We start from the raw sequence: 133,729 nt of genomic DNA on the forward strand, positions 1-133,729 counted from the left end.
CCTACCCAGAGTTCCATGGGTCCGGCAGCCAGCCAGCATAGTACAAATGCCAAAGAATGGTTAACTTTCATTGAGAAAGTATGAAAATACGTAAAAATCTACTTGTTTTTGCGTAGTTATCCTATGTTTACATTGGTTGTACGGCTCCACGTGCTGTCATCGAAGCCCAACGGAGAGCTTGCGACACGGTCACTTTGATGCATAAATATATATTGTCATGCAACTCACTGTCGCAGTTGTAGTACCATATCTATATAGTTATGCAAAACAATATGTAAAGCGCCCCCAAATACTTGCATTTGTCCGTTCTATACTGATTTCTGAAAAAGCGCGTTTCTTTACAAACAAGAGAAAAGTCCGGTCACGTGATATGCAAATTAGCCTGTGGCAGTGGTGTTTTGCTGAGTCACCACTGCGACTGCCATGTTTGTTTGTAAACAGTGAAAGTAGTCCACACTTGACCTTTGATATTTGCATCTCTATCCGCATATGACCCCAACGGATATCGTTTTTACACCCACCCACCCCGAGAAACCTACCCATTATATGATAAATAGAGAATACTACACTCATTCTCGTTAGATACCATTTTTACGAAACGAGTGGACTTTCTATGGTACCATAGAAAGTTCACGAGTTTCGTAAAAATGGTATCTAACGAGAATGAGTGTGGTATTTTATTTATTACCCACGTTAAATATATATTTAAGTGTAAATACATAACTTTCGTTCGTTGACAGACCAAACTGAAACCGGTTGCAAAATCTGGTTGTGCATGAATATTGATATATGCCCAAATATGGGCATTGTTGACATGTCTATGCACACGCATAAACAACATGCCCCTGCAGGTAGCACCTTTAGAATACAGTACCACAACTTCTCGTGAGGACGATCTCTGCCGAAGGTCACATGTCACAAGACAAGCAACCAGTTTTAGTGAGAATCCGTCGGACGCGAACCCGCGACCTTCGGATTATTAGCCTGACAGCTAACCGACTGAGCTACGTCCACACTGTTAAACTTAGTGCAAATCTACCTAGTCATGCCTATGACGTTACGGAACTGAACGAAAAGGGTCGAATAGGTGACGGACACTTACGAAGGTTACGGGTGGGCATGGTGTCTCGTGACTTTAGTCTACGGACACTTTTGAATGATCCCGATGCCATTTGGCACACTCGTCACATTCCGTAATCTACAAGATATCGGGTGGTGAGGAATGAGCCGATATGCCGCGAACTGAAAACGGCTCCAGGCGTCAGACGTCAGACGTCGAACTCGCGAGTGCGCATGAATGATATGGTATTTAATAATTCGTCGGGTGATTTTTGTGACAGAAAAGTGTGGTAGGGAACACTGTAAGGATGATGTGGATAAAAGTAAGGAACGATGGAGGAATAAGCATGAATCAGTACTGAAAAATGTAGCCGGTGAAAGTGGCTTGTGTGAATGTTCCGGGACAGTTTCCAGTTGCCAAAATATTCGACACAAAACCATTTCATCCTTTTTACTCGACGTTTTTGTGGGAAGAATATAAGGAGCCTCTATATAATCTATAATAGCCACTAAACGAGTACCTAGCCCCTAACCCTAATGATCGTAAAGGGGTGATTGATCGTAAAGGGGATCCAAGGGTTAAGGATAGACTAAGGGTAATCTAATAGCCACTAAACGGGTTCCTAACCCTAATGATCGTAAAGGGGTGAATTATCGTAAAGGGGATCCAAGGGCTAAGGATAGAGTTCGGGGTAACCTACCCTAACACTGGCGACATTTGGATGTGTTCAGCACCACTAAATATCCCAAACAAACTACATTCTTTTGCATAATAATGAAAATTAATGCACCTAAAAAATAATATGTGTATCCCCCCATTTATAACCCTTTTAGCCACTTGAATTACGAGAAAAACGAAATAAAAAATACATAACAAATAAAAGTGCTTTCGTAAACTAGCGCTTGCTATAAAATGCGCCGCTGCAGGCTATATTCAGTAAACAACTATTCAAAACTCTCCACAGCGCTTGGCATATTCAATGACATTTCGTGTAGAGAAGATAGATCACTGGGAGGAGCTTATGCACACTCGATGACCCCTGACGTCACAGGGCATTGTTTCGCCGGTGTGACTGGCAACAAATTACGTCATAGGGTATGATCACGTGTTTGAAAAGTTTGTGGTACTGTATTCTAAAGGTATAGAATCAACCTTCAGTAACCCATGCTTACTGACGGGGATCGGTTGGTCAGTCTCGCCGACTCGGATGACACGTGCCATCGGTTCCTAGTTGCACAGATCGCTGCTCATGCTGTTGATCACTGGATTGTCTGGTCCAAGCTCGTGTATTGACAGATCACCGTCCTAGAGCTGGAATAATGCCGTGTGTGGCGTAAAACTAAATTCACTCACTCACTGATACCAATACATCTAAAAAGTAATGTCATCGTTTAAATGGTGAGTTTAAACGCGTATTTTACCCTTACAAGGACGAGTGCATTCCACGCACCCTTCCTGTTATCAATGTGTCACTGTTTACAGTTCTGGCGAACATAACCCTATAGACATGTGTGCGGGCGAGTTCATTCATCAGAAATCTGCCATTTACGATGTGTTTATAAATATGAACTGCTAACCACGCTCATAGTCATGTTGCGTGTCGTGGTTAGAACCGTAATTGATCTATTGAAAGGTGTCATACATTCGTGTTCGGATATAGGTACAACATCTACACGCACATACTTTCCTACATCATTCAAATGTATTAAATACCGGATACGTTTAATAGACACCAACGAAAGAAAGGTTTAATGAGGGGAATACCCATATATATATCCTCTCTGAACTAACTCCCTTTTAAAATAACAAATGTACAACACATGTTCCCTAACATATCATAAATACGGGACACTGGTCAGTCACACAATTTATGAATGAGAAGCTTTAGGCGAGGTTGGTATGTTAACATTAATTGTACGGCCGGGGTATGTCGACATTGTTATGGGCGGTCGGTCGCTTAGTCTCTCTGCTATACATTAGCTCGTTCTTGCGCGCTAAATGTAATTAAACGACACTGCTAGCTTGCTGATTGCGTAGTCTTATCTATTTTGTCTATATTTTTTTCCATACAGGTTGTCTAACGTTCGTGGTGTACAACGTGTAGACCGTACAAGATGAATTTGATCCAGCTCGACGTACATTTTTTTCCCTACATTACCCGGCGTATATCGTGTTGACATAACCCGTCTCTATTGCGGTATGATGTACTTTATACACACACCCTGTATTCATCAAACCAGGTCGCACGCTCTATCGAGCGCGGGTTATTTGAATATATAACGTGAGTTGTCAAGCGCGCTCAATTCAAACTGGGCTGCTTGTCTATTTAGGGCAGCACGCTATACACATAGCTCTATTGAATATCCTTTACTTTTGTTTACTTACGAATTCTTTTCTGTCTTATAAACACACACCTTTCATTCCCCGCCCTTTCCCGACGCGCTGTTGATGCATGAGTCATCCTATCCGATCACGTGACTTGGATGAGCCAATCACCTTCCCTATTTTCACTCAACCTCCCTCAACCAAAAGGAGCTCCTGCCTACTGACACTATACTACTCTTGGAATAAATGTTGATACAAATCCAGACTGTATGATAGAAATAAACTATAACGAAAAACTAGCAAACATTTAGAAACAGATGAATATATGGCCAGCCAGAGAAACACTTCTAAAGTCGCTCTTACTCTCAAAACTGAATCATCTATTTTCCGCCCTCCCAGCTCCAAAAGAAGTGTTTCAATTTTATACGGAAGAGTAAACTTGATAAAATAAAACGTGATGTTGAACCCTGAACATGGCGGAATTAAAGCCCCGAATATTAAAGAAATAATAGCATCACAGAAGTAAGCCGATTAAATACCGGCAAACATATGTTGAGTTTAATCTTCTTAAACAGACTGACCAATAATTTGATATCGCTTGCAGACAGTTACTGCATAAACAAAACAATTATCACTTCAATAACAAATGCATTCTGGATTCTGGAAAGACGTCCTTTCCGCTGGGTCGAAATTTATGATTAAATCTGAAACTCCAAACTTGTCTGAACTAAGAAGTTCGAGCCCAATGTTTATGGAATACAGTAAACTACGGTTAAAACGAACACGCTTATAACGAACTGACGGATATAACGAACTTACTTTTTTGGTCCCTACTATTTGCTGTAGTTAAGCTGTAAAAATACTTATAACGAACTACGGTTATAACGAACTAAAATTAGTAGTCCCTTTGAGTTCGTTATAACTGTAGTTTTCTGTAATGATGATATTAAAGTGGATAAAATACCGACAATGTTGTTTGGTTTTGGTTTGGTTTGTTGTGTAACGCCGCACTCAGCAATATTTCAGCTGTATGACGGCGGTCTGTAAATAATCGAGTCTGGACCAGACAATCCAGTGATTGACATCATAAGCATCGTTCCACGCAATTGGGAAGCATCAACCAATTCAGCGAGCCTGACCACCCGATCCCGTTAGTCGCCTCTTGCGACAAGCGTAGTCGCCTTTTACAGCAAGCATGGGTTGCTGAAGACCTGTTCTAACCCGAATTTTCACGGGTCCCGACCATGTACACCAGATTTGGCACATGAGGAAGGTAGATTGCTAACCTTTGAAGAATTCACAAATAGATATACAATCGAAACAGATATTTTGATTTATGAAGGTGCTACAACGTTGACATGTTATAAGAACGAAATCTAAATATAAAGCATTTTAAGAAAACCTAGAGTAAACCTGTGTATCCTTTCAATCTTCTGCATGTCACCTCTACACTCCGAAATGAACACGTACGCTTCTCTTCTCAATTCAAATTTTGTAAAGTTATGTTATTCCAGATGGGAACAAATATTAATATTTCGGTATACTGACAATGGTTGGAAAGTTTTTAATATTATCGCAAATTATTGCATAATATTATGCACTCAGGACTGCATTGATAGGGTTATCCATAATCCATGTCCAACTGGACAATTCCTTCATAAGTTTGGATATATTTTCTCACCACTCTTGTCACGAAGATTATTTCTAGATGTAGAAGAAAAGAATGCATAAAGCAAGAAATTATGCAATATTATATGACCAAAAGTATTTATTTGTCAACTGGCACAGAAGAATTGTTTATACACTTTAAGTCAACGCCGCATTTGCTATTTAGAAAGAGTGATGTTAAAACTGTTAATATATTACATTTTAGAATAAAATAGATAAAAGTGCCTGTTTTTCAAAAGATAAAACTTGTTGAAATGCAGTTACTATTTATCAATTCATTTATCAGGGTGTTGCAGTCTGATTGGTTGAAAAAACGTTGTTAAAACTTGCTTGTCAACTGGCACAGAAGAATTATTTTAACTGTAGTCAATGCCGCAGTTGCTATTTAGAAAGAGTGATATTAAAACTGTTTTGCAAAAGATAAAATATTGTTGAAATGCAGTTACTATACATCAAATGTTATAAAATGAATGGAAGGTGTTGTTGCAATCTGATTGGTTGAAAAAAAACGTTGTTAAAACTTGGATTTGCTATCAGCATGACAATAGCTTCGTTTAATTCCATTCGGATATGTTTTGAGTCTGATTTGAAAGATACAATGCTAAGCTAGCCATCAAATCTAAATGGTACTGATGGTAGCAATTGGGTCATGGGTATTTATCATGACAGAATCCACTGGGTAATCGAGGATGCTTCAAACCTTGTTACTTGGAACAAAATTGGTTTTAAGAATTATTGAGCTTTTAGCTACAAGTGTGAGGATTCTCTGAACGTTATTGAAATCCTGATATTTTGTCAACAAAGTAACTGGTCAATATCCAATAGCTAAAAAGACTTTTTTCCAGGTGTACATGAAGTAGATTACAGTCGTTTTCCGGACCGAGACTATCAGTTGACATGGATACGTGTTTACCTGGAGGAGTATTATTCTTTGATTGGGAGACGGTCAAGAGTCAGTGAAGCTGATGTAGAGACTTTATGTACAGGTCAACCAGTGTGCCTTAGTGAGTAGTCTCCCTTTGTGGGAATCGGTATCGTGTTTATAGAATATATTATGTTGTACCAAGCTCCTCGCAGTTTCGTGATGCTGAATACTTTCCTCTAACAATTTCATTTCAACTGTCATGTAATTAGTATAGTGAGCATCTGCAATCGTGAACCAATCTGATGAAACAAAGTCAATCGTAAACCTTTTCATATTTCACTGTAATGGCATTCCCAAACATTCAGCATATCAGTCAAACCTGTCCATCCATTCGACATGTCCAAGATATAAGTCAAACGTGACCAAGATATCAGTCACATTGACCATACATTCAACATGACCAAGATACCAGTAAAATCTGTCCATACATTCAACATGTCCAAGATAACATTTAAATCTTTCCATACATTCTACATGTCCAAAATACCAGTCACACCTCTCCATACATTCAATATGACCAAGATATCAATCACACCTGTCCATACATTCAACATGTCCAAGATGTTAATCACACCTGTCCATACATTCAACATGTCCAAGATATCATTCAAACCTGTCCTTACATTTGACATGTCCAAAGTATCAGTCACACCTGTCCATACATTCGACAAGTCCAAGATATCATTCAAACCTGTCCTTACATTTGACATGTCCAAGATATCAGTCACACTGTCCATACACTCAACATGACTAAGATACCAGTCACACTTGTCCATACATTCAATATGTCCAAGATTTAAGTCAAATCTGTCCTTACATTCAACTTGTCCAAGATAACAGTCACACCTGTCCATACATTCAACATGTCCAACATATCAGTCAGACCTCTCTATACATTCAACATGTCAAACATATCAGTCACACTGTCCATACATTCAACATGACCAAGATACCAGTCACACTTGTCCATACATTCAATATGTCCAAGATTTAAGTCAAATCTGTCCTTACATTCGACATGTCCAAGATATCAGTCACACCTGGCCATACATTCAACATGTCCAAGATATCAGTCACACCTGTCCATACATTCAACATGGCCACGATATCAGTCACACCTGTCCATACATTCAACATGTCCAAGATACCAGTCAAGCAAACAGTGTTTGTCAAATTGATAATAAGCCAGTTTGTGAGCGAGTCAAAAACTGACGTTCTTGTTCTTCTGTTGCAGGGTTCTCATTTCTTCTGGGGAGTGCTGGCTCTTTCACTAGCTACATACTCCAAGAAGGACTTTGACTTCCTACGGTAACTTATAAGTCAGTCCACTAGTGACACTAGTGCCCCACTAATGACACGATGTTACTTTCCTGAGTCCCTGCGGCGGAATATCATGTCCCAATATTGACACAATGTTAGGTTCCTGAATCCATGCGGGCGGAATATCCTGTCCCAATACTGACACAATGTTAGGTTCCTGAATCCATGCGGGCGGAATATCCTGTCCCAATGTTTGGTTCCTGAATTCCTGCGGGCGGAATATCCTGTCCCAATACTGACACAATGTTAGGTTCCTGAATCCCTGCGGGCGGAATATCCTGTCCCAATACTGATGCAATGTTAGGTTCCCGAATCCTTGCCGGAGGAATATCCTGTCCCAATACTGACACAATGTTAGGTTCCTGAATCCCTGCGGGCGGAATATCCTGTCCCAATGTTTGGTTCCTGAATTCCTGCGGGCGGAATATCCTGTCCCAATACTGACACAATGTTAGGTTCCTGAATCCCTGCGGGCGGAATATCCTGTCCCAATACTGATACAATGTTGGGTTCCCGAATCCCTGCCGGAGGAGTAGGCTGCCCCACTAGTGACACAATGTTTGTCTGAATCCCTATGGGCCGGATGCGATGTAGGTGGAATCGGTTACCAGTCCCCATGCCTGTCTTAAGGGGTACAATGGTCTCTTGTCCCCATTTTCGGCTTTTGAACAGAACAGGACAGTATTTGTTTTCTCTCTGGCCGAGTGCATCCGGCATATGAGGTACAACAGTATTTTACATTGCGGTGGACAGAGGTTAACCGGGAGTTTTTACAATTTTCATTATAATGTTAACAAAATTACATAGTTTCTTTTGGACAGAGATCTTATGGCAGTTAAAAAATGGCTGGAGTTATTTGGTCTTTTTAAATAGTGTTTTGATGTGCATGTCCCTTTGTTCATTGAAATATTTGCATTTGAAGATATAGTTGTATCCAACTCCTATGTCAAAACTATCATACAACTTGCATAAACGTCATTCAATGGAGTTTTTATTCCATCATCCGGTTTCTATTGGCAGGCGGCGACAAGATTTCCCAAAGAATAGCAATTTAAAGGATTAGTGGGGAGTAATGGTTATTGAATATGTTTCAAGTTTATTGGCGATTTTAAAATACGATGAGGCGCATTTACTAGAATTTAAGATATCTGCTGTCCAAGATTGCCAATATGTATGAAAGAGGTTCAGAGACATGATTTTAACCAGGAGGACGATATAAATCTCAGTGATATCCAAACATATGAAATACCTGATTCATTGAATATAGTTTTAAAAAAAGACGATCATTTATAAGTCCGTTTAGACTGAAATACCTGATGCATCCAATATAGTTTTAATAAAAGACGATCATTTATAAGTCCGTTTAGACTGTATTTTTTTACAGAGACAGTCTGAGATCATGTCTGTGTGTAATTGGGGTATTCATCAACTGCTTGATTGGTATACACCACAAAATATGCGTTACAAAATGAGTTTTGAATGACTTCATGCAAACTAGCTTGGACTGACAATTGACACTCGTCTGGTCTCCCTTCAAGAGCTGAAGATCGGACGGTTGTTGGTTGCGAGTCCGCGAGGCGAGGTGAAGTGAACTGGGGTTTAACATCACGTCCAAGATTATTGCATTCATACAGCAACGTGCGTGCGTGCGTGTGTGCGTGCGTGCGTGCGTGCGTGCGTGTCCTTTTGTGTATGTGGCTGCATAAAACTAGTCCGGGATAATGCCAATTTTATAGTGCTAGCCCACCGAGATACTGTGTCGCAGTGTAACATGAATACCCCTCTGTACTCTGACTCGGTGCCAAAAGCAGCCTAGAACTGACTGACTCACAATATTTGATCATATCATGTTTATCCTGCTAGGTGCAATGGATGCTTACACTACACAACTTTATGACAAATGTTGATGTTATCTAATGATGTGACACGGTGCTGATAATTGAGATAAAGTGGGGACACAATAATTATTAATGCAGAAGAATCATTTATCAAATCATTAAGATTAATATTGTTGTGAAGCGTTGCTCAAGCAATATGCTCTCATACTGTTGTGGCTATTACTTTAACTATTAACCTTGATATATTATTTGTCTTTCAGATATTCAGTTACAAGGTTTAAGGAATATTTTCGAAGACGAGATGAGGTCTTCTCTCTGAAGGAGCATTAGGTTTTCATCTACCTTATTGAAACTCACTACAGTCAAATATTCAGAAGTGGCTACATTACCTCAAAACTCCCTTTCAGATCAGAAAAGTTTGCTTGGACCAATTCAAACCTGGATTCCCCACAGGGAGTTGCACATTGACATAGACCTACTTGAGCAAAAAGAAATTATCGGAAGGAAAATAGTATATGTTTACTTACTATATTCTATATATAAATAAATGCGGTTTTATTCGGCTTCTATTCTTTCCCACAATATCTGTAAATTTGCAGATTATCTTTTTTCAACATAAAAATATTTAGGAGCAATATACTTTGTACTGGAGAAAACATGCAACGTTCAGGTGTTAATGAATGACGTGCTTTGACCGAGTTTCTTTTTTCTCATATATTTACAAGAGATGTCTGCTCATATTTTTCTTGAACAAAGTCTTTTATCAATTATAGAAGTGATTTTTTTATGTTGTTTATGTTTAAGACTAAATGTTAAATCAAATAATAAATCACAGCAACTCGAACATGGACAAAATTGAGATGGTGTAGAATGATAATAAAGTTGAGCCACAGTTGGGATTGGACCACCCACCAGGGCTAAACAAGCAGACAATGTATATAGGGATACTTTTGCCGACTGACATCATCACACTTTGTTTTTGATACAACACAGTGCTTGGACATTGATCATTCATGTCATGGGTCAAGGTCATCTTCATGCTTTTAGCCTGAAAAACAGTAAAATTGTTAAAAAAAAAGGCATGGATGCAATGATTAGTTGATTTGGATAATTCTACACTAAACATGATGGAAATGATCACAAACTACTGTTAGAAATGATTTTGATTTTATTCTTCTGAATGTCAGACACGTGATCCTGTAATGGGTGAATCTCAAAAAACCCTGAAAAGACGCATTGTGAATTTACACCTGACTACATAATGTGACACATGACATGCCTACCCATGTATCAGTTAACAGGGATGAAACGATACAGCAAGGTCACTATACCATACATATCACGATACATAGGTCACAAAACGATATGTATCGCGATACACATATTTACGTCAAATCGCTTGGAAACTTCTTGACCATAAATTGTGATACATGACATGGCTAGCCATGTATCAGTTAATAGGGGTGAAATGATACAGCAAGGTCACTATACCATACATATCACGATACATGGGTCACAAAACGATATGTATCGCAATACACATATTTGTCAAATTGCGTGGAAACTTCTTGACCATAAATATTTCAAAGGTAAAGCTAGCTGTAGACATGTTCGTAGTGGCTACTTTTAACTTGAACTTGAAACCTTAATTACAACACATTTCGCTATATTTGACTGTGAGCAAGATTTAACACCACTGTGAGCAGTATTTCACATATAACGTGACATGTCACGCTGATGTGAGAGGAAAGTCTGAAGCTATGCTGGTCTTAGACATTTACCACTTTGGTGAAATGGTCTGGTGCTGACAATCCGAGAAACATAATCAGGGTGACTAGGATTGGACCCTAAAATCATAGGTTTCTGGCCAGCTCAGGCGTAACTCTGCACAGTGAATATTGGTGCCTTAGATGAATGGACCACCCATGCCCCTGTCTCACGATTTATCACATAGCTATCTTATATATAGTATTATTATGAGTCAAGTATAAATGTGATATGTATGGAAACATGAGGTAAGCATATAGCAAAACCCCAAGTATAAAGTCATGGGTCATCCTTCTGCTGTTGGTACATATCAGCCTTCGAAATTCACGCTACCACTACCTGAAGACTACATTTTGCTGAGGGCAAGCAAAAATCCAATGATGGTTGTCCTTATTGATTGGTAGCACTTGAGAGCGATAATTCAGAACCTGTTCTCAAAGCTTCAATTTTGCTACAAATTAAAACTGATTAAATCTGACAGTGGTAAATATTTTTGTCTCATTCAAACAGGACTCACTACAAACTGAGTGCCAGAGAACTAAGGTTTCATCTAGTCCTCAGGTCTCCTATCCACAAAGCAATCTTTTCACTAAGGTGATCTTAAGTCCCATAATTTAACATAGGCTTACCATAGTCATAGTGCTAAGATCGCTTTGTGGAAAGGGGCCCTGTACTAGTCTTAAAACAGACAATTTCTGAGGCTGCATGTGATGCAACATGTTGGCAGGGGTCATCTGTTCTGGTCCAGCATCATGGTCAGTGTTCCCATGTTCCTCGGGGGCCAGATCTGAAACAATACATCTACACTCAACATCGTTACAGTGGAAGTAGTGCAGACCCCTAAATATCATGTTTGTTTGCATACTATTTAACACCAAATATTCCAGTTATATGAACGTGGCATGTAAATAATCCCGGTTGGACCAGTCAAACCAGTGGTTGATAGCATGAGTAAACTGAAGGGTCACAAGGACAGTGCAATGAGCAACGTCACACATTAGTGTGTCAGTGAGTTGGGTTTTACGTGGGTTTAAGCAATATTCCAGCAATATCACAGTGGGGGACACCAGAGATTGGCTTCACACATTTTACCCATGAGGTGAACCCCTCCAAGCCTTTGGCGTGATGAGCGAAAGCATTATCCATTAGGCAATATTGCCTCCCCACCACCCTGTTACACACTAGATACTCATTAGTCAGCTTAAAACAAGATGTATAGATATTGATACAAGCTCAATCTCTGATCCCACCTGGGGATACTCCTGTCTTGTCAACCTACCTTGTAGAACACCCTGCTTCTGATGAGAGCATAGGGAACTGGTCCGTATTCCCGGGAGTCCGAGGAGTTGTCTTTGTTATCTCCCTCCAGCCATACATGTCCAGGTGGGATCTAGGGTAAATATTACATGTTATCACACATGACCATGCTGGATCTAAGATGAACATTTCAACAACCAATGTCAGTCAAGGGAGTTAACTTAAAAGAATGTTCCACTTCAAAAACTGTTCATGGTACACAAATTCAAATGCATCATAAACATGACATAATTTCAGAATGACACATGTTAATGTCTTATTGACTAACCAAAATATTTTTTTACTGCACAGGCTGGATATTCTGAAAACAATGTGTTTTGAGTGAAAACATTCTTCAGCTCAACCTTTAAAAGAGAAAAATATCTTGCACAACTGACCAAAAAAGTTATATATTTATATACTTATCCTATCCAACACTATGCATTTCTCATTTTTCTTTCGATCCTGAGAGGAAACATGCTTACACAAAGGTTTGCAGCTTCTAAAAACAATTCACCCAAAAACACCTAGCATTCCACCAGGTTGGTGGTCGGAAATGAGATGACTTGTCCGCCAACTTGTAAGACCAAATTAGGGCTTGCAGTTCCACAACAGTAGAGACCTTCACACCCGTTGTAGCGACGACGGAATTGATCCCAGCAAGATACTAGCTTCAGGCAATGAGCAGCTGGGAGTGAGGTTGAAGAAGAAGGTTGACCCATAGTGGTAGACAATGAAATCTTCTGTCTGCGAAGTTGGAAGAGCATGGTGAAGTGGTGAGTTGGCCAATAGGGTGCAACCAAAAGCAGTGTGAGGTGACAGGTGGACACTTATCTTCTGCATGACCCGAGGAAGAACACCGGTTGGCGGAAAGGCATAAGCGTGTAGGCCTCACACGAGATTGCCAATGCCTTGTGGTCCCAAGCCTGGGGATTGGGTTTGGGAGATACTAACCAGGAGATTGCGAAAAGATCGATGGCAGGGCACGTAAATAACTGGCAAATCCACTGAAAGATCACTGGATGGAGGCCCCATTCCATGGCAGAACGCCTGTCGGTTGGGACAGGGAGTCAGCTATGAGCTGTCCTATGTAAACGAAGCAGATCAACCGTCACCCGGAGAGATGTGTCACGCTTAACATCCCGTGTAATGTCTTGAATGCGTCCTACAAAATGTGAAGGAGTTGACCAAAGTTGGTATAGGTGATTTTTAAAGGGATCGTCCCATGAACGATAATGAAGGACACCACAGCTTAAGGAAGTAATAAGTAAGAAGATCCAAACTGGCTGTAACCTTGTCCTGAATAAGACATACAGCACCTCGTATGCAACCCACCTCGGGAGAAGATGAGTGATCCAAAATTGAAGTGAGAGCTTCCGTTGCCAAAAGGATCGTGGAGACCAAGAGTAGCGTTTGACAAATAGTTGTGTCCAGATGCACTAAATCTCTTTTATCCCCCACTGAGCAGGACAACGAATATTTGGGGCCCAGGGTCACTTTCCAATTCAGGAGCAGAAGTCAATAGGTCATGAGTGCCTGCATCAGCCAACACAAAACGAGGAGACTGTAATAGATCATGAAGGCTTTATCCAAATTTGTAGCCATATTCGCCAGAGCTGGAAGCGTCATAGGAAGGGACAAGAAAAGATGGTAAGATTTCTTCGGTCGAGGTACTCTTGGGGAGCTGGAGCTTATCCGCAATCTAAATCAAAACTGTACCAAGATCTGCAGTGTCAAAACTGCCTGAGGAAGGAGCAGGGGAGGCATGACGATCTACAAAATCTTCCTCTTGCAACGGATCCACAGGGGAAGGAGATGAGACCGTTGAGGGCGTAGGCTAAAGAGAAGCTAAAACAGAAGTTACTGTATTCATGGAAGTACCTAATTGAGGGAGGCCCACTGACTTCACTGCTCTAAGTTGCTACGCCTGGATGGAGGTTGAATCATCAGGATTACATGAGGTAGGAAGTATATGTGTGGAAGACTGTAGTGTCACCAGTTCTGATACAGCTGTGGCAGGTGGAATTCAAAACAGAGGCGGGGACGGAAAACCTGAGAAGTGGAAGGAAGAGTCTCAAGCAGGGCTTTCGGAGAAGGGCATCTACCGGTAGTAGCTGAGTGCAAGGAGAGGGATAGTAGCTGTAATCAGGGTTGGCTGTGTCATTATCCGAGGTTGCATAGGCATTATGCGGAACAGGGTTCGAAGGAAAATCTCGGATATATGATGTCATAAGAATGAGAACGATCATGTAGACGAGAGTCAAAATGATTAGAAGAAAAGATGTGAGCCAAGTGCGACGAGTGTTCAATTGAATCAGCATAAAGTTTGTCCTCCGAAACAGTTTACATGAGGAATCTGAAGTGTCTCTCCATGAGCGATGATGAGTAAATTACCAATCCCCTGATTGCCGATCCTTGAAAGAATAACGCTCAGTGGAAGACCGCCGATCTGGTGAAGCTTGTCAATCCATCAAGGTTTCTTGAACAATGGGGAAAGGTCAATCCTTAGAGTTACATCAATCCTTGGAGAAGCACTGATCCTGCGAGGTAAATTGAAAATCAGACGTTTGTTGAACCTTGGAGGTGTGCTGCTTAGGAGAGGTACGCTGATCTTGAGAAGTTTGCCTACCTTAGAGGGACCTTACAAGTATATTGATCCGGGGGAATTCTAGAATCACCAATCCCGGGATCATGAGTTGATCGAGCCAGAAGACTCGGCAACTGAACTGTGGAGGAACGTTTATCTACCAAAAGCCGATCTTTGCAAGCTGATCCTCATCGGCAGATCGCGGATCTTCAGGACAGGACTCCCAAGAACATGACACCTGCAAGAGTCTTGACTGAGAGAAGGGTCTAACACACGATCCACAGGAGAGAGGTCTTTCGAACGTCAAAGAGGGGATCTGGAATATTAAGAGGTAGACAGGGAGTGACAAGCTTTCAGAGTAGATAAAACTATAATAGGAGTGACTGCAGAGGCTGAAGTCAAAGCTGCAGCCTTAGAGATGCCATCAGGCAGAAAAAAATTGTCGTTATTGACGACAGTAAACGAGTGTGACAAAGGAGTAAGACTACGGCAGGCTTCATGTTTGCAAGAGGCAGGGCGACCAACCGTGAAGAAAATACAGGAGCGGTCTGATCCAATACCACTGAGAGAGCTTCCCGTACATCCGAAACAGTAGGTTGAATTGCCATAGACGTTGATTGTAAATTCTTCAGAAGGGACTGAATAGTGGAGACAGGAAGGTCTTCCGTGAGAAAGCTGTCAGATACTTCATCATCATTGACATTGACAGACAAGATAGGAAGTGAGGGGGTTAACAATTATTCAGTGGAATTTAGAAAGCCATTGTTGTTCTCTGCGTCAGCAATTGTGTCGATAAGAGCGACTTGTCAGGTAGGTCGACACACTGAGAACAATGCACAGATGAACTTCAGCGACCGCTGCAATCCGTCAGAAGGGGAAAAAACCTGCATACAAATCAAGCAGGCAGGTTGGCGCTTAGCCTGTTCGTCCATGTTGGAAACGACCAGAGAAAAGAAGTTTTGAAGTCTCCAAAGAGGGAGATGCATAGACAAAAGAAAAAACAAACAAAATTGAATTCGCCAGCGGAACATGTCACCACACCGTGGTTAGAATAAGTCAGCTGGGGAAACCATGTGTTCAGTCCACGTAGGTCGCTCGGCATGAAAAACAGGCATGACTCGGATTGTTGGGTGGTGATCATCGTGATGCTAGGTGTGTTCAGGTGAATTGTTTTTTAGAAGATTGAAACCTTTGTTTTAGCACATTTCCACTAATGATCGAAAGAAGAATGAGCAATGCATAGTGTGAGATAGGAGTTTCAAAATTATCCAGTTTCAAACAAAATTCTTGGGTCCAACTCATAATAATGGACGAATCCTATGAAGTAAATACAAACCCTCTTGAATGTCTGTGATGACCCGTTGAACACATTGTCCCCTGCTAGGCCAACCACTCTCTTGCACAGGAAGTAGTGGGGGTTCACAGGAGAACGAGTTATCACCACATCACCCCTGTAACACACCATTCATATTTCTGTGTATTATGATCCATAGTTTAGAGACATGAAACACACTGAGTAACAAATAAACATGGGATACAAATCACTGATCCTCAGCATGTACGCTCAAGTTGAACAAACCCCGTAGTAATTGAAAATAATCAGAATTGTTGCTATATGTGTATTATTATGGCAAAAATGATGGAAAATCTATTTGATCCCAAGGAATTATTTTAGCATTTGTTTGTCAAATGTCACCTCAGTCAAAGACTTGTTCAGGTTTAAATACAGCAAAATATCTTCCAAAATACCTCGAAAATTCAGCCCTGTCGATAAAACATAGCCTGTACTTTGTGTTATATATGTCTAAAACACATAAATTTTGACATGAAAAACATAATTACCATTGATAAAAACACATCTTATAATGTTCATATTGATTTCCAAATGTTTTGCTCATTTCAAATAATGCAGATCCTGTGTGCAAAAAAAAGCCCTTACCATACCTTGTCCAATGTGTATGGGAATGTGAGGTGATGTAAAATGTGGTTTAATGTCATGTTCAAGGTTATTGCACTTATATGTGCACAGGTAAACATGGACACCAGCATATTGACTCCTAGCCAACCAGTCTTTGTTTTATACACTTAATGTCACGTGCCACCCAGGGTAACAACAACTACCATCTTTTATAATCTTTTTGATATGACAGGGTCAGGGATTGAATCACCAACATTTGGACAGTTGCTCTATTCACTACACTACGGAGATGGTTTATGAGAATGTGCTTACTTTTGAATTAATGTCCTGTAAGTGCTGACGTGTTCGGTGAGAACAATGTCCCCGCTGTGTATTGTGGGTTCCATGGATGGTCCGCTACACTAAAGAGAAGCAGACAAAGCTCAGATATGAAAGCAGGCTAATTCAAGTCAGTCAAACTGCATGTCACCTGGCTCATAACCTCCCACTTAATGATTACGCAATAAAAAACATTTCCATCAACATAATCATAAATCTCTCATAAAAGATTATAACACAAGATCACAAAACCTTAGTTTTACACATGTATTAATGGCCAACACCATTTAGCATCATCCCTCTTTCAGTCACTGCTATATTCCGCGGTCCTGGAATAGGTTGCAAAAATGCCCACGCATGCAGAAATTTACCTACCTTGAAGAAAATTGCATTTTGTGCAGAACTCGATCAGAACTTCGCATTTATCTGCCAGAGAATTAGTCAAAAACACTTCAGAATTTTAACTTGTGATTCGAAAGATGCTTTTAAACATGTAAACGCATATTTATTTCATTTTGAAGTGAAGTTGACTTTTGTATTATTGCTATTATTAAAGTGTGTGTGTGCATGTTTTCACTAGTGATCTCCAGATTCACTCTAATAAGCTATTTTAGTAGAGGACAGGTTTATTTTAAAAATGCCATCCACAAGTTAAACAGGTGCAAACTTCGAACAAAACTTTCACAAAAATTAAACTAAAACCTTTGTAGAGTTATGTGCTGAATTATAAATATTTGATTGCAGAATTTACAAAATTGGTTACAGATCTTATATTTTTCGGCCGCAGAATACAGCAGGGACTGCTCTTTGATAAAAAAAATAGGGGCATGTTTTAAGCATCATTAGCCCATCTGAATAATACAATGGCAGACACCATTGGTCAAATCCAACTAGTCAACAGCTCATTTGGGACTAGTGGTTTATGAAAGGTAACTAGATCGTGGGAGAAAACAACTAGTCCCTCAATATTTTCACAAGACTAACAGACTAAGTGACTGGGTGAGCAAGCAACTGCTTTGATGGTAGTTAGCAATATGACATTGTATATTAATCAACTTAAGGCAAGTGGTTGGTGGTATCAGCAACGATATACTGGAACAGTGAGTGAGTGTGAGTGAGTGAGTGAGTTGGGTTTAATGCCGCTTTTAACAGTATTCTAGTTATACTGCGGCATGTCAGCTTAAAGTGGGAGGAAAGCCCAAAGTGATGCAGGTCTCAGACGTTTACCACTTCGGTGAAACCCACGAGCATGGGTATGGTGCTGACAAACCTAGAAACATAATTGTGGCTAACCGGGATTAACAGCGAATTGCGGCACCTTAGACGACTGGGCCACCTGTGCCCCCTATACTGGAACAGTGACATCAGGTCAAACATTGACACTGACAGCTCCTCATTTTAGTGCAGTCAAACTTGGGTGAAATCTTCTTGGGAATGCCTAACGAATAACTAGATCTTTTATATAAATATTTGGAAATAACATTTCAACTTTTTCCCACACATTTCTTAAAGCCATGTTAAGCCAAGATAGAGTGGAAATCAAGTTGTCAGTCATAGCAACATGGTTCTCACTAGGGCACTCATGAACAGAAAAATATGGACTGAAGGACCCATGTCTCAAACCTGATTTCAATGCTAATATGACACATAATAAACATTTTGTCTGTTTCTTTTTTCAGCAGCATCTTAAGTTCAGACACTGTACCCTTACTCTTCCATGTCTGCAACAAGCGAAAAAGAAGTGAAGATGTGAGTTTTCTCCCCTGGTCAACTACACAAGTCTTTGATATAGGACTCAAGTCTATCAAAACTCGGCCAGTGATCAGGTACCAAAAAATAATTAAACTATTAGCGAGGAAATGAATCAAGAGATTCAAGAAAATAAAAATAATAATTTGTTTTGGCCTTACCACCACAAAGTCCCCACCGAACTCTAGAGCACAGTGGGCAATAGCTCCATACTGTACAAAGTAGAACAGAACACCAGCTGATTTACCCAGCACTCGCCGGAACATCGTCTGCTTTATAATACTGTCATCCTGACTGCACAGTCGCCTGCAAGGAACACTTATATCAATCCATTATGAATGCGGTAGTTGGGATTTATGCTACATTCAAAGATTGAACTTTATTTCAGTAATATCACATCTCAACAAAACATCACAGGAAGGGCCAAAGTAATGTAGGTCTTTGACCTTTACCACTGACAAACCAAATCTGGGAACTGATCCCACTATCAGCTGATCCTGACATAGTTAAGGAAGACAACCCTGCATGGTTAATCCCAGAGCTTTTAGACCACTGCACCAACCGTGGTCCTTATCACCTTGTGAAAGAAGCTGAACTTCAATTCAAGTTTGGTATAAAACATGAAGGTAATATGTCACTGACTATTAGGTCATACACTTTTCAGTATTTTGAGTCACACATATTTTCAAAACTGAAGGTCCACAAGTCATCAAAGAAGGGACATATGGATAATGGTGGATAACAGGCGCCATAGCATGGATCATACTTCTCTTTCATGATTATTTCATCTCGATCATAAATTCTATGTCACACATATCGGAGATTTTGTTGTGTTACAAACCATAAGGAAAACGTGCTCTAAGATGGAAATTCTAAATTACATCATACTCAGTGTCACTAAAACACAAGCTTTCATTTACATAGTAATAACTGTAATAGGGCAAAGCCCTTGGCTAAGATGGTACAGACAGACGAAATCAACTGCACCTTTACCCTAAGACTACTCAGAGTCAAAGACATAGAATTTAGAAAGTTCAAGAATAATGAATAAAATATCAATTTATCTATCTTTCGATTATTTACCACTGTCATACTATCAAAAACACGAACCTACCTTACCCTTAAACACTAAACAATGGGCTTTGCATAGTTGTAAGCGTTGCTGCATATCGGTCTTTACATGATAATGCTCAGTTTGTGTTCATCACATCATGCAGACTGTTGGCGTAAAAAGGGGACATAATTTGTAAGTTGTATTAGAATTACCTCCCTTTCTAAGACGCTCCGTCATAAACTCAACATTTCAGATATCATGTTGGATGAAAGCATACCTTGAACAACACAAACTAAATGTTCCAATAATACCAAATTGGATGATTATGTTTTACGTAAATGTAATATCCCGATACAAGTGTAGATTGTTTAGTTATACGAGTTTCATTCCTGAGCCAATGGATTTCAAATAAGTTTTTGGTCGTTTCATACGAATGCTTTGTTACATTGATTTGTTTATGAAAGAAAACACATGTTTAAGTTTAATTAATAGCTGACTGCCGCAACTGGTTCTAAGTATCTGACTGAATAGTCATATTTCCATTCTTTTCAGTAAGGTTTGTTTGCTGTTAACGCTGCGCGCTGCAATATTCCCACTGCACGGAGGCCTGTAAATAATTATATCGGGGTCTGGGCCAGACACTCCTGTGATTGATATTATTGAGCATCGACCCACGCCGTTGGGGTATCATGACACGCTTTCAAAGAGGTCACCGAGCCTGGATATTCATGTATTATTAATAACAACATCTAACACGAATACTCTGTACACATCCTGCTCATATTGGATATTTATCATTATCATGGACATTTTGACTTTTTGTGTGGTCGTTATGACCCTTTTTGTGGCGTTTGGACTACAACCCCATATTCTATATATGGGAGTCCCCGCGGCTTGGATCCGGGTCATCGACATCGTATGGCCATTCTGTTTGTAACATAGTTAAAACATTTTTGCCATTTGACTGACACAGATCTTAGATTCGCTGCGTGTACAATAACAGATACAATGGTATGAATTGAAAAAAACCCATTAAACCCTTTAGTTACGTTTCGATCCAGATTCAAGGAGACCTACCAAAATATATAAATTTCATTTTATGTGGGTGTTCATTTTAGAGTACTGAACACTGTTTGGCACTTAACTTTAAAAATCAATTGTGTCAATACCTCTATACATATTGGATATACAAGTTCCTTTCAAATCAAATATATTTAAAAGAGTTTGGTTCAAAGGGAATACAGACTCTGAGTTTTAAATATCAAGTTTGACTCAAACATTTATTGACAATCAATAGTACTGGAAAAAAGCTCCAGGAGCTTAGTCTATCCTTTCTCTTTAAAATTACAGAATGATGAATATATCAATACATGCAATCAACAGTTAACAACAAATACAGTTGGACACAAAAGTATGAATTAGTTCAATCTCTCGTTGACAGAATATAAGTATGTATGAATTTGTTGACACTGTCATCTGAATTTGGGTCGCCTTATATAGAATGATGTTAAGATCACATTCTATGTCATATTTGGAAAATTCATGTAATAGTAATCTACCAGATCAAATGTAAATACGACATTCTAGGAAATAACACTTTCAGATTCAGAACAATTACAGATATGATTATCTTTAAGATTTTGAATAAGTCGGCTTTGAGATAGCTGAGAACATGCCTGAGTAGTGTGTGTTAAATATTAACCTTTATCAGTTAAAGGCAAGGCACAGTCTTTTGTTTCTCGCATATTTTCTGACTACATACTTTTAATGAACTTGCTCCTTTTACTATTTATTGACGTTGATTCCACACATAGCTGCTACCATAAATGAAGGGCTTTTGCAGAGTAGTTGCTCTACGTCCGGTGATTGAAAGATTATTTCGTAGGTTATTTTCAGTAAACGTTCATCTGTTGAAGCAATTAAAAAAAAGACAATTTTGAACACTGTTAACAATTTTGCAGAATGAAAAGCATTCTCCATCTGCGTCTAACACTTAATGGTCATCATACTGTTTTATAACATAAACTAAATATCAAATATCAAAAGACACTCGGGTGAGATACTCTATTTATTTACGGAATGACACCGGCCACTTGCATGTCTATTCAGTACAACAGTTCGTAACAAACAATATAATTAAATAAGTATGGTAGAAAAGTTCACCCATCCCTAGATCCAATATGACAGGATATGCACAGGTTCTTCTCAAATGATGATCAGGAGCTCATCGGGGTGCTTGAAGAACGGAATATAAAGTATAATGATTTGTACTTGCTTGCGTCTGAATCTATCAAAGAGGTTGACTTTTTGTTTATTTTAACGGTTGATTTCGAAGAATGCACGAATGATAAACAACATTTTATTTCCGCTTCTATCACTGTTTTTCCTTTATCTAAATTTTGGATTTGGGTAAACACATTATAGTCACAATATGTGTATAAAAGTTAACGTCGCATGTGCAATAGGTCAGTCAAATCGTTACGAGTCTCGGTATGTGATCATGAGACAGATTAGTCTGGCAAAAGCTGTATATGTCTTCATAGTGTGCCTGGTGGTCAAGTGGTTGGGGTTGTAACATGACACGCACAACGCCTGGTTCAAATCCCACATTGGGTCAATATGTAATTAACACCGATAGGTCTGTAAGATGCCGGGTCTATAAGATTGCTGAACGTAAATTTAAGGGCAAGATGTGTGTATGCTAAAAGCAGTTAGCAGGTCTGATCACACACTACTTAGCACACACACACACACACACACACACACACGCACACACACTATCTATCGATCTATCTATCTATGTGTGTGTGTGTGTGTGTGTATAAGACGAGAACAATGTTATTTTTTCATCCTGTTGTGGCTAAATGGTCAATGAATGTAAGACGCACAACAATCAGTAGATCAATTAACCACGTTTCGTTTGCAGGCACTGATACCGCCTTGGGTGCACCAAACTTACAACAACAGAATGAATGGAAAAAAATTCGGACAACAATTAGCGTCAATTAGTTATTATCATAGTATTAATTAAGAGATTAGGTTACATGTTTTTGTACTCGTCAATATGATAAATATGCTTCAAAAGGAGGGGTGGTGGGGTCGGGGGGAGGGGGGACGTGTGTATGGGGTTATTGGAACGTGGTGGGGGTGGGGCCGGCACAACAACCCCTCCCCCTCTGGATCCGGGTATATTTGCAGGGACATGCATATTTAAGTAATACTGACAAGGTATTGACGTACGCCATGAATCCTCTGTACTGTTACCACAGGTCTTATCACACACTGGAGTCGACTCGCTCAGATTGACGTGCTGTACCTGACCGATTGCTGCAGGGCATTGTGGCAGCAACGTCTCAATTCACACAAAAACTTGTCACAAAGATTCGCTGATGTCAAACAGAAGTAACGTTGTGTCGCCAGAACTTTCTGAAATACTTCTTGCATCAGCTGGTTGCTATGCTCGCGGGAGGCCAGGTCTCCCCGCCCGTCCCCCAGCCCCTCCCCTTATCCCAGATGCTAAGTTTCAAGACACTCGAGTCATGTAACGTAAAACCGCCTTATCTTCTCTGTCAAGGAAGTGGTCTCAGAACAAGTGATGAAATGTTTCGTCATCGATGCCCCAAGATTGTAATATTTGTAACTGCATCAATTCAAGAAAGTGAAAGTTATGCTTTTTCCAATCGTGAAAAGTGTATCTTTCTAACGCTAAACAAAAACGTGTTAGAAAGTGTTTATTGTGCAACCCACACATTATGAAAAGTTTCATTCCTTATTAGTAACGGTTTGATTACGTTTAGTATATTGAATGCATGACTTTAAACAACAAGAATGGTCCATTTCTTGTAGTTTAAAGCATTATACTATTTGATGACCTCGCAGAGATGTATATACCCAATGAGCCGACCAAATGGAGTAAAATATATTGATTATTCAAAGATAGCTATCAGCCACAATGTGAATGTTAACTTGTGAGTATCTACTTAGTGTCTAAAACATCTTTCTGAATTAAGCCCTGACATCTCGTCCGTTTCATTGTCATCATGCTGTTTCATTCACACCGATATGTGATATTAATTTAATGTTGTCCGAATCTATTTGCTTTAAGGATCTTATTCATTAACTTTCTATTTGAGTTGACATGTCATGGAAGGCTCTACCCAAGTTTAATTAAACCAGGTTTACGGAGTTCATGACAATCCTTCGCCCCACCCTTTCTATCACAATGTAAACATTGAATTTGATGTTTTTCGTACCCTTGAACACTTTACCAAGTTCTATAAACTTGTACACATTAGTAAACAGTATACCTTTTCAATAAACAATGAGTTGTTGAGTTTAAGCTTATCTTGCTTGTGATATTCATTTACGTACGTGTAGGCTAGCTATGGCTGCATTTGATACAAAAGGCGTTCCCAGGGTAAAGTGCCCTTACGACAGGAATTTCCCTTTTCGTTAGACCACTGCTATTTCCACGTGGATCAGAATTGACAGATCAAGTTACTTGCCACGCTGGGCTTCCGTTCTCGATTGCTATTGGTTGGTTTTTGCAACGGCCACGTTGGCCAAAATTTGATTGGTTAATGCAGACCACATGGGTTCCATTCTGTATTTTGATTGGTCTATACAAGTTGCCGCTCTGGGGTTAGGAAGGTCAATTGCCTCAGCGGTGGTGAGGTAAGTATATAAGCCTGCAGTGTGATTTTTGGTGTGTTGATTTTCTTTTGTCAGCAAGGCCCCGTTCGATCGAGGACTGTCAGGCGTTACAGCTGCTTCACAGCTAATAAACCACGCAATCTGCGTTTGCATATCACCATGGTAAGTGAGCACGCACTTGTCAAACTTGACCTACATTGATCGCTATAGCAATGTCGGTACATTTCTCATGAATGAAGGGTTTATTATTGAAAACGTTTAATGATTTCAGTTCACGGTTTCAACACTCAGAGATATTGATATATTGTAAAGTGAGTAATTAGTTATTTGTTTGTGTTTGCTTGATCCCTTCCCGGCTAGCACTACCTTTTATCATTATTTAAATGAGATATGTCAGATATGTCACTCATAGGTTTGACAGGTAGATATTGACGGAAGTGCCATCGCGGACAGCCCTCCACGGTTGAGTAAACATCTCTGAGACGCTATCATTCATAACAATCGACGATCACTGTAATAAGGACTACGGCTAAACCATTACCAACTGACCACTGTCTTGTCATTCTACCTTTATTGAAAAACTTTCCATCGTCTCCAGCCTTTATGAACCAATAAACTTCAAAATTCTCAAAACGAAAGTATTTGACGTAATAACTCTTGTGTTGAACCGCGGTTTATTACTTGGGAGGCGTGCAGCAGAACTGGTAAATGCAGAGGGGTATTGTAATTCTCAGTTAGGGGGTCTACGGGCGCTTAGTCAGCTAGCATCACTGGTGCCACGTCAGCATCCGAAACTGACTCGCCAGATCAAGGATACAACCCCTGCACTTCACGCTAACTCATTTTGGTCAGAACACGCCAGTTGCTTTATTTTATCAATGTTTAAGCCTTAGTGCCATTAATTTCTTGTTTATCTCACTTTTTTGTTTTGTGCATGTATAAATTCGGGAAATCATGATGTTGATACTTACACTTTTGGTCCAGTTATTTCCCATCTCATTTACATGTCCGCCTCATCTACTAATCAGTAAAATCCTTTTATTTACTTAAGCTGTTAAGTGGAATCCTCTTTTTATAATTCTGACTTATTTGTCATGTTTATCACCCAAATCTGATTCCTTTTCTCATAAAGCATTAGTCCTTCAATTTGTGAAAGAAACAAACAACCAACAAACAACACCTGATTTGGGACTACGATTTAGCAATATAATATTCAGTTCATATTCCCAGCTATATTATATTGGCAAACAGACCAAGCAATGTTTCAATTTGTCTGAAACCATGCTTCATTTATTACATTTTTCAGGTTTAAATTTGCTATTTCATTTCAAGCAAGGGTTGTTAACATTGTTTAAATGTATTAAATGTTGACACAGTCAGTCAGTAGCCTACAATTAAGAGACCTTCCATTTATTTGGATTCTTTATACGGTGAAACCTATTTAACTCAAACTTCTTTAACTGGATGTGGATATAATATTTATTATAATAAAAGAAGGTATTACTTTGTCAAGTGTATTGTCCCTCAGTTATATACTGTTGACGTATATGGCACATAATGGTCAGATTGTAATGAGACTTAAGTCCATACACCTATGTGGTGTAGTGAATACTGTAAATCTTGAAAATAACGCGAGCTTGAATTAAATGCGAAAAATGCGAGTGGTCTTTGCTCGCATTTTTAAACATAGCATTTATATCAACAATAAGATATTTTGGATAGAAAAAATACCAACTTAGACATACACTGTTGTATTCCACACCACTGTTGATTATTGAGCAGCACTTGTAAATAAAGTATATAAACAACGTCATCTAAACACTAATTACGACCTGTGAATTGTCACTGCTGGGGTCAAGACAAGAGTTCTACTCACTTATGTCATCACTGATCACACCTGCAAGTCCAGACAGACGCAACCCTTTGTTCTTTGCGACTGCGTCAAAGGCCGACACGAGCCAGCGCGCATGTATTGTTTTTGCTGAAGTTCTTTACTCAGCCCTCATAAGCGGTGCTATAAGGTGTGTGATTGGATTAATGTGAGGATTCTAAACCTGACTGAGGACATCTTTAGAATGAAATCCACTGATGCTTGAGATGAGGGGTGTCGCATTCATATTGAGTCACATTTTTGGCTAGGGTCCAGGGGTCGCATTCTTTTGGAGACACATTAATTTCACGATTTACAGTATACATCTGCTCAGAGAGGTTGGTGGTTCAATCCCGGCTGTGTCATACCAAAAGACATTAAATGCATGCATGCATGTTACTATAAAAGGGAATTGTGAAACCGCATGTCACCTCACATGTTGATGTACGTAATTAAATCAGGTAATTGTTGACACATGGCTGTGATTGTGTGGCATGTTGATATGGACAAATTGTTAAATGGCTGTCTGGTTGCAGGTGCTATCGTCCGGTCAGGCAATGAGGGCGTACACCCTACTCCTGGTGCTAGCGGTCTTAGCCGTGTCCTACAGCAGCGCAATCCCCAAGCCTGATGGAGACAAGAAGGACAGAACGAAAGAAAAGGTAACATCTTTTGCTCCCCTAGCATCTCAGAACTTGAATGTCGTGTTTGCATGTATGATTACATTGATGGTGTCTATGATCATAATAATGGTTGCTTGGGGTGAATTTAAGGAGTGATTTTAATCATATTCTCTGTGGTCGCACTATAGTAGACTTATCATATTGATTGAATTCATTAGCAGCTGATTAATGTTCTTCTTTTGTATGTTAAGTGAGCATGCAGATTATGCTTGTTATGTCTGACTGCCAGTGTTGGTTGGTGGGTTTGTTTGTTTGTTGTTTTCCGCTGCACTCAGCAATATTCCATCTATCTAACGGCAGTGTGTCCAACCAGACAATCGAATGATTGGTATCATGAGCATCGATCCACAGAAACTGATCATACTATTCATGTATCATTATGTAAAGTGTCAGTGATAAATAAACAGTGAATATGTTTTGGGGTACATGTTGTATAGACAGGGAGGGAAACAGGTTGGTAGTTTCATGTTCTTGACCCTGTTCCATGTTTTATTACCTTTATGGTTTAGTTCTAGATTATTGGAATGTTATCTGTGTTACAATTATGAGAACGTTCAGGTACAGATCCTCTTGGCCTTTTGGGTGTATTAATTTCACATTAAATAATTTTTTTCTGGTGACATAAAGCAGTCCAAGTGCCTGTCTCTTATCTAGGCATTATAGAATTCATTTTTATAGTTAATATTCTCTAGTTGAACAAGCAAAATTGTAATGTACCCCATGGTGGAGGATAGTGATAATGCTGTTTTCTTGTTATGATCATGTCAGGGAATATTATAAGGGTAACGCTGATTTCTGATAACATGTGGGCAGTTTAATGATAATTCTATCCATTTTAGCTATAATATTTGATAATATCATGGTCAACTGTTTTAGTAGGTCAGTGTCAGTTGATATTCCATCATAAAGAATGTAGTTCAGCTGTTATGTTTGAATGGATTATCACATTCTTTCATACTCATGAAATTAATCCAATAGTATTAGTAACCTATAATATTCTCATCTGCTGTCAAGAGCCTGGGTGTGTATCTTGACTCTAAGATCACCGTGGAAGAACATGTCAGTTATCTCTGTACGACATGCTATTACCATCTCAGAAACATTGGTGCAATTTTTCATCTCATCACCAAAGACACTGCTCCTACTCTAGCACAATCTCTGACTATTGTCAAGGCTGGGCTATTGCAACAGTCTGGAGACAGGGATTTCAAGTCAACAAAGGCTGTAAAAGATCCAAACTAAATTAAGATCACATGTTAAACCAGGTTTGAAGTCCCAGCATTATGTACAAGCATCTAAGAGAACTGCGGGCCTGTTTCATTACATGTAAGCAGTGCATGGAACTGCACTCAAAAGATCTCACAAGGCAGTATGCCCCAGCAAGAGCACTTCGGGCACATCAACGATTCCAACTGTAGGTTCCTGAATCAAAGTCAAAGACCTTCAGCTCTAGATTTTAGCATTGCTCTCTTTTTTTGTGGAACTCGCTCTCTCTCAAACAGAAGTCAGCACCAAAACTACAGTCCTTCAAGTCACATCTCTTCCCATTGACCCTGCATTTCTGGTTGATAATCGCTTTTACAGCAAATGACAATCGCGAGTCCTGCAACATGCCCCTGTGTGGTGTGGAAACGAAAAAGTATAAGTGGCCTTATTACAAAAAAATCTATCATTGCTTCGCTCTCACTTAGGATTCTGCCAACACTCCGGGGCAAATAAGTTGTTAGTACCACATGCTTGACATAAGAGCTGACTAAAACTAGTTAGTAAGTAAAATGATAGGTGGTTACAGTGTGCAACCTGCCAAAGTCATCCTTGTCCCAGTGAGATGGACAGATGCTTATGCTATCAACCCTGGTTTCTTTGACCCAGATTTGATTAATAAAAAGCTGTTATGACAGGTTGTAATATTGTGCAGTACACATGGTACAACATCATTCATTAATTAAACTCCTGATGTCATGAATCGCAAACAATAAATCTATAAAAAAAATGTTGATCTTCTAAATGACTTCCACGAGTATCTTATTTGACATGTTCTTCAGACGCTGAGTGAACAGGATCATGAAGATCATGGTGAACACAATAACGATTATGACCATGATGCCTTCCTGGGCAAGGATGATGCCAAGACCTTCGACCAGCTCAGCCCCGAGGAGAGTCAGGATAGACTTGGGTGAGTAACCATCTTCTCTCAGGAAATTATAGTTCTGTGTATCTTACCTTACACATGAATGTTGGATTTTGATTGGCTGAGACCCATTCTATTATTTTCAATGTATCCCGCTAACATGTAAGGTATATTTCTTATGTTCCCTGCTTGAATTACCGAACTGTTGGCATATGCAGCATACCAAGCGCAACTTTGTTTCTTGAATTTAATGATGTATGATGCCAAACTCAGACTATTTACAATACTGTATTCGACGTAATAAGCGCCCAGGGCACGCTCACAATTAGAAATAGGCAGCTCTTATTGGAATATTATTTTGGTGAAAAAAAAACAGTTGAAAGATTGTAAATTTCGTGGTTTATGCTGACAGCCTGAAATGTTTATATACGACAAATATATTTTTCAAGGAATTTTTGCCCATAATTAAGGGTGCTTGTAACACACGACTGCGAATTATACACAAATAAATAAGTCTTGTGTACATTGATCAATTGATCGGAAGAGGTGCTAATTGAGATTGTTCACTAGCCAATATATTAGCAAATATCACTGTGGGCGCTTATTATGTCGAATACAGTATTTTCTAGGGGAAATAAATCTTAAGTTTGTATTCAGCCACAATGAAGTGAATAAATGCCTAACTATGGTATTCTTACCAATTCAGCCAAAGCATGCATGCCTAAAACATACCTGCTGTATAATTAATTTGTAATCCACCGGCCCCTTGGTTGACATGGGTTTATGTACCATCTATGTTAGTGTATGTTCAGGCAAGGGGAACATAAATTGACAAAGAGGGAACATCACCCAATGTCACCCACGAGACCGGTGGATAACTTCTATTACAACATGGTTTTACTAAAATCAGTGTAGCACACATTAAGTACTTCTGATCATCTCACCCTGTTACTGTTAGGATTCTTGGAAAGAACTGTCTAGAGTGAGTGAGTATGGTTTTACGCTGCTTTTAGCAATATTCCAGCAATATCACAGCAGGGGACACCAGAAATAGGCTTCATACATTGTACCCATGTCGGGAATCAAACTCGGGTCTTCGGTGTGATGAGCGAATGCTTTAACCACTAGGCTACCCGACCGAGTTAATTATACTAAGGTAGATCAGGTGCTGAAGCTAGGTGACTTGATTGATGCTATGTCTTTGCACCCTGATCACATGGTGTGGCTCACTGCATCAACCAGCCTACAGTCTGTTCTTTACAGGCTCTTGTGATATAGCTGGAATATGCTGATTAGCTCTATATATCAATAATATACTAAATTAATTTGAATTTTTCGCAGGTTGATCGTGGACAAGATTGACAAAGATGGAAATGGTTTTGTCACAGAAGAGGAGTTAAAGGAATGGATCCAGTACGTCCAGAAACGGTATATCATCACGGATACGGATCGGATGTGGAAGGACCACGAGCCAGATGCTGATGACAAGCTTCTGTGGACGTCCTACAAGAAGAGGACATATGGCTACCCTGATGGTAAGTCTTCCAGGTTAGGTACTATAGGCATGTCTTATCTTAAGGAATTACTGGAGGTAGAGGCAGACCCCAGATTAATGGGGGAAGGGGTTGGGCGGTGGGATAGGATTCACACTATCCAAGTCATGAAGTGAACCCAAACACATGAAAGAGGCACTACATTTGGATAATCTATAATTCCTATTAGCTTTTTCTTTATTTTAACCATGGCCCTTTTTTTCTGAAATATGTAAAAGAAAAATATGGGTTTGCCCAGCTATCTGTTGTTGGAACAATGTTATAGAAAATCATTTGTGACGTTTTGAACAAAGATTGAAATCATCTTCAATTATTTGCAACAATGTATTTATATCTCATCCCGTTGCTATGGGTCCCTTCATGAACATTGCAAATGAAACAATTAAAAAACACTAGCCAATCAGCATGAAGCACAACATATGATGCTGAGTGAAAGTTACTGAAAATAATTTCACCTCATCTGCAAGCCCTTATGGGTAAAATAGTGAAATAGACAACTGATGTGAAATGAGTTGTGGACTAGCTTATGGTGTCTACCCCAGTTGTAATATGTACTGTCCTTTGCAGAACCAGAAGAAGGCTCCCCCACCTACGAGTACCGTGACATGATTCAGCGAGACAAGAGGCGGTGGGAGAAAGCAGACAAAGATAGGGACAGCAAACTTTCTAAAGAGGAATTCATGGACTTTCTTCATCCTGAAGATGCTGAACACATGAGGGAGATTGTTGTCCATGTATGATTATTTTTCACATTCTTGATAGATCTTATCCTTACTTATCCAGTGCATTATATCTCTGTTCTTTGCGAAAGTACTGTCTCTACCTCCATCACCCCTGTTCCTACCCGTGAAGATCCGGGGTAGAATAGGTCTTCTGTAACCCATTCTTGCCATCAAAGGTGACTATGCCCGTTGAAAGAGTCGACTAACGGGATCGGGTGGTCAGGCTTGCTGACTTGGTTGATGCATGTCATCGATCCCAATTGCATGAATATGTATTTCTAATTACACAATGGTGATGTAACACATGTGATTAACAAGGCTGATCAGCGAACTTGGCTAGTACTATCCCATATGGAGATATCCCATATCCCATATACATACCATGTTCAACGTAATAAGCGCCCTGCTCTAATAAGCGCCCACGGCGATATTTGCTAATATATTGGCTAGTGAACAATCCCAATTAGCACCCCTTCCAATTGTTCAATGTACATAAGACTTATTTATTTGCATAAAATACACACGCGTGTGTTATATGCACCCTTAATTATGGGCAATTAAATTCTGGAAAAATATGTTGTATACAAACATTTCATATAAACCACGAAATTTATCCTTTAACTCTGTTTGTTTCACCAAAATAATGTTCTAATAAGGGCCCCCTACTGCTTATTTTGAGAGCGCCCAGGGCGTTTATTACATCGAATACGGTATATCTAGTGTGCTGAGGTCCCATGATCATGGTTCTAATCTCAGTTTGACTCATTGTAACTCCATAATACCAGCCTAGTTCGGCAAGGGTGGAAACTGGACTTTTAAAGTCAGTTAACTCTCTTGCCTCGGGAAGATGTCCTTGGTTTGTTAGCACCATCCCAATACCCGTGGCTTTCATCACAGTGCAATCTCGTTACTCTGATACGAAACTCTCTCGTGGAGATATTAGGTCATGTTCATAAGAGGTGACATTAGGTGAACCCTGAGCCAACTTTGACCACCCAATCCAAATGAAAGAAGTGGGGGTTCTTGAACTAGTCAGATGTCAGCTTTCTTAGCAGTTTGCCTTCATTTCTTTATCACCTTGATTTGATAATTTTGATCTTGCTAAAAGGAAACTGCCACAGAACACAAATCTATCCTAAATTGTAGACTCTTGAGGGTGGAGATGCCATTGGACTTGGAAAAGACAGGATGTATAAAGTATTTACAACAATGTACTACATGGCTAAATGTTTGCACACTCAGAACCCCCTTATTACATTTGTTTTCGAGAGACAGATTTTTCCAAACTGAATGTCGATCAGATGATCACAGTGACCGAAGAACTATGGAAGAGCAGTTGATGAATCTTAATGTCTTGTTTCACTTCTGCAGGAAACTCTGGAAGATATTGACAAAGATAAAGATGGATTTATCAGTATTGAAGAATATATTGGTAAGTAAATCATGCTTTTATGTAGTAATAATCATGAACCTTGGCAGGTTGTTCACCCCATCACTAAAATCATGATGTTGCTATTGTTTCATGGTGTTTGTTTCAGTTGCTGACAACACTAAGACTTTTCTACTTTCTACATGACCTATAAAACATGGAATGATTTGCAGTCACACATGTCATATACATATTGAGCATAGATACATACATATACCATGTATACATTAAAAGATCATCTTTGATGATTATTATTCTGTCAAACATACTGTCAAACATGCTGTGACATACTGCACTATCAAATTGTAGGGAATAGAAAAGGATATGTGACCAGTCTCACAATATCTCTCTGATTGGCAGGTGTCAGATTTCTAAATTGATTCCTCTTGATATTTTTACCACCTTGGTTTGGAAATTTTAATTTGAACAAAAGAAAGTCCACAGAGAACACAAATATTCCTTCCGTGATTCCCCCTTTGGGTATGTTTGCCATGGTGCTCAGGAACGACAGGAGGTGAAAAATATCTACATCTAAATAATAGCACAGCCTATGTCATTTCCAATTGGATTAACTTCATTTTCAAGATACTGAAATCAGATACCGTATTTTCTTGAGTATAGTGCACACTTTTTTTCAAAAAAACACAGCTGTGTAGAAGGGGGTGCGCATTATACACGAATTATGAGTTTGGATGTTTTTTTCCCCCATGGAAAGACATTACCGTGAGCACGAAACACCGGAAAAACCATGTCAACAAATCCATACTGAATTAAGAAAATAATGGAATATATTATTCCTGATAAATAAAATAGTTTCAGATACAATTGTTGCCGATCCTTGCATTAAAAATCCTATAAAGTTATATCATTGGGTGTGTCTTGACCGAATCACCGGTCGATCCCAAGAAAACGTGTGTACAGCTGATTGCTGTTTCTGGCTTAGTTTACTTGAAAATACACAAGGTAATCTTAATCCCTAGATATAAAACAATGCCTAGTAGAACAATCAATACTATTTAAACGGTAAATAAACATGTCTGGTGATTTTTTATCTCAAATTTCGAATTTGTACTGACGAAGTTTCTCAGCACCCGTTCGTTTGCCGGACTTCGCTGAAAGGGTACGGTGTAATTTTTTTCTGCGCATAATATTCAAATTTCTTTTTTTCCAAAATATTGAACCCGCTAGAGGGGGGTGCGCATTATACATGGGTGCGCACTATACTCAAGAAAATACGGTATGCTTGGTTGGATGCTTCGCTCATCGAGAATTTAGAAGCCATGATATTGATTGGTAGATTAGAAAGCTACTATGATCTAGCCTTGAGTATACAACTTGTATTATGTCTTTATTAGGCAATGTTAGTGGTGACATGATTCACAGAGGTATTGTGAATTTGCACCTTATGATATGACACAATATGCCACCCATGCAATATATCATGATATAACATGTATATCGATTCATAGTTTTAAAAGAAACCTATTTTCAAAAAGTATGAGTTGCAAAGTTTTGCAATAACCAAGCCCAGTATATACTCAAGCTGACTATACTATATACATAGACATACAGGGACACACAAGGACACACAGAGACATACAGAGACATACAGGGACACACAAGGACACACAAGGACATACAAGGACACAGAGACATACAAGGACACACAGAGACATACAGGGACACACAGAGACATACAGGGACACACAAGGACACACAGGGACATACAAGGACACAGAGACATACAAGGACACACAGGGACATACAAGGACACAGAGACATACAGGGACACAAGAATGTACAAGGACACTGACATACAATGACACACAGGGACATACAAGGACACACAGAGACATACAAGGACACACAATGACACACAGGGACATACAAGGACACACAGAGACATACAAGGACACACAGAGACATACAAGGACACACAGAGACATACAAGGACACACAAGGACATACAAAGACACACGGACATACAGGGACACACAGAGACATACAGGGACACACAAGGACACACCGGGACATACAAGTACACACAAGGACATACAAGGAAATGGGGTACCAGTTTGTCCCAGTACATGACATGGTTGATGTATATGAGACTGGCATGATTCAATGCTCAAGCAGTTGGGACCTGGATTGCGTGACCTAGATTTACAAGACACAGGGACATACAAGGACACACAGGGACATACAAGGACACACAAGGACACACTGGGACATACAGGGACACTCAAAGACATGCAGGGACACACAAGGAGACATACAGGGACACACAAGGACACACAAGGACACACTGGGACATACAGGGACACACAAGGACACAGGGATTTACAAGGACACACAGGGATGTACAAGGACACATGGACATACAGGGACACACGCGGACATGCAGGGACACACAAGGACACAGAGACATACAGGGACACAGAGACATACAGGGACACACAAGGACACACAGGGACATACAAGGACACACAGGGACACACAGAGACATACAGGGACACACAAGGACACACAGGGACATACAAGGACACACAGGGACACACAGAGACATACAGGGACACACAAGGACACACAGGGACATACAAGGACACACAGGGACATACAGGGACATACAAGGACACACAGGGACACACAGGGACACACAGGGACACACAGAGACATACAGGGACACACAAGGACACACAGGGACATACAAGGACACACAGGGACACACAAGGACACACAGGGACACACAGGGACACACAGGGACACACAAGGACACACACGGACACACACGGACACACAGGGACACACAAGGATATACAAGGAAATGGGGTACCAGTTTGTTCCAGTACATGACATGGTTGATGTATATGAGACCGGCATGATTCAAAGCTCAAGCTGTTGGGACCTGGATTGCGTGACCTAGACTTCATTATTTACAAGCCTCTGTTATGTGGCTGAAAAACAGCATCTCATTCACATGTTCAGTTGACAAATGATGCCCATTCAGAAAGGTTACCATGGTAACAAATTGATGTTTGCACGTGTATGCCATGTACAACTAATTCTAGCGGACATTTGGGACGATGAGGATGACGATGATGATGAGGAAGATGACCACCATGACGGTGAACCCGATTGGGTTGCATCTGAGCGAGAGCAGTTCGCCAGTTACCGAGACAAAAACAAGGACGGTAAACTAGACCAGGCTGAGATTAAGGAATGGATTATCCCTGAGGATTATGACCACAGTTCGGCTGAGGCTACTCACTTAATGGAGTCCTCGGACACGGATAAGGTTTGTTGATCCTCATACGCCCTCTAGTCGCAGCAAGCTTTCACTCATCTTTTGTTTGACCTTTAACCTTTGTAGGTGACATGTGGCCTGATAAAGATAAGGGTGAGGAGGAGCCTGAATGGGTGAAAAGTGAACGTGAACAATTTAATACGTACCGTGATAAAAACAAAGATGGCAAAATGGATGGGGAGGAAGTGAGAGAATGGATCCTTCCAAGTGATTACGATCACTCGCGGGCGGAGACGAAGCATCTTATTCATGAGGCTGATGCTGATAAGGTTTGTAGCCTCAGTATTTAATTTCTTTCAGCATGTGTTTAGGTCTGTTTTTGGTTATATTTTCTGGTTGGTTGCCATGGATACAGATTTGGATGAAATTGTGACCATGGATGCAGATGGGGCTAGCTTGGTAATCATGAATACAGTTGAGTTGGTTTTTGGTGTAATCACGGAAACCGTTTTTTGTTTTTACTGTGGATACAATTTTGCAGCTAAGGTTTGACTCTTTGCATATCTTTGTCAGCTTGGCAGGAGGCCTCACATTCTTGGGTGAAAGCATCATTTGAGCTTATCAGATCGAGCTTACTTCTTTTTGGTTCAAGGTTCTTTCTCTCTGCCTTATTTCTTATTTTAAGATACTTTTTCATAACACAATAACAGGATTGATGTTATTTCAAGGTTGCATTGGAGACATGGAGTATGTCTTTTTGTTTCTTATGACGTATTGCAGACGAGTATTGCTTCAGAATTGTTTTGAAACCGTATAGTACCTTTGGTTGTGTATAATATTTTCTTTGAAAAACACAAATCAGAGTAATAGAGGCAGAGAAACTTTGGAGAACCACAGGACCCTGTTGCAAAAGTCATTGTAAGTGTATGTGTAAGTCTGGGAGTTATGACAGTCTCAGCAGTAAGAATGATTTATGACTCAGAATCACATTGGTGCTTCAGGGCAGAATTATTGCACCAAGTGTCAGTCTCATTAAAATCAAATCTTGATTCTCGCTATCGCTAAACAAAGATCTGTGGACATCCCATTACGGGTCACATCAGAACGACTTTTCATCTGACCAATCAAAGCTTCGCATTCCAGATTATGAAAGTGACAGTCGGAATGTGTTTTCTAATCATGCATCCTTGAAAGTGTTAACATGGGTTATTCCGAACGAGTTACGGCCTGTACGACTTGTTCTGTCAAAATCATCGTCTATCTCTCGCTTCCGTGGGATAAACATTTGAACAGAGGAGGCGTTGCACAGTATGTGGAAAGCATAGCCATACAATCTGAACCATATTTTGTTCAGTTTTCAAAATTTTAATCGAGAACTGTGTCAATATTTCTTTCAAGCGTAGTCTGAAATGGAAGTCGCCAGGTTGAAACGAGTGCCATAAAGCTTGAAAAAGTGGCTTTCTAATTGGCTGATATTGACTTCTTGTTAGTCGTTTCAGTGTTCGGTCAAAGTTCGCGATAGGTCGTTTTGACGTGACCCGTAATGGGATGTCCTCAGATCTTTGTTTAGCGGCAGCGAGACCTTAGATCTGATTTTAATGAGACTCACCAAGAGTCCAATGTTTGTGCCATGTAGAGAAGGCAAATCGCTAATTGTTGTTTTCAGACAGTTCAGATTATCCACTGACCATCCTACACCACCAGTCCATCAATGGACTGGCCTGCTCATTGGTTCATAGGAAAAAGTCAAGATTTATTAAGTTGGCAGGTGGTTTTTTATCAGGTTCATGGGAATTTTGGTTCAGATTTGTTTTGGATAGCGTGATATACCCTCACCCATATCTTCAGCCTCTTCAACTCTCCTGTTTCTCCCACACTGCTAATCTCCCTTTGTAGCTTAACCCTCCCTCTTATTTCATGCATTCCTTGATCTGTGTGTCAGCACATGCACCTTACCTGTGGCACTCTTGTTTCCCTCACTCTCATATGACACCCTTCTAGCTTTGTAGTTACTGCTTTGCTTAGATGCTGTGAGTTGCAGTTGTATATTGGACTACACTTTGCATTCATTGATCATTGTCATTTTTTGTTGTAGAAGTTCACTTGCATGTGTCCTCATTTATTGATCGAGCTTGATCTTCAACGCTGTTCATGACCTATGAAATTCCCCTGTTTGGGATTTCTGGGTTAGAATAGGTTAGGTGAGGATTAGGTGGTCACTGTGTGGCCAGGGCTGTGTGATGAGGATCGAGGATCATGCTTTCGACCACAGGTTGGCCTGGCCTGGCCTGGCCTAGACTTAAATAGAAATGATATCAGTTGGGATTTGTTAAGATGAATCTATTCTTGTGTGTGAAATTTTAAAAGAAAAGAAACAAAAATACAATGGTATATTTTCTATATATAACGGGTAGCAGAGGCACATTAGTAGGTGCAGTTAACATGTAAGTTGTGTGAAGAATCGGGGACCGAAGGCTTTACAATTCAAGAGAAGACTTTTATGTGCCTTGTGAAGTTATGGAAATCTCATCCCCCAAAATGCTTTTGATACAATTCTAGACACCCAGTCCCATCTTAGGTACACTGTTTCCTAATACTAACATTAAATTGTTTTTTTAGAATGACTTGGATATTTGCTCTTGCTTTCAATCACTGGTTTGCCTGGTCCAGACATGATTATTTGCAGGCAGGTGGGATGTAGCTGGGTCATTTATGGCTGCCACATGAAACCACATGCACTTACAACTCATTTTTTGACTGCAAGACTGCTTGCCACAAGGAAAAACTTAGGGACTGGAAATTTATTAAAGGGATTAAAGGTTAGGTGTCATGAAGAAAAATGACAACGAAAGAGGGGGGTCGCCAATATTTATCACACTATTATTGAGGGAGGGTCCTGACACTTATACTTTTTCAAATAAAACAATTATGTATTTGAACATGTTGAACATTTTTTAGGGATTGTCCCACCCACCCCTATTATGAATGACACGTTCCTTTGTTACAGAATTAATACATGTGCCATAAGTGTCATCAATTTATTGTGTCTGAACATTTGATGCTTGTATGAATCACCCTTAGATTGTGGTTTCTGTTATGATGATGATGATAATTTATCATTTATCTTTCAGGATGGCAAACTCACAAAAGAAGAAATTCTCGACAAGTATGATCTGTTTGTTGGTAGTCAAGCCACTGACTTTGGGGAAGCTCTTACTCGCCATGACGAGTTTTAAACACAGATCAATTAGGTGTTTCAATTTGGAAAAAATCCCTCCAGTTGCACAGAATTACAACAGGATTGTGTTACAAAGCCAAGGTTTACCATACAGGGAAGGGGGATAACTGCTGTTGAAGTCAAGCATTGTGATAAAATATGAGAACATTTCCAGCACTCCGTGAACATTACGAACATGAATATAAAGAATTATCTATGATTTTGTTTGTTAAAACAGGTTTTCAAAATACCAGACTGTCATGAAACATTTTGCTTTACAATCGGAAAGTTCGACTCAAGTACACAGCTGCTCAGGGATTGTGACCTTTGACTTCCTGCTTTGTCCAATATGATTTCAAGATAGCATCATGTGACCAGGTCTGACCAATTGGATGAGTGGTAGCTGTTGCTTTGAATAGGAACTTGTGTATTTATGGAATGTACATGTGAGGGTATGTTTTTAGCAATATTGTGCGCAATCTCTGAAATGTTTAAATAAGAAGTCAAATCTAAACATTGAATCAAGTATTGTTTACACAAGGTCACAACTTTGTTCTCAAGACGAACAAATATTTTTTATCAATTTATCATTGTTACTGATTTGACACTTTTTATTAAAGATTTCAGTTAACACTTACACAAATTATAATTGTCAGTTAATGGGTTTCAATGAGAATCCTTAATCTTTTAATTTTTATATGAACATATTTGTTATAGTTTCTATCAAATGTCTTACGCTTTTCAAGATCCAGGAGATTTTGACTTTGATCGGAAAGAAAAATGTTTTTCCTATCTTTAATGTATGTACCCGTAGTAACCATGGTGACTGTGAGGCGCTGCTTTGTCCCTGTGTTTGGTCATTAACAAATGGCATTGTTCCGAATCAAGTTTTACTGTCAGTATTTTTTCAGATGGTGCCCTGGTTCAATCTAGTGCTTTGGTTATTAGTTTAAAAGTGTCCTTGCAATAAATTTTAGAACGATTTGAAATAAGTTGTTTCTAGATTGCCAAAGATGTCATGAGAAGTTCTGTCCAGTACATTCTCATAATACCTGTGTTCAGTCAAGTCAAACAATTTGTTTTGTTACGACAACCATTTTAGACATTTTAAGATATGAAATATGTTTGAATATGTGTTTGCCTCAATATAGAATTGATATTTCAAGCCAAAAGGAACTTCTGTAGGATACCTGGCTCTTTTTGTTTTTCATATACCACATTAAACAGGGGTTGTCTCAAAAGTTCTCGAGTCTTTTTTTAAATCTTCAAATGATTAGTTGAGATTACCCCTATTGATTCAGAAATGTTGAATTATTTATTAAAAATATGAAACTGTCTATAAAGGGCACTTGTCCCAGGCCTTTGTCTGGAGGTCAAAATTAATTAAAAGATTCGGGGACTTCTGAGACATTCCACCTTGTTTTGAATAAACCATGTATTTGATATGTCTGTACTTACAAATAGACAGTAATCTTATTTAACTTGAAGTCAGTTAGCTGAATAATTGCTGGCTATGTTTGTTTTCAGGGACAATATTACCTAGATCATCATAACTGCAGACAATTTTCAGGACCCATGTAAAAATGTTTTGAATTTTGGTTAAGCATGGATTCAGTTTTGCCGTGTTCAAATTTTTGTTTGTAGCAACTTTTCTGATATATCTAGTCATATGCAGCTTGGTGTTCAAAAGTACTCTGACGAGAGAACTTGCTCAGTGGTATTGTCATTGTAAATAAGATGATAAGTTGTAAACTTGTAGTTTTGTCCGTACCTTGTATACTCACCTGATATACCAGTAAGACTAAAATACCATCTGTGCTTTTTCAGTGCTTATTGCCTTACTAAAAACTGCTGAATTTGCAGTAGAGTTCACCTTTTACTAAGGATTGGATATAGAAAGTCATATTTGCTTAACTAGATTGTTTTGTTTCTCTTCTATTTGTTTGAAATAGCAAAATTATCATGTCATTGAAATTGGGAAGTGTTTGCAACACTTTGAATAAAATAATTGAACTTGAATTAAGTTTTGGTTTTCTATGCATTAGATTACTATTCTGTGGAAATGGCGGAAGAAACGTGAATTTATTAACTAAAAGCATATCACAATTGCTTGTCAAATGAAGCTTGTTTACTCTTGATTATACAGTATCTCAAAGTTCAGAATTCTATGCAGTGCTATACATGCCAGAGGCTTCCTTCCAATGAGAAACTTAGAATATGTTGATGTAGTTCTTGATCTTGCCTAATTAGCATATCATTTAGCATTGTTACAATGTTTAGTATCCTGTAGACAAGCACTTATTTTGTCAGCGCCTGAAAGGTGTACAGCAAATCTGATATTTCTTAGTGATGTTTTGTAAGATAATAAAATTGTATGTTTCAAATGTTCTCTTGTAATGTTTTCACAACTCTCCAAATATGAGGGCATGCACAGTTGAGTGAGTGATTTAGGTTTATTCAACCACCTTGAATAGAATTTCATGTCATAGTTTGTCATCATAATGTGGGAGGAAGTGAGGTCACATGTCAAAAGGAAAGACATGCTGACAGAGGACAGTGCTTCAGGACTGCACAGGTCTCAGTTGCCTAAAGGATGTGGGTCATATTTCTCACAAAGACAATTACGTGTTCAGAACACTAACTTGATACGGCCCCAATCCATTCCACATAGAATAGGACGACCTTTGCTGCTCATAGGAGGCGAGTAAATTGATCAGACGGTCAGGCTCGAGAACTTATGATTGTGCGTCATCGTTTGTGTTTTGTTTGTTGTTAAACGCTGCACTCAGCAATATTCCAGCTATATGACGGCGGTCTGTATATAATTGAGTCTGGAGCAGACAATTCAGTGATTGTCATCGTGAGCAACGATCCACACAATTGGGATAAGATGACATGCATCAACCAAGTCAGCGAGCCTGACCATCCGATCCCGTTCGTCGCCTCGTACACGCATAGTCGCCTGTGCATCCTTGTGGATTGTTGCTAATAATATCAGTCACTGGATTGGCTGGAACGTTGCTGAAGGCGATGTTTAACAAAAAGAAAGTTTGATGAAGGATTGTCATTTAGCGGCAACATTAGGGGTGAACATCCTGTGCATTCACCATGCTCTGCCACAACATGAGTACAAATGGTACAAGTAAATGCCTATTGAATCCCTGCTTGGCTCAAACTCAACAGTCCATCTGAAGAGTTGAAAATATGTTAACCTATCCTTAAATTGATAAATCAAACTCACTTTCAAAAAAAGAAAAAAAAAGAACTCTGTACAAGTTAAAATGTGTATCAAGTAGACTGGCCTAAACAGGATACAGCATGAATCCTCAAAGACAGGATAAAGGTAGACATGAATAGAAACATGGTCGAGCAACCAGATGCATCTCCACATCAGACAGTAATAAGGTCAAGTCGGATATGTCGAACCCTGAAAGTCAAACTATTTCTCTGGAATGCACGCATTAATATTTATTACGTCACAGGGTAAGTGATGTGACAGTTGCAGTTGCCAATATGGCTTCAACTAAAATCTGTTTCTTATACAGTGGCAAAGCAACATATACGAAAAACAACAATTGTTTTTACTAGCCTTTCGCGGCAATCCATCGGTCTGTCAGCTAGAGTAACTGCCCTTTGTCAAAGGGAAGCTATTCTAACCCTAGTCAATGAGACGTCACGGCCACGTTCAGGCGTTGTTGACAGTCTGTCCTGTCATAACGTTAAGAAGTGCAGTCAGATGTACACACAGCGACAAGACGAAACAATTCAAACATATGTCGGCCAAATCCAACTTTTTTTAATTTGTGGAAAAGGTTCCAAGCCGCAGAGGTCTACAAGCACAGATATGGCTACTGATCCCGCTTGGCAAGGACTAGTTCCCTCGCAAAATTGTTTTGCAATTTGTCACCAAAGTTGCCCAAACTTGTAAAATGCCTTAGCTACGCCACAGTTAGACACTGATTTTCAATATATTAGACTGTTGTTAATAATGAAAGCAATTATTCCAGTCGTTTCTCCAGATTCCTGATGGTTAATTCCGACTCGGTCGCCAAATGACATGGGTGACGCCATGTTTGTTTGTAAACAGTGAAAGTAGTCCCTACTTGACCTTTGATATTTGCATCTCTATCCACATAATTTTTATTATGACTCCAATATATATCGTTTTTATCTGTTTGCTTTATCCTGCCAAGAAACCTACCTATTATATGATAAATATTTAATGTTTCCTGTCTTATAGTCATGAACATAAATTCCAAGGTACTATTTTCTGTTGCACAATTCACTTTTAGTTACTTTCATGATGGGAATCAAATCGCATTTATGATCACTATCACATACTGAACAAAAGAAGTTAGTGGTCATGAATATATTGGGGGATATTTTCTTGCAGTAAAGACTGAGCACACAATTTCATAAAAATATCCCCAAAATATTCATAATCCCTAACTATATTTGTTCAGTATATACCGGTACATGTAATGGACAGTGTTATAAACCAGTCCAATAACTTGAAAAGGTCACCTTGCAGTAACTATGTTTTGTAAGCATTGTACATCAATGTGATGCCTACTTGCTCAAAAACTATCGCATAAAGTTCCCTAACTGAATCCCTATGTGTGAGTGAGTATGGTTTTATGCCGCTTTCCGCAATATTCCAGCAATATCATGCTTTAACCACTAGGCTACCCGAATCAAATGAACATGGCTGACATGGCCACCCCAAGCTCATATTCACATTAATGTGGGCGAAAAACTAACAAATGGAGAACAAATACTGCAAGAAAAAAAACAGAAGAGTTCCAAAGGTAGAAAGAATTCATGTTTTATTTACAACGAGCTAGCACTTGGTGCATAATCAACAATAGTAGCATAAGAAAACACCAGAACAAAGAAAGGCAACAAACTGTTTATTCCATGAACATATACACCATTAAACAACTACCTGAAAAACTGTATATACTGCTCTACTCTCACCATACAACATATACATATACTAATACATAGCTATGAATCCCCAATGCCAAAGACTTGGTGTCATTTTCCCCTGCATGTCAAACTTGTGAAGACTATAATAGGTGCCACTCAAGATGATATGGCTGGACTTTTGCTGAAAGCAGTGCTGAAAGCCCCTCACTGCAACACTGATTTTGCTTGCGCCTTTAGTTGGTTTACGACACCGACCAACAAAAACCCCAAATGAAATTGGAAAGAAGAAAAAAGAATACAATCTTGTATTATCAAAATAGCATGTAGCAGAGGAAGGGAAAACTCCTTACATTTCTGGTTCATAATCTTTACAAATACCGTATTCGACGTAATAAGCGCCCCGCTCTAATAAGCGCCCACGGCGATATTTGCTAATATATTGGCTAGTGAACAATCCCACTTAGCACTTATCTATTCGCGTATAATACGCACTCGTGTGTTATATGCACCTTAAATATGAGCAATTAAATTCTGGAAAAATATATCTGTCGTATATAGACATTTCAGGCTGTCAGCATAAACAACGAAATTTATCTTTCAACTGTTTTTTTCCCACCAAAATACTATTCTAATAAGAACTACCATATTTCTAATTTTGAGAGCGCCCTGGGCGCTTATTACGTCGAATACGGTACATATTCAATATTCTTCAGTGTGCATTAAAAAGGTTTGTCAAGGCTGAAACAGATTCATCATCAAAACATAGAAGCCACAGTATGAAGGATTCATAGATATCTATTAACGATCAAGAAATGTCGTCAAGTGAAAGTAGAGCTGTAGATAGCTTCTATCTTGCAGATAATTCAACCATATGTTATATAGGGACGAAGCTTAACGATGCCCTCTTCAGTCTGGGCCCAAGCTAAGCCTCCCTTCTAGGAGTGTGCCACCCTTATTATCCTATCTGCCTAACAGCACAATTTGATTGAGATGAAGCATTCTAGCAGGGAGTCTATACAGACTTTATCTTTGTATAGTCTCCCTGATTCTAGTTTATAGAGGTGTGTAAGCATGGAAGAGGCCTCATGGGACCTAAATAGTTATTCGAGATCAGACACCTGTATAAAAGATTCACTCTATGTAGCACTAAATAATTGATCAGCTGATCACCTCAGACAGTGATAAGGACTGACAAAGAACATTTTGACATGCATGCATACAAACACTGAAGCATGAGAAGACAAGGGTGTGTTTCAGGTTACAGCACACATTAGGCATAGATAAGTATATACATGTACATCTAATCTTGAGAAAATATCAACTTTGATTTTGAAGCGTATGTTTTTTTGCATCTTTTTGTCAAATTAAACTAACTTTCAATAACTTTTGAAAGGCATTGTTCCAATTCCCAAACCACAAATAAATTAAGAAACATTGGATAATAAATGCTTCATGACTAGTATATGAAGTGATTAACTCACAAATTACACTTTTACAAGACAGAAAGGCCACAACAAATTGATAATTTGTTTGAATTATGAAAATACAAAATGTCCTGACAGGTGGTACAAAATTTTTAGCTCTTCTTCTAAGTACATGTATAAGCCCATTTGATCAAGATTAACTGATGCCTTTGTTATTGCTGAATACAGGCAACAGTATTGTGAACCCCAATCAAAGATATCCCTAATATCTAGGGACCATGTATGAAATGTATGGACAGAAAAACAGTGAAACCTGTCCTAGATATGTATGGATAAGATATATGGATGAACAACTTCTTTATTACAACAGGAGAGATGTTTCGGTGTAGGTTCTATCACCGTTATCAAGCAAGCAAGCATGCAAGCTTGATAACAGTGTTTGAACCAACACCGAAACATCGCTCCTGATTGTAATAAAGAAGTTGTTCATGCATATATCTTATCCTTACTCAGTACTCCAACTTCTAAACGCCTCTTAAAGAAGCTGTTCTAGATACTTGGTCAAACCTATATAGGTCAAAATTGACTCAAATTACTTTAGATAATGGTAATGCAGCCTCGCAGTATTGATTATGTATTACATTCATCCATCAACTAAGAGCTAGTTAAGTCTTTGATAAGCACGAAGAAGATGGAAGAGCATGAATACATGACTCTCTTTTTTATTGATCATCACCAGAAGTAAGCCTTGAATCATCATTATAAAGTATATAGGAGTTGTTATCCATATAAAAGTGTCATGTATTCAAGAGTTTATTTGAATAGTATTTCAACTATATCCTGTATTTCAATTTCAATTTTGAAGTAAAGCCAAATTAATGCAGGTCATAGACATTTACAACTTTGACTGACCCTACAAGAACAGGTGTTGACAAACTGATGATCACAATTAGGAAGAAGTAAGGACTCCAACCCATGATTGTGGGATTCTGACTGCTCATCACAGTGAACTGCAGCATCTCTGATGACTGCCACCAATATCATTACGTGCACCTAGCCCCTTCCCCTAAGTATACAAATGTGTTCACATATTACTTACTTTTGACAAGATAACCAGACAAACAAATAATAAACTTGTTGAGGCCTTGATATTAGGGCAAAACACATCTTGTTATATCATTTAAGGCTCTTTGGATATGACTAAGCAATTCATGTCTACTTCATAAAGTGTTGACAGACATAAGTTAAAAATGAGAACATATATGTAATATAAACATTTAGGCACATCAAAAAGTGGATTGTGTTGACAACCTAACACAGTCACAGGGAACAGAATCATGTACACTTTGACAGGTGTAACATTGTTTGCACCATAACAAGCAAACATTTCTGACACATGACACAAGAGTACAAAGGCTGGTACATTGAAACATTTCAAATAATATTGCTTATATGTTAAAGGTAAACCAACTTTAGAAATCCAAACCCAAGTAGTGAATTAGTCAATGCATGTTTATTTATATACCAATTCCACAATGCATATATGCATATCAAATTGTCATGACAGTCCTTGGAATTATGCCTGAAAATCAAGTGGTTGAAAATGAAGATTAAGGGATTATTTTGTGTGTGGTTAAAGTAACATTCAGCAATATTCCAGCTATATGACGGCAGTCTGTAAATAAACCTGGACCTGATAATCCAATGATGGACATCGAAAGCATCGATTCATGCAATTGGGATGTGATGACATGCAGTCAACCAAGTTAATGAGCCTGACCACAGGATCCATTAAGTCACTGCTTGTACCAGCAGAGGTTGCTGGGGACCAATAACATGTATAAAGGATCCCTAGATTCAAATACTATAGCACCAAACCTCCAGGACCCCAGGACCCCTTTCAAACACTGCAATACATAACAAAGCGAGTGGGTGAGTTGGGTTTAAGGCTCCTTTGAACAGTATTTCAGTGACATCACAGTGTGTCAACTTGGATTGGGAGGAAAGCCCAAAGTGGATCAGGTCTTAGATGTTTACCACTTTGAAAAAAAACATAAGCATAGGTATGGTACTGATTAACTGTAGAAACATAATCCAGGCAAACCAGGATTCAAACCCCCAATCATAGGTTTCTGACATCCTTCATGGAAGCAACTTTGCACAATGAATTACAGAGCCTTAGAATACTAGCCCACCCATGCGACCAACACACACCTGAAGATACATTAACAGATTAAGTTACACAATTTTGTGTGGTTCTTTATGATCATGATTATAGCAATTAATACTTGTTACTTTAGAAAACAATAGTTATTGATACCCTTACTCAATCCCAAAGATTGTATGCACCAGAGACCATATAATAGATATGGGCTCTGTATACACTTACTCTATTTCACTTTTGTTTATCGATAAAAACTAAAAAATCTGTAAAACAATTAACTAAAACACATGTCGTCTCATTTAATGGATTTTAAGGCTATATCTAGAAGGGGTGGCAAATTGTCCCCCTAAAATTCCGGACCCCTCCCTAGTAAACTTGGGAGGGGAGGGGATCTCGATGTAGTTGCTTTGCAACATTCACTTCCCAGCTACAAAATATTAACTATGACCCTGGATTAACTGCTAAAAGGAATAATTCTGAAACTGATCCAATCCCAGATATCTATCATCAATCATATTCATTGACTGCTAAAAGTGTCAACTCTTAGACATGCATTCAAAATATCACCTAAGTAATTATGGATTCTATCCTTATTCCACATCGAATCAGCTCTTGTTGATATTTCTGAAACTGGTTTACCAAGACATTTTAAATACTTCATAACTTCAAATTATGTACATTTTATATTCATATTAGCAGTATAAAATCAATATCAATTTTTTGGAATGAACATTTCATTTATACACAAATGGTACCAGGTGTGACATGCAATACAGGTGTAGGAAGGCTAGCAAATCAAGGGAACTAAATTTGTCCTTGATCAAGAGTGTGAGGATCAAACTCGGGTCTTCTCAGTGACAAGCAAATGCACTCGTCAATGTGGTAGTCAACTATCCATACAGAAACTTGGTACTGATAGTAACAATGTCCTGTCAGGCCATTGAAAAAAAGGTTTCACATCAGAAGCTTATTTTTAAGAGGTCAAGGTCACCGGGCCATTTCCCCTTCATAAACTTCTCAGCAACAATGGAGGCAAAGTTAGACAAGGAAAGGTAACTCCTTCCATTAAAATCCAGGCATTCTTTACATTCATAGAACTAATACCAACACTGCATTTTCTGCCAGACAAAACCAACATATGAATCTCCATAAACGTTTTACCTGTATGATGGTCATATGATCGAAAACATTTTCACTTCTCATGGCCAAACATTCAATGTGTTTGTCTCATTCACAAAATCACCACTTTAATCATGATCCACAAGATGGAAGCATTCAAATGACTCATGGACTATGAATAAACTATGATGTCATCTTCCTACAACATGAAGTTCATTCAGAGGTCAACTAGTCCTTGACCAAGGTCAAACAAGACAAGGTCAAACCTCCGCTGTTATCTAGAGATACAAATAATAGAAGTCTCAACAAAGCATGGCAACACATGTATGGTGTTACAATCAACAAGACTTTTGAATTTCTTCTGCTAGTTGATGAGTAACTTGACTAGCCACTACAGCCGTAACTAACATCATTGACATTGACCACAGAGCATTTGGTAATATTGCAGCAGTATCACAGCATGTCAAGCCAAGATTGGACTTTACAAATCGTACATATATTGGGATTATTTGGCCTGATGTGCCAACACATGGGACTACAAAGTTCAAATTAAGGATGAAAATCAAGGGTCCTTGTCAAAGCCTTAAGGTAAAACAATTCTGATTTAGAGGTCCCTTGATTCAAATACCATAGAAGCAAACCCCATGGACCTCTGTTTAGCTTGTACACTGGGCTACCTCATGGCCCCTTAATTAAAGCAATGGGTCACTCAATCTCTCACCAGCAACCACTCGTCAGTCCTTCATGAATTTGAGTATACTACATTCACCATCACCCATGAATACACAAGGCCTATATGCCCTATAGTCTATTGTTCACTAACAAATCAAGCAATGTTCTGATTCCGGCAAGAGGGAATCCAACAAATGCTGGGATTACATTGCACAATCAGCAATATTTCTCATGCAACGTGTCACAGCACAGTTCTCAACACATTGTTTCATTCACAGCCTCATTTCATAACTAACTGAAAATAGACATATGACCATATGTATTCATGGGTGAAGAAACTAGGACACAGATCATCTGAGCTTCGATTTTATGTATCAGAAATAGAAATGTTAGATAAATTTTGTCATGCTACAACTTACTTATTCTTATTCACAGATACACACAGGACTAGCAATGTTTTTCATTAGCAATACATCCACAATTTGTAGTGATGCAATAGTTTGCTTTTGGTAAAAATACTTTTGAATCAAACATTTTTAAGACATTATTTTGCTTTCATGTTGAAAAAGGACAGGTGTCTGTCCATGAATTGCTACTGTGGTGCTGTTGGAACTGGTAGGAATACCAAATCCCCGTTTCTTACATGAGTAGCAACACAAAGTTATTCCCACGTCAAATTGCATCAATATGCTCTGCCAAGAGTGAATTGCAGCAAGAGGCACCTGGGTCCTGCCTGTTCCACAAAATGAGCTAAGTACTGAGATGATCGTAACTCCCATATGTGTGTAATGCTATCATGGCTTTCAGAGAGGGACACCCTTCATCCATATATTTACAGGCCCGTGAAGTCAAAGAGCAATGGAAATCCACCTCATCATATGTTTGCAATAAGGCTATGTGGATACAAGGACAGACTGGTACACATTTCTAGTATATATCACTTCAAACAAAATTAGTACCACTAAATCTAAAACCAATGACTTAAGGTTTCAAACAAGGATATTTAAACTCTCTAAATATCACAGACCAGTGTGGGAATACATTGTTGTTCTATCCTAGATATAATTATACAAATGGAATATATTTGTATCTGATAAAATCCTGAGAAATTAGCAGCACAATATTTACAGCATTGCTCAACACAAGGTCAGACAAATTTATAATGTCTTCAAAATTGAAAAACAACATTAAACTCTTGATGAAGATGAATATGCACAAGCAAGTTTACTTTAACATATCACAATAACTTTGTAACCTTTTGTCATGATGATTTTGTGTCAAGAAAGACATTATCCATAATGGGCTCTGAGATTCCCATTCTCATGAGAACCTCTTCTTCTGATATGACTCCTCTCCGCATGAAGTTCTGAGGACACCTCTAATCAGCCAAACAACACTGAAATAGTGAGCGGGCCTCTGTATCTTCAAAATGAATGTTATCAGGGAGTTCTGAATGCAAAACAATAAAGCTGTGCAATGAAATTGTTGATATATATATACATCCCGTTGTTTTTGAGAGCCATGGCAGCTACACCAAAAAATGTTTGTGTTCTGTGTGGGTTTTCAAAAAGATTCTGAATCAAAGTGGTAAGTGAGTGAGTGAGTTGGGTTTAACGCCGCTTTTAACAGGTATTCCAGTTATATCACGGCGTGTCAGCTTAATGTGGGAGGAAAGCCCGAAGTGATGCAGGTTTTAGACGTTTACCACTTCGGTGAAACCCACAAGCACAGGTATGGTGCTGACAAACCTAGAAACATAATTGGGGTGAACCGGGATTCGAACCCACAATCATAGGTTTCTGGCGTGTCCAGAGGACACAACTCTGCACAGCGAATCGCGGCGCCTTAGATGACTGGACCACCCGTGCCCCCCAAAGTGGTAAGAAATGACAACACATAGATTTAGAAAGCTGACATCCGACTGGTTCAAGAACCAACATAACCTTCATTTGGATTGGGTTGTCAAAGTTCGCTAAGGATTCACCTGATGTGACATCTTATGGTGTCGTCAGATCTTCATGCAGAGGGCTATCATACTGGTGTAAAGATTGGATTTATATAATAATGAGACCGTCAGATTTCTGATGTGATCCTGCTCCTTAACAAAACCAACCACTAGGCCTTGCTAGTTCATAATTATCAGCTGACTGAAATTACCTTTAATGATTATGGACAATTTCTGACTTTCATTAGCTTAACAGAATATCTATTTGACTCTGGGTTCGGGACTCAGGCTTCTTGAAAAAACATTTATGTCAGGAGTTGGAAATTTCTTGTTTAGGCTTAAAAAACTAAAAGAATTGGTTCTCAGGCAATAACTTTTGAAAATACAGAGTGGACGGGCAGTGGTTGTTTTATTTTGCTTGTTCAAACGAGTATGTAACCAAATAAACACATGTGTACCATCAACCTCTCTTCGTAAACAAGCATACAAACTCCTATTGCCGCGATTACCATAACACCAGCACACTCTGGCGCAGTGGTGACTCAGCATAACACCACTGCCACAGGCTAATTTGCATATCACATGACCGGACTCTTCTCTTGTTTGTAAACGAACATGCTTTTTCACAAATCAGTATAGAACGGACTAATGCAAGTATTTGGGGGTGCTTTACATATTGTTTTGCATAATTATATAGATATGCTACTACAACTGCGACAGTAAGTTGCATGACAAGATATATTTATGCATCAAAGTGACCGTATCGCTAGTTCTCCATTGGGCTTTCACGTATTAGGATAAATTCTTAATGAACCGTAACCATTCTTTGACATTTGTTTATGAAAATGTGACTTGTCAAACATGAAACAACAGAAAAGCATATGCAATATCTTGAATGGGCTGTGAAAGATGTGACGAATCGTCACATGGCGCTGGCCTATGGCAGAGGTATTATGCTAACTGGCTGCCGGCTGCATGGAATTCTGGGTAGGAGAGTGTAACACGAGATGCACAGTAAAGTAGTGCACATGTAAAGGGGAGTAACTGTGTGCTATTTTTGGTCACATTGTTTTCAAGTATTTAGTATTTTTGTAATTTTTTTAAAATGGAAATAAAAACAAACATGGGGCGGACTTTGTGATGATGCGGGCGGTAACTGAGAACCAAGACTATTATTTTTGTTTAGCCTTAAGAAGACAATTTGTCTCTGTTGGGCTGATCTTGAACACATTGCATACAGAGGTGCCTTGAAATCAGGACATACATACTTCAACATCCTAACTGTACTGTTTATGAGAAAAATGTGTTTACAAAATCAATTCATCAATGGTTTAAATTAGATAATGAAATTGTGAATGTAGGTACATGCACTAAATATACTTGTATATTTTGCTAGCACTCATTTTAATGACAAAATACAAAAGAAACCATTGTTTGCTGGTTACTCTATAGAAATATTAGCATAAACATATAGTCAAAATACACATAATCATCTACGAACTCAAACTAAACGTTCTCATTGGTGTAAAATCTTAATATCTCTAACAGCATATATACAGGTCAACATCATGATGAAAACACAACTCTGATATATTATGACAACATACCACATAACCACAAACAACATATAAAATCTCTAATACTTTAAATATATCTATCCGCATCATTTCTGGTGAGATAACAACCAGATTTGTCCAAGTTTATACTTAACAGTGCATCATGATAATACGATAGATGGTTATCCTGTAAATGCAGTTTTCATCACAGCAAACTTTTATTAGGATATTATTCAGCCTAGTTTCACAAACATGATTATTTCCTTCAACGATTTCCCTGTTCAGTAAGTATCAACACATACTGACAAAAAAAAGTAAGGGATCATTAATATTTTGGGGGTATGTTTTTGCAGTGAAGACCGAGCACACAATTTGATAAAAATATCCCCCCAAATACTCATGATCCATCTTTTTTGTTCAGTATATTTGTATAAGGCCATAATAAATTAATCATTAGATTTTCATCACTGCAGCCTCAATATCTCTCGTTTTGTTGTTCTAAGAACCATAGAAATAGAAAATAGCCATGTGTGATGCCTTCTTTCTTCGATTAGCAAAGCACCATGTATATAGTTCTATCAAACATGAATCTCCTCTGTTGAAAGTTAATGTAAACATGACTTGACCAGTTTGTTTGCAAAATACAAAATAAACTTCTTCCCTGCTCACAACGTTGAAAGATTTGGCTCAAAATAAAATAATTAATTTCTTGTGGCCTTATTATGACACCATGCAGTTAGCCAACCATCACTGTTCATAATTCAGAACATGAAAAAAGGATTCTTCGTCCACAGAAAAGAGAATGAGAGAGTGCATGTCGTTTTCAGCCTAGTCAGCACATTACAGCTGTGTAACAATGACTCAGAAGTTATCAAGCCTGTTTTGGAAAAAATGGCTGTTGTGATCCACACTATGGTAGCATGATGACAGACAAACAACAAATGGCACAACTTCACAAAGTGATCTTAACTGCAGCAATGTTAAGTCCATACTATAACATCCTCTATTATCCAGTGTATTACAACTATGTATAACTATGTTAAATACCCTGGGCCCTTTTGCTTGTACTTTGCATTAAGCTCGATGCAAACACTTGATGATAAAAATAGCCGTCCAATCAAATTATACTTATGAGCTAGTAAAATCCTGTGCTAAGCTATTGATAAGAGAGACTCAGATATGATGACATCACTTCTTAAACTAAGCTCTGGCAAAAGAGTGAATGAGTTAGTTTGGTTCAAAGCCAATTTTAACAGTATTCCAGTTATATCGCGGCGTGTCAGCTTAATGTAGGAGAAAGCCTGAAGTGATGCAGGTCTCAGACGTTTAACACCTTGGTGAAACCCAGGAGCATGGGCAAGGGTCTGACAAACCCATAGTGAGTGAGTGAGTGAGTGAGTGAGTGAATATGGTTTTACGCCGCTTTTAGCAATATTCCAGCAATATCAAGGCGGGGGACACCAGAAATGGGCTTCACACATTATACCCATGTCGGGAATCGAACCCGGGTCTTCGGCTTGACGAGTGAACGCTTTAACCACTACGCTACCCGACCGCCCCGACAAACCCATAACATAATTGGGGTGGGTGGTAAATGAGTCCTGGATAATCAAGGATGTTACCACAGTGGAAAGGGTTGTTGTAATGACTACAAGGGAGTGCCCCATGATGTAAGGTCCTGTATACAGGACGGTACCCATCGCTACAACAACCTTTCTGCAATACCTTAACGCAGTGCTAAAATGGTTTGTGTATTAAGTTAGTGTTACCTCCCGTTACCTGGACACCTCCTGATCATTAAGGCTACACAGTGGTACTCAATTTACAAGAACTAGATCTTCAAACTGCTAATGTTCAAAAGTCTGCATCCTTCCACTGAGAATGTGAACTAAATGTAAAAAACAAAATGCTGACAGTTTTGATTAGTTGCACACTAGTGAGCTGTAGTCAGATGGTGTGACATCATCATTTAGGTAATTGCATCCTGTGACAAAAAGAGGAGATAATTCAATAGCCTATCCTACTTCAAAAGTTAACCTTGACATGACCATTCAAACAAGAGTTTTGACAGTTTGAAGCTACATGAGGCTGGTTCCATCTCCAACCCTGATATTAACCACGTAGTCTTTGGTGACAGCTACATCGTCATGACAGCTACATCGGCAGGCGGTACTTCGTCATGATGGTTACATCCACAGGAGCAACTATGTCGTCCGTCAGCAGGTGCTGCTACGACATCCGTCGACAGGTGTTACTACGTTGTGTCCATCTTCTCCTCCTTGTTGTCACCCACACTACCAGACACCTGCAACAACATACTTAAGGATGTCCACTGGTCTGCATTCTGAGTATTTAACTGTTTTTGAGATGAATTCAACTTTCCAAATGAAAAGGGAAGGGTTAGTGTGTGTGCTCTATTGTGTTAGATGCAATGATCAACTACCGCTCCAAATTTACACTTCAGTATAGAGATATCTAAGGAAACCACTCACCATGTTAACAGTTTTTTAGAATTAATTGTATTTAACTTTTTACTATACTTTAACAACATAAACGTCTTGGCAAAAGAAATTATACACTTGAAAATTGGATTGGACCAAAACATTACAAACAATATCAAAACATTACTAAGGGAGGAAAGCCCGAAGTGATGCAAGTCTCAGACGTTTTCCACTTTGGTGACACCCACAAACACAACAGCAGCAACAATCGTTTCTAGTATGACGTCATTCCGACCTCACATCACAATAAGATTCGAATGACGTCAACAATGCCGTCCGGATGATGGAAATAATACACTGTTATCTAGTGACTTAGTATGACGCTAGGGCACATATGATTTTTATGAACGCCAATATGTTTGCCTCGTTGGTAATAAAAGCATAGATTGCATGGTGCCAATTCTAACCCAAACAAACCACAGTGGAAATAATATAAGTTGTAGGCTTGTTACAAGGTGATTACGATTTAATGTACCCCCTGTGTGACCATGTACCCACAGATGACTAGCAACTTCATCTATCGCTATGTATATTATTTACCCCAATTCACAAACATAACAGAGTAAGCAAGTGTTTGTTGCCATATGGCCAGGTGAGCTCCATATGACAGTTTGTTCTGTTCTGTTCTATATTTCCAGTTATACACCACTGTAGTGGGGTATACGGAAATTTAGCAAAATTCACTGACCAATAAAATTCATGGACTTTTGCATGTAAGGTAATATGAAATAAAATATACTATCATTGTCTTATACCTCTCATGAAAAGTAAAATACACTTTCAGTATTGATTCTGATCCCGTATATTCCTACCTGTTCATCTGTCAGCTTCTCATCCTGTCTGTCCATACGTTCCTGTTTGTGTGCTGCCCCAGCATCAGACAGGGCCTCGCTTGACGATTCATCAAAGTCATTACAGTCTGCTACAGTCTGCTCTATCGCCTGGGCAAGTTGGCGGAAAACATCTACATTCTCATTAGTTGTGTTGGAAACTGATTGGTCGATCACACTAAATCCTGGACCAATCTTCTGATAGTCAACCCTAACAGCAGGCTCTGATTGGCTAGCACCTTCACCAATGGCTGTCCCATCTGGCATGTCACATGACACCTCCGCTGGTTCCTCACTGATTGCTTCAATATGTTGCAAAGGATCACAGAAATTTGTAAGTTTCCTAGCTTGAATCTTTCGGGGAGAGTCTGGGAGATCCCCCGGCATTCTGGTGTCTGTCTCCGATGCAAGGAGTGAGTGGCCATGCCCTGAGAAAGCAACATGACCTTTCTCCCCTCTTGATATGACCCCACTGGACCCAAACTTGACCTCCTTGTCATCCTCAGCAACAGGGGCTGCGGATTTGACCTTGCGTTCGATGTCTGGCTCAACTTGGAAGTGACCGTGTGGTTCAAGACAGAGTTCTAGTCGGTCAGCTTCCGAATTATAACGAAACACCTGCAACCGGATGACAATACCCACGTTACCATCCTCCAAGTAAACTAACTTTAGGAGAAGAGTTGAAATGGGGTTTAATACCGCGTTGAAGATTATTGAACTTATATAGCAATGTGCATGCACATGTGTTTGTGTCTGCTAAGATACCATACCACAGTTCAACAAATTGTTTTGTCCTTTTATTGTTTCTAAAAAGAAGTACCTTTTATATAAAATGAGCTTCAACTCTGGGTAGCAGAAAACCAATGACATATATCACAACTTATAAGTACATCTTAGATTGTTTACAGAAAATAATATACATCTCACTCACACATTTACTCTGGTTATACAAATATACTGCATATATCAAGTGTTCATAAACCGTTAAAGTTTATATATCATATTGCAGTGCAGGAAAGTACATGGTCTCAAACATTAAAGTCTTAAGCATAAAACTAATTAAAATGAAAGCTACTCCTCATTTGCGAAAGATTTATGATACAGCATCCAAGCTCCGTAGAATTTTGCTGATAACCTGTCTTAAAAGCAGTTTAACATTTTTACACCACCCAGACACAGTATACTGACTCTGAGGCGACCAGTCTTGTTTTACCCGGACTACCTCGTATCTATAAGTAATCAAATCCAACAATAACAACCAATTTACCTTGCCAGGAAGAGAAGGCAGTGTGCAGTGTTTCCCTGGGGCAAGGCCAAGATCCCTCTCCACCTGCTTGTAGAACAACCCTCCCACTGAGAAGAGGTGGGGCTGACTAGACACGTACGTCCACAGGTCTCGGCCAGACAGCTGGGCCAGCAGGGCCATGGATGAGATGGACATGTCAATATTGTCTGTGGCTGCAACATACATGATGGACATGTCAATACTGTCTGTGGCTGCAACATACATGATGGACATGTCAATACTGTCTGTGGCTGCAACATACATGATGGACAAGTTCATATTGTCTGTGGCTGCAACATACATGATGGACATGTCAATATTGTCTGTGGCTGCAACATACATGATGGACAAGTTCATATTCTCTGTGGCTGCAACATACATGATGGACATGTCAATATTGTCTGTGGCTGCAACATACATGATGGACAAGTTCATATTGTCTGTGGCTGCAACATACATGATGGACATGTCAATATTGTCTGTGGCTGCAACATACATGATGGACAAGTTCATATTCTCTGTGGCTGCAACATACATGATGGACATGTCAATATTGTCTGTGGCTGCAACATACATGATGGACAAGTTCATATTGTCTGTGGCTGCAACATACATGATGGACATGTCAATATTGTCTGTGGCTGCAACATAAATGATGGACAAGTCAATATTGTCTGTGGCTGCAACATAGATAATGGACATGTCAATATTCTCTGTGACTGCAACATACATGATGAACATGTTCATATTGTCTGTGGCTGCAACATACATGATGGACAAGTCAATATTGTCTGTGGCTGCAACATACATGATGGACATGTCAATATTGTCTGTGGCTGCAACATACATGATGGACATGTCAATATTGTCTGTGACTGCAACATACATGATGGACAAGTCAATATTGTCTGTGGCTGCAACATACATGATGGACATGTCAATATTGTCTGTGGCTGCAACATACATGATGGACAAGTCAATATTGTCTGTGGCTGCAACATACATGATGGACATGTCAATATTGTCTGTGGCTGCAACATACATGATGGACAAGTCAATATTGTCTGTGGCTGCAACATACATGATGGACATGTCAATATTCTCTGTGGCTGCAACATACATGATGGACATGTCAATATTGTCTGTGGCTGCAACATACATGATGGACAAGTCAATATTGTCTGTAGCTGCAACATACATGATGGACATGTCAATATTGTCTGTGGCTGCAACATACATGATGAACATGTCAATACTGTCTGCGGCTGCAACATACATGATGAACATGTCAATATTGTCTGTGGCTGCAACATACATGATGGACATGATGCCTTGGCCAAGCATGAGGAGCTTCCAGCTGTTGCAGCCCTGCTTGTACGCCACTATCAGACTTTGGCTAGCTTATAATGCTGCTGTTCATGCTACTTACCAGCTTGAGAGTTCTTTAGACTTTCAAGCAGAGCTTCTGCTGATGGTGCTGAAATGTTCTCATCAAACTTATTCCACGCCATCTTCTGGGTTGGAGAAATTGCTTCTCTTGAATCTACCAAAAATATCATCCTAATTTATTCTTGATTTTTGGACAAAATGATACATTTCTTGCATCCTATATTCCTCACAACCTTATAATAAATTGTGATCCAACATTCTCGATTATCATTATTATAAAGTGACACAAAGATCTTGAATATTATCATCATTATTAGCACAGAGTGATATTCAGTTCTTGATTCTTATTATCATTATTATTTAGTGAGTCAGATCCTGATCATTATTCTTAAACAGTCATACTCAGTCGATTATTTTCATCATTATCATTATTATAGTGAACACAATTTGCAGGCAAGCAGTCCGTACCGCCTCTGTGTTGTCTGCTGGTGGATGGCACTTGGCTCTGTGGGTGCAAGATTTCCACTGATAGTTTATCCCCATGCTGTAATGAAACAGGCTCAGTGCCTGCCTTCAGTTCTCTCGGTGGAAAACCAAGACGAAGACGTTGTTGTTGTGGAGCAATGTCAAGGACATCTGATATCAACTTTTGTAGTTGGGCAAAGTTCACGTCGGAGTCCAGATGCAGCATTTCCTGCAAAAAGACAACAGACTTGAAACCATCCTCTTTTATCTAGTGTGTCACATCTCCATTCTATTATCAGTACAATGAATACGCCGGACCTATTCGCCCCCTCAGTCTCTTTAAGAGCCTGGGTCGAATGTCCTGACCCTAAAAATAGATTACCAATCAAGTTACACTCAAAACTACCTATAGTCTAGCATGGTACCAAAATAAATTAATGACATTTTATCAATCGCTAAACTCCTAAATCATTGTTTTCCCCAGCATAGGAACTAGTTTTGACCAGGAAGGCTAGTCAACAAAAAATGTTATTAGCAAACATTACACTTTACTATTAGATATGATCCTAATTGTCTTAAATACATTGAATAATCTACTGAATTATTTTTACATTTGTTAACTCTATGTGCAATCAACGGTCACTTTGCAAGCCCACTTCACATGTGCATGGGGTCCACTGTTTACAAACAACACTCAGACAATTCAGCAATGAAGCTGATTGGACACTTGCTAAGTTTAAGCAAATTGACGGAGATTTTGGCCTACACATGTATCATAGTTCATTTTTCTTCCTGCGCCAAGTTCAAACACTATACATAAATATAGCAGGAACCCAGCTTTCAAAACTGTGTGGAGTTGATCAAGATAAAACCAAATGAAAACAAAAAATTAATCGACTTTAGCACCTTATTCATTTTCTCTTAAAAAAAAAAGAAATGCAAAAGTGATTTTAGATGTATATTTTATATATCATATAAAAAATCAACAGATAGTAATCGATTGTCCAAGATTGGCACACATCATTGTCACTGACCCAGGTTCCATATGGCACACACAGAACAGTAGATTTTCAAGAAGAAGGTCATCTGTTCTCAATATATTGTATGGCCACCATTAGAGTCCAAAACTGACTGGCTTCGTTTTCCCATGGAAGCAATCAGACCAGGAATTGTGGCCTGGGGAATGTTCACCCACTCTGCCTACAGTGCTTGTGCCAACTGTCGGATGTTCTGTGGTTGTTGCTAGCCTGCTCGCATCCCATAAATGTTCGATTGGGTTTAAATTTGACCTGAAGGGTCATGGCAGAAGCTAGCTGTTGTGATTCCTGAAAAAGGCTGTTGTCAATCTTGCCATGTGAGGTTGGGTGTTGTCTTGTTGGAAAATGATGTTTGTTTGTTGCATAATGGGAAGGATGTGTGGCTGAAGAATCTCATCCATGTAATGTTGTGCCATTAAATTCCCAAGAACTTGCACCAGATCTGTTTTACCAGTGTAGGAGATGGCTGCCCACATCATCACAATACCACCACCAAATCTCTCCACTTCCTATTTGCAGTTTCGAATATAAAATTCCCAGCAACGCCTGTAAACACGACGTCTATCATCCAAACGGCAAAGCATAAAACATAATACGTTATTTAAACCAAACTTGTCTCCATCGCAGTTGTAGCCTTACTCTGTGACCTTGACACCACTGAGGATGCAGGTGCGTCAAAAATGTCCTGTTATCTAGTAGTCATATGTGGTTGACCGGATCTGGCAAGGCACAAGTTGATAATGGCTCTACAGTCTTGTAATGGTGCCTGGCGCTACATGGAAAAACCTGGCAAAAGCTGAAGTTGACTCTCCTGTTTTCAGTCGGCCGATGGCGTTGTTGCGTTGGGCTTCCGTCAGTCATGGCATGTTTTCACTGTTTACTTGCTGTAAGATTGTGATGGCATGCAAATAAAGTTTTTATAGCCCAACAAGTGATGTTGCATGTGCATGTCAGGTTGGGACGTTTCGATGCCAAGCTCTCAAATGGTTGTGTTTTTGCGATTTTTCCATCTTTTCATCAAATTTCTGGAGTACCTTATTCTTTCCACACAAATCAATGCCAGTCAATGCAGAAATGACAAATTCATTTTGGGTATTAATTTTGTATGGATGTCATCAACACTCTGTCGAATATTTACAATATTACAAGTAGAATTTACTACTTTTGCAGGGTTTTTTGCAGGGTATATTAATGGTTTGTGGCAATAAACAAGTCTTGCTTGAGATTTTCAACCAGACAGTCGGTACAGCTTTTAAAACAAGAGTCCCCCGCATTAATTTTTTTAACAAGTCAAATGAAGCTCCGTAAAACAGGGGCAGTAACTCTGTCAAAATTAGTCGAAATGTAACGGGACTGCGATATGCGTATCATCAACATGTCGACATCTTGTGTGTAAAGTGTCAGGGATATTCTCTGGAAACTGTAGGAGGAGTTGATTTCACAAGGTAAGTACCCTCTCTCACAATAAGGCAAATGAAGCTCCATAAAACAGGGGCAGTAACTCTCTCAAAATTAGTCGAAATGAAACGGGACTGTGATATGCGTATCATCAACATGTTGACATCTTGTGTGTAGAGTGTCAGGGATATTCTCTGGAAACTGAAGGAGGAAGTTGATTTCACAAGCTTAGTACCCTCTCTCACAATAAGCTTTGTAAAATAGGGGCAGTAACTCTGTCAAAATTAGTCGAAACATAACGGGACTGCGATATGTGTATCATCAACATGTCGACATCTTGTGTGTAGAGTTTCAGGGATTTTCTCTGGAAACTGTAGGAGGAGTTGATTTTACAAGCTTAGTACCCTTTGTGGGATGGACAGACGGATGGACGGACGGACGGACGGACGAACTGCGCCACGACATAATCCCCCTTTGGCCATTCTGGCCCGGCGGGGGATAATGATTACTGATCCAAATCATAATCCACCAGCACTTCCCTAGTGGGCAGACGATATCTCGAACACTGTGTCTGCCACTCACCTGTCTCCCGTCAGATGTTGCTAGCCTGATTTTCTTCCCTGGAGTCTGTGTGGTAGAAGTTGTTGATGTTGACATAGATGATGCTGTTGGTAAAGTGGTTGGAGGAGGGGTTGGCTCCTTTCGGGGTGGTTTCTTTTCTGGGGTACTCTGCAATTGTAATTTTGTACTTATACTTGTTTTATGATGTGCTGCTGGATTCAAAAGTATCTTGGAATAATTTGCCAGGTCTGATGATAACACCTGTTCTTTCAGAAAAAACAAATGTATTATTTTTAGTTATTTCCATCATCAATACCTAACAGGTTTTGCATATTCTATGTTACTCCATCAACCATGAATACAGATGATCACTAGCAGTGTAGTAGTGACATGTATCTTTTAGGCTAATTTTTTTTATAATGGATGGACCCTACTCCATACTTGGACTTTGTGTGAACCCCACCATTGCCTGACAGGCCTCAAAGTTGCGACTAAAACGGTCACCAATGTGACCTAAATTTCAGTTTTTCTAGCATCTAAAATTAAGAGGTAGCCAAATGACTACCTAGAAAAATATCTTGTGGTGACTAAATTCTATTGCTACACATCTGTAGACACAAAAATAAATAACAGCTGATGTTGGAAAACATGTCTGCTAATAATTGTACTCGCAAATAATTCCTTCTAAAGTCGACAATGAACCAAAATACATAAAAATTAATGTAATTAGTACTTTTATTTTAGTTGACAATGCTCATTGGATAAGCAAGGACATACCTATATAATCTAGTAAAATAAATTGCATCATTGTTCAAGTCACAATTTACAAAATTCAAGTACAGTTTCCTTTAAGATACAATTTCAAGACTAGTGCTTTAACTTGTACATATTATAATAGTTATTTGATAAAGATAATTTCAAATGCTTTTAGCTACCTACAATATTGGCTCGATTTTACCACTGGCTCCCTGGAAAAAAATACTTGTAGCCATATGGCTACGTTGTAAAAATTTAAACTTTGAGGCCTGCCTGATACTGAAGCAGTGTATAGAGAGTATGGCCCCAAGGCTGTGTCACATTATTGCATGAAAACATAGCTGTTTGAGTGATGTAAAGTGACAGCTCCTTTCCTTTCACTGGAACCAGGCTATGGCTTGATTCATTGGTTAAAAATAGGGACTACACAACAAAACAGACATATGTATTCATGATTCTTAACCAAAGAAATACTGACAATGGATTATTTGTTAGATTTTACTATTTGTTTTATCTTCATGCAAGAGTTATTTTATGTAATGTGTTACTGAAATGTGTGGTGCATCAAAGGTTTACTAGTATATTTTCATAATGTAATCATGTGTACCAGTGACCGAGTGAGTTGTGTTCCACACTTTTGAACAGTATTCCAGTCATATCATGGCTTATCAGCTTTATGCCGGAGGCAAGTCCAAAGTGATGGAGTTCAAAGGTGTTGACCACTTTGGTGAAACCCATGAACTCAGGAATGATGCTGGCAAACCTATCATCATAATCTGTGTGAACCTGGGATTCGCCCCAAGGATCATGGCAAGCCTAAGGGACACAACTCTGTAATGAGAATCACTGCTCCTTATTCAACTGGGCTACCCATACTAAACTAACAAACCAACCACAATACGAACATTAGGGCTAGATGATCTACATATAAAAATGGCAAACCTTCCAACTTTGACAGCTAATAAAAATATTTCCAGTAAGAATATTTCATTTCAAGACAAAACAACTAACTTGTTGCTCTCATATCACAAACAGACAAGACTCACTTTTCGAGGACTTTGAGCCGGACTTCCAGACGTTTTGGCAGCTGGGTCTGCAGATTTCTTCTGCTGCTGTTTTGGTGCATTAGTCTCGATCCTGTGCCTGATATTCCGCTCAGTCTCGCTCTTAGTTAGTTCCTCCTTGTGGATGCTCTTTTGCTGGGGAGAAGAAATCGAACATATTACTTAACATCTTAATACTGGATATGAAAGATAAATATTGCCACTCAGATTTGTCTTGCAATTCATTGTGACATACTGTGGCTGTTTTGTAATAAATCTGCTGTTAGAAATTAAGTGGGGTAGTTGATGCTACAGTTTTTAAATGAAGTGAACCCAGAAATCTTTCATTTTTCACTCATTTATCAATATGCGTTTGGAGTGACTGGGTTGGGTTTAACGCTGCTCTGAACAGTATTCCAGTTATATCACAGCGCGTCAGCTTAATGTGGGAGTAAAGCCCAAAGTGATGCAGGTCTCAGCATTTACCACTTTGGCGAAACCCACAAGCTGATACACATGGTGCTGATAAACCTAGAAACATAATCGGGGCAAACCAGGATTCGAACCCACAATCATAGGTTTCTGGCGTTCCCAAGGGATGCAACTCTGCACACCGAATCACAGCGCCTTAGACAACTGGGCCACCCATGGCCCTATAAGCATTTGGAACATGATGAGGAGTCTGTGAAACTGACGTTACTCTAGGTTGAAAAGATATGAACATTTATTTAGCATTCACGACTATCCAGTGATTAATTCCGTGGATCCATTTACCACCATAGCTTCCCTTTTGGAAGTGAAGTCCCCATCTTTCTGAACACGAGTTCAGCATAGATCCACTTTCAAAATCGTGGCCCTCGTATTCAAAAGAACCACAAAACTGTAATCAACTACTTTTTACCAGTAGTCCTCTAGTTGTATTTGCAACGGCACTCCAGTTTGATAATTTGATTTGTGTAATTTGATTGCATGTCTATTTTCAGTGTAGTGTCATTCAAACCAACATCAAAACGAAAATATGCTGGCAAATGGGTCTGTGGATATAATAATAGAATGGAGATTTGACATACTGGATCTTCAAGGATGTTATTTTAGTTAAATAAACATAACTCTAGTAGTGACAATGTTTGTTTTAACTGATTTTACCAGGGCACACACCACATATTGTTATATTCAGTGTTATTTTACTGTTACATCCCTTTTTGTACTTTGTATTCTACATTCTATGAGTTAAAATATTGCTGAGACACACATTTCATATAAAATAATATGAAATATATTTAAAAAAGGAGGACCATTGGACAAAATGGATTTTGAAACAACTTGTGTGGGCGTCGGAAGTGAGAATTAGCCATGCCATGAGAATATAGAATCTGCATGAATCTGAATCAATTTCAAGTTGCAAATGCAACCTCTTTGGATACATCTCAGAGGTCAAGGCCTTATTTCTGCAAACCATCATTAATATGTATAACGAACAAATAGGCACCTGTTGTCCAGTAATGATGATCTTTGATGGCGAGTCTGGGCTCCACACACTGTCTGCAGGTGTTGGTGGTGCTGGGGAGTTCGGTCCCTCACACGTCTCCTTCTTGCTCTCTGGTATAGCCGTCAGTCTCAGAAGCTTGTCTACAACCTTTTGTACCAGACGTTCACTGCCGAACTCCCCTGTGCCAATACAAGGATAATGAATGGTTTCTCAGGAAAAGTACAGAAAGTATATTTAACAAAGATCACTGCTGAACTGACCCATGCCAATGCAACGACAAATTGATGACTCAATTTAATAAGTTTCACTGATTCCCTCATTCATACCCTCTAGCGTCCAACAGGATTTGCAGTGGATAAAATTTGCAACCATTCTGAATTTTAATGCCTATAGGATGAATATTTTGATTCCAGAAAAAAACTGCTTCAGGTCAACTTGTCAAATAAGCAGTAGTTCCAGAAACCTATTCTGCCTCAGACTGCCACTATGAGTGTTCATTTTACCACAATCAGGAGTACCAGCTGGGAACCAATTCTACCCCAGAGCCCCACGGGGCTTGAGTGTTCTGCTGCGGAGGTTCACCTGGGAAGTGTTTCTGCACCAAGTCCTGGGCCACCTTGTACACATTACTGTTGAGAGATGGGTCCTGCTCGTACTGGAACCACGCCACCTCCTCCTTGATAGTACGATCATTCCATTCCAACTTCACAGGCAGTCTGGCAGCAGAGCAACCAATCACATTAATAGTCACTTCGTTTTCCAAATATTTACTGATCTGCTTCATTCATCAAATTCATTCATAACTTGACATCATCAGGATTAATTTCAGCATTTTCAGCAAAACAGTATGTATATTTTGTGCAAGCATAATGACTTCTTATCAACTTTTTGCAACAATTCTTCAAGGAATAATCTGCTCTCGAAAATGCTTGAAAAATGTATTTTTTAGAGTAAAAATATCATTTATACTTATCCTGACTCATACTTATTACTTATTGCTTATCTCTCTCTCTTCCGAATAGGTAGTGGAAACGTCCTGTGCTGTTCCCAAAGAACAGAGAAAACAGCTCACCCAAACGCACCCTCACTCTGCGCATGCGCACCGGAACCATGTGACCAAGACCATTAACTCATCACTCTCTCTTATTTCCTACTTAATGGTCGGAACACATCAGTGGAAAGAGGGGAAGGCTGGGAGGGTACACATTTGTATGAGTCAGGATAAGTATAAATGATATTTTTACTCTAAAAAATACATATTTTATCTTATCCTCACTCATACTTATTGCTTGAATCTCACAGTAGGTGGTGGGTTCCACCTGTATGTGTGATTAACGTCGATCTGTTCTATAAACCCCCTAGGAACGTTGTTAATCTTCTGTGTAAATTCTTTATTTGGGGACCACCTTCCTTTTTTGTGAGCAGCAAAATGGAAGTAAATCATATAGATTTGTGGATTTATAAGGTTTCTAAGATTAAAATCTTGTTCACCTTACATGATTAAAGTGTTAAGAGAAGAGCAATAATCTTAACACAATCATTTCTCACTCATGTGCTGAATTACATAGTAAAACAGGGGGCATGGACTCTCAGTCGTTGGTTATGGAACAGTAACCTGACGTCAACAAGTCTACGTGATATTGGGTGAGTGTGATCTTCTAATGTCGTCTGGTAGGATTCGTGAGTAGTTGTGCCACAACTAATGGTCCGAATTGGTGAATACCAGCTAAGTCTTCTGTAGCAAGGTCTCTGAGGTAGTGATTGGCGAAAACTGTATCATTTTTTCCAGAAACAGCCTTCCATAATAGTTGTTATGGAGCAGTTGCCGTAAAGTGCCAAAGTTGAGGCTAAGGCTCTTACTTCGTGAGGGTTGAAAGCTGAAGGGGGGTCCAGTCCAATGCTCTGAGAATTACAGCTCTCATCTAAAATGAGATAGTTGTTCTGGATACCTCTGTGTGTGCATTCCTTAATAAAGGAATAAATAGTCTCTTAAAACCTTGTCTTCTAGGTTTAGACTTTTGTAGGTATAATCTTAAGGCTCTGACTGGGCATAGTGATAAATCCTCTGCACCAAGGACGGAGGAAAGAGCCGGAACATGGAATTGTCTGTCTGGTTGGCCTGGTAACTGGTTCTTTGCAATGACGTCCCATCTTAAGCCAAGGTGCGCTGATGAGTTGTTACCACTGTCAAATGTGATGCGATTGAAGTTTATCGCGTGGATTTCAGACATTCTGGCTGCCGTAGCTAATGCCAGAATAAATAGGGTTTTCTGCGTCAGGTGTTCAAAGTCGGCCTGTTGGAGCGGTTCGTATGCATCACTGGTTAGATGTTGTAGCACTATATTTAGGTCCCATGCTGGGGCTTTAAATCTTTTCTGTTGGTCTTCAAGTCTGAAGGATCTGAGTAGGGCTATCATCTCGGGAACTTTAGTAAGTTTTATCCCGTTAGCCATTGTCAGTACAGAACTGATAGCGGCCAAATAAGTGCCCAGTGTCGAACCTTCAAGATTCCTTGTGCTTCGTAAGTGACATAGGTAATCTGCTACTTGTGGTATAGTAGCTTTGGCTGCAGAAAAACCCTTGGATGTTGCAAACTGGTCAAAACTTTTCCATTTATCATCATAGAGATTCCTCGTTGATCTACGAAGTGCTAAGGAGACTGCCTTAGCTGCTCTCATGGAATATCCTCTTTTAATGAGACTGCTCTTAGAAAGCTGGAAACAAATTCGTCTCCTAGAATGTCCCACATTCATCCAATATCTTGCCAATCTTCCGACTACTGGGGAGTGCTGTACATGAACGGATGGTGGGGGGGAAATTCCCTGTCGTTCAAAAGCCCATCTTCGCTGGTAATATTGCGAGATCACCTCGATCTGCGGCCCCGGCCGCGGTCGGCATCACATGACGTGTCATGTGACTTGCGAAAAGCAGCTGATTTCCCGCCTCTGTAGTTGTACGAGCGTTTCTCTTTAGCTTTTTGAATGCCCGTCATACGGCTTTTGAATTGGGTTTTCTGCATGGATTGACGATACATAGAATTCATAGTCTGAACTGACTTGATCAGCATATGATCTTTGGAGTCTTAAAGCACTTCTTTGTTGATTTTGCGTATGTTACCATTAAAAATGGTTGGGGCCTCCCAGGGTTGTCTTAATAATTCTTTGGTATAGTATACCAATTAGAATTATTTATAAGACCTTGTCGCTGTAGTAGTGTTAAACCTGCCGACACTGAACTCATATGATCAGAAATAATTTCTAGATTTTTCTTTTGATTGACGACAGCTGAAAGTAGCATTCTTTTGCGGCCGTTCTGAGGCTCATAGCGCGTGACATCGCTTGTCCAAAGAATGCATGTCTTGTAGTCGTATCAAGTTGTGCAATTTTCTTATCCTCAATGCGATAAGATTTTTTACTTTTGGAGTCTGACATGAGTGAGTAATCTTCATCAATCTCCAGTGAGCGAAGAAATTGCGACACGGCGTGCATGAGGAATTTCTTAGAATTAAAGATCGGTATTTGAAGTCCTTGTGATTTCGTGGCTTTCGCAAAAGAAACATTAAGATTCTCTGCAATGTTGGAGATTGGTTTTATCGGTGGGATGGTTAGTGTGTCCATATCGTCCCCTTAGATACAGTATGTATCAGTGGGAGAAGAATTTCTTGACGGTGATATCGGCAGTCAATCTGTAATCCACGCCATTAATTCATGATCCTCATATATTGAAGGGTAATTTTCCCCCAATGTGTCCTCATTTTGAGGGGGCTCGAAGATATCCTCCTCTCGCAGAAGATAGGAGGCGTAGGGATTCGGAGCCGTAAATGAAGGGCTGCGACATCTGCGAGCTATTGTGTGAAGAGGTAATCGACTGCGTGCCAGGTTGTTTACACATTTGTTGTTGGCGTCTGTGTATACTCTTGTTGATTAATAGCCTGCGCGCAGGCTGCTGCCTGCGCGAGGGTAGAAGATTGCGTAATTGTTGAGTTGGGCTGCGCGAAGGCGGGAGCCTGAGTGAACGCTGGCGTCTGTGTATACTCTTGTTGATTAATAGCCTGCGCGAAGGTAGAGGATTGCGTAATTGTTGTGTGGGGCTGCGCGAAGGCCGGTATCTGCGCAAAGGTCTGGATTGAGGTACATATCGGTTGTATTTGTAGCTGAATTGGATGACACTGTGGGCTGCGCGAACCTCTGGGGTTGTGCGGACGTAATTGTCTGCGCGCAGGCTTTCTTCTGGCTAGAAGAAACAGCTGATTTTCTTGAAACCCCCTTCATGACTGCGGATGAAGTCTGTTTATTCTTAAACCCTCTAGACTTCTTACTGGTAGACGAGGAAGTAAGATGACTGCATCATATTCAGCGGGATAATTTGAATAATATCAAATCGAATTCCTCTGACGAAGGGCAGGGCGTATTCTCGCCTCTTCTTACTTTTAGCCGTCTCCGTGGATGATAACGAGCGTGATGACTCACGTCGTTTAAGATCCATCTTTTTCCTCAGCACTGCAAAAAGATAATTACCAAATTCTTAATTCCCCAAAGGGGCGCAGAATTTGCATCTATTCTCTGCAGTGTAGTTCTGTACTGTGCAGCTGGTACAGGTTGGATGAGGGTCCGAATCTGAAAAACGTAATTTACATTGGTTACATGTTTTCATGATCTCCGATAGGGGCTGCATTTGAGTCCAAATTACGAAAAATTCTAACGCCAAATATATAAAAAAATCGTTAGATATGATGTATAGAATGTCAAAGAAGATAATCCAAGCAAAAGATTTTGGTAAAAAGGGTTAATTTTTATGGAAAGCTTGGATTATGATGCACAGAAAAAAATTTCCAGCTGCCAAGATGGCGCGAAAAAGAGAGAGTGATGACTTAATGGGCTTGGTCACATGGTTCAGGTGCGCATGCGCAGAGTGAGGGTGCGTTTGGGTGAGCTGTTTTCTCTGTTCTTTGGGAACAGCACAGGACGTTTCCACTACCTATTCGGAAGAGAGAGAGATAAGCAATAAGTAATAAGTATGAGTCAGGATGAGATAAAATAGATATTTTGTTTTATCCCCAAAGACAATTAATTCACTAGACATACTGGATGCTCTGAAAGACAAATATTGTGGGTAAAAAATCTTGGTTTGGCTTCTCCTTTTGGAGGAAACAATTATATTAACTTGTCTGTCACATACATTTCTGGAAAGTTATCATATTCCCTGCCATTCCAGTAGTGCTTGAACCCACACGTGCAGCGTGTGGAGGTGGACGGGGTGAGGGTGCGGTCGCCATTCTGGTACAGGATGCTGCTGTTTCCAGTCACCTGCCGGACCCGGTCTCTGTCAACAGATGCAATACACCAGTGGAAGGTTTGAATACAGACTGCGGGGGATCATTAACAATTTCAGTTTCAGGTACATTCAATGTTGGCTTCACAGTACTTTGAGCACAGCTAGGGCTCTCCTCCCTGGGCTTAGCTATTTGGATCAGTTTTAGTATACAGGGTTTTACCTTAACTTACAAGTAGGGGTCCTGGGAACCTCCAATGATTAATATTAAGGGTCCTTGAAGGCTTGCAGGCAATATGAGGGTCCAGTAAAGAAGTAAAATGTGTGTAGTGTACTGTACGTTTTGGTCATTATTTTAGAGTCTGGACTGAATAAATGATCAAGTGGATAGTTGGATGAAATGACCAACACCCATAACTGCTCTTGATGCACTAGAGGTATAATGAATATTAATGTGTGTCCCTCGGGACACAGTACATTCTATTTTTGCGTCCAATCTCAAAATTTGTCTGTACTGGAATAACATTTGTGCGTTGCGTAAAACCTTGAGCATATCTATATCCTGTTCTCCTCCAACCTTACATATGATACGTCAGTACTGCTCGAGCTGTATGCAACTCAAGAATAACACAGGCACCTACACCATGGATATGTGGGCCTTCAGTGGAATGTGAAAGTGCCACCGGTACAAGCTGTTATAATATATGTTATGTATGCTGACAGTGGAACTTGACTATTTAGCTGTGCTCTAAGACAGATGGAGGACTCATGACAGTGTTTTGGGGGGATAAAAGGGAAATGTTGTGAGAACAAAAGATCTTGGATGTGGCTCCCCCCTTGTACTTGCATCTGTACCTTACACCCCATTAAAACACATCTGTGACGTCATTCCATTGTTTGAACGATCCAACATTTTTCAGGAATGGAGAGTTGCTTGTCAACTGTACAATACCTTGAAGCAACATTTGAATTAATTTCCACTTGTAACAGACGGAACTATTTTTTTACACTTATTTACAAGTGAATATTTTCATTCTTTTCCGAAAACATGTGTCGCCAGCGCGGTTTGAACCCCCATCATTAGATTTGAAAAAGTGTAATTGTCAATCTCAGCTACTGCGGCAGATGAAGGCATGATATGAAATTAACTATTAAATGTTTCCATAATTTTGCATAATGCTTAAAAGCTCAAAATAGTATGTATAAATTTTATGTTAGAGCAGGTTACCCACAACAATGTTCATATTTATAGCAGTTAGATAAACCTTTGACGAGAAAAAACAAATTAGGTAATATAAATATTCGCTTGTTCGGGGCTCTATATTTCCTATTATACCCATCAGCATGTATTAACAATGTGCAAGCGATTGATAAATACTAGTTTAGGACCCAACGAAATTATGAAGAGCCGCGTACCATGCATTGTAAATGTCAGCTCGCGACGGAGCTTGGCGCACGTGCAACAGCGGCAGAGAACGCATTCCTCGTGCATCACCCAAGGGCAACTCACCAAGTAAAAATACAGACAACAAAGAGTTCTGGTTTGTTTTTCAAATATTTTCAACTACAGAATATTTTGTCAAAGTGTTTGAGTTGGGATGAGTTTAAGTAGGGGAATATCCTTGTAACTCTCCATTCCTTAAAAATAATGGGCCTCAGCTCCATTATTTTCAAGGAATGGAGAGTTACTCAGACATTACCCTCTACATAAAGTATTGTCACTCATCCATTGAGAAGTATCAATGTTATATAACATTACAGTCGGAAGAAGGTCTAGTTTGTAGACCCGAGGCACAATGTTGACAGACTTAGGGCCAGTAGATCCTGGCTGCAAAGGAACGTAATTCGGCACAGCGAGCTATGCCACCATAAATGATGGGACTCCTGTGCCCTTAGGAATATTCTGATATCTATCATGCTGCAAACAGCAATTGTAAGATTTAAAACACATTCTGTGAATGATCTAGTCTGGACCACACACATCAATGTTTGACAGCACGACCAGGTTTCGATGACATCATCCAGGTCACACATTATAACCACTCAATCCCAATTTCAGTCATCCCTTTAGTCAAGTATGGGGTAAAGGGGATACTATCCCCACAGAATCTGGTGTCTGAAAATGTGACATGTCTACCTACCCTTGACAGAAAGCACACTTGGACAACTTGCTACTCTGCGAATCCAAAATCAGCTGGTCAATATTCTTATCATAGGAACAGACAGCACCTGGAAGTAGACACACAATGACATCATGAGACAAAGTGAGTGAGTTTTATTACCTACTAGGGCAAACATATCGGGGTTCATAAAAATCATATGTGCCCTAGGGACATATTACATCACAAGACAACAATGTATTGTTTCCGTCATTTGGACAGCATTGTTGATGTCATTCGAATCAAATTGTGACATGAAGTCGGATTGACATCACACTAGAAACGACATCATAGCGTCATTCGACAAATTGTGGTTCCACTGCTGTTGTGACTTCTTATTCTTGTAGATAAACACTAAAATTTGTCTCTGTATGTAGACATCTTGGGTAATAAATAAAACATAATATTTGTGTTCATGTCGTACGATGTTTACGATGTTTACAACAGATACCCGTGTCATAAACATAGCATGACATTAACATTCATATAACATCCTCCACCCATCTTCATATCATATAAGTTCTTATTCATATTTTGTGCATTCAATATCCCACCAACGCATCAACAATCCCTGCTTTGTCTGAAAATGTGACTTTATCATTTAAAAGTATAATCCTAGATGAATTATCATTAGATGAAATCCTTGATAGTTAATTGGCCAAGTTTGTTCATACCAGTACTGCCAAAGTACTTTGATTTTGTCACATTTCACATACAAAAAAAGGACAATGGATTCTACTAAGATTCATAAAGGGAAGTGAGAGAAGTTGGTTTAACACTGTTTTTCAGTTATACCTCAATTTATGAGGAAAGCCCAACATGACAAAGAATGTCTGATATTTATCTCTTTGGATTTATCTCAGAAGATTTTAAAAGATGGTACTTGTTGTTACCCTGCCTGGCGCTCAGCAATAAAGGGGTAAAACAAAGACTGGTCGGCTCAGACAGACAGACAGACGTGAGACCCATGAGCACAGGTACAGTGCTGACAAATCTAGAAACATTATCAGATCAAATAGGGATTCAAACCCAGGATAACAGGTTTCTGGCTCGCTTAAGGATAGGCAACTTTTCACAGCTAATTTCAATGAAAGGGCCACAATTTTGTACAAGAACTATTGAGTACTGCACCTTGCATTGGGAAGGAGTACTTGGCATCATGGCGGAGCTCCCCATACCTCTGGAGCGCCAGATTGTACAGACTGCCTCCACGCTGGAACCACTCAGTCGGGATGCTGTATTCAGTGATGGCATCGCACATCAGGCAGCGGTATAGACGTCTCTCCTGGATGGCTTTCTGTGTTGCCAGGACGACAGTCTCACTCTTTACACCCACAATTCCTTTAGTAACAGAATTGAACTTAAAAGAGATCTTCTAAACTTCATGAGGACATTGCACTTAAACAGCATATACTTTATGCTACCACTTAATACACACTTATCATGTAAAAAAGTTGTTTGTACATGAACTGATGTATGTCTGCTACAACACACCTGACTGTTTGTACATGAACTGATATACATCTGCTATGACACATCTGACTGTTTGTACATGAACTGGTGTTTGTCTGCTACAACAAACCTGACTGTTTGTACATGAACTGATGTACCTCTGCTATGACACATCTGACTGTTTGTACATGAACTGGTGTTCGTTTGCTACAACAAACTTGACTGTTTGTACATGAACTGATGTACATCTGCTATGACACACCTGACTGTTTGTACATGAGCTGATGTACCTCTGCTATGACACACCTGACTGTTTGTACATGAACTGTTGTGTGTCTGCTACAACACACCTGACTGTTTGTACATGAACTGTTGTGCGTCTGCTACGACACATCTGACTGTTTGTACATTAACTGTTGTGCATCTGCTACGACACATCTGACTGTTTGTACATGAACTGGTGTTTGTCTGCTATGACAAACCTGACTGTTTATACATGAACTGTTGTGCGTCTGCTACGACACACCTGACTGTTTGTACATGAGCTGATGTACCTCTGCTACGACAAACCTGACTGTTTGTACATGAACTGATGTACATCTGCTACGACAAACCTGACTGTTTGTACATGAACTGATAAAGGTCTGCTACGACACACCTGACTGTTTGTACATGAACTGGTGTTCATCTGCTACAACAAACCTGACTGTTTGTACATTAACTGTTGTGCGTCTGCTACGACATACCTGACTCCTTGTACATGAACTGGTGTACATCTGCTACAACATACCCGACTCCTTGTACATGAACTGATGTACGTCTGCTACAACATACATGACACCTTGTACATTAACTGGTGCATTTCTGCTACAACACACCTGATTGTTTGTACAGGAACTGATGTACGTCTGCTACGACACTGGGATGAACGCCATACTTCTCCTGGAACACATCCTCCATGGCGTGCACCAGCTTCTGAATATAGCGATCCTGTAGAGATACATTGAGTGTTCATTAATATGCCGTAATAAGTTCATTGTTCAAGTTTTGTAATCAAAGAGTGAATGTTAACATTTAAAATTGGGATAAGTTCTTATTTTTTAAATTTTGGATGTATTTTAACACTTGTAATTTATCAGTGAATTCAAAGCAATGCAGCAAAAATAAGCAGTAAAGTCTCTTCGATCCCATTCATTGTGTCCTGTCATCAGTGAAAAAAGTCACCTCTTCAAAACCAAAACAACTGGCAATAACGATAAACACATGAATGGAGAATCTTGCAATTCCAATTTGGAAATTTGTACTGACTTTTTCCTGCAAACTTACTTTGAGTAAGTCTAAATATATCCCTGCAAGTATTCTATTTCATCCAAACATTCCCAAGGGAACTGATAATAGTACTTATAGTACTCCAATAATACTTCATGTAAAATCAGACCTGATATTCGATGTATTTTACCTGTAGAGATTTATCTCCTCCGATGCGACACATCCCTTGCTCATCAAATTCAATGTACTTGTCAATGTATGTGTCTGGGATTCCCCAGGCTCGCTGGATCATGTAGCGTGGCAGTCTCGGCACCGGCTTGCCTGAACACAGCATACATATTGCCAACTCAATATCAAAGTAATTACACATTGTAACACACCATCACTTTTGAAAATAACATGAATAACACCAATGAAAAAAATTAAAACACTTGTTTGATTGAATTTCACATCAGGATTCCAGATTCCAACCAATTGTTCAACCAATTAGTTCTAATCTTTCAATCAGATTGTAATGGTAATCTTTTTTGACACAAAACCATTGTGAGTAAACATGAGTAAAAACATTGCGGCACTTACTGACATAAAAAAGTGCAAATTAAGGGAATCAAAACCACTTGACATGACTCACAATATCCGAACTGTGAAATAACAAGCTTGAGGAGAAAGTGGCACTTTGCTGTTTCTGTCAAGTGTACAGACTGAATAGTGATTGTTGCTATGCTTAATAAGGTACATGTAGACTTGTGACAGAATTAGTCACAATAGATATTATTCATTGCTGGTGAAATACATTTCAATTTGTCATCATTTACACATGTTGCGTTCTTAATTTCTTGTGTATGTAATCATATTGCCATATACATGTATCTATAATTAGTCAAATCTAAATATCTTTTACATTTGTATACTGATCCTGCATTACTCCCCAAAGCATTCACTGCTTGCCTTACGACAACAAAAAGATGGTCTTGGGTGAAGAAATAAAGTTGTTTCACATTCCACTCTGCTTTTTGCATGGACCATGGCCGCTGTCGTGTCGCCTTGATGACAAGTGACCTTCCTCACATCATTGCCTGTCGCCCAAGCTTAAGAAACAAACTTTTTGAGGTTTCTGAAGCTAAAGCTCAGAAAAATCCCATTACGGAAGCGTAGTTCAATCTTCTAACAAAAGGAACATAGAAATTAAAAGGTAGTACCCTATACATATTTAGTAATAAAGAATGCTAGCTTAACAGCTAAATCTTTACCTACTACCGTATATCGCTGTGTATAAGGCGACCCCACGTATAAGACGACCCCCCTGTACACGCCTTAAAAATCAACCCAAAATCCTATACTCCGTGTATAAGGCGACCGGGAATGAAACACATCACAAGTCTGACTGATATAGAAGATTTAACGTGCGCTTTCCGACTGTAGCGTATTTCGCACACGGACATCACAAGTTAGTTAGTTAGTTACTTTGGAGATTTAACGTGCGCTTTCCGACTGATGCGTATTTCGCACACATCACAAGTGCGCACACAAACCTTATATATGCAATAAAAATATGTTTATCTTGCGTTGTTTTTTTTCTACAATGATAGGTCGCGTGTGTAACTCCAGCACACGTCGCCATTTTGTGTTTACACGGTACGACACCAAATTGGTGCCCGTAAAATAAAATTCATTTTTGAAGTAATAACATATAAGAGACAATGGTGAGTAATTTAATCGCCAATTAACTATGTTGTAACTAACTAGGCTTATGTTTGCTTCACATTCAGCGTGTTTATTCCACAATCACTTGTACACACCGTCTCCAACACTTGTTAATACAACTGTAAAAACAGCAGGAATTGATTTCATCTTCACCGGTTATCACATGTTATGTCACATGTGCAATATGCAAATGCTTACCAGTACTTCCGGCTCTCTGCTCACGGATGTTGATTGTTTTACCGTGTCAGGTGGTTTGACAATCTGCATCGAGGCGAGGGTCATTTCAACTTTATTTGAAGAAATTATTAAACTTTATTCAAGGAAAAGAGATACAAATCATGTTTATGTATGGAAAAAGTTATTGGAACAGTTATTTAGGACGAAATGCGAAGTTTTATTGTCAAATGCTGGGCTGGCTATCGGACGCCGGTTGACATCGCCAGTGGAAAAAAATGTGAGATCTTCGACTCCGTGTATAAGACGACCCCCCTTCTTAGCCCCCTCATTTTAGGTACGAAAAACTCGCCTTATACACAGCGATATACGGTATGTCATTGAGCCAAAGCCTGGTAGAAAAGCTTGTCTTAATTTCTTCCACTGGCCGAGCCTCAACAACTTGCACGGGAAGTAGACTGGCTCTGTATAGGGCGAGTTCATTATTTCCATCAAGGGTTAGTTACCTGATGGGCTACTACAGAGGACCAAAACCTTGGACGCCTTTGACGTCCTCGAGAGCCACATTGCGAGGTAATGACTAGCGAAAAATGAGTTGGACCTCCAAAAATATCCATCCATGATCGTTTTAATAGAACAGTTACTATGTAATGCCACGGTAGAGGCTAACGCCCTGATCTCAAGAGGATTATTTGCTCTCAGAGGATCAAGTTTGGCGATCTCATAAGCCCAAAGGATAACCATAGAGAAATGGTGTTGTGACTTACGTAAGTCGTGGATGTAGGAAATATGAGTATAAATAACCGTTTCCTCGAACCACACATAGTTTTGGAACGGTGGATGAAAACTCGTAGTGACCGCACCGGACACAAGAGAAGTTCACCCTCATCTTTGATTCCCACAATCGTCGATATTGTTGGGATGGTGAAGGAATGATCAGGTGGGTCTGGTAGTTGATGTTTTGCTATAAAATCCCAGCACAACCCGAGATGTACGGCTCTGTGCGTACCATGCTCAAAATGGACCTTGGTGATGTCAATTGCATGTAGCTTGCTCACACATGCTGCCACGGCTCAGGCCAAGATAAAAATTGTTTTCTTGGTGAGGTCTCATAAAAGAAGGATGCACAGGGGGGCTCGAAGGGGGGCCCTGGCAAACCGCAAATTACCACGTTAAAGTCCCAAGCAGGAGGGATAGCAGCTCATTGAACCATCCTCTCGCAGGCCACCAGGGCACGACCAAAGTCAGAGCAAGATTTCTTGTCTCCTTGATCTTTTGTATCACTTTGGGAAGTAGAAGCGTAGGCTTTTAGCCCTTCACAATTGATGCTGAATGCATCCACCCCCCAAGCCTGCGTATGCGGTAACGAGGAGATATGCATCATAAGTTGGTGGCTTTGGCTTGTAGAAAACAGGTCGATGTTTAGATGCCTGAACTTCTGAAGCAGTAACTGAAATACTTCTGTCTGAAGTTTCCACTCGGTGAGAGCCACCCTGTCTGGGTGCGATCGGCCAGTATGTTCTGACATCCGGGGTTATGCTGAACTATGAATTGTAGTTCCAGACGATCCACTAGATAGAAGAACCTGAAAGTCTGTTGAAGAAGGGAGGGGAGTGAGTTGTTCCCTGACTGTGAAGGCACCACACCACAGTGCTGTTGTGAGTTGGATGGCCTGTAGCTGATTCTGCCAATGAGAAATTAACGCTTCCAACTCCAGATTGTTTATATGCCATTTTTTATGAGGGCCGGACCATAGCCCTGAGGCTGTCTGGCCTTGCAGGTGAGCACCCCACCCCATGAAGGGAGGCATCTATGAACAGGTGTAGTTTCGGGGTTAACCCGGATAAAGAGACTCCTCATAAGATGTTTGACTCTTCAATCCACTAACTGAGGTAAGGCCTAGATGGACCAGTAGAGTAATGGCCTTGAGTGGATCCTGACACAGTAGACAGTCATCCATGTACGACACGAAATGTTCCTCAGGTGTAGAAACACAGTTATTGGCTTCATTATTTGTGTAAATAGCCATGGGGCCACTGAAATGCCCAATGGGAGAACTGCCCATTGGTAGTGAACTCCATTGAACTGTAACCTGAGGAAACTGCAGCTTGAGGGATGGATAGGTATATGCAGGTAGGCAGCCTGCAAGTCTAGACTGATCAAGGAATCAAACACATTGATGCTGGTTCTGAGCAGTCTCAACGTTGTGAGGCAGAAGTAAGGTTGACGCTTCAGATAACATACGTTGAACATGGAGATTGTGGACCATTCTCATCTTTTCTGAGTCCTTTTGGGGTACCAGGAAGATATGAGAATAAACCCTGGTGGTGTTAACTCTGGGGAGTGTACAATCTCTAAGGCTCTATTCACCAACAATATGTCTATATTGGCTTTTAATAGCAGATATTGCTTTTTTGGATACTTCCAAGGAGGAGGAGCTGTGGTCACAGTGGATCTACCTCTACGTCTAGACGGTAGCCGTGACATAGTACGTTGAGAACGAATTTATCCTTGAGAATGGTCCAGTTCTTCCAAAACAGATTCAGTCTCCAACCAACGGGGATGGGAAGACTGGGTGCGGGAATTCCCAGTCAGGACTGTCCAACACTTCAGTGTTTACCCCTCTTATCACCTCCCCTGCCCTGGTATTTATCACAACGGGACTGATACTTGCAGAATCCCTCTGCCACGCCCTTTGCCAGCCAGCCTGCTGGGATAGACTGTGAGAGACGTGCTCTAGAGCCTTGAGTGCAGTACCATCCGTATTTGGAAACTTTGCGTGTCTGCAATCTGTTCATTGAACAGAGAGGTAGATAACCAAGGTTGCATAGCAGCCTGCGCTTGAACTCACGAGTCCCAGTTGGAAAGCGCTAAATACTGTATAAGACGACCCCCTGAAGAGGCCTTTAAAATCGATGCAAATTTATATACCCCGTCTATAAAGTGAATCGGAATGAAGCACGTCACCAGTGCATACACAATCCCTACATTTGCAATAAAAACGTGTTTGTCTTCCGCAGAAAAAGATTACATCGTTTCCCTTCAGCAAATTCTTGGAAACAAACAGATCATAACAATTAAACTTGGTCAATACAAATTTAAAAGTTCAGATAAAAAAACACTAGACATGATCATTTACCGATTAAATTGTATTTCCTGTTCTGATAGGTATTGCTTTATATGCAGAGATAAAGATTACCATGTGTATTTTCTTGTAAACTAAGCCGGAAGTAGCAATCAGCTGTACACACGTTTCTCAGAATCTACCGGCGATTTAGTTAATAATTACCCACTGATATAACTTTAAAGAATTTTGATACAATAATTGAAAGAATTGAATCTGAAACTATTATTTTATTCAGAATAATTTATTCCAATATCATGTTATTTTAGTAGTATTTTACTATATATATTTGAAATAAATTAATACCCATAAGCGTAGCACTTTGGTACAGCTGATCGCTATTGCGTATGGAACAATTTGGCCAATCACCGACAACAAAGCTTTTTTACACCAAAATCACCCACATTAAACTACACAAATTCTTGAAAGTAATATGAAAAGAATACATCACCCATCACAGATAAAATTTAGAATTATAGCCGAAGTTGAAGGTATAAAATTATCCAATTTAAAGAGCTCCGCTTAGACACGTCCTTGCTGTATTGCTACAGGCAGTGATGAGAGGAAGATGACATATCATCAAGGACACATGACAGTGGCGATGGTCCTTGCAAAAAGCAGGAGTGGAATGTGAAACATCTTTATTTCTTCACCCAAGACCATCGCCGTGCGCTGACTTTTTATTGTCGTAGGTAAGCAGTGAATGCATTAAGGAGTAATGCAGGATAATAAAAAAACTACTGATATATCAGTGAGGCATTTATCAACAAACAAACTCAGAGATATTAACCCAAGACCTATTTCATTTGGAAAATATCATATATACAGGGAGAATGGCATCTTCCTGAGGCAAGTGAGTTAACTGACTTTAAAAGTCCAGTTTCCGCCCTTGCCAAACTAGGCTGGTATTATGGAGTTACATTTTGGCCGGACTCACAAGTCTATGCATAGATTTGCAAAGCATGTGCACCGCTAACTCGTTGTGAACAAATATTTTCTACATCTTTTCATGTTTTTAATCAAGGTGCTCACGTGATTTAATGCACTTCGCGATGTAAGACTAATTTTATCACAATATATGGATCTTGATTATCGATCAGATCGTCTTGACTGGGCGCCACAGTTTTGTTTGAAGCAAATGCAAGTGATATGAGAGGTTGAATCTGATTGGTCCATAGGAGAGGCATAGAAGGGACATAATTCGTAATAGCCACTGGTGGCGCTACGATCAAGCCCAGGAATTCAAGCCTAGTTCGGCAAGGGTGGAAACTGGACTTTTAAAGTCAGTTAACTCTCATGCCTCGGGAAGATGGGAGAATGGCATCTGACATCATAAATTTGAGAGAAATATAATTTGGCCCGTTTGTTGACAGAGAGAGTAGAGAAATAGAAAGTGTGTATTTTTACATATATAAACAAATTGGGACATGGATAAATCCAAATGATTAAAACATTTCTATTTTGTTTCTTACCTCTGATGCCTACGAGAGGGATGAAGTGGTTTCTCCCGCTGCTGCTCCAGGCAATGCACAGAGGCTTATTGAGCACACCATCCTTCTTACACTCCTCGGGATCCACCATCACGGGGAGGAACACCCCTGTGTCAGGAGAAGTCAACTAGCATGAGTGAGTGGGTCAAAACGGTTTAATTATTATATAATATCATATCATGAATTTTTATAGCACACCTAACTGCTCAAAAGGCGCTTGGACAATAATATTTCTTATAATTTCCAGTAAATGGATCAGTGTGCACATTTTAAAATTTTCATCTCCCTGGGAAACGTGCAACCCAAGCAGTCTGTTTGGCAATAACAGTCACGTTACAACCTCATCCTACTGAGTACTCATTCATTGTTTGGTGAACAGAGGCATATTTCAAAAAGTCACTTGCCCATGGAGACATGAGTAAAGGGGCTCTCACACTTTGCTGAGTTGCGTCCCGAGTATGGACCTGAGCTGACTCAGGGGTACTCGTATGGAGCTCATAGTGAAGTCGTACTAAACTCAGGGTAACTTGGGGTAACTCGGGATACCTCGTACTGATCTACGAGAGTTTTGGAACTGCTCAAAACACTCGGGCTGCCAGCCAACTCCTAACAAACTCATAACACACTCATCCTACTCGTACTACCCTCGTGGCGACCTCGTGGTGCTCATACAGAACTCGTATGAGGATCATCTGCAAAATTTATTGCCGACTTGACCGAGTCTAATACGAGCTATACGAGCCTCTATGTTAAATCATGTGACAAATTCCTGCCAAATTATTTAGCAGCTCGTAGCCACCTCGTACCAAAGTCGTACCAAACTCGAGTTAGGCTTGGGAGAACTCAGAAACCACATCGGCAAAGCGTGAGAGCTGCTTAACATTTAATTCAGTGTAAGGGAGGACCAAAAGCCTTGAAAGTAATGAAACTTTCAAGAGTCAAGCTACTGAACGCTATCACCCATTCAACTACTCTCTGTGACTGACGTTGCTTAACTTCACCTGATTTGTGATCTGTGCTCTGTACACAGGACCATATGCCACCACATACTGCATCCAGCACTATTACACTGAGGCATGTACCATGACACGGTCAAGGTATTTTAACATTTATTTTAACCTTGACTAATATTATATTTAAAACGTAAAATTAAACATTAAGGCCTCTTATTTTTATTGGTCCTGTTATCAGTCAACATGGCCATGATGTTAGATATAACTATTTTAACATAAATAGGGAAATATATAATTCACTTCTGCATGTTCTGGGGAATTTTGACTTTACGTTTGCTTCAGACTAGAGCCAGGTCTAGATCATGTAATACCAAATCTACAAATGCCATCTGTGTTAATTTACACTTCAACCTAATTAAACAACAATAGTAAACAAGAAGAACAACCAACATATCTCCCCATATTGGTCCATGTTACCTGAAACACAACTATTTTTTTCTTGGCCTAGGTTTGAGCTCTTACAAGAATACTTAGGTCTAGGGCCTTTTTCACAAAGCAATATTAGTATTATGACTATAATAAAATTAATTAAAGTATTGGAGAACAAGAGTCATAACATTATCAGTGTTTCCATTCTCCTGCATATATTCTATATGACCAGCCAAAAAAGATACTTCACTATTTTCCCTTCAAATGGTCCTCTCCTGAGCGCGCATAACTTTATGATATAAACACATCGCGAACAAAGTCAAGGACGAAAATAAGGGACGTTATTCTAAATGACGAGACCTTTGATCGAACAGCATATGCGTTCAGCAATTTAACATGCGTGTTCAAGTCTGATGTTAAGTGATGTATACTGTATATTTTTGTGTTTTTGTCATAAGTCAAGTTTATATTTGTGTAAACACCAACATTATACGTGGAAACACTCAAAACAAAAAATGTTCAGGAAGCAGCGCACCCACAAGCAAGTTTTTAAGACAATCTAAGCTTGTTAAGTTTGTTTTGTTATTTATGTATCCAATATATTTCACGAATTAACCATTTGTTAACCAAGAACTTATATCACGTTATATACAATATCAAGCTATTAGTATTTAGATGATGAAATCTTCTTCTTTTTATCTATCTAGATCCATAATTCTTTGTAATTCTTACAACGATTTTATTGTCTCAAGTATATCTATATTTTTTTAAACATAAAACGGGAAGATGTAGACTTAAATAATAAAAAGACCAAAATATTTTAAAACCGGTTTATTGAAAGCAAAGATTATTGTGTTGAAAATGTGTATTTTATATTGATCAGTAAATTTCATTCAATAAACTTTTTTTCTGCGAACATATATTGGAAAGTGAATTTTGGACAATGGGCAATCTATGCTACATTTTGACAATAACCCGAACGAGCATGTGAACCCATTTTTTTATTTGATTTGTCGATACGAAAATCTATGCTTAACTTTTGCTGTCAAACTTTTAGTAAATTGTTATATTTAATGTAATACATCTATATGCCGTTAATCACCTGTTTTTAAAGAATGCAATTGTTCAACAGACAGTTTTTAATCACTTCTTATCAAATATTTGTCTTTCAGTAGGATATAGATAACATAGGTATTTTATTTAAAATGAAACAAATTACAATTACTTTTGCAAGAAAAATATTAAATATTGTATACAAATATTTGATCACATGTATTTCTTTGTTAAGTCAATAAATACTACACTGTATAGTTAAAATGCAATTATTAAATCCATCCGTCCCACATGATTTTAGATGTAAAAACCTATACGAAACCTTTATGGTTTTTTTTACATATGTAGATTGATATAATTGTATAAAATGCGAAAATAAAGAGTAAAGCATTGACACAAATGCGATCCAGAAAATATAACAGCGGAACTTTTGCGCTTTATGAAAACTGTAACATTGAGCAAGGTGTCCCAGGCGAATACAAAGGGAAACCACTCTCAACTAGAGTTTGAACTAAGATTAGCTCCCCCTGAGCTATCAATAAGGTCACGGTCATTACTGTAGCCTGCCGACACCTTCCGTTTTTATCCTTCCCAAATTATCAAAAAGGTATGTTGTTTCAAACTTCTTCAGCATGGACTCAGATAGAAATATATTGTAAGCTATCGACTCCACAGTTATGTGGATCGCTATCGCGACTAAGAACATTTTTTACGTGAAATCCTTGATGCGTTCTTCGTGTTTTCGAAGTGTCAATTTGAATCACTCAGTTTTACAAAATGAAATGTCAATGTTTGAACGTAAAGCAGACTAATTGTTTGGCAAAATATCTATGGAAAAGTATGCCGCCATCTTGGATGAAGATAAAATAAACTTACGACAGGTATGGGGCTATTTTGAATATACGACAATCTTAAGATATCTTAGGGCTACGACAGATTCGAAAATATGCAACAAAAGCCTACGATTTCCTTACGATAACTTTATGATAATTTTAGGGTTACGATCGTTTCGAAAAATCTAGGCCCTGGTAAACAGTCACAACCCAATGTTAGCCAGACAACATGAACCATGAAGAATATCATGCGAAATGGTGCAAATAGCAGTGTTCAAAACCAAGCAAGAAGGTCAAGGCTTCTTGTCATAATCCTAATATTAAAAGATAAAGTAGACAATTCTGTTATTGCAATTTTTCAGTATAGATAAGAATCTATATCGAAAAGTCACAATTACAGTATAACAAAAAAGTTGTTATCCATAAAAAACATTCTTGTCAACTTTGTCATCCATCATCTTCTGAGAAATGCCTATCAAACAATTGGACATTTGATGGTGCACCACTGTTTGAGATTTCATCAGATCAGCATCAGAACACAACCGTCTACCGGTGGACTGAGTCAATGTGTGCAAGCAGATGTAGCACCAATTCAGCAAATATATGAAGATGTGCTATCCAGGTTGATGAGACAGAGGTGAGTGAGTTGGGTTTAACGCCGCTTTTAAAATTATTCCAGTTATATCACGGCGTGTCAGCTTAATGTGGGAGGAAAGCCCCAAGTGATGCAGGTCTCAGACGTTTACCACTTTGGTGAAACCCACGAGCACGGTGCTGACTAACTTAGAAACATAATCGGGGCGAACCGGGATTCGAACCCACAATCATAGGTTTCTGGCGTGCCGAGGGACGCATCTCTACACAGGGAATCGCAGCGCCTTAGACGACTGGGCCACCCGTGCCCCCGCACATTGGGAAGACACTGTTAAGGTATCTTCAACAGGCTCAATGTGTATCAATACATATAGTAGTAAATAGAAATAGCTACACCAATGATAATATGCAGAAACATCAGATTTCTTTTTCAAATGTTTAATATGGATTATTGATGGCTCTTTCCAGCTGTGATAAAAATATTAAGCATGTTTAGGTCGCAAGTGGTTACCATGGTTACCTGAAACAATTACATTTCATCCATACTTACCACAGTAATCTCCAGAGCTTTGCATTCCTTCAATGGAATCAATGAGAATGATTGGTCTCTTCAGGACATTTGCAAGTCCAAATATATGGATGTTTCGGAGGCCAAGAGGTTCACTGTCCGGTGGAATAAATTCTGGGTGACATTCATTGATAATATCTGACCATTCATCTTTATCAATAAAGTCTTGAAACAGGTTTTTATATTTGGATAAATTCATCTGAAAATTATGCTCGAGGTTGACTCGAAGAGGATGCCAGAAGAGCTCCCTACCAACCAGAGCTCTTGACACTGCATGCACCAAACAATGCCCGTCACCATCTGCATGGATTGGAATGAGATATTCCTGGTTATCATTGACCTCTTGGACGATGTTCAGGGTTTCTCTAAGATAGAGTTTACTTCCCGAACGGTCACATCCGTATCCCATAACTGACAAATGTTCCGGATCAATCAGAAAGGCACGATCCCCTAAAACAGCACAGTCAAATTCGTTCTGCAACAACTTAGCTTTACCAGTCTGTTTATCCATGCCGTAATTGGTCAGAATTGGTGAAAGAAGTTTGCACACATAATTTGACAAGCCTAAAACCTTGATATTTTCAGGACCTTTGTGAGGTTTGACATTGCCAAGAAGAACATTTTTCAGTAGATTATGCAGGGCAATGTTGGTATTGGTGACTTCCTCAACATTCTGAAGTGAAGCTTTGTCGTGGCGCTGTCCGCAACTTGTACATTCGATGCTTTTGTCGAATGCTGGGAAGTACAGTTTGGCTTGGCATTCTTCATCCGGGCAAGTACCAGTCAGCACCTTGTACTGGTCAGCACTCTTGGCTTTTGTACGGGACATTGTTGCTCAACAGATTAGGTCCAAGTTTCCGCAATCATTACAGATTCCTAAAACCAAAGTTTAATATTTTTAAAAACACCCAAGAAAATGCAGAGCAAATCAAACTTTGTCAGGGACTTTGACTCACTTTATCATGTTTATCCAGAAATAAAGTTGACATAGAGAAACTGAAAACAGCAATGTTTACAGATCTTAAACACAGGGCTTACTGCTTTTGGAGAGTACCCTAAATTGTACCTGCTACATACATGTTCATACTTTAATCAGACAATATGTATGTTATTCAAATACCATTTTTTAAAGATATAAAATGAACTTTAAACATGTTAAATAACGATTTGAAAATGAAATCAGACAACATAGTGAGGTTTCAATAAGCGATACACAATAAGATCAATGAAAACTTTATGCTTGATATGTATGGTGTGCATGGTATGTTAACATTATGTGTGTCATGTGTCTGTCATCAAAGGAAATATATAGTAAATTTGAAAACATACAACTTTATTGAGAACAACTTCTATTTCATTGCATGCACCAACGTTTTGATGTAGATTCTTACACCATTATCAAACTTAATAACATACAAGAATCTGCATCCAAACGTCACAATAAGCAAGTTGTTATCCATAAAGTTGAAAGTTTTCTTATTTCCTTACCAACTTCTAGAATGCCAATCAAACAGTTAAGTACATGTTTAGAACATTGATTCATAGATTATCGGAGTGACAATGAGTTTTGCTATTAATTATGCATTTAGTGATGAAATTCTTAAATTAGGCCATTGGGCTCACATTCCAAGACTTTATTAAAAATATCTCAGTTTATCACGTTTATAGTATAAAGTGAAGTAGGTTTAAAACTATGGTTCTTGGACATGTGGAGGAGTTCATATGCAGATATTATTTGTTGATCATTTCCCCACAGTGGTGATTACAGACTGTAGGTGGTATGTTTGCTCCATGGCATGAAGTAGCACTTGTATTGGCAACACAAAAAAACACACAAAAACATCATGCTGTAGATAAACCCTTTACAAATCAACCGCAAATGCCAAACCTTAATAAGGACCTAAAGCCATATTGCACTGAATACATAGAACATCCTGTTTATTGCCTAGAAGTGCAACAACAAAAATAAACATTCGAATCAGCATGTGTTTCAAGGCTATGCAGTAGCTACCATAACTAACATATCTTAATGAGTCATTCTTGCTGTGTCTTAGCACCGATCTTATTTTTAATAAAAATGATTTCCAGTACCATCTACTTTCTTAAATGAAACAAACTGTAAACAAGCTTGCAAATATTTATGCTTCCTCTGTCAGGAATGTAGACCTACTTCAGATATAGACATGCATTTTATAATCTAAAAAAATATTAATCTTTGATCCTGTTTGTTAACTGAATACGCATACCAAATAACTAATAGTATCAATCATTTATGACTGAATTTTAGTGTTGCTGTAGTGCTATAGAAACTCTTAATCGGTTAGGGAAATAAGTTAGTAAGGAGGTCTATCAATATACTAGGGGTGGGTATCAAAATTCCAAGTAATTTCATTTTCACGAGGAAACAAATTATTATATCTTATTCAGGACTGACAACTGGAGCTAATTAGAATAGTGGCGTGTATTCGAAGTAGACATGCGATATGTTTATGAGAAAAAATAATTACAAACGTTTATATTCCACGGTGTGATGTCGCATATACTGCTAAATCCAGCTTTCGATTTCCATTCACTGATAGAATACCCATGTTTGTCTCTCAGCTGTGTTTACATCGTTTACTTTGTAACGCGCAATTTGATTTGTTAAAATTAGTTAGATTCTAAGATGTTAAATAAGAATGGAAATGTATTGATGTGCTGAAAGTTTACTAGCGAGAATATTTCTCTCCCTACAATTTATTCAATCATGTAGAATATTTTAGTGATTGTTAAATACATACCGGAAATTTCATAACTGTTCGTTGCTGAAATCCTACAGCCAATGAGCGTTGTTGTTACAACTTATTTATCAGGCTATTCATTTTCAAAATGGCTACCGATGGGAAGCCCGTGAAGGGAATTTTGAAACACACATCTAGTCTAGACAAGCATGACAATCCGTCTGCACTCGGAGTGGAGGGGTAAATATTCACATATTTCATAGCTAAAGCATATTCAAAAAAGAGCTGTAGGTTTCGCTGTTAACGTGTAAAAAGGAATAGTAATTAATTATGTGAAGGTCGAATCTGTCACTCGTCACGAACTGTCACTGTCAGTGACACTGACACTAATGTCATCTTAACCAAAGTGTCATCTGTTGATTTAGCTTTCATTGCAGACAGTGTCCTCCATTTGTGACACAAACAATAAAACCCCAAAACAAGGCCATCATCTTATATGTTTATTCTTCATTTACATAAACTAATCTGATCAGATTTGATTTTAATCTCCCAATATATTTTGGGAAGAGTGCAGTTTACCAGGCGCATCCCAAGCCTATTTGCTGGCGCACTAATTGACTCCAGTTCACGTTCTACTGACTGACCACCTGGCGTGCCTTGACTGTCAAAGCCGTCTTCACAATCTTTTGGCCTTTGGTCATCTCTACTATCTAAGCTGTCTTGGATATTTTGTATGATTTACATAAAAGAGACTTTATGGTTAGGACCATCTTTGAGATGAACAGTACCTTGGAATGTTTGGAATATTCTATTTTGCCGTTTTCATGTTTTGTCTTTGCATTATCCGAGTATTATGACTATATAAAAGGGCACTGATCTACAGCTATTACCCGGGACTGGTTGTTGCCTTTTTTTTATTGTTTTTTCCCTGTGAGTACCCGGATGATATCGCAGAAATCTAGACTAGTTCACGACCTGTACTGCATCATCATAAGTGCATTTGTTGCTTTTATTGATAGTAAAAGGGCCTTTAGTCTTGGAAATAATAAGGAAATGTTGGTATCTTTGTGGGTACCATCGGTAATGGTGACGAAGTTTTGATATGTCACCAATCCTTTGAACAAAGTATGTTGTTTGTTACATCGGCTCTTCACGCCCAGATATGAGTGTATCCCGGCTGCTTTAGTAAACCTACACATGTAAACACATACTTTTGACAAATCCACTGTGCAAGATAACACTGATTAATCAATCAATATATTTTCTGCTGATCCTTTGATTGCGATGAATGATCAGTTAATCTACAAAAAAATAAATCCGCTGATCACTCCTCTTGCTGCGCTGCCACGTGCATATGACATAACATACATTTCACCTCACCTTAAACTTAGATTTAGATTAAATAATTACCCCAGATACAAGAAATGCCAAATGGGAACCTGTTGGGTAATCTGAGTGCTGCTACCACCAATTATACCTGTAATAAATTCATTACTGTAAAACGTGAAATTAATGTTTATCCAAAAGAATGCGAACGCTGGCCCCTAGCCAAAAATGCGACTCAATATGAATGCGACACCCCCTCCTCTCATGCATCAGTGGATATATATCTAAACAAAATGTCCTCTGGCAGGTTTACATGAGAATCCTCACCTTAATCCAACCTAACATTAATCCAATCACACACCAAATAGCACTGCTTATTAGCGCTGAGTGGAGTACTTCAGCTAAAACAATACATGCGCGCTGGCTCGTGTCGGCCTTTGATGCAGTCGCAAAGAGCAAAGACACCATGTTGGGTGGCGTCTGTCTGGACTTGCAGGTGTGATCAGTGATGACATGAGTGAGTAGAACGCTTGTCTTGACCCCAGCAGTGTCAATTCACAGGATTTAATTAGTGTTTGAATGACATGGTTTATATACTTGTTACAAGTGCTGCTCAATAAACAGTGATGTGGAATACATAGTTGTTTGTTTTCAGCGTATGTCTAAGTTGGTATTTCTGCTATCCAAAATGTCTTATTGTTGATATAAATGCGATGTTTAATAATGCGAGCAAAGAGCACTCTCATTTTTCGCATTTAATTCACGCTTGCGTTAATATTAAGATTTACAGTAACTGAACATCAAGTGCATGATGAAAAATACACAAGTGTAGGGTTATACCAGAAAACAGGGATGACAACAAGGGAGTAGCAATCGTGTAATCCACGCAATCCGAAATCTGAAAATGCTTTCAATGCAGGGATACTTTTTTAAATTAAACTATTAACCATCGGGGATATTTCCAAATAACGATATCGTATGAGCTTCTACTGTTCTTTTTGTCTGTCTGTTTTGGCTGAAGAAATTAATTAACATGTGTCCTATGTCGAAATCTTCATAGATCCCAGGTAACCGATCAGAGATTAGTGCCCCTGTAAAAGGATACAATGCTCAACTCTAAGCCATCTAGCCGGCACTGTTTTAATAAGCCTGTGTAATCACTGAATGATAATGATAAATCCAGGTCTGATGTGGTGAATGTATTACATGTTAGCAAGAAAGCAATGATCAAAGTTATAACCGTTAATATATTGATTCATTAATTACTGTTATCTTACACAGTGCTTTCGCGTTTGATTGCACATTATTATGCAACTCATCAGATTTTTTTTAAAGAACCGTGGACATCATGAACATAGTTATCACATCTGCTATCTCAGATGAAATTTGCCATTTTTAAGGGGTTTGCTATATGTTATCATTATAAGGACTAGTGGACTAAAAATGTATGTTTCTACCCCTGTAAATACTTTGAAATGTTACATTGTTACAAAAACATATGACAGAAAAAGTTTCTTTGTACAGCTGCAGATGTATGGGATATTGTTACCAAAAAAGGTAACTGCTTGATATTATACATGAAACCTTTGTAAGTAAGTAATTTGGAGATTTTACGTGTGCTTACCACATTCTGGTGATAAAGGGGTACATCACATTGTATTTCACACACAGAAAACCTTTGTTGGTTGTAATTATGATATTTTATTTTCATTCCTTTGCTGTAGCAAGAACATGGGATGCCTCAATGGTGACATCAAATTGTACCATACCTGAACAATATCCGGCAATAGCAATCAGTTGTTCCAAAGTGCTTAAGTGGTTATTATTTTATACATATAGAGTAAAAGCTGCTACTAACATAACTCTGTTGGAATATTTTCAGATATAATTCATTCAATCATTGCATCAAATATATTATGTTATATTTTATTGTATTTTTTAACTGAATCACCAGTAGATTGGTAGAAAATGTGCATTCAGCTGGTTGCTATTTATGGCTTAGTTATACAATTTAAAAAGTAAATCATCATGTCTAATGATAATTTATCTCATATAACACATTTTGACCAAGTTTGTTATCACCTTTTCTCTGATACTATGTAGTTTTTTATTGTGCATAATATGATGTTGGCCGATAGACAAGAGCTCCTCCTGTGCCCAATGAGGGTGTTATGTTGTTACATACGTCGATCCAAGAAATGCCGCAGACAACGCCGCCGCCTCATCATACCGGTATCAGCAACCTCATGAGCAGAAGTCAGCCGCAACACGATCGCCCTCTGGCTGCGAGCCATAATTCTCTAGGCCTACGAAGCCGCGAGATTCGACCCCCCAAGCCCCAACAACCCACATCATGAGATCCAGGCGGTCACCTCAATTATTGAGCTACACAGTAACTGTTCCTTACGTGCCATCATGGAGGGGTGTTTCTGGCATTCAAACACAGTCTTCGCCAGTCACTACCTGCGAGACATCGCTTTGGAGGACGTGCAAGGCAACGGTTTTGGTCCGTTAGTAGTGGCTCAACAGGTCAGCACTACTAGACGCCACTGACCTTGCCTTCAGTCCAGAGCTGGCCTCTCGACCTCCCCTGGCTTAAGTGTCTTGGAGTAGAAGGTTCATGCTCCACGCATACAGCTCGGTACGTCAGTCTACAACTTTAACTTGAGTAAGGGTATTGTCAATGGCTGCATCGTACCTGGACTCCCCGCATACCTGACTCTTGGTTCCCATCCACGGGCTGGTCATTTGCTGCCGGCACCACAGACGATGATTGGCTGAGGGAAACAGAGTTCTGAGATGAAAGCCAACATCTGAAGGGATGCCCTCCACCGACTGCGTCGGATAAAGATGCATTAAGGAGTAATGCAGGATAAGTAAAAAATCTAGTAAAATCCTAGATATTTTTTATATATGTATACTTATCCTGCATTACTCACCCGTCGCAGAACTGCCTCCCCCGGATGCCCTCCAATGTTCCAGACTTCAGAGTAATGTAATGTGATGATCCGATGATCACTTCCCCTGGTCACGTGGGAGCTGTGTGATAGGGTTGGCCTCTCAGCTAATTGGAACAACTTCTTCAAGCAAGGTATTCACACAGCTCTTTTCTATGTCAAGAACAAGAAGTAATATGCATTAAAGTGTAATGCAGGATAAATATACAAATATAAAAAACATCTCGGATTTTACTAGTATTTTCATCCATTGTGCAAAACTTTAAACTGCCATCTGTAAATCATCACCATGCCAGGTATTTGGCCACGCTGTGTATGAAAACCATGGCTAAGAGACCACCGATAAGAGCACCTGCAAGTATCATGATACACATGGGATCGTGAGCAAGGTATCGTGATACACATCAGATCGCACAGTTGGTGTATCGTCCCAGCTATACTTTGAACTAATTTAGTTCTCTTCAGCCTGATCTATGACAACAAATTTTACTTGTGTATGGTTTTATTAAGCATTCCTCCTTTGTTAATTTTCTAATGATCCAGGTCACTTATTACAGCAAATACAATAAAGTAAGTAAGAGTTTGTATGGAGGCTACCTCCAATAGACTCCGTTTCAAGTACAGTTTGGCTTGAAGTCATCTTTGTTTTGAAAAAGCAATTGATAAATAATTAATGATTGATTATGATTATAGAATTGATGTATTTTGTTTTGAATCACTCCAGCACTACTGGGGTGGTGGGGTAGCTTAGTGTTTAAAGCGTTCACTCGACACACCAAAGGCCCGGGTTCAATTATCCCCCACTGTGTTATTGCGATGTAAAACCAAACTTGTTCACTCACTCATTCCAGCACTACTGTGTATTTCCACTGGCATGATAAACTTGTTTCAACACAGTTAGTAGTGTAATAACAAAAATGTATTTTACAAGCCAAATGAATGGCAGTGTGCTTCAATCTGATTGGTTGAAAAATCTGAAGCACTGAAATCTCCTGGACTGCTCACTGCACATGATGCCCGTGAAGTTCCAGGTACAATTGGTCTTCAGAAACCCATGCTTGCCGTAAAAGGTGACTATGCTTGTCGTAAGAGGCGACTAATGGGATTGGGTGATCAGGCTCGCTGACTTAGTTGATGCATGTCATCGATCCCAATTGCGTGGATCCATGCTCATGATGTCACTCTCTGGATTGTCTGGTCCAGACTCGATTACTTACCGACTGCTTATATAGCTAGAATATTGTTGAGTTCTGCGTTAAACAACAAACAAACAAACAAACAAAACACTGCACATGAATACTTTTCTTGATGATCACAATGACTTGAAAAGACACTAGACCACTGAGAAAATCAAATATTTCCTCCTTTACACTACGGCACTTGGCATTTTCTGTCTGTTCCTCCATCAGAAACTTTTACATTGTGGATAGAACTGAAACTTTTATCCAGTTTTTAACATAGCTGTATCGGCAGACATACCATATTTGAAGTAATAAGCGCCCATGGCGATATTTGCTAATATATTTGCTAGTGAACAATCACGATTAGCACCCCTTCCGACTGATCAGTGTGCACAAGACTTATTGATCTGTGTATAATACGCACTCGTGTGTTATATGCACCCTTAATTGTGGGCAATTAAATTCTGTCGTGTATGATACGCACATACTTTTCTTTTGTATCATTTCAGGCTGTCAGCATAAACTACGAAATATACAATTTTTCAACTCTGTTTTTGTTCTCACCAAAGTTATATTCTAATAAGAGCCCACTATTTCCAATTTTGAGAGCGCCCGGGGCGCTTATTACTTATTTTTGCCCATTTCACAGCAACTTTTGCATGAATTAATGGATTATTATGGAATTTGATGTGTCAAAAGAATGTGTTACACTCAATTACATGCGCTACATTTATTTTATGTTGTGTATTATTTTGAAAAGATGTCAATCTTAGACCTTTGTTTATGACTAATTATCAGTGTCAGCATGGTCTGATATGTCAGTACATGCAAGATATTCACTGGTAAAATGTTTGTAAACAGTAACTATTTTTGTACTAGTAAGCATCACATTATCTGTTAGTTTATCTTCTTTAACTCAGCTGTGTAGCTGAGATGTAAAGGAAGGAAGCACAAACCAAAGTTGCACAGTTAGTCTGTTTTCTTTCATATGCATAATTTGATATCATCTTTGTTATCCTTTCGCACAAGCAAAAAACATACTGTAGTTATGGGGAAAGACTACTACATGTGTAATTCAATGTACACAATGAACATGATGAACACACTGTACACGTACATGATGAACACGGGTCACCATGTACATGATGTATATGATGAGCTCCATGTACACCATGTACTGACAAACACGATGAACATGGGTCATCATGTACAATGAAAAGAACAGTAGTTATGGGGAAATACGTCTTTCTGAGGCCAGGGAAAAGTCCAGTTTCCACTCTTGCCGAACAAGGCTATCAGTGCCAAGTGAAGACGATCTGATTGATAATCAAGATTTATATTGTAATGAAACAGGTCTTACTTCGTGAAATGTATCACATCACCTTGATAAAACATATAAAGATTTGGAAAATATCTGCTTACGCTAAGTTGACGGTACACATGCTTTGGAAATCCTGCCATCGATTGAAATATGCATGTCAGTTTACAAACTGGATGTCTATTTCGTTACGCGATTTTGATTATATACATAGACTCATTACTCAAGCTAAAATCTAAATCTATTATTCCAGCCTAATTCAGCAAGGGTGGAAACTGGACTTTGATAGTCAGTTAACTCCCTTGCCTCAGGGAGATTGGGAAAATACTGTACTACATGTGTAATTCAATGTACATGAGGAACACATACACGATGTATACAATGTAGATAATGTGGGCTTCACTAAAGTGGTAAATGTCACTTCAGCCTTTCTTCTCACCTTAAGCTGACACGCCATGATATAACTGGAATACTGTTCAAAGCAGAGTAAAACCCAACTCATTCACTCACTTTATATAACACATGACCTGTTGGATAATATGAGTCACTGCAAACAGCAGATTAAATAAGAAAATGAAAACATTTTCAGAAGACGGCAAGGCATGAAGTGGGACGAGATGAACATTCTTGCCACACATCATCCAGCAGACAAGGACTACGGCCATATGAAGATTGACGAGCCCCCAACTCCCTACAGCAAGTACTCCGACCCTGAAGATGAGGATGGAGAAGGGGAGAGAAGGGGCAGTGTAGGCAAGGGTGATCTACTCGACCCATCAGTTATTGCTGCAAAGTAAGTGTTATTGATGAGAGAAGGGTCATGGCAAGGGTGATCTACCCGACCCATCAGTTATTGCTGCAAAGTAAGTGTTATTGATGAGAGAAGGGGCACTGGAAAGGGCGATCTACCCGACCCATCAGTTATTGCTGTAAAGTAAGTGTTATTGATAAGCATGATAAGAGAATGGGCAGTGTAGGCAAGGCGATCTACTCGACCCATCAGTTATTGCTGCAAAGTAAGTGTTATTGATGAGAGAAGGGGCACTGGAAAGGGCGATCTACTCGACCCATCAGTTATTGCTGTAAAGTAAGTGTTATTGATAAGAGAAGGGGCAGTGTAGGCAAGGCGATTTACTCGACCCATCAGTTATTGCTGTAAAGTAAGTGTTATTGATGAGAGAAGGGGCAGTGTAGGCAAGGCGATCTACTTGACCCATCAGTTATTGTTGCAAAGTAAGTGTTGTTGATGTGATTTCAACTTAAAAAACATTAAACATATATGAACCAATGAGATGTAACAGGTAATTCTTTTGTACATCATATCTAAGGGAATGCACATACTGGCTAAAGTTTAGGCTAGCAATTTTGTGTAAAGGAATATTCCATGGCTTAAGGTTTGAACATTGTTGAAGCATCTACTAGCAAATTAGCATCATTATGTACAGGACCCAGGTTACAATAGGTCTCAGACTTGGTTGATGAAGTGCAGTCTGCATCATACCCCAATAAAACAACAAAACGGGTGGTTGGATAGACACGATAGAATATGTGATGTAATAATAGAAAGATTTGAGCAAATGAATTATATTTTGTGGACAACTGAAAATGATTTATCCTCCACCCAAACTGTCTGTCCGTCGTTTCCTGTAAAGTATTGAAATGGTGTCTTGTACTGTACATTTGGATAATCACTTTAGAGTTTGGAATGAATCAGTGATCATGTGGACAGTGATCATGATTAATGGATGAAATGACAGACACCCATCACTGCTCTTGATGCGCTGTAGCTACAATGAATATTTTCACAAGTCCCTCAGGATGCAGTATATTTTTTTCTGCCTCCATTCTCTGTACTTGCGTCTAATGTGAGTAATGGACGCACATTTGTGCATTGCATAAAAACCTGTCCCTGTTTAACTGTATGACGGAATGATTATCAATGTTCTAATTTAAGAACGTACCCAGCCTAATATTTAAAGAAAAGCAACAAGAATGTAATCAAACTGATTAATGGATGAAAGAAAGGTGAAGTTTTGATATGAATGATCATGCATGATATGCATCGATGTTAGTAATAGTTATCATACGTAGAGAATGTAAATGCATTGTGTTTTATCCCAACCAGTCCTTATCAGGCCTATGTGGATAAGGTTCTTCTTTGATAGGCATTTAGAAGCTTGAGTACTAAGTAAGGATAAGAATTTATGGATGAACAACTTCTTTATTATCCCCCGCCCCAACGAAACTGTTCAATATTTCTCTACGTAACTTTGCTTGTCTATCAGACTCATGCTGAACTGGTGCCTTTTGCTATTTAGGAATTTTATAAATTTTTATTTTTTACGTTTCCATGGCAACAGGTTGGACTTAGGCTCTATAAGGGTGCTGTTCATTTCCGGAGTGTAACTCAAAAAACATTAAATACTTTCTTACAAAACTTTGCATGTCTACTTGGCACATACTAAACTGGTGCCTTTTGCTATTTAGGAGTTTTATAAATTTTTATTTTTTTAGTTTCCATGGCATCAAGTTGGACTTAGGTTCTATAAGGGTGCTGTTCGTTTCCGGAGCGTAACTCCTAAACCATTAAATAATTTCTTATAAAACTTTGCATGTTTACCAGACACATACTAAACTGGTGCCATTTGATATTCAGGAATTTTATAAATGTTTATTTTAGAATTTCCATTGCAGCTATTTTGACATGGCCTATCATGCAAGAAACGTCGCTCTTAATTGTAATAAAGAAGTTGTTCATCCATAAATTCTTATTGTTGTAAGAGGCGACTCTACAGAACCACTGGCACAATGACTTTGTTTATTGCATGTTGTTGTATGTCAGTCACTGGATTGTCTGGTCAAGACTTAATTACAGACAGGCAGCTGTCATATGACAACATGAACAAACACATTAACAAGCAGACAGTATCAGGCCATTCATGGCTCTGGCACACATAATTCTTTTGAGCACAAATCCAAAAAGGTATATGGTTTCATTCTTGTGTTTATATTTTGACCATCTTTAGAATGATTTTCTTTCCATTTAAAGATTAACTGAATCTCAAGAAGCAGAGTTAGCAAAGGAAGAAGAAGAATACTCTGAAGGGTCTGATGACGAAGATGATCTTAAGTTTGAATCTCCAGAAGATCAAGGTTGGTCAGACTCCCTAAAAAAAAAACACTCCACCTCCATTATGATCAGATCGTTTACTCCAATCAAGACCTGTCAGTATAAATATCTGAGACACCTCCATATCAGGTCGCGTCAGGTTCACTTTCTAATCAGCCAAACAGCGTCAAACTTCTAAATTCTTGGAACAATTGAGCCAAGCATTCAGACAAGCATATCTGATTTCTGTAACGCGAAAACAAAATAATTCAGGAATCCAAATGCGGAAAAGTAATGCTGATTTTTTTTGTGTGGATATTTAGCCGAATTGTATAAAAACCTGGCATCTGATTAGCTCAATGACCCATGCATTGTTTACGTTAAATGGGCGGTCATAGTTTACTTTGGGTTCACCTTCTACAACCTTGTATGGAGGTGTCTCAGACCATGGCACAGACACTTATTGTACCGCGGTAAAATGTTCAAATTTGTAAAACTTATCTTATCTCACATACTTCTTCTTCCATCTTTGTGTCCTAAAACAAGTTTCCAGCTTCAAAAAACACCTCACCAAAACACATCCTAGCTGTAGCCATGGCAACCATCTCTAACAATGAACTGTGCACTGCCTGATTCCTGCGCAACTTGTTCACGTGCTGTCCCAAGCTTACTAATTTTCTTTCTTATCACACTTGTTTGTGATAAGTAAAAGAGAACGTTTTAATTAAAACTTGCACAGGACCCACACTATAGTTGTTGTGTCAAGGCAGTTGTACAGAGTTGAACAGATGTAGTTATGCAAAAGCTGTAATTACTTCCTACAGACGCAAGTGTTCATGACGTTCCTAATCAATCTTGGAGGAATATGGTTTAGCGTCTGTTAATAAGACAAAGAGGACTATGCTAAAGGCAGAAAAATCAGGCTCCACTGTATCTAAGACATTAGGACGTTCGTTAGGTGTGTCTGCACCTTTATTAGATGAGGGATCAGGCTCGTGCCGCCTGCCGAGCTTACTACAGAGAGTGGCATCAGAAGGACCATGTTCAGTTGTAGTTGCAGATGTCAAGACCACTACAACTGATCTGATCAACGAATATACAACAGTCAGGATTGGAATCATCGTCATAGCCCTCATTCAACGCACCTATCGGATCGGAGAGGTTATTGCAGTTTAGTTTGGGATCGTTGGATCATGGTCAGAAACATGATTGGGAGCGAGCATATTTTTGTTCAAGTGAAGAATGAGAGTGAGGCTTGTTTGGAGCGGAACAATCGGGATAATGGATTGGTAGGATTGTCCTCACTTACCAACAATCCTGAGCATTCTCTTAGCCCGATGATCAAGCTTTGGTGCAGGTCATGTCTACCACACTTTGTGAATGTAGATTGCATTCCGAAAGGAAATTAAAGAAAAGTGATTGCAGGGAATTTTTCTGACGTCCAACTTTTTTTTTTCTTTTTCTTTTTTAAGATTTTTTATTCAATTCAGTATATGACATTACAGAGTTATACATGGAGTAGCATGTCTTGTAGCATACTTGTTAGGTGTAGGTTACCTATACAGCAGACAGCAGGTCAGCAAGTTTAAGTTCGCTACAGGTGTCCATCAAAGTTTACAAATGGTGAAAAGGGGCAAATGTTTGCCTTATTTATTAACTAAGTGTGAAGCTAAATCCTTACAAATTGGTTGTGTAAAAAAAAAAATATATTAAAAAAAATGTATAAATAAATAAATAAATAAATAAATAAATAAATAAATAAATAAATAAATAAATAAATAAATAAATAAATAAATAAATATTAACTAGACAGTTCATTTGACAAATCTTTCCATTTTCTGTCAAACTGTCTTATTGTATTGTTTTTGTGTGCAATTGATTTCTCTATCCGAAATATATCAATTAAAGTCTTCAGAAACGTTTCAAGTGACAATTTGTTTTTCTTAATACTTGATACATTTATATACTTTTTGCATGCCAGTATAATGTGATTTAATAAAATGTTAGAGTTGTACCCAAGTAAAACAGAGCATTTTGTAAATGTAAATTGTTTTGAACATTTTGTATTCAGAAAACATTCATCTTTAGCAACGGATCTGACAATTGATCAGGGAGTCCCAGGGTGATGATGAACTATCTCTCAGATTGACAGGAACACTAGATTATTCACTGGCTGACAAATCTTGATGATCGGATGAGCTTTGACGATAGTTCAGGGATCATCAGCATTCATCATGACGTTCAAAGAGCTCCTGGGGCGGTGGGGTAGCCTAGTGGTTAGAGTGTTCGCTCATCAAGCAGAAGACCTGACTGATGGTCCAATATGACAATACACAGTTGTGTGGTACATCAACAACAAGGCAGGATCGCCGGTATCCGCATTGCTCCTGTGAATGACAATCCAGTTCAGATGTAAGTTCAAGCCAAGGACAGATATATCTGGGATTCAGAACTGGATAGCCGATATGCTGTTACGACTGAATCAACCATCCCTGACGTAGAAGCTCCATCCAGAGATATTAAATGGATTGTCAGCTCTGCCAGAAGCCAGAAGTAGACCTATTGCGACCAGCTACAACATTCAACTACAGAGGTTCATGTCTCCACTACTTGACCACATGCTAGGATCACAATGCGCAAGCTTTTTTTGGGGGGAAAGCCTGAATGAGTATGCGTACCATCTGACGTTACTTCTACCTTGAGGGTTGCAAAATATCTCAGACACCAAGAGACTTCATCTATTTTATGTTCGCGTAGAGTGGCTCGATCTATAACTGATTACATCAGAAGTCCACAAAGGCTTTCTATGATCACAAGTGGAAGACCTCTGAAGGTTACTGTAAGACGCAGGACATCCCCATCCACATCATCTCAACAAATGGGGGAATACCTTCAGCACTTTAGGTCTTCAAGGAAGCTGAAAGGATCTACACTCGCTACTTACTTGGCCACAATCCTTGACCTCGATTAGGTCAACCTCCTCTGAAGCAGAACTTCAAGCTTTGATTAGATAGTACAGATAAGCAGACCATAAGCCTCAATTCTGACCTGGGATCTGATTGTCGTCTTACCTCAGGTATCATCGGAAGCTTACACCCCCATTCCTCTAGGCAACGCTCTTCTGCGCTCTGAGGTCTGAGCACCATAGGTCCCCTCATTTTTCGGCTATCTAGGGGTACTGACGATCTGATTATGATCAGATAGCACTCCTGTTGCGATCCAATAGTGATCTATCCGATAGCTATTTAAAGACCCTTGATCGTAACCAAACAACCCAAAATGTGGCGATCTTGCACGATCAGTACCCGCTACTTTTGCGATCCAAGGCGATCAGGATGCGATCCAATGGCGCTCTATTTGCACTCCGATGGCGATCCAAACCGAGAGCGTTCTAGGTGACCTATGGAGATCAATTAGCACCTAATTAGCGCTCTATGGGAATTTCGGGTCCAATCCTATACTCATCAGTTCTATGCTTGGGAGCAAAGAGGTGGGTCCTAGTTTATCATGGCGATCGGCGGCGCTCTGGGTGATACGACAGCGCTCTGATTACAACCTTGGCGATCAGGTAGCGCTCCGATGGCGATCTTGGCGATCAAGTAGCGATCTGAAGGCATTCTGGGCAGAGCGCCACAGACCTTTGTGCAGGGAAGTCGACAGGCAGTGACCTTGACGATCATGGAGATCAGTTAGAGATCAGATAGCGATCCATTAACACTTTTGGAGATCAAAGCACTTGATATGGCGATCTATGGCGATTTATATCTGTCAGAGAACTCCAGGTCCTTGATGCCAACAGGGTTTGATTTGAGAGACAACAGCATGGTAAAATCTTCCTAGGTCTACGATGGGACTATATTGCAGAGAACCAGCTTATAGGACAGCCGGATAGGCAATTCACCATTCCTCCGCTCTCCTCGATTTAAGCCCAAACAATTGAGTAGATATATGGTTCTGGCCAGTGAGACCTTTACGGATGTACCTCCAAGCTGCCTAACATCTACGACGCTGATGTATAGGGTTGTTTATACCCTTGTCAACTGCTGTGACTACGGAAGTATCCGAGACTAAGGTGTCCTTTTGGCTCTTTTTAGTCCTGCAAGCCTACGCATTTGTTGGATAACTACCCCCAGTGGCTTCTAACTTGCATGAGACGAGGACAGTGGTGTTGACCATTGCACTACATAGCAACTGTTTGTTATCAGCAATAATGGAAGGTTGTTTCTGGAAGTCCGACACAGTGTTTGCCTTACACTACCTGAGGGACATCTCGGTCTCAGATATACAGGGCCTACCCCAGTCTGGACCACTTGACTGGTTCCACAACTGACAGCAGCACATCAGCACAGATGAAGATGGCTCAATAATAGTGTCCAACAGGATCGGGTGTCTTATCTTGTACATCCAAGAATAAGTAATTGAACCTTCACGCTTTATTTGTTTGCGTTCCCAGATTTGAAATCCCAAAGAAGGGATACAAGATTTGTCTGTAGAGCCTTCCATCTGCAACATTGAAGTTGCCACAAGGAATGACCGTTTTGACAGTGTCGTGAACCCTCTGCTCATTTACCTCTGTCTACAGATATTGTTAAGCCAGAGTACTTGATAGCTTGTGCTTTAATGGAACTAAAAAAAGAGATGCCTGTTACACCTTATGTCTGAAGGATGTCAGTGTGGCGGCAGTCTTGATGAACTTTACTGTCAAGGCCAGGGATGATCCACTCTCTCATCTCTACAGGATCGGGGGGCACAGGTGGCCCAGTCGTCTAAGACGCTGCGATTCGCTGTGCAGAGTTGCGTCCCTTGGACACGCCAGAAACCTATGATTGTTGGTTCGAATCCCGGTTCGCCCCGATTATGTTCCTAGGTTTGTCAGCACCATACCCGTGGGTATCACCGAAGTGGTAAACGTCTGAGACCTGCATCACTTCGAGCTTTTCTCCCACATTAAGCTGACACGCCGCGCTATGACTGGAATACTGTTAAAAGCGGCGTTAAACCCAACTCACTCACTCACTCACTACAGGATGGGTTACGGCCAAATGGGTTTGCCTTTGTTCCAAGTGTGGCGGCAGTCTTGAAGAACTTTACTGTCAAGGCCAGGGATTGTCTACTCTCTCTTGTCTACAGGATGGGTTATGGCTGAATGAGTTTGCCTTTGTTTCATGCAACACAGATGGAAACTTTACAATAAATTGTATATTTATAATACTTATCCTATTACACGCACAACTCCCACCCAAACATCCCTGCATCACAGTTACACCATGAAAGACAATGAGTAAGCTTGGGACGTCTTTAGATCAATTTGCGAGGGAATCAGGCAGTGCACAGTCGATTGTTTGTGATGGTAGCCATGGTTAAGACTAGGATGTGTTTGGGTTTTGGAAGCTGGAAACTTGTTTTAGGATCGTTTCCACTCAAGGATCGAAGAAGAAGGATGAAATGCACGATGTGAGATAGGATAAGTATTATAAATATATAATTTATTGTAAAATTTACAATTTTTATTCAAAAAGGAATAATCCCATAGAACTTGCATGCAAATCTTTGATAGGTATTTTGAAGTTGGTAGAACATTAAGATATGATATGATACGATAAATGATATGAAAAATACTATCATGAAATTGTATCCCGTGGATAAGCCGACCCCTTTCTACAGAATCTTTTTTCTGGTCCTCAAAATTCGGCTTATACGCGGTCATATACGGTACATCTTATGGACATCAACTTCTTTATTGTTTGTATTATACAATGTTTCAGGGCTACTCCCTGCTCCTGCATTCCCCCAGTGAAGGGGCAAAAGTATCCCTGAAACATTGTTACAGATATGCTGACTCAAAGTTTCACAAAGTTAGAGTGCCAAGTGTTTTCTTATTCCTGTCTAGTAGTTAAAGTGCTTGTTATTATAAGGCCAGACCTTTTCTTTATTTTGATTTGTAGATTTTTGCTTCAAGTATTCAGTTCAGTTGGTTGAATGGTTTGTTGTTTTAAAATCAAATTTCAAATAAATATTTTTATTTCCTCTTGCGGTTCTTCATAATTAATTGTGGTTTGAAGTTAAATTTTAAACAAGTTTTAATTTTAAATGATTTATATTTATTATCAGGAAAAGAGGCTTTGTTGACATGTTCCTCATTTCTGGTCATTAAACTCTTTTAGGTTGGCGGATTTATAAAAAAAGTTTTAAAAAGTCTGGTCTAAAGACAAACTAGTTCCATCGGCAAAATTCGACAGCAGGGTCCTTTGCCTTCAAACCCCAACATGGTCCAGTGACCCATAAAGATCCAGGTTAGAATTGGTATTCAGCAACCCATGCTTGTCGTATAAAGGGATTATCAGGATCAGGTGATCAGGATCTCTGACTTGGTTGATGCATGCCATCCTTATATCCAATTGTGTATTTCGATGCTCATGATGTCAATCACTGGATCCAGACGTGAATATTTACAGGCTGCTGTCATATAGCTGGACTTTTGCTGAGTGCTGCGTTAAACAAAAAACAAACATGGACCAGTGCAATGAAAAACAATGTCTTGTTTCTATATTTCAGACCATAGAAAGGCTTTTGAATTGAAACGGAAAATCCACTATAATGAGTTCCAAGCAGTGCAGCTAGCAAAGAAGTTGATGGCTGAGGAGGAAGATGAGGATGAGGATGAAGAGAAAGAGTCAGTAGAAATGGACAATGATAGTAGGGAAAGCAAGCCAGTGGAGGACTCAGGGAACTGAATTATACCTCTCCTAGGCAACACCAGGTCCCTTGAAGTTGGCAACACCTCATGGGTTATATACAAGCAATTGATAAGCTATATCTCCATGTCATGGTAGTCACTGCTACGCTGTAGGGCGACAGTAGTTGGCTTTGCTCTCTTTCACTCTCTCTCTCTCTTTGATAGAGACAACTGTTGTCTCACACGCCATCATGAGACCATCAAGCATTGTACTGATGTCAAAAAGTGACAAACCCAACTGTTATCTTAAAATCAAGTTTAGATATTATTTTTTCAGAGAGAACTCCTCAGAACAAAAGTGTCAAGGTGCTCCATATGAACATATGTCATATATCAAAATTAATTTGGTTACATATTATTGATATGATATTATCATGATTATTCATGTGATATTATGATTATTGACATATCATAATTATTGATTAGATATTTTCATAATTATTGATAGGATATTATCATGATTATAGTTGATTGGCAAACTTTCAGTCATATTTTTATAATGAGTTAAGACCCACTGTACAAGCTGATGTTCAGGTTCAAGATAAAATGTTAAATCATAGAAGTCCATAAACAATGCAATATGATGATCATGATTATGAAGAACTGTTAGGTTTGTGAACAGTAGCTATATCTTCGTAATGTTGATGAAAACAGATGAAAATCATGAACACTAATTGAAGGTATACAAATGGATTTTGTTAGAATGTGTGATGTAAATGAGTAGTGTTTTATACTTACAAATATTGCCAGAATTGTCTTCCCTTGCTTTCAACATGTTCAAGCATTCCCAGTAGTTCTCCTAGTTCAATCAATGTATCAAAGTGCTTCAGTCCTAGGTTATCACAGCACAATAAGATTATTGTACATTGTTATGATTATAAAATGACACTCAGCACCAAATATGTTTTGTATAAATGTTGCTCTAAAGGTGTGACTATGTTTATACATGGATAATGTAGTGGAAGAAATCAATTTAATGTACTGTGCTAATTATTTAATAATTACAGGTAATCTTTCCTTCCAATGATCCTCCTACTTTACAACTCTGACTGAGAGAGGGAATGACTGGCCCAGTATTATATACAGTAGGAAGTAATTTCGTAAAAGCAATCACAGCCTTCTTGATTCACGGCATTGTTTGTACACATGTACAGGTTAGTTAACTTATAATAAAACTGAATTAATGCTTCAAGCACTCTTGTGCCCCAGATACCTCTGCTCCCAATACACCCCACACTCCCGGCATCCAAACACCTAGCACTCCAGCACCCAATTTACCCTTGCATGCCATATTCCTCAGAACTATAAGTCCTCAGCACCCTATACACCCCAGCAGCCATACACCCGAGGCATCTCATACATCCCCTGCACCCCATGTCACCCCATACACCCAACACCCATACACCCGAGGCATCTCATACATCCCCTGCACCCCATGTCACCCCATACACCCAACACCCATACACCCAAGGCATCTCATAAATCCCCTGCACCCCATGTCACCCCATACACCCATGGCATCTCATACATCCCAAGAACCCTGTACACCCCACCAACCCACATACCCACACATCCACACACCTCTACCCATGAGATGGCTTTTTATTTCCAAGACCATTAAATAACATATTAATTCCAACTGGTAATACCATAGTCAACCTACCCACTGACATTCAACTGTTTCTCAAGACATTGCCTGCTTGGCCAGAGAACCAACTGATTTGATTGTTATAAGTCGTGTTTTGAATTTCTATCATGGCATGGTGTATAACGTCTTCCCGAGGCAAGAGAGTTAACTGACTTTAAAAGTCCAGTTTCCACCCTTGCCGAACTAGGCTGGTATTATGGAGTTACATTTTGGCAGGGCTAACGAGTCTATGCATAGTCCAATCAAAATCGCGCACCGAATTTGAAATCCGATTCGTAAACTGTCGTGCAGATTTCGGTCGATTGCAGGATTTGCAAAGCATGTGCACCGCCAACTCGTTGTCAGCAGATATTTTCCCAATCTTTTCATGTTTTTAATCAAGGTGCTCACGTGATTTGATGCATTTCGCAATGTTAGACCCGTTTTATGACAATATAGATCTTGATTATCGATCAGATCGTCCTGACTGGGCGCCACCATTTTGTGTGAAGCAAACACAAGTGACACATGAAGTGGAATCTGATTGGTCCATAGGAGAGGCTTAGAAGGTACATAACTGGTAATAGCCACTGGTGGTGCTACGATTGAACCCAGTAATTCCAGCCTAGTACTGCAAGGGTGGAAACTGGACTTTTAAAGTCAGTTAACTCTCATGCCTCTGGAGGATGGGTGTATAAATATTATAACCCAAAGTAAACCTTAACGATGTCATGACATGAGGTCATTGTCATCTCTCAAGTATACCAATTAGTGGTTATTCCAATGTCACAGTGACGTGTCAAGCAGCTGTCAAACAGGAATAAACTATAGCTTTGAAGTATGACAATACCAAAGAGCTTTGAAGTATGACAATACCAAAGAGGGTTGTGAATGTTATCTATCATCAGACCTGCAATTTACCATTGATGGCAGTGTATATTGTTATTTATCCTTTCAATTGTTTGGATGAAATAGATGAGTGAGGATATTTTTCAGTTGTAATGTTGAAGTTGCATAATGTTTGTCACGTTTATAAAATCAGAAAGTCGAATGCCAAAATGAATGATTTGTTTGTCAAATTGATACAATTTATAGAATCACAAATGAAGTGCAAGCTCAACATAATGTTTGTTTATTTTAGGATAGGCAATTTGACATAGTTTACCTGTCATCTTTTGGGTCTGTTACCTTTCATTGTTTTATATTTTTGAGAAAATATCCTACCACTTAAGTTATTTCCTCCTCATGTTTGTCCCATTTGTTTGCACACAGGAAACAACATACACCGCAGACATCGTAAACGACTTTATTATATGGACAAACAAGTACATATAAACAATTAAATTACTGCTGGAGGATTTGATTGAGCTCCTTTCAGCATGAAAACCATTCAGACCATTGGTATAAGGTGCGTCAATTCCCTGTGCAGAGTTGCATCCCTTAGGTGTGCCAGAAACCTATGATTGTTGGTTTGAATCCTGATTCACCCCGACTGTTTCTCGGTTTGTCAGCATGGGTTTCACCAAAGTGGTTGACATCACTTCAGGTTTTCCTCCCACATCAAGCTGACATGCTCAAAAATACTGTTTAATTTTGGTAAATAGATTTAAAGATTATTTTATTATTTGTAACCAATCCTGGAAATGTGGGAGACAGTGGAATCTGTCTAAACTGGACTTGCATTAAGCCATCTTTTAAGACTGGGTTAGACAGCAATCCGTATAAGACGGAAATCTGATTCTAGCAAGAGTTATGTCCCTTCATGTTTTACACACAATATGATGACTAAGATCAAAGACATATTTATAGTGTGCAAAATTAAAGTCGGAATGTCAAGGGACCTTTGATGTAACCTTAATGTTAAATGTTAGCGACTTAGCGGGTTCCCTGGATTCAGACACCATGGGATATCTCAAGCACCCATTGATCCCCTTCATTTCGAACATTGTCAATCACAACACTTTGTGTTAAATGTTTGACTCTGAAGTAATTGTGAAAAGAAATCAGGATTAGAGAGCAAATATGTGATATAAAGGCCCTTTGTCCCACAATTTCAGTCTGGAATTGGCAGATAACTTGATCAATTAAATTAAATTCTGGACCTTGAATTAGGTCCATTATTGAAAGAAATCTGGATCAGTCAGAATCATGTTTGGACAGTTTCCACTGTGTGTAGTAACCACAGCTAGATTATCGGATGACAGCTTGGATATTCTCTTGCCCAATGTGTGGTATGTCTTGATATATCTGCAATATCTATGTGAAGTACTCCTAGTCACTATCAACTACATGGGCAATGACTGTATCTTGCCATAGATATACGCATATAATCAACATCATTGTATTCTGTATATTAGCATGTATACATAGCTATGTATCCCCTTAAACAAATTAATCATGCTTTTCAAATGCTTGGAAGCCACAAGCTTGGTGTTTTCAACAGATATATTCTTTGTTTTTTTATCATGTTGGTGTGAAAATAGGAATAGATTTTGACTTGTTAATGAAGACAGAGACAGAAAGCATTTATTGGAAGAAGGAGTCCATTTTGAACATGCATTCTCTGCAGAATGCTGTTATGGTTGATATACCTTGTATGTTTATGATGTATAACTTTATACTTTGAGCTTTTACTACAGTCATGTATAAACCCTGATGTCTGTCTACCTGTACAATGAATAATGATACTTACTAGCTTGAGATGTATCAAAATCACATTATTTTTTAAACATTTAACTTAGGAATGACTCATGCAGTCAAGTTTCACACAAATCACTCATCTTGAGGTCGCGACCTGGTCTGTTCGTAGTGCTACTGGCAGTATTATTGCTCAAACCCTCTGTGTTTCTATGAACTGAATTACAAGGTACATTGAATCTGAACAGTCATTCTTGACAGACAAGCCCTCCTGAGCAATGCTTATCCCCAAAGTAATCAAATTTTAATCAGTTTGATACATTTCCATTTTTGTTTGTGGGGTGTGAACACTACAGTATGCCTTGTGAAGTTGCCTCCCTTAGCCCATACAAGGATCTTGAGTTCAAATCCCTTATTTGCCAGATTACGATCCTTGGCTTGTCAGTCCCATTCTCCTGTGTTCAACCAAAACATAAACCACCTGTAACTCTTCCCTCACTCAGCCCACACTTGACATATTGTTGTAAATGATTTAAGCCTAATTCCCTCATGTTGTTTGTATTTGAGGAACTGTATTTAAAGAAAAATCTTTTTTTAAATCTGAAAAGTGAGGAACGTTTTTGTTTCCTGTCTTTTACTGACTAAAGGACAGAAAATATTAATTACATTAGTTTTGACTTACGTAACTGTTTTGAGGTGTCAAAAATGAAAATTGCAATAAATCAGTTTTTCACGTATCCTATTCTACTCAACTAGAATGTCAAAAATGTTTTGTTCACAAGAGGTATTATTTTTTGGGATACAGAATCACCATCAAACACTGGTGAATTTTGACACACAATTTTGTGGGAGATATTGTTATTTTAAGTGGTTAAGAGTGTGCAATGTTACCCTGAACCTCATCATATTTGTATTTATTATTTTGAATTGACATATCACTCTAGTTCAAAGTGTTTGTTTTACACTTTGAACTTGATCTCATCGACATCGATTTTCATAATTCTTGAACGGATAACCATGAGGCTTAATATTTTTGCATCTTTAGTAAAGTCATTTTTATAAAGCATTATCATCAGGGCAAGAAGAAATCTTGTGCCTCTGTGATGTTAAGTTACCTAGTACCTGTGGTAACAGATATTCACTGATTAATTTCTACACACTTGTGTTTACTTGTTTTGTTATGATGTAAGATTATACATATGAAACATTCTCTAAACACGGTGCAAGAAAATGTGGGTAATATTGTTCTGACCATGCTGACCACCATTCCACAAAGTGATCTAAGATGATCGTAACTCCCCTACTTTAATTAGGTTAACGTAGACTTACGACAATCGTGGCACTAAGATTGTTTGATGGAATGGAGTCCTGAGCCTCATTCTGTAAGTGGAACTTAGCACCACAACCATCATATTGTTTGTTTGTTTGTTTGTTTGTTTGTTTGTTTGTTGTTGAAAGCCACAGCGACATGAAGGCGGTCTGTAAATAATCAAATCTGGGCCCCGTTCCTCAAAGCGATCTTAGCGGTAAGATGATCGTAAGTCCTATACTTTAACATAGGCTTACGATCATCCTAGTGCTAAGATTTCTTTGAGGAACATGGCCCTGGACCTGAAAATCCTGTTATTGACATCATGAGAATTGATCTATGCATTTGGACGCTTCAACCAAGTCAGCAAGTCTGACCACCCAATCCCTGCTGAAGACCAATTCTAACTCTGATCTTCACGTGATTGTAAGTGGATGTTAAAGTATCAGTTTTGTAACAGTCATACTGCTAAGATCACATGTGGAGCAAGGCCTGATGTGTTGATGCTTAACTACCCCTATTGTTTACTTATGCAGTTGTTTGGGTGAAAGTAAATGGTGAACAGAAACGAGTTTACTTTGATGAACCAAATGGCATTTCTTTTTGTAATGATATGCATACAAATATGAAATATATTTATATCAGTGATTATTGTAGAATATGATGTGGAATGTTTCCCGAAGTCATGAATAACTATGATGACCTAAGCATAAGTACACTTTGTTGTTGGTTATATTATCATATGGACATTTTACTGTTTGTTAACCAGAAACTGTTACATGGTGGTGCTCTGGTGCATTGTCGTTCACTACAGGTTTCAGTAATCAGTGTGTTTTGTAACAATTTATGGTTTTCAGTGCTTTTGATACCATGATGTGTTTATCTTCTCCTGTGTGATGATCCTGATTTGTAACTGCTCTGTATTATGACCTTGACTAAAATGTGTCCATCTGGCCGAGATGTGTCTGTTCAGCTCTGGCCGAGATGTGTCTGTTCAGCTCTGGCCGAGATGTGTCTGTTCAGCTCTGGCCGAGATGTGTCTGTTCAGCTCTGGTAGAGATGTGTCTGTTCAGCTCTGGTAGAGATGAGTCTATTCAGCTCTGACATGTGTCTGTTCAGCCCTGCCTGAGATGTGTCTGTGTGCAGTGGTGTGAAGGTCGCTTTTGAGTACTTTGTGCTTAGGGCAACAGTACCAAGGCTCATAGTACAATGTATATACGATACAGAGTTTTTAGATCAGTGTGTATACCTTTTGAAGATGAAAACACTATTTCGTTATACCTCAGTATATAGGATACGAGTATCATGACATAATGTGTCTACATTATGTACTTTATGTCTGTGTATTTGATATGGCATGATACCTCTGAGAATTTGATACAAGGATGATAACACAACAATGGGTATACGAAATACAACTGAGTGTATATGATAAGAGGATGACACATTATATCTTGATGTAAAGATTAAAAGTAAGATAATACAATGTGTATACAAAGTGAATTAAATAGCTTGGGGTAGAAGCTACCGGGATGCTAACATACCATACAAGGACTTTGGCTCAGTGAGACAATACTTGGTTGGTAACTAATGTGTAGATACCTCAGTTTATAGGATACTGGGATGATAATACAATATGTACACAATACGAGGACTGTAGATCAGCCTGTCGATCCCATATGCGATACAGCTGTTTTCAAAAGGAGGGCTGCACTTACTTCAAATATAAAAATGCCAACAAACAAGTGAAATAATTTGCATTTGTTAACTAAAATGTTGTCAATTAATTGTTTTTGTTTTTATAACATGCTACCAAATGATTTAGTTATGTGTTTTTTGTATGTCATCATGATTAGTTTGCTTCAAAAAAACATACAACTTCCCACAGACACCCACCGAACCACAGACACCACCCACAACCACACCTTCACCGATCCCCATATGAGCTATATGACAAATACATGCAGTAGAAGGAAGTGTATTAGATTGATATGACATAAAGATGATTGGTGCAACAAATATGTTTTGAGGAGAGCCTTTGTACACAATGTAACAGGGCCATATCCTATAATGTAGGAGATGAGGAACCATTTCATATCCAATGTGGGTCTGGGTTTTGGTTTTTTAAGTAATCCAGCCCAAAATATTTCGCTCCACTTTGAATAAACTATATAAACTGTGAAAGTATGGCCTTTTCATGTGTTATGTCAAAGCTGTTCTGTCACTGGTCAGTAAACAAGTACATCTGCTGAAAAAGTAATCCCCCAAATTAACCAAAAGTTCCAGGTCCCGACCCTGTTGAATTTGAAATGGTGTCGCCAAAGTCTCAATATACAAGCAATACATGTGTCATGGTGTATGCACGATATAAAGTGCTAGGTTCTATATGCAATACAGGGATGCACAATGTGAAGATGTATTCAATGCATGGGCATTATGTGAGTGTGTGTACATGCATGCATGTGAGCGTGCATGCGTGATAAAATTATCATTGATATCAGCACCTATATCTCATTCTGTGGTCAACTCACACAACCTCTGACATGCGATTTCCAATTTCTGTAAATCCCAAAGTCACCCAACAGTCATCCATTTCTGTCACACTCTTGACTTGACATTAGTCTTACTAGGGTTCAACCCTGATTATGATACATGGTCAGTCAGCAACCACCCAGTTTCATCAAGGTGACACATCCACAACCTGTACGTCCTCAGTAATCCAGTGTGTTATATTTCCTTTCTATTCAACTGGGCATGGGTGGCCCAGTCGTCTAAGGTGCCGCGATTCGCTGTGCAGAGTTGCGTCCCTTGGGCACACCCAAAAAAATGTTTCTAGGATTGTCAGCACCATACCCGTGCTCGTGTGTTTCACCAAAGTGGTAAACATCTGAGACCTGCATCACTTTGGGCTTTCCTCCCACATTAAGCTGACAAGCCGTGCTATAACTGGAATACTGTTAAAAGCAGCTTTAAACCCAACTCACTCATTTCTATTATGATAACACCCTGGACCCAATCGCAACCATACCTTTGCTTTGAGTTCAGTTTGTATTACATGATGACATAGACATTTAATCAAACTAAACCGTTCTTTCACGATTAAACAAGCAGCGATATATCCACTACTCGGCCAGCATACAACTAGAACCGTTCATTGCATAAGGCCTACTCTCTGTATTCATACTTAGGAAAGCATTTGCCAGCTGAAAAGGTTTTATGGCTGTGTCCTGAAGTGTATGGAGGACTTGTTGAAACAAGGCAACGATTTTGAATGTAGATCTATGCAGATTTGCCTTCAGAAGATGCTTTTTTGATTGGTTGTTGATATCAATACCACTGGCGAGAGACATTCTGCGCTTAGTTGGTGATGAGATGGTGAGGTCACTTCCAAAGTGAAGGTATGGTGGCTGATGGGTCCAGGACATATATTGTTATTGAATGGATATGTAAAATCCCAGATAATCGCAGTTGTGAAGCTAATCTCTATAATAAGCATTAGACATCACAAATGCTTTGTATTTTATGTGTTGTTGGTGCAGTGGCTCCACTGGGACCTCCATGGAATATTGCTGACTTTGCCATAAAAGACATTCATTAATATCAGTAAAGCAAAAGTCAAAAGTCACATGATTTCTCCAGGTTATGTCTGTTAAGGGGAGATAACTAGAATTTCAAGATGGCTACCTTTGGGTGTATTGTTGACTACAGACTTGAGAGATAAATGTGATGGAGGTGTGTTGAGCTGACCGTACCATCGGTACTGTTACACCCTAGGGTCATCTGTTCCCTCATCTGCAATACATGCATCCCCCCTATGTTCTGTGGTAGAAATTTGTCTGTATATATCAGCCATGCCCTGTTTAGTCTGTGATTGCATTACAAACAAGCTATTCCAACATTTATACATTTGTACAGTAATGTTCTAGAATGGTTTTATGTGGATTAAATGAAGATAACTGAATGATGTTCTGTGATGGTATTGAATCCTTGGCCAGTATTGACATGTGATCCTATCTATTGATCCAGAGGTCTGCCAGCCTATCAGTATTGGCTGGATGCTTCTCATCCATGGCTGTAGTGTAACCATGACCCAGACAAGATATATTTCATGATAATATCTCCCCAAACACTTGATTTCCACCTTAACCTTCTTGCTACAAAGTAGGTGTAGTTCAGTATATATTATTAATATTGTATAGCAACAATTGTCACTAACAACCTCTTACAGAAGTTCATTCAACCTTTGCTGGAGAGGATAATAATAATATATAGGAAACAGTGTCCATATTTAACAAAGCTATCCAGAAAATGTGTTGCTATTTTTAAAATTTGCATTGCCCACCCTTGATCCTGTGAATTTTAGAGGGATTAGTCACATTGCCACAGATATCTCTTCCAAAGCCTTTATTTATACAGGAAAACCCTTTAATAAATGGCTTGTTACTGTTAATCAATGTTAATCAGAGATGAAGCATTGATTGAACTTCATTTCATTCAGACGGACCTGAGCCCAACCCGTCAGGTTTAGATGGATTATAGAGGAAAGGAGATACAGAATGAAGAAGAGAGTTTCAAATGTTAATGGATCATGCAAAGTGACAGTGTGCTCTCTAGACTTTTACACCAACCAGTGTCACATGATGAAAAACACAACAATATCAAAATACCTTTGATATAAACCTTGCTAATTTGTCAGCAAATGGTCAGTTAAATATAAAACAAAATCAGAATTTTCACCGATGTAATACATGTTTATGACCTACAACAAACACTTTGTACAATCCTAAAATTTATGATTGTAATGATCAGTGGGTTTAGCCTGAATATACAGTAAAGGTTGAATGTGCTGTATACAGTCGGCTGTCAGGTGCATAATTGTACCTGGCAGATAAGTCTGTGTCATTGTGTTGTGAGAACAATAAACTTTTGCGTTTTTTTAAAGATTGTTTGCCTGTCATCATTCCTTGGGGGAAAGTTATTCTTCCTACCGCATTAACATAGACAATTAATAGGACAGTTAGTTTAAAGTCTGTGATGGTGGTTGATGCTTGGCGATTAGTTTTCCGAAAATATGCAAAACTTTAAGATGTTTACAGATTTACGTAGTGTGCATTTTATTTTAATTTTTTTTCTGTTAAATGAGACAGCAGCAATAACCTCAAAGACTTTTTATTAATAATTGACACAAAAATATTGTAGACAACGATATACGAAATCAGTGATATCATTCAGCGCAATAATGCAACACAAGTGACGGCAGTAGTCCTCTAGTGGCGTGACATCATGTTTTATTTTTGTGGAAACATAAGTGCGATAACAGTTGCTTGGTTAGCCAATCAAATGCCATGGAATCACCTGCTACTTTTTGTTTAATGATCCAATTCAAACCAATCCACAACACTTTCTTTACCTGCCCCAGGGTGGGGCCCAGGGATAAAGAAAGATCGGACCCAAATTAGGATATTCTAGTCCAGTTATTGAAAGGTATATGAGGAAGAATGATCAGTTGATCAGGGTGTACAGCTACAACCCTGTTAGTTTAGTCTTTGTAAACCATCCTTCAATATCCTGTGTATTATATGTCCATCTGTTATGATAAGTAGTTAATTACCTTGGACCCATTGAGGGTGCCAAACACTACTAAGTGCAGTATGCTGGATGCCAAGACTTTTTTATCTGGTATATGGATGTCAATATTTTTTAGTGTAGACATTTATATTCCCATTCACAACTATAGCTTTGTTCAGGAAGTGACATCTCCATGTCTTTATCAATAACGCTGCACATCATTTCTCACCACCAGTAATCAGCCTTAAGTACAGAAAACTTAATTTTTCCAAATAAATATATAAAACATTTCATGACTTCAGCATTTTATCAATTACTGAAAAGTTGATATTTATTATGAGATCATTGTGAGATTGTGGTACATGATACCAATCCATTGTGTGGAAAAACCAAAGGGTTATCACATGCAGTCCAAGTAGAGTTCCAATCTGCAGCAATTCAAACCAGTTCATGTATGGTAATATGTGTTTAACGTATGTCATGTGTATGTTTGTTTTTATTTCCCAATATTGTGTGTGCTGTTTAGAATAGCATCAGATGCTAAACTCCTTGCTTTTAAGTTTGTTGAGTTAATTTTGGATGGTTTTTATATTATCTCTGTTAAGTTACTAATATCAGAATAAAGATGATAATCAGACAACAATTTGTTTTATTTTAGGTTAAAATCAGGTTTTATTGGATCAAGGGGACCTAAAGATCAAGTGACCACATGACCTAATGACCTAATGACACAACACAACACATTGTCCATCATCTGTCCATCTGTTGAACACTTAATTTAAAAAAAGTTTTAAAATATTTTTTTCTTTCCAGAAACAGCTCCAGTCAACCACGATGATGATACTTGTGCTGGGGTTTAATGAATATTAAAAATAACAAATATATATTACTATGTTATAAGAACATTGGCAAAAAAACTCCCAAAAGATGCACTATCCTAATTTTAGCTCACATTTCACTACATTTCAGCTGACTCTCCCGTTTTTCTTGTTTTAATAAGTTTGTTAACCAGTTGATAGTTTAGTAGCATTGTTCGTTTTAAATCTAATATTGTAATGGCATTTTATTTACCCCAGTTTCTCTTTCTGATCCCAGGACATATATGTACCAGTAATAAAACAATCACCCCATCTCATTCTCATCCCCTTCCCATACTCATCCATTTCTCAGCTGGAACAGTCTATTGATCCCCATTTCAGCTCCAGAAATGAAGAGACTTGTGGGTTCATAGAATTATTTTTTCACCTGGTATATAACTTTTTTGGGGCGAGCAATATTCGAGCCATTATCAGATTGGGGGACACCAAATATAGACTTCAAACTTTGTACCCTTGTGCGGAATGAAACCCGGATATTTGATGTAATGTCTCAACATTTGAACAACTACACTACTGGTCTACTGAAAATCACTCAGTTTTTTTGTTTGTTTGTTGTTTAACGCAACACTCGGCAATATTCCAGCTATATGACAGCGGTCTGTAAATAATCAAATCTGTACCAGACAATCCATGACGTCATGAGCGTCGATCTACGCAAATGTGATACGATGACCATCAACCGAGTCAGCGAGTCTAACCATGCGACCCCGTAAGTTGCCACACCGTGTTATAACTGAAATACCTAGGCAGCGCTCACTCATTCACTCTGTAAAACATATGGCTGACATAATTCTCGGGGAGGTCCAGTACAAATTAACCGACAGCACTTGGTTGACATTACACACACACAAATCAGCAAACCTTCAACTGCCCTACAATAGATATTCAATATTAAAGACAAACACCAGATGAACCTTTGTAAAATGTATTTTATGATCATGAAGATCTATATGTATATGCAACATTAACAAATTCCACACATTATGACAATATACACTAAATATAGAATAATTTAAAAACAATGTTATATATTTTTTTAATATTATTCGGAGTGACTTGGGTTTAACGCCACCTTTAACAGTATTGCAGTTATATCACGGCGTGTTAGCTTGATTTGTGAGGAAAGCCCGAAGTGATGCAGGTCTCAGACGTTTACCACTTTGGTGAAACCCATGAGCACGGGTATGGCGCTGACAAACCTAGAAATATGATCGGGGCGAACCGGGATTTGAACCCACAATCATATGTTTCTGGTGTGCCCAAGGGACGCAACTCTCACTCCAAGGATATGTCACAGATCAAGCATGAAGTTATCTGCAATCATTAATATACTTAGCGAATACAAGAAATGACAACAATAAAGTTCAGAATATAAACATGTTTGGGGTTCCTATTTCCCTTTACAAACGAAAATATGAAATACTTCCTTGATTTTTAACAACTTCTTTAGTTAATTTGGGCATTTAGATATTTTTGTTTCATTGATTAGATACACAATCTTATTTCGGAAAACCTTGGGTAATCACAATGACATCCTCTCATTCCAGGGATACTGCACATCTAAAAACCAGGCATGGCTTAAAAATACAAGGATATGAGAAACTACATGTTATCCGAAACCCATTGATATATTAAGCATATACATACATGGAGTTATAACACAAAACAGTAAAATGTTTAGGATTTGCTTTTCACTCTTCAAACTCGAATAAGTAAAAAGGTTTCCTTGATATAAAACGAATTACATAAATATTTTTGGCATTAAGATATGTATGTTTAATTGATTTTATTTTCACAATCTTATTCAGGAAAATTTCGGACAATCACAATGACATCCTCTCACGCCAAGGATATGGCAAATTAAAGATCAAACATCAATTTATCGGCAATCATCAGAATGCTCAGCACCAAAGGAAACGCGCATACCACACATGTTGGTTAAGGTTCGATGCACAAACGAACATACTGTTATGTTGCATGAACCTACGCTCATGAACACATCACATGTGACGTCATAGATCTATGACTTGAGGTGCACCATTTGTCTCGTGCAGGATTAGCGTGTGAAGTTTGGAAATCATGTGCAGCATATCGCCATAAGAATAAAAACAAGCTGTAGCAACATCTGACTTATTGTTAATTTTGTACGTGATGCACATCTCTTCTTCGTCTCTTTCGGTGGAGAGTATATATTAAGCAAAACATACATCACATGACAACATAGAAGCTCGTGTTTGGGATTCCTATTTCCCTTACAAACAAAATGAAAAATGTTTCCTTGGTTTTAAACAAATGATTTAGTTATTTTGGGCATTTAAATAAATACTCTGACATATATACATTGTTACACTTCCATTTGATGACAAACAATAAAATCTTATTTTCACATTCGCTAACTTGCTCAGGGGAAAACGCACGCACATCTAACGGATCTCTAACGTACATATCATGCAAGTGCATATCGGTGTGTATCGTATACATGCTCCCGTTTATGAATTAGGATGTCCCGTGGAACAGATGGTGGCCAGTGTAGAAAGTGAACAGTGTTATATACTGCTATACATTTTCTCAGCAAAACTCCTTAAATTCTGACAATATACACTAAATTGAAAACAATGCAGTTTCAACAATACTATAAGCGATCGAAAATAATAATATATTAAGCATATATACACAAATTAATAACAATGAAACACACACAAATGTTTTTTACCTTTCATGAAAATTTAAAAGTCAGAAATATTTACTTGATTTTAAACAATTTATATAGTTATTTGAGACATTTAGATGTATGTTTACATGTATGTCTATGCACATACAAAATCCTATTCAGGATACCTTCATGCCAACACAACGACTTCCCATACTTCCAGGAACACTGCACATTTAGAGACCTGGCATGGCGTAAAATACAAGAATAGGTGAAAGTGTATGTTATCCAAACCCAATTATTATATTAAGCATATACATACATGGAAAGGTTACAAGAAATTAAAGATTTTAGAATTAACATGTTTACGATTCGTTTTTCGCTTTTTGAACATAAAAAGTTAAAAATGTTTCCTTGATTTTAAACAAATTATAAAGTTCTTTTTTGTATTTAAATATGTATGTTTAATTGATTTTATTTTCACAATCTTATTCAGGAAAATTTCGGACAATCACAATGACATCCTCTCACGCCAAGGATATGGCAAATTAAAGATCAAACATCAATTTATCGGCAATCATCAGAATGCTCAGCACCAAAGGAAACGCGCATACCACACATGTTGGTTAAGGTTCGATGCACAAACGAACATACTGTTATGTTGCATGAACCTACGCTCATGAACACATCACATGTGACGTCATAGATCTATGACTTGAGGTGCACCATTTGTCTCGTGCAGGATTAGCGTGTGAAGTTTGGAAATCATGTGCAGCATATCGCCATAAGAATAAAAACAAGCTGTAGCAACATCTGACTTATTGTTAATTTTGTACGTGATGCACATCTCTTCTTCGTCTCTTTCGGTGGAGAGTATATATTAAGCAAAACATATATCACATGACAACATAGAAGCTCGTGTTTGGGATTCCTATTTCCCTTACAAACAAAATGAAAAATGTTTCCTTGGTTTTAAACAAATGATTTAGTTATTTTGGGCATTTAAATAAATACTCTGACATATATACATTGTTACACTTCCATTTGATGACAAACAATAAAATCTTATTTTCACATTCGCTAACTTGCTCAGGGGAAAACGCACGCACATCTAACGGATCTCTAACGTACATATCATGCAAGTGCATATCGGTGTGTATCGTATACATGCTCCCGTTTATGAATTAGGATGTCCCGTGGAACAGATGGTGGCCAGTGTAGAAAGTGAACAGTGTTATATACTGCTGTACATTTTCTCAGCAAAACTCCTTAAATTCTGACAATATACACTAAATTGAAAACAATGCAGTTTCAACAATACTATAAGCGATCGAAAATAATAATATATTAAGCATATATACACAAATTAATAACAATGAAACACACACAAATGTTTTTTACCTTTCATGAAAATTTAAAAGTCAGAAATATTTACTTGATTTTAAACAATTTATATAGTTATTTGAGACATTTAGATGTATGTTTACATGTATGTCTATGCACATACAAAATCCTATTCAGGATACCTTCATGCCAACACAACGACTTCCCATACTTCCAGGAACACTGCACATTTAGAGACCTGGCATGGCGTAAAATACAAGAATAGGTGAAAGTGTATGTTATCCAAACCCAATTATTATATTAAGCATATACATACATGGAAAGGTTACAAGAAATTAAAGATTTTAGAATTAACATGTTTACGATTCGTTTTTCGCTTTTTGAACATAAAAAGTTAAAAATGTTTCCTTGATTTTAAACAAATTATAAAGTTCTTTTTTGTATTTAAATATGTATGTTTATTTGATTATATACAACAGTTTATTAGGGAAACCTCAGAAAATCCAAATAGCATTCAAAACATTGACCATGCACATTTGCATACTTGCATTGTACACACAAAACAGCTCTCATAACATTGACTGTCACACATTTACATACCTGCAAAAAGCACACGCGAAAACACTCTCAAAACATTGACTGTCACACATGAATATACCTGCAAAAAGCACATGCGAAAACACTCTCAAAACATTGACTGTCACACATTAACATACCTGCAAAAAGCACACGCGAAAACACTCTCAAAACATTGACTGTAACACATTTACATACCTGCAATAAGCACACGCACAACATCTTTCAAAACTTTAACTATCACACATTTACATACTGGCATTGTACACAGACAATAGCTTTCAAAACACTCTTTACTTTCTCAGAGAGCTTAAAAGACATCAGCTCTCGCATTGACAATCAGACATTCACATACTGGCACTGATCACACAAATCAACTCTCAGAACATTGACGAACAGACGCTAACACAATTGTAATCAGCAAGAAATATTTTCACTATTATACAACATATATGATTGTTTTGGGCATTTATGTTTTCTTTTATTTTTGGTGGAATTTAAACAAAATCTTCTGCTTGTTATGCAAGATTATAAACAACATTTTGTGAACAAACAAAACCATTAACATTCATGGGATAATATATTGATTTTCAAAACAAAAACAATTGGAAACTACAAATAGCAAGTAAAAGAATGAATTTTTCCTTGGTTTTCAACAACATATAACATTGTTTTTGGCATATAGGTATTATACATTTTTAATTGCTCACGTACAAGAACTTGTTTATCAAAAGACCACAGACACAAAATTCAAAGATATATACAAAACACCTGGTGATTAAATTGAGATATCCTCTTGGTGTAAATTATGAAATTAAATTAATAAAAACATCAGCATTCGATATTGTCCATATTTCAAACATAAGACACGCTACGATTCCCTCAAAACGTGAACAGCAACTTTCTTTGACAATTTGCGAGACAGCACTCGAGCTTGAATGCCTTTCATTCCTCCTCTCAGTTGCTACTTCAAACACAAATCATGCAGTCCTTCAAGAAGCAAATGGCTACATCCATCCCAAATTAGGCTGCTTGGATCCAAGATCCATCCCGATGGTACAGGTCTTGACACTCCAGCCACAGAAACAGGTAGAAACTCTCTTGATTAAGTTAACAACTGGAAGGAAAGAATATCACGAACATTTCAACAAAGTTTTGGATTGTACTCTTCTCTTTGCATGTTTTGCATCCAATGATACACTGCACAGGAATACTGAAACAGTAATACAACTTACTTACTTACTTACTTACTTTGGAGATTTAACGTGCGCTTTCCGACTGATGCGTATTTCGCACACAGGCCCCGCCAAGCCATTTAATGTGTTTCCGAAAGGGGCGAAGGTGGCCTGTGGAACCCTAAGAGGGGGCTTTAGGGGTTGCTTATATATAATTTGGGAATTTTGAGATTTGGAATAGATGCCGATGGGGTTGGGGAGGAGAACTAAGGGAGCTGGGTATGGTGGATGTTTGTTTATTTATGTGATTTTGATTTGGTAGGTTATTATGTTTTTAGATGCGTTTTATTAGTTCCGTTTTGATTAAGAATACGCCTAAGGCCTTGAAGTTTTCTAGTTTATTTTGTGGGTTTAGTATTGCTTCTAGAGTGAGAGCCTTGTTTAGATTGAGGGTGGTTTGTAATGCGGTTCGATGCGTGAGGTAGTGTGTGCAGTGGATGACTGCGTGTTCTGGGGTTTCTGGTTGTTTGCAATGTGGGCAGTTACCTGTAGTGTGTTTTTTATATTTTTTTTAGGTGGTTATTTAGGTTGGTGTGTCCTGTTTGGAGTTTAGTGATTACTCTGTCGATTTTTTTTTGATGGATGGAAAATTTTTGGTTTGGTTAGTGGTTTGCTGAGCACTTTTTTGATTTTGCTATTTGAGTTTAGATAAAGGTTATGCCATTTTTTGGTGATTTTTTGCTTGTTTACGCTTTTAATTTCTGATTTTGAGATGGGTAAGTTTAAGCTTATTTCTGGGATTTTGAGGGATAGTTTAGCTGCTTTATCTGCGTTTTCATTACCGTATATTCCTACGTGGGCGGGGATCCACAAGAAGGTTATTTGTTTGCCTGCCTTAGTTAGGTCGTTGGAGCATTTGATTTATTAATTTAGGTCGGTTTTTGGTAATTTTGTTTTGGAGGGCTTGCAGTCCACTTAGGGAGTCGGTAAGTATTAGGATTTTTTTGTGGTTTTTGGATTCTTGATTATGGAGGGCTGAGGCCATGCCCATTAGTTCTGCCGTGAATATTGATTGGTTATTTGGGAGTCGGAAGGATTGTGTGGTTTTAGTTGGTTGTGTGGTATGGACTCCGAAACCTGTGTGTTTGGAGGTGGGATCTGATGATCCGTCCGTGTAAATGTGACACCAATTTGGCCAAATTTCGTGTATGTATGCTAGTGTGGTAGTTTTAGCTATGTTTGGGTCGGTTTGTTAATTTATTTGGCTAGCTAGTGTTGTGTCTATTTTGGGTATTTTAAGTTTAGGGGTGAAGATATTTGATTGTTTGCAGTTTTGTTTAAGATTTTTAATTTGGTGTTCATTTAGGTAGTTTGTTATTCTTTGGGATATTGGGGTAAGTAAGGGGTGTTTACGAGCTAGAGCTTGGTTTTTAGGGCTGATGTTTTGGTTTATTAAGTTTTGGATGAGAGGGTTTGATTGGGACGCGGCCCAGAAATTTAAGCTTATCTGTTCCCTGCGTAGACTTAGTGGCATCTCTCCTGTTAAGGCCTGAAGTGAGGTGTAGGAGGTGCCATGTTGGGTGCGTGTAATTAGTTTGAGAGCCTGATATTGTATTGAGTCAAGTTTTTTAGATAGAGAGTTGTTAAGGGTGTTGTATATGGCGCAGCCGTAGTCTAGTTTTGATCTAATTAGTGATATGTAGAGAGAGAGGAGAGTATCTTTGGAGGCTCCCCAGTTAGAGCCAGTTAGGCATCTTAGGGTGTTTAGGTCTTTACTGCATTTAGTTGTTAGGTTTTGGATGTGAGCATCCCATGTGAGATGTTCATCGAAAATAAGTCCTAAGAATTTGGTTTGTTTTTGAAATTTGATTGTTTGATTGTTTAGCTGGAGGATTGGGGAGGCGGGTTTCATGTTTTTATGTTTGAATACTATTCCTGTTGTTTTTTCTGAGTTAAGGGAGAAGCCCCATTACAGTACAACACTGAGATAGAAGATATATATTGCTTGGATGTTTAGAGAGGGTATTGTCATTACCTGGAAGTTCAGAGTTTGTATTGTCATTATCTGGGTGTTTAGACTGTGTATTGTCATTACCTGGATGTTTAGACTGTGTATTGTCATTACCTGGATGTTTAGACTGTGGATTGTCATTGCCTGGATGTTTAGACTGTGGATTGTCATTGCATGGATGTTTAGACTGTGTATTGTCATTGCCTGGATGTTTAGACTGTGTATTGTCATTACCTGGATGTTTAGACTGTGTATTGTCATTACCTGAATGTTTAGACTGTGGATTGTCATTGCCTGGATGTTTAGACTGTGTATTGTCATTAACTGGATGTTTAGACTGTGTATTGTCATTACCTGGATGTTTAGACTGTGGATTGTCATTGCCTGGATGTTTAGACTGTGTATTGTCATTACCTGGATGTTTAGAGAGTTCTTTGTCATTGCCTGGATGTTTAGACTGTGTATTGTCATTATCTGGATGTTAAGACTGTGTATTGATATCATCTGAATGTTTAGAGTGTGCATTGTCATTACCTGGGTGTTTAGAGTGTGTCATCCAGCTCCGAGGTGAGGGAGGCCTTGATAGCGAGGGCGACAGCAGACTCAACAGCTGAAATACAGACATACAAGGAACAGCTACAAACGAAGCCTGGACACAAGGAGGAGGTTCTTTTTGGGTTCTGATCCAGCTCGGGTAGGATTACTTGTAGCCCCGTATGAGTCCATCTGCTTCATCAATTTACCATGCGATTGATGGCTAAAAGAACATTATCGCACTAGGTAAAGTAGAGTCAACACAGAGTGGCTTTGACTTGAACGGGGCCGAGGTGTGAAAAGACAGGTGTAGGAGAGAGGTGGACAGGTGTAAGAGACAAAGTGGACAGGTGTAAGGGGCAGGCTCGGCAGGTGTAGGAGGAAGGGTGGACAGGTGTAGGAGGCATGGTAGACAGGTGTAGGAGACAGGTAGGACAGGTGTAGGGGCAAGGTGGACAGGTGTAGGAGACAGGTAGGACAGGGGTAGGGTGCAGGGTGGACAGGCGTAGGATGATGGGTAGACAGGTGTAGGAGACATGGTCGACAGGTGTAGGGGGCAAGATGGAAAGGTGGAGGGCCAGGGTTGACAGGCGTAGGATGATAAGTAGACAGGTGTAGGAGGCAGGGTGGACAGGTGTAAGGGGCAAGGTGGAAAGGTGTAGGGGTCAGGGTAGACAGGTGTAGGAGGCATGGCAGACAGGTGTAGGAGACAAAGTGGACAGGTGTAGGGGCAGGGTTGATAGGGTGGACAGGTGGAGGGGCAGGTAGACAGGTTAGGAGGCAGGTTGGACAGGTGTAGGAGGCAGGGTTGACAGGTGTAGGAGGCAGGGTGGACAGGTGTAGGAGGCAGGGTGGACAGGTGTAGGGGTCAGGGTAGACAGGTGTAGGAGGCATGGCAGACAGGTGTAGGAGACAAAGTGGACAGGTGTAGGGGCAGGGTTGATAGGGTGGACAGGTGGAGGGGCAGGTAGACAGGTTAGGAGGCAGGTTGGACAGGTGTAGGAAGCAGAGTTGACAGGTGTAGGAGGCAGGGTGGACAGGTGTAGGGGGCAAGATGGAAAGGTGGAGGGCCAGGGTTGACAGGCGTAGGATGATAAGTAGACAGGTGTAGGAGGCAGGGTGGACAGGTGTAAGGGGCAAGGTGGACAGGTGTAGGGGTCAGGGTAGACAGGTGTAGGAGGCATGGCAGACAGGTGTAGGGGCAGGGTTGACAGGGTGGACAGGTGGAGGGGGCAGGTAGCGGGTTAGGAGGCAGTGTGGACAGGTGTAGGAGGCAGGGTTGACAGGTGTAGGAGGCAGGTTGGACAGATGTAGGATACAAAGTGGACAGGTGTAGGATACAAGGTGGACAGGTGTAGGGGGCTGTGTGGACAGGTGTAGGGGGCAGGCTGGACAGGTGTAGGAGACAAAGTGGACACGTGTAAGGGGCAGGCTGGACAGGTGTAGGAGACAAAGTGGACAGGTGTAGGGGGCAGGGTAGACAGGTGTAGGAGACAAAGTGGACAGGTGTAGGGGGCAGGGTAGACAGGTGTAGGAGACAAAGTGGACAGGTGTAGGGGGCAGGCTGGACGGGTGTAGGAGACAAAGTGGACAGGTGTAAGGGGCAGGGTAGACATGTGTAGGAGACAAAGTGGACAGGTGTAGGAGGCAGGGTAGACAGGTGTTAATGGACGACAGGTGAGTCATCTGACTTACTCTCCTGCTCTTCCTCGTTTACGTAGTCAGACTCAGAAGCGGACTGAAGGGGTGCGACTCTCCTCAATCTCCATGGGAACAGGCAGTTGGACAGATTCTTGAAGCAGCGCACGATCTACATGTACAGGAAACAGCAACAGTATCGATAACGCAGAATATAAGCATTTTTACACACACTACACATATTACATAAGTGCTTTAAGTGAGTCGCGAAATGACAAATACCCTGAAGCAACGTATTTATATGGAATTCTCAAAGTAATTGTCTATACTTTCAACAGTGAAATGACTATTTTCTTAACACCTCCAAAATGTGTATTTCTTAACAACCCTTCCCGTGAGACTGCCATGATTATAGGTGCTTATTCATGCATGGTATCCATGAGTGGAATCAAACCGGGCAATCGGTGTATCGAGTTAACGCTTTCACAACTAGGCTACCTTATCTTCCCATGTCCGATGTTACACGTCACATAGACTTCGTATATGCAAACACGATACCTCACTTGAGTCTTGTAAGCAACATAAGCCCTAAAGTTTCATACACCCCGAATAAAAAAAATAAAAATTTGTTGATATTTTTGCATGGTGCTGTTTAATCTATTTCATCACAAAGAATGGGTATACATACATGTTAGGGCTGAAAATGGAACTATTAAACACTCATCAAAAGGAAACACCAATAGATCAATAATTATTTACTTTTGTCATGGCAGTGAAGTACATGTTGCGTCAGTTATGTCTAAAAGACCATCATTCTATTAGCAACACATAGAATGTTTATTCACAGTTAGTCATATCTTAAATGCAAACACTTCCTCTGGACGATCACTACGATCACGGTGAGTGAGTGAGTTTCTAGAAACAGTCCAGCCAATTCATGGGTGGGTTTCACACATTGTCATAACGTGGGACATCGAAACCCTTTAACCACAAGGCTGTTTTATAAGCACAAAAGTATCATTACAATTATTTGACACTGGTCCTTGATTGGGGAGTTGTCAATGGAAAAATAATAATTATCCGTTGATCGAAAACAATCAGTGCTTGTCGGGTCAAACACAGCTATCACAAAGCACATATGTTTGCCAGTACAAAGTTTGTTTGTTTGCTTTTTAACGGCAATCGGCAATATTCCAGCTATATCAAGTCTGTACCAGACAATCCAGGGATTGACATCATGAACAGCGGCCCACGCAATTGGAATACGATGACATGCAATCAACATAGTCTGACCACCCGATCCATTTAGTCTCTTACGACAAACATGGGTTGCTGGGGACCAGTGTTCTAATCCTGAATCACCACGGGTATAAAAGTAATCATACCACAACAGTAAGTCACAACCCATGAAAAGACAGTCACCAAGTCACCTGTTCATCACAACCCATGAAAAGACACAACTGGCATGCACAACATAGAGGAATTAGTTCATATCAGACTGTCGGGGATCAGGCACAACACAGTTACACACAACGAATATATGTTATTCTCTCCAAAACTGTCAGCATTAAATCCGAACAGTTATTCAAAATTATTATCAATAAATAACAACAAAACTAACAACAAACTACTTGCATTCTTTACAAACAAAACAATCGTTGGTTTTTCACAACACCAGTATCATTTAAAGAAGGGCTAGGCTCGGGCAAATTGGCAGTCCACGCAAGTCGTTCAAACCTCATATTTTGTCTGCTGTAATATTTATACCAAAGTAACATTTAATAATTGGTCTGATCACACAGAAATAATGTCTCAGTTTCACACAAAACAGGACTAGAACACAGAGCGTAGTCCCTCTTTAAATACAACAGAATATACACGGATACTCTCACCCTTCTCTGCTGAAAAGACAAAACTTTCAACACAGGACGTATTGCAGGATTAGACATGTGACAAAAAACGTGTTTTTAAATGCTCCAGGAAGAAAAAAAACTTCAGGAGGCCGTTGCGACGCTCGAGGTCGTGCATTTTAACCCAACGATGATACGCAATACCAAGAAAGCTTGAAAGGTTTTCCTTAAATCTCCTGTCAAATCTCCCCAAACAGGCCTAAACACTGACGCTTACATACCCGTTCCTTGCGGCTCAGTTTCGGGGGCGCCGGTGATTCCTCTGTGGGCGGAACCTCCGCTAGCTCCGATGTCGGTTCCATGATGTCCTGCCACTGCGGGCCTTAGTAACGTTGTGGGCGCCTCGATGCCTCTTCTATGACGTCATTGCGCTATACGTCACGTGACACGTTTTACGCTTAACCTTGTGGGTTTGTGTGGACATTTTATTTATTGTGTTTCACCTTTCTTAAATAAGATCCCAAAGAAATGTATATACTAAGTTGACCTCTATCTTTTTCATGACTTAATGTATCTGATTCCACTCGTCTTTAAACTTGGAAGTAAATAATGACTCGCTGAAAGATTAATGATGGAGTGATAATAATATTGACAGCGTTTTTTTCTGAACCTTGCTATTGTAACAAGCCTATTATTATTTTTATAATGTTATTGTAGATAAATGTACAAGTATAAATGTACAAGCACAGGTGGTCCATGCAGTCGTAAGGCGACTAAGTAATAACACGTCTGGTAACTATAAACCTCGTAAATATGGCTATTTTCACCAGTTTACTAAATTAACATTATAAGCGTTATTCAGTATATGTTTGGGAATATAAATATGTAAATACAGGATGGTTGCTCGTGGAATTCACTCGTGACGATCCGGGTTAGAATAGGTCCTCAATAACCTATGCTTGCCGTAAAAGGAGACTAACGGGATCTGCTGGTCAGGCTCGCTGACTTGGTTGATGCATGTCATCGTATCCCAATTTCGTTGATCGATGCTCATGATGTCAATCACTAGATTGTCTGGTCCAAACTCGATTATTTACAGACCGCTGCCGTTATATTACTGGAATATTGCCGAGTGTGGCGCTAAACAACAAACAAACACACAAAACTCAAGGACAAAATATACAAATATGTGATCACGAGTGTCAAGATGTTGATATTATCAAGACACCAATACTCATGCTGAAACGTCGCCAATAGCCATAGAGTCCTTGGGTATGTTTTAGGAAATACCCAAACAGCAGTTGCATGCAAAATACAGAATAGGTTGCAGGGGACCAACTCTCACCCAGAACCCACGGGACAGATGGATGACACTCGCCATTTCATGGTTTTGTACATTGTACTCACAACTATAAATTATATCTGTAGTTAAAACAGAAGGTGTTTGTGTTGAGAGTCTGCTGAATGGGAAGAAGTTAATCTTTGTTGCATACAGGCTTTATTCTCTCTCCCCAAACGACCCCAAAAGGAGTCCTAAATTCAATCAACTCCTGATACAGTCTGTTTGATTGGCATTCTAGAAGTTGGTGAGTAAGTAAGAAAACGTACACCGTTATGGATAACACCTTCTGGTTTATTGCAAATTATACAGCGACGTTGCGACGTAGCTTCATCTTACACCGTTATCAAGCTCGAGTGACTGTATGACTACAACCAAGTGACGAGGGGTGACATGTTGCGATAAGCCTTTGACAGCCAAAGTAGACAGCAAATCAGCCCTCTCACACCAACAGTAAAGATTCCCTAGCCATCACATTCAGTTTGACAAAGTCCTAATCCTCTAAACCAAACATCAGAATTGCACCAAAAGAAAACTCTCAGAAGCCGCCGTCAGAAACCTTAGATCAACAAAGATCGAGGGTATTACAAAAAATATACTTAGTTTGAACGACTCTGGAACCGTACATCGAATCCTCAGCGTGGAAATAAGTTGCGCAACTATCGTCTTTTTAAAAAAAATCTTGTCCCGGAACTTTACTTGCAAACCATTATATCCAGGGATCTGAGAATATACTAGTATCTCTCCAGACTACGTCGTGGAAGTCTCTCCCTTCATGTGGAGACAGGTCGACACAATAAACCCCCTCACCCCTTACAGCACAGAACTTGTTATATTTGGTAACAAAGTAGAAACAGAAGTTCATTTCCTTTCAGAGTGTATTTTTTCTAAGAACCTAAAATACAACATTAATTTATCTTGTTACCATTCTACAGAACCTAAAGATCGGTTCATTAAAATTGTTATCAGAAAATAATCTGCAGCGCGTCAAATGTATTGCTTCTACTATGAGAAATATTTTTCTAGACGACGCTATTATTCATATGATACTTTCATTGTTTATTGTTCTACATAATTTAATAAAGATTATATCATTGTAAGTAGTATTTTACCGTACACAAAATAATCAATTAGTTGTGTCTCGTAAGCCAAGATATGGCTTGATGTTAATCTTTTATTGGGCTTCGAAATGTTTTACCTATGTGTTTAACTTGTCTGTCTGTCATCTGGTCTGCCAATGAAGACCTAATCAAGCAATAAACAATTTTAACTAGAACCCAATCAGCTTGTCACAACTGATTAATCCTTTTAGTCCTTATCATTATTGTGCACCTGGCTTCATGACCCGTGTGCTTCATTACCTGTGTGCTCTATGTTATTCTTATTGCATACATTTCGCTTCATCCAAATACTGTGTATCTGTGTGATACTTGTTATCTGATCCCAGTCGTTGTCAATGTCAATCTGCTTCTTATCACAATATGTCACGCAAATATACCTCTCATCACTTGGTTGTTGTCACTCCAGCTTGATAACGGTGTGAGAATCAACATTGAAACGTCGCTATATGCATGCAATAAACCAGAAGTTGTTATCCATAACGTTGTACGTTTTCTTACTTTCTGATACTGTGCTAGCTCACATTCTTACGAACGTCAGGAAACAACTACGTATATAAATGTTTACTTTTGTTTATCGTGAAATGAAGCTTAATAGAAAAGGTATTCAGCAACCCATGCGTTAAACAACAAACAAACAAACAAATCCTATTCGTACAACATCTCCAAACAACCTGTCATATTTACCCCCTGCCTGGACGCTCCGAACATCCTCATCAAATGTTGAGTAGTATATTTTGGATAAGAGGATAGGCAGGTGCAAATTAACTGTCCTAGCAAGTTCGATTCAAGGTATCCTGAAAATGGGTTCTTGGCACCCATTTCGGAAAGCGATCTCAGCGCTACGGCTGTCGTGTTGAAGCCTATGTTAAGGTGTGGGAATTAGGGATTGCCTAAAAGTCGGGCAAGAAAAGTCGGACCGTGCCGGGCCAGCGGGTAATACTAAAAATGGATTGCAGAATAATAAAACGAAACGTACATATCTCGGCAGATCTCAAATGTCCACAAACGTATAGGTTTTTTTTCTCATTTAATTGAGTTTGAATCAAAATGCATCTTCAACAATGTAATAAATTGATAATTATGACTAGATACCATGAGTCCTCGTAGAAAAGTCAGTATCTTGACTGTGTATTTTCTTTGATGAGGTTTCTCACCGACTTTG

General features: G+C 39.1%; 5 protein-coding genes across 10 annotated transcripts; 2 read left to right on the top strand and 3 right to left on the bottom strand.

The window, feature by feature from the left end:
- Positions 1 to 10,315: 10,315 nt before the first annotated feature.
- On the bottom strand, positions 10,316 to 19,992 carry LOC139462018 (mitochondrial inner membrane protease subunit 1-like). Of its 2 annotated transcripts, none has more exons than XM_071243515.1 (6): positions 19,891 to 19,992; positions 18,933 to 19,077; positions 17,017 to 17,105; positions 16,123 to 16,237; positions 12,183 to 12,293; positions 10,316 to 11,690 (listed from the first exon to the last, which is right to left on the bottom strand). In XM_071243515.1, the coding sequence occupies exons 2-6, from the start codon at positions 19,035 to 19,037 to the stop codon at positions 11,634 to 11,636; spliced, it is 477 nt and encodes a 158-aa protein (XP_071099616.1). In that variant the 5' UTR covers positions 19,038 to 19,077; positions 19,891 to 19,992; the 3' UTR covers positions 10,316 to 11,633. The 2 variants fall into 2 exon arrangements, with proteins under 2 accessions (XP_071099616.1, XP_071099617.1); XM_071243516.1 differs by having other exon boundaries at positions 19,886 to 19,992.
- Positions 19,993 to 24,416: 4,424 nt separating this feature from the next.
- Positions 24,417 to 41,685, top strand: LOC139462452 (calumenin-B-like). Of its 5 annotated transcripts, none has more exons than XM_071244183.1 (9): positions 24,417 to 24,499; positions 24,750 to 24,789; positions 26,885 to 27,010; positions 29,077 to 29,207; positions 30,504 to 30,697; positions 31,283 to 31,449; positions 32,809 to 32,869; positions 35,935 to 36,161; positions 39,242 to 41,685. In XM_071244183.1, exons 1-9 carry the CDS (start codon positions 24,417 to 24,419, stop codon positions 39,344 to 39,346), a joined length of 1,134 nt encoding a protein of 377 aa, XP_071100284.1. In that variant the 3' UTR covers positions 39,347 to 41,685. The 5 variants fall into 5 exon arrangements, with proteins under 5 accessions (XP_071100284.1, XP_071100288.1, XP_071100286.1 ...); XM_071244185.1 differs by having other exon boundaries at positions 24,466 to 24,640; XM_071244187.1 differs by lacking the exon at positions 24,750 to 24,789 and having other exon boundaries at positions 24,465 to 24,499.
- A 2,482-nt stretch (positions 41,686 to 44,167) lies between these two features.
- Positions 44,168 to 89,561, bottom strand: LOC139462454 (deubiquitinating protein VCPIP1-like). Its single transcript, XM_071244188.1, has 17 exons — positions 89,475 to 89,561; positions 86,946 to 87,839; positions 82,516 to 82,641; positions 76,232 to 76,362; positions 75,651 to 75,762; positions 74,452 to 74,661; positions 73,303 to 73,390; positions 71,069 to 71,212; positions 66,473 to 66,606; positions 65,891 to 66,069; positions 64,405 to 64,557; positions 62,624 to 62,770; positions 59,610 to 59,835; positions 59,182 to 59,295; positions 57,735 to 57,925; positions 56,450 to 57,085; positions 44,168 to 55,441 (listed from the first exon to the last, which is right to left on the bottom strand). Exons 2-17 carry the CDS (start codon positions 87,790 to 87,792, stop codon positions 55,391 to 55,393), a joined length of 3,489 nt encoding a protein of 1,162 aa, XP_071100289.1. The 5' UTR covers positions 87,793 to 87,839; positions 89,475 to 89,561; the 3' UTR covers positions 44,168 to 55,390.
- On the bottom strand, positions 67,813 to 68,643 carry LOC139462594 (uncharacterized). The gene has a single exon (XM_071244429.1). It carries the CDS (start codon positions 68,641 to 68,643, stop codon positions 67,813 to 67,815), a length of 831 nt encoding a protein of 276 aa, XP_071100530.1.
- A 266-nt stretch (positions 89,562 to 89,827) lies between the features above and the next one.
- On the top strand, positions 89,828 to 116,824 carry LOC139462455 (protein phosphatase inhibitor 2-like). Its single transcript, XM_071244189.1, has 4 exons — positions 89,828 to 89,923; positions 97,055 to 97,258; positions 99,515 to 99,618; positions 106,130 to 116,824. Exons 1-4 carry the CDS (start codon positions 89,832 to 89,834, stop codon positions 106,306 to 106,308), a joined length of 579 nt encoding a protein of 192 aa, XP_071100290.1. The 5' UTR covers positions 89,828 to 89,831; the 3' UTR covers positions 106,309 to 116,824.
- Positions 116,825 to 133,729: the final 16,905 nt, after the last annotated feature.

This window comes from Haliotis cracherodii, unplaced genomic scaffold (assembly GCF_022045235.1).
Source record: "Haliotis cracherodii isolate W230 unplaced genomic scaffold, xgHalCrac1.p SCAF_15, whole genome shotgun sequence".
NCBI lineage: Eukaryota > Metazoa > Mollusca > Gastropoda > Lepetellida > Haliotidae > Haliotis > Haliotis cracherodii.

Excerpts from the sequence above, each read along its gene's own strand:
- LOC139462018 (XM_071243515.1), bottom strand. The coding sequence starts at position 19,037 with ATGTTCCGGCGAGTGCTGGGTAAATCAGCTGGTGTTCTGTTCTACTTT. Across the intron at positions 16,238-17,016 it reads TACAGGACATTAATTCAAAA|GGGTGATGTGGTGATAACTC; the intron begins GTAAGCACATTC and ends GGTGTGTTACAG. Across the intron at positions 12,294-16,122 it reads CATCACAGACATTCAAGAGG|ATCCCACCTGGACATGTATG; the intron begins GTTTGTATTTAC and ends TATTTACCCTAG.
- LOC139462455 (XM_071244189.1), top strand. The coding sequence starts at position 89,832 with ATGGCTACCGATGGGAAGCCCGTGAAGGGAATTTTGAAACACACATCT. Across the intron at positions 89,924-97,054 it reads TCTGCACTCGGAGTGGAGGG|AAGACGGCAAGGCATGAAGT; the intron begins GTAAATATTCAC and ends AAACATTTTCAG. Across the intron at positions 99,619-106,129 it reads TGAATCTCCAGAAGATCAAG|ACCATAGAAAGGCTTTTGAA; the intron begins GTTGGTCAGACT and ends TCTATATTTCAG.
- LOC139462452 (XM_071244183.1), top strand. The coding sequence starts at position 24,417 with ATGGGTTCCATTCTGTATTTTGATTGGTCTATACAAGTTGCCGCTCTG. Across the intron at positions 24,500-24,749 it reads ATTGCCTCAGCGGTGGTGAG|TTCACGGTTTCAACACTCAG; the intron begins GTAAGTATATAA and ends TAATGATTTCAG. Across the intron at positions 36,162-39,241 it reads AGTCCTCGGACACGGATAAG|GATGGCAAACTCACAAAAGA; the intron begins GTTTGTTGATCC and ends TTTATCTTTCAG.
- LOC139462594 (XM_071244429.1), bottom strand. The coding sequence starts at position 68,643 with ATGAATGTGGGACATTCTAGGAGACGAATTTGTTTCCAGCTTTCTAAG.
- LOC139462454 (XM_071244188.1), bottom strand. The coding sequence starts at position 87,792 with ATGTCCCGTACAAAAGCCAAGAGTGCTGACCAGTACAAGGTGCTGACT. Across the intron at positions 73,391-74,451 it reads GTACTCCTTCCCAATGCAAG|GTGCTGTCTGTTCCTATGAT; the intron begins GTGCAGTACTCA and ends GTCTACTTCCAG. Across the intron at positions 57,926-59,181 it reads TCTAAAGAACTCTCAAGCTG|CCACAGACAATATTGACATG; the intron begins GTAAGTAGCATG and ends TGTATGTTGCAG.